This window comes from Scleropages formosus, chromosome 18 (genome assembly GCF_900964775.1).
Source record: "Scleropages formosus chromosome 18, fSclFor1.1, whole genome shotgun sequence".
Lineage (NCBI taxonomy): Eukaryota > Metazoa > Chordata > Actinopteri > Osteoglossiformes > Osteoglossidae > Scleropages > Scleropages formosus.
In genome coordinates, this window is record NC_041823.1 from 1,989,043 (window position 1) to 2,133,221 (window position 144,179).

The 144,179-nt window shown below is 47.1% G+C and overlaps 3 protein-coding genes across 4 annotated transcripts; 1 reads left to right on the forward strand and 2 right to left on the reverse strand.

Moving 5' to 3' along the window:
- Positions 1–16,537: 16,537 nt before the first annotated feature.
- On the reverse strand, positions 16,538–36,546 carry LOC108940666 (myelin basic protein). Of its 2 annotated transcripts, XM_029259806.1 has the most exons (6): positions 36,131–36,263; positions 25,018–25,122; positions 23,876–23,902; positions 22,264–22,293; positions 19,837–19,905; positions 16,538–17,874 (listed from the first exon to the last, which is right to left on the reverse strand). In XM_029259806.1, the coding sequence occupies exons 1-6, from the start codon at positions 36,248–36,250 to the stop codon at positions 17,839–17,841; spliced, it is 387 nt and encodes a 128-aa protein (XP_029115639.1). In that variant the 5' UTR covers positions 36,251–36,263; the 3' UTR covers positions 16,538–17,838. The 2 variants fall into 2 exon arrangements, with proteins under 2 accessions (XP_029115639.1, XP_029115640.1); XM_029259807.1 differs by lacking the exon at positions 22,264–22,293 and having other exon boundaries at positions 36,131–36,546.
- Positions 36,297–74,681, reverse strand: LOC114912548 (myelin basic protein-like). Its single transcript, XM_029259808.1, has 4 exons — positions 74,553–74,681; positions 61,720–61,778; positions 49,937–50,009; positions 36,297–36,563 (listed from the first exon to the last, which is right to left on the reverse strand). Exons 2-4 carry the CDS (start codon positions 61,762–61,764, stop codon positions 36,313–36,315), a joined length of 369 nt encoding a protein of 122 aa, XP_029115641.1. The 5' UTR covers positions 61,765–61,778; positions 74,553–74,681; the 3' UTR covers positions 36,297–36,312.
- Positions 74,682–84,752: 10,071 nt separating this feature from the next.
- LOC108940578 (galanin receptor type 1-like) lies at positions 84,753–92,004 on the forward strand. Its single transcript, XM_029260060.1, has 3 exons — positions 84,753–85,424; positions 85,988–86,053; positions 91,582–92,004. Exons 1-3 carry the CDS (start codon positions 84,753–84,755, stop codon positions 91,897–91,899), a joined length of 1,056 nt encoding a protein of 351 aa, XP_029115893.1. The 3' UTR covers positions 91,900–92,004.
- Positions 92,005–144,179: the final 52,175 nt, after the last annotated feature.

Genomic DNA, 144,179 nt, shown 5'->3' on the forward strand with positions numbered 1-144,179 from the left:
ATGGTAAATACCTTGATTTGCATTTGTTGGATCAATTTAGGGTAAATTCCTCAGCCAAGTGTACGGCAGCAGAAGCCGGAATTTGAAAGCAGGTCCGTCAAGAAGAAGGGTTATGATGGCTTAGATGGTGCTAACCCCCAGGACCAGATAACTGAACTACATATCATATGAAGAATGTCACTTTTTGGGCATCCTCTGATGAGCATGGTGCCGTGGGTATTATCGGGAGCCGCTGAAGCACCCAGGATGAGTGACAGCTTCTCACAAGGTGCCTCTGCTTCATCTGTCAGCATTTCAATGTCATCTTGTCACAGCTGTTTTGACTGGAAGGTCCCTAAAGGAACAATTGGGACGGGAAGAGATGAATAACGTGTCCCAGTGCTCTCGAGGCTCAGAGAGCAGCGAAGGCCTGCGTGAACAAGCAGGAGTCCTGGCTGTTGCAAGTTTAAGTGGAAAAACTGGTTCTTGTGAAGTCAGCTGGGAAAGAGGCCTTCAGGGGCTCAACCCAAGAACTACTGGGGGCTCAGTTGGAGGTCCGGCTCAGCACGGTGTCGGGGGGGGGGGGGTTCCCTCTGAGGTCTTGTGCAATGTTTTTCACCCCATGTCCCATGTCCTGAGCTGAGCTCTGAACGCGCCATTGCCATCGTCCACCGAACCGGTGGCACAATTCCATCTTGTCACGTTGAAGCACAATAAATGAACATTTACACACACAGAACACAAAGAAATTCTTAAGATCTGCTCTCTTCTGAGAGCAATTCATGGTTTTGCTATTTTTGCACTGAAGCAAGAGGCTGTTGACTCTGAAAAGAGAGAAAAACAAGCTACAAAACAGGGTTGCGTTGCGTTAGGAGAGGAACGTTTAGAGGTGAGGTTGGTGCACCAACCGGGAGAAGCGTTACTGCTCTCGCAGCTTTGGCGAGGTCGTCGTGATTGTGGCATCTGCGTCACTGCAGGAAGGGTGGTGGACAGAGGAACTTGCAGGGGATCCGGGCGAGTTGCTCTCTTTTCTCTTTTTTCTAGAGTCCTTTAACCCTCCCGTGTTTCGTAACGGGTTCTTTTGCGCTTCGCCCATCTTTATGTGACCCTGTCAGCTCAACAAGAAGAGAGAACAGGCAAAACACAGAATGTGGCCCGGGACTTAGCGGGGGGGCACGAAAAACCGCGTTTCACAGAACAGAGCTACGCTCTGTCTACACGGAGTCGTCGAGTCACCAGTTGAATGTCTGGGCATCGTAACAATTTCCACTGGTAATGGGAAATATTAGTATGGAAAGTCGATTATTCACAATAAAGGTTGTGATGATTCAGAACATTGACCCATGTGCTGCGACCGTAGGGCAGCTGCAACACACACACACACACACACACACACATTTTCTGAACCACTTGTCCCATACAGGGTCACAGGGAACCAGAGCCTAACCCAGCAACTCAGGGCGTAAGGCTGGAGGGGACACACCCAGGATGGGACGCCAGTCCATGGCAATGCGCCCCAAGCGGGACTCGAACCTCAGACTCACTGGAGAGCAGAACCTGGTCCAACCCACTGCACCACTGCGCCACCATGCCCCCCTAGCTGCAATACAATTAAAAATAATTAAAATACATTAACATTTGTGTTTATTCATTCAGCACACACCTTCTGGCAAAGCGACATAGAGCTGAGCGAAAATAAAGTGCGTTTCAACAGCAGATGGAGAGACATGGAAAAATAATCTTGGAAACTTTTGGCTGTTGGGGTCAATGATGAGCAGCAAGGGATTCGACACTCATGAGACACCCTGAACACCAGCACTGAAACATCTGGAAAAGATCCTCGACTGCGCTGTCGTGTCCTTATGAATATAGCTGCTCGGTCAGTGCTCTTCTCAATAACTCTCTATGGGTGTGGAAGGTGGACAGTGATGAAGAAGCAGGACAGCAGGAAGATGGGTTCCTTTGAATTGTGCTTCTGCAGGAGACGTTCAAGGACACCAAGGACAGGCAGGAAATCAGACGGATGGGTGTTGGATCAAATCAATCAGAAGCACAAATGATGAGAGGGAGGCTGTCAGGTTTGGGACGCATACATCGTAAGAAGGTTGGATCCTCTCCAAAACACAGCAACGATGGGAAAAGTTGGATGAGAAAGAAGTAGAGCATGAGCTGCAACCAGATGGATGGACTCAACTACAGGGACAGTGGGGACACACTGAGAAAACACAAGTGGAGGACAGAACATTCTGGAAACATTCTATATCTCTATATCCACACGCTCTGTACATGTGCTCAACAAGAGCTGACATGATGGCACTTAGAGGCAACAAAATGAAAAGCGGAATGACGAAAGCAGAACCTGCACTGGTCTTAAGCCCGCAGGTAGTAGGACTCGGTGAACAAAACGAGACAAAACAACCGAAAATGGAGACAAAATTTTGACTGCGTTTCATCGTTCATTTCTCTCCGCAGACCGAAATGTACCACCTCCCCGCAAATTGCAATCTCCAAATAAATAAATGTGGCGTTTTTCCTCCTGCAAACAAGCGTGTGTCCTGCTCAGGCCAATGCATGTGAAGTGTTGTAATTTGGCAGAGAAGCTATTAGTGGCATGGTCACTCAATGCACACGTGACCTCTTCAGTCATATTAGCAGCTTCCGATTTACCATTCAGAGTGCGAGCGGCCGCCTTGAGAGCACTCATCTCGGTCTCTCGGCGACTCGTTTTTTTTGGCAGTGCTATTTTGCATATTATTGCTCGTTTTCTAATGGTACCTCTATTGTGTTTCCATGGAGATGTATAAATGCAAAAAAAAAAAAAAGAAATCAGCAACAGCCAAAATTAAATGTATTTTCCACACAGAGAGATATCAGCTGAGCAACAAATTAATTTTTATTTAACGCTGCAAAAATAATGAAAAGATGGCACTGATTTGCCTAATTATATGGTTTATTCTTTTTGGGGAAATGACAGTTCAGAACGTTTTAAAAGGTCATAAAGTGCCACGCCATTATGCTGAGCGTTACATAAAAGATCCCATTCCCAGAAAGATAAAACAATAAAAATGTTCACGTTTCTCTTCATTTTTCAATAATAATAATAAGTAAAAAATAATGAAAAATACGCATAATAAGGTTTTCTCTCACTGCTTCCTCACTGCCATTATTAAAATGTGAGATTTTATGTCATTGAAGTTTCAATCACTTTCATGAACTTTTGAGATCTGGCAAAACAAGCATGAATGAACTTTTGTCTTAACCTGAGACATTTTTACTTTGGACTCTTGACTCTTTTTTCGAATAAAAGAAACGGTGCATAGAGCAGTGAATAGGCCATGTACTCCCGTATCGTGATTCACACCGAACAGCTGGCCTGGGAATTCCTGTTCCGGAATGACAATGTCGCATGAAACATGCTAATGCGGTGGGGACATTTAAAAAGGTCCTACTGGCGACAGCATATCGGTTTATAGCTGAATTTCATACAAACTGTCACAGATTGGACCATTCAAACTTTCTGATTGGATTATTCATAGCCCATGAAGAGTACTGATTTTTCACTTTATGACCCACTGATGAAAGCTCTGTGATGAACCCAAAAAACATATTTTCCGTATGACTGGGCTAATGTCCTCATCCGGCATTTGATGGTCATAAGCTCTCCTACATCTGGTCCCTTTACACACTCTGACGTTGCGCTCGGGCTGGATTGCACATAATGCGGATGTGACCCGATGGTACGGCTCTACGGTGCGACAGAATTGCAGGAGAGAATTATGGAGCTAAATGCGCTGTGCGAAATGGAGCTCGTTGCTCATGATGAAAAAGAGCTGAAGATGCTGATCAGATGCTTCACTTTGTCTGCCTTGTAGATACAGAATCCTGTCTTTTATCCAGAGTTAACTGAGCTAAGATGATATATATAACCACACTAAGTGAGCAGTGATCACTAAGATCACAAAGAATGAATATCCTGGTACATATATCTACATCTTAAATAGTGCCTTTAAAAATAGTTTCTCAAGCACTTTACAATAAAGAGGAAATATATATGGGTTGGGGGTGCCGTGGCGCAGTGGGTTGGACCACAGTCCTGCTCTCCGGTGGGTCTGGGGTTTGAGTTCTGCTTGGGGTGCTTTGTGACGGACTGGCGTGCCATCCTAGGTGTGTCCCCTCCCCCTCTGGCCTTATGCCCTGTGTTACCGGGTAGGCTCTGGTTCCCCGTGACCCTGTATGGGACAAGCGGTTCTGAAAATGTGTGTGTGTATATATGGGTTACAAGTCAAAGGCATTTATAATGAATATCAGCATTTTAAAAAATGACAACAAGAAAACAACAGAAGAAATCCTAAAGATAAGAGAAACTACCAACAAGATAAATTATGAAGATAAAGAGGGAATGTGTTGCTCTTAAACTGGGATTTAAAGGTATCCAGGGTAGGAGATTTTCTCGTACTCTTGGGGAGCCAATTCCACACGCTGGGGTGTAGCAGGAGAAAGCCTAATCTCCTACAGCATGCAGGTGAGCTTGAGGGACCAGGGTCACATGAACTTCTGTCAGAAGGTCACGGACGGGCTTCTGGAACTGTTCCTAAGGCAACTGGATCCCATCTCATCCAGATACACATGAGAAATGAACAAAACCGGTTAAAAGTAGGGTGTTGAGTCTGTATGGAACTCGCTCACTCACACACTCACACTCCAATAAACTACCGGGTGGCAGAGGTCCGGAACTTGTCCCAGAAACTTAAGGTGCTGGGCTAGGGAGGGTACGTTGTGGACCGGACCTCCCTCCATCGAGGTTCAAAGAGCTTCCAGAACAAATCCGCACTGGTATCTCCCATGATCCCATGTACCTCCAATCCACTGCTCCTTGCTGAGGCCCATCTGTTGACATTATTATCTTCATTACTGTTTGTCAGTGTGTATGTAACTTCTCTCCAAGGTGATTTACAGTGTGAGGTTTGTACACTAATCTCCTTACACGGATTCACCCATTTAAATAGAATAATTTTTATTGTGTGTGTTAAGAGTGAGCACCTTAATCAAGAGTACTACAAAGTACAGGGTTTGGTACCCATATCCCGTGACTGTAAGGTGATGGTAATAACCACCACACCCCCTGCTGGCCATCATCAAAACTGCTCCCTCTTTTTACACATAACAAGCAAACATAATGAAAATACTTTTTTACAGTACATTTCTTGTCTTTGGCTAAACTTTCATTCTGAGGGATTTACCAGTTCACACAGCTGGATGTCTTACCGTTCACGTTAAGTACTTTGCTCATGGGAACAATAGCGGGAGATGTGCTGGGACTTGGAACTCGACTTGACAGAACCGAAGAACTTGAGGAAGTTCCTTGGCTGAGCGAACACTAAACTTGTCTTGTTGCTGAAAGAAAATTGGCTCATTTCAGTTGAGGGTGGCACATACACACACACACTCACACACCCCAGAGCAGAGTCAGAGACGAGCTTTGAGGACGTAAGAAGATGACAACTTTTTAAAGATATTAACATAAGAACAGAGAGTACAGCTCTAAAAAGATGTTTTGTCCAAATTCCCCGCTGCGTCGTCTCCTCGCTTCATCCTCAGTGAATCGCTGCTTTAGCTTCTGTAAGGCGTTGAAGTCACCGAGACAGTCTGAGTACCGAAATAACGGACAGCCAGCCATTGCGCTCTGGAAGATCTCAGCAGAAGAGTAGCAAAAGAAAGTTGTTCTTCTTCAAAGGACAATAAAGGCTGGGGGGCATAAACTCTTGATCATCCATCCATCCATCCATCCATCTTCCTCCACTTTTATCCGGGGCCGGGTCGCGGGGGCAGCAGTCCGAGCAGAGTCCTCCAGACTTCCCTCTCCCCGCACACCTCCTCCAGTTCCTCTGGGGGAACCCCAAGGCGTTCCCAGGCCAGCCGGGAGACATAGTCTCTCCAACGTGTCCTGGGTCTGCCCCGAGGCCTCCTCCCAGTGGGACAAGCCCGGAGCACCTCCCCAGGGAGGCGTCCAGGAGGCATCCGGAACAGATGCCCGAGCCACCTCAACTGGCTCCTCTCGATGCGGAGGAGCAGCGGCTCTACTCCGAGCTCCTCCCGGGTGACTGAGCTCCTCACCCTATCCCTAAGGGTGCGCCCAGCCACTCTGCGGAGGAAACTCATTTCTGCCGCTTGTATCTGCGATCTCATTCTTTCAGTCGTGATCTAGAGTTCATGACCATAGGTGAGGGTAGGAACGTAGATCGACCGGTAAATTGAGAGCTTCGCCTTACGACTCAGCTCCCTCTTCACCACAACAGACCGGTACAATGACCGCATTACTGCGGACGCCGCACCGATCCGTCTGTCAACCTGCCGCTCCATTTTTCCCTCACTCGTGAACAAGATCCCGAGATACTTAAACTCCTCCACTTGAGGGAGCAACTCCCCCCTAACCCGGAGGGGGCAATCCACCTTTTCCGACTGAGAACCATGGCCTCGGATTTGGAGGTGCTGATTCTCATCCCCGCCGCTTCGCACTCGGCTGCAAACCTCCCCAGTGCACGCTGCAAGTCTTGACTTGATGAAGCCAACAGGACCACATCGTCCGCAAAAAGCAGAGACGAGATCTCGCGGCCACCAAAACAGACACCCTCCGTTCCCTGACTGCGCCTAGAAATTCTGTCCATAAAAATAATGAACAGAATCGGTGACAAAGGGCAGCCCTGGCGGAGTCCAACATGCACCGGGAACAGGTCTGACTTACTGCTGGCAATGCGAACCAAGCTCCTGCTCCGGTCATACAGGGAACGAACAGCCCGTAGCAACGAGCCCCGAACCCCATAATCCCGAAGTACCCCCCACAGGATGCCTTCTCCAGGTCCACAAAACACATATGGACTGGTTGGGCAAACTCCCACGAACCCTCCAGCACCCTAGTGAGGGTATAGAGCTGGTTCAGTGTTCCACGGCCAGGGCGAAAACCGCATTGCTCCTCCTGAATCCGAGGTTCGACTATCGGTCGGATTCTCCTTTCCAGTACCCTGGCATAGACTTTCCCAGGGAGGCTAAGGAGTGTGATCCCCCTGTAGTTGGAACACAATCTCCGGTCCCCCTTCTTAAAAAGAGGGACCACCACCCCGGTCTGCCAGTCCAGAGGCACCGTTCCCGAACTCCACGCGATGCTGCAGAGGCGTGTCAGCCAAGACAGCCCCACAACATCCAGAGACTTGAGAAACTCGGGACGGATCTCATCCACCCCCGGAGCCTTTCCCCCGAGGAGTTTTTTGACTACCTCAGCAACTTCAGCCAGGGTAATGGACGAGTCCCCTTCCGAGTCCCCAGCCTCAGCTTCCTCTACGGAAGGCGTGTCGGAGGGATTGAGGAGATCCTCAAAGTACTCCTTCCACCACCCGAGAACATCCTCAGCTGAGGTCAGCAGCGCACCACTTCCACTGTAAACAGTGTTCGTGGAACACCGCTTCCCCCCTCTGAGTCGCCGGACGGTTTGCCAAAATCTCTTTGAGGCCGACCGAAAGTCTTCCTCCATGGCCTCACCGAACTCCTCCCAAGCCCGAGTTTTTGCCGCGGCGACTGTCAGAGCCGCGCTCCGTTTGGCCCGTCGGTACCTGTCAGCTACTTCAGGAGTCCCATGAGCCAGCCAGGCCCGATAGAACTCCTTCTTCAGCTTGACGGCATCCCTTACTTCCGGTGTCCACCACCGTGTTCGCGGATTGCCGCCGCGACAGGCGCCGGAGACCTTATGGCCGCAGCTCCGAACCGCCGCCCCGACAATGGAGGCGCGAAACATAGTCCATTCAGACTCGATGTCCCCCACCTCCCTCGGGACCTGGTTGAAGCTCTGTCGGAGGTGGGAGTTGTAGACCTCTCTGACAGGGGCCTCCGCCAAACGTTCCCAACAGACCCTCACTATGCGTTTGGGCCTGCCAGGTCTGTCCAGCTTTTTCCCCCGCCATCGAATCCAACTCACCACCAGGTGGTGATCAGTTGACAGCTCAGCCCCTCTCTTCACCCGAGTGTCCAAGACATATGGCCGAAGGTCAGAAGAAACGACTACAAAGTCGATCATCGACCTCCGACCTAGGGTGTCCTGGTGCCAAGTGCACTGATGTTCACCCTTATGCATGAACATGGTGTTCGTCATGGATAAACCGCGACTAGCGCAGAAATCCAATAACAACTCACCGCTCGGGTTCAGATCAGGGAGGCCGTTCCTCCCAATCACGCCCCTCCAGGTATCACTGTCGCTGCCCACGTGGGCGTTAAAGTCCCCCAGTAGAACGACAGAGTCCCCAGTGGGAGCGCTTTCCAGCACGCCCCTCAGGGACTCTAAAAAGGCCGGGTACTCTACACTGCCGCTAGGCGCATAAGCACAAACGACAGTGAGAGACCGTTCCCTGACCCGAAGGCGTAGGGAGACGACCCTCTCATTCACCGGGGTAGACTCCAACACATGGCAGCTGAACTGGGGGGCTATTAATAAGCCCACACCCGCCCGCCGCCTCTCACCTTGGGCAACGCCAGAATAGTGGAGAGTCCACCCTCGATCGAGAAGAGTGGTTCCAGAACCCAAGCTGTGAGCGGAAGTGAGCCCGACTATATCTAGATGGTATCTCTCAACTTCCCGCACCAGCTCAGGCTCCTTCCCCGCCAGTGAGGTGACATTCCAAGTCCCAAAAACCAGAGCTGGCGCCCGAGGTTTGGGTCGGCCGGGCACTCGGCCCCGACCACCGCCCAAATCACAACGCACCGGCCCCTTACGGTTTCTCCGGCAGGTGGTGAGCCCACCAAAGAGCGGCTCCACGTCGTGGCTTCGGGCTGAGCCCAGCCAGGCCCCGTGGGCATAGACCTGGCCACCAGGCGCTCGCATGCGAGCCCCCCCCCAGGCCTGGCTCCAGGGTGGGGCCCCGGTGACCCCATACCGGGCGGGGTAAACGAAAGCCTTGATTTTTCCTTCATAAGGGATTTTTGAACCGCGCTTTGTCTCGTCTGTCATCCAGGACCTGTCTGCCATGGGAGACCCTACCAGGGGCATATAGCCCCAGACAACATAGCTCCTGGACTCATTCAGGCACTCAAACCCCTCCACCACGGTAAGGTGGCGGTTCACGGAGGAGAAACTCTTGATCAGCAATGGCATATTGTCTGAATTCAGACATTTTCTATCTTTTCAGTCATTGTGTTTTATTAATTGCCTGATGGGTGCAACAGTAGTGTGTGCGTGTGTGTGTGTGTGTGTGTGTGTGTGTGTGTGTGTGTGTGTGTGAGGTTGACCTGAGTGAGAACTGATCCCAACCTCACCACACCTTATCAAAGTCTTCTACATTCCCTGGCCAGCTCAAAAAAGAGCAGGCGTGACACATCTTGACCTGGTGAATCTTGTTCTGCCTCTCCCGTGTCTCCCCAATGTGGAGCAACAAACTCCCTCTGTCCCTCAGAGCTGCTGAATCCCATTCAGCATTCATGAAATGCCTCAAAGGACCTCTCTTTCAGATCCATTTTTCCCCATTCTCACAGCAGCATAAATGTACATCCCATCATCTGGGACAATCATCTTTGTATTTCCTGTAACACTCGGTTCTGTAGGCAGCTACATACAATAGCTGACAAATAAAAACTGCGGTCCTGGATAAATGAGCTCCGATTTCACAGTTGTTCGGTTTCCTCTGTGAGTTTCCATCCCATGCTGATGCAATTTCCCTTATTCTGAGTTGTAAGTTGCTTTGGAGAAAACACAGACACCCCTCGACTTACGCAAATAAACCGTTCTTCAAAAGTTATGTTTTGGCGGGATTCCCCTTCCTCCCCCACCGTTCGGCATAACAACATAATAATTTTTCCATCTCAGTTATTGCACCTTGACGTTTTTCGTTATTAGTGTTGTTTTCATGCTAGCTGTTCCTTTCACTGATCCTTTATACGTGCAGCATCCTTCGCCATCGTATTTATAGTCGATACGCTAAACCTGGTTCCCGTGCTGTAGACCATATTTTTGTCCACCTTCATACTCCTTATTATTTTCAATTTCGCTTCCAAACCGATTAGTGTATGCTTGCGAGACGCTTATCGTTTTCCTCCAAGTACACGTTTACCAGCAGGAACTGTGAATAATGGAATCAATGGGTAAAAAATATTGGAAAAAAGCAGTACGCTAGCGAGAGGAGATGTGTTCATGGCTCAAAACGTGCGGGAACCGGGAAGATGGAGCTTCCTGCCTTGTCCGGTTACGCCGACTTGTACTTAACGTATTTAAAGCGCTGTCCGTAAATGTGTACGTCGGGAATTTTTTACGCAAATCTGGATTTACGTAAGTCAAATTCACATGAGTAAAGGGGTGTCTGTAGTCTGCTAGGTGAGGAAATGTGAACCGATGCCCCACGTTTGTGCTGCTGTTGGTCCTCACTCTTGTCTTGGTCCCCGATCCACTGAAGGTCACCTGATGAGCAGCCTGAAGAGACTCGATGACCATCGGCGCATTCCGGAAACCTCATGTTAAACACATTTGATATTATTTCATTTCATGTCAGAGAGCCGCTGCTTTGTCTTCAGGCAAGGTCCTGTCTTCTGTCCGTTTTTCGGTCCGATGTTCTGCACCAGCACACCAGGGAACAGATGACTCATTGTCTCACTGCGGCAACAACAACAGGAACAAATCCCACTGACTCCTGACTCACCGCACCAGGCGGAATTTGTCCAATCGGCTCCCCGGATCGACGCTCGACACCAAAGTCGTCTGATTGGCTCGTTTTACCAGTTCAGCAGGCAGCTGTTGTGCGATTGGCTCATTGCACCTGCTCACCGGGCAGAAGTCGACTGATTGGCTCACCGGAACGGCACCCGGACAGAACTTTTCTGATTGGCTCATTGCACCTGCAGAAGTAGTCTGATTGGCTAATTGCTTCATTGACCGGCTCATTCAAACAGTTTGCCAAGGTAGAATTTGCCTGATTGGCGGATGTTTGGCGTTCTCTTCCTGAGCTCCTCTTTTTTCACACTCTGATCCACCTTTTTGGGTAAAAAAATCACCACCTCGGTGCCAACTGGAGGTCCATAATTGGAGAACAGCACTTCTTACAGCAGCTGATGACTCACAGATACCTGGGGTTACAGTGACCGGTTATGGATTCCCCCCGGGGCTCCAGGTTGCCGCTGATGAATGACACCACCCAGCTTCGAATCATGCTCCGGCTGGAGAGACCCTGTGCGCTCGCAGGAAAGAGAATTAACCGACCTACAGAGCTGAACATTTCGCACATGGTCTTTAGCCTGAGATCAGACATTTTCCAGCAATACTTTTGGAATTAAAGCACAGGTTTACCGCTGTAGTGCGGCCTGTACTCTGCGTTTCCAACACAGTGCTATTTGGCCTCCTGGGTTCTCTCATCATGGATGTGGTCCTTGAGCGATGACCGTGTTCCTCAGCAAGGACACCGCAATGAGGAAAAACAAGCGTGGTCCCCAGCTAACTCACTTCTCGCATGCTGTGTGTACTGACACTGCGACTAAAGGATGACTGTGAGGTGAAAGAATATAAATCGAAGAGGTACGAAAGGATAATACATGCGCATGGCATATGGAGGCGTCTAACAAAAGAGCAGCATAAGTAGTTATTAAATACTGAGATATGGGTGGGTGGAGAGTCACGAGTGTGTTCAATGGCGCACAAATTAGAGTCTCTATTAAAGCTGAAATATAAATCAATCTTTTAATTTCCAAATAACTGTAAGGCACATTAGAAGAGGTGTGTAGCCGGGTAGAAGGGAACGGTTGTGATTGTAGAAGAGACCCCTGCTGCTGAGCCTCCAAACTATTATCGACTGTTCTTTAGCCATTACTTTTACATTTACATTTATTAATTTAGCAGACGCTTTTGTCCAAAGCGACATACATCTGAGCAAAAGTACCGAGGTTCATCGTTCAAGCAGGTGCATAAAACACAGGATAGACAAATCCTGATACCCTCCTACCAATTTTTTTTTTTTTTGAAATTGGCTAATGGGTGGCACAGTGAGTAGCGCTGTTGTCTCACAGCGCCTGGGTGGTGCAAGGGGACATGGGCTCGATCCCCACTCGGTCTGTGTGGAGTTTGCATGTTCTCCCCGTGTCTGTGTGGGTTTCCTCTGGGTGCTCTGGTTTCTTCCCACAGTCTGAAGACATGCTGTTCAGGTTCCTGCATTTTGTGTGTGTGTGTGTGTGTGTGTGTGTGTGTGTGTGTTCCACTGATGTATGGATGAGTGACCCATTGTAAGTAGTGCATCTAGCAGTGTAAGTCACTACAGTGAATAAGGTGTGTGGGCTGATAGTAGTAGCCTTGAGCAAGGTATTAACCCTAAATTGCTCCAGTAAAATTACCCAGCTGTATAAATGAGTAAATAATTGTAAGTACCTTAATGCTCCAAGTTACTTTAGAGATAAATGTAAGAGTAACACAGCAGGTGTGGGATTCAAATCTATGTCTTTTGACAGCAAGGCAGTGACTCAACCTCTACAGTATGTACTCCCCATGTTTGAATATTAGCGATAAATGATTTACCCACTTACACAGCAGGGTAATTTTTACTGTGTCACAGTAAATGCCTTCACCACGAGTACTACAGTAGGAGCAGGATTCAAACCTATGCTCTTTGATTGCATGTGCTGCCCCCACAGGCTTGTTATTGGTATTACTTAATTTGCTGGGATCACACTTCTGCCACCAATACTACTAGTGTTTCTGACAGCCCATAACATATGTTAAACATCAGCAGGAACACAAAGTAAAAATACGTGCAGTTGATTGTCATTGGTTCAGGTGGATGATTTTATGGACCGGAACCAAGTCTGTTGTCCAGCTCTTGCAGAACCGTCTAAAGCTGTTCTATGGAGGGATCAGTCCCGATGTGGAGCACACCTGTCCTGCATGTGAATTACATCATCCAGAACTGAACACCTGTATGAGAGCCAACAGGCAATCATCACTGAGAGCCAACATCAATGACGGTTTTCACGCTGGCTGGGATTTCGTAGTGACTTGGTGCTCGGAATAAGAAACACGCACAAAAAGTTGCTTTATCTTCGGTTAGATCGTAGAACAATATATTAAGCTGTATTATACCCATTATTGATCAGACTATTACTGAGTGCTGATTGTGCCCTTAGCCACTTCAGTTCAGAAAGCGACTAGGTGAGGGGTAGTAAAGGGAGGATTTTACTATTTTCAGCCCATATTTACAATTTAAAATTATTTTTAAGCAAAACAAAACTCCCAGCAGCAACTGAGAACCAACAAACTCGGAGAAGAAAGAAAAAGTGAAAAAACAAAAACTACCAATTAAACTGCATCAACACTATAACCATCTATCTTTATAAACTATCAACCACATTCTGCATTTTCCATATACGCCAAAACTCATAACACAATTATTCAAAATTCATACGCTACACATAAACAAACATGTTTCTCTCAAATTACTCAAACTCACAGTTTAGTCTGGACTTTGGATCCGTTGGCTGCACCTGGTACTCGTGCTGTCAAGTGGTTCTTTCCAGGTGTGGCTGTCAGTCAGAGATGAGGGGGGTGTGACCACAGATCTATTTTCTAACAAATGTGTATTTGCTCCTGTGACAGCAATTCCTTGTTGTCCACTCTAGAGGACATATATTTTTATAACATATAATGTATATTTTTAAGTGCATGTCCCAAACTGTACGTGCTACAAAGCCGAGTCCTAATGCACCTCATAGCCGACGTGCCACTCTGTTAAATGATACCACGTGTTTCGGGGTGGATCCTATTATTATATTGTTTATTATGTTTAAATTCAACATCAGTATTGCTATTTTTTAAACTAAAGAGGAAGTCAAGAAAATGGATTTTGTTTTATATGGCCAGTTTAAATCTCGGTGTCTTCTGGAATGTTCTGGAATCCAACTCAGTGCAGCTTTCACATGGTATTCCGCACGCGTTGCATTCTGACACTGATCTACACAAAACCACCCACAGCTGAGCTGAGATTTCTCCCTGTGCGGATCATTTACCGTAGAAATTGCCCTAGAGTGACAGGCTGTGGGGGCCGATCAGTGCGTTAAGCAATAATTGAGCATGATTTTTCATTAAACCTGCAATTACCATGTGGGATGACACAGAAAAGCAACACCATCGAGACTCGGGATTTGTAACCTGCAGGAATTGATTTGTAATTTAATATTTGCTCATATAGTTTGTGCTTTTTCTTTGCATGGTGACTGATCCATAACTGATGTAACTGCAAAGGGAGCAATTTATAAAGATGGATGCGGCGAGCAATTTGAGGGACACTGAGCTGACTGGAGCGGTCTGATACTGTCACTCCTGAACCGCCACTCGAGTGTTTCCTCCTCCAAATTCTCTGAAATATTTTATTTCGTGCTTCAGCCAGATGCTGCATTATTATATTAATTGTGATATGAACTGTAATAAGGTCTTTAATGCAAATTTCCTGAAAAAATAGGCAGCGCCACATTTCATACTGAGAAATCAGGTTTTAAATAAAACAAAGGAAACCGATCATGGAACTGAGTACAAACTATGAAAACTGTATTCAGGCTAATTGTATAAAATTATTGGAAAAGCTAAATGAATTACTTAAAGTAAGTACATTATAAACATGGGATGAGAGGCACCTGGCAAAACTGCTCTGAAAACACCGTTTACTGGGGCACTAATGTAATACTCAAAGTCTAATTTCAAAGAGTCATTTACTGTGCTGCTTTATTGTAAAAATGGACTGTCTGCAAAGGAAAGTGTTCAAGCTGGAACTTCCAGAGGGCAAAACACATGTGAGCTCCTCCTTGCTGGCACAATTTTGCTAAAATATGAAAGCCTTGCTTAAGTTATTAAAAAAAGCTTCCGTGTTGCCAGTGAGAACGTGTCGATGTTGTGTGGAGACAGATGTTTCACAGCATGTTGTCAAAGGTTGACTGTTCCCTCCAGTGAGTCTCTGCAAAAATGATGCACAACCGTATGGGGCAGCAGGTGGCGTGGCGGTTACAGCTTTGGGTTCAGCCAATTCTGTGTGCTCAGGGACTTACCCTGGACTGAAACAGTAAAAATTACTCTGCTGCATAAATGTTCATAAAGTTATGCTTAGTTTACAGTACGAATCTAACACTGCAAGCCCCCTTGGGGAAAAGACTAATAATAATAACAATAATAAAGATAGATGTCCAATACCACCCTTCTCACCCTAACACGTGGGACTGAATATGAACATAAAAAAAACAATTAGATGAATGTGCTGAACATGAGAAAACCACATTTGTGAGGTTATGCACGATAACATTGGGAATAATGGTGACTGAAGGCTGCTTTGCGTCAACAGCTCTCATTCGCAGTCATCTCTCAGCATCGCGTCACTCCTCCCTCGGGCCTGGCGGGGGCACAAACTCATTCTCTTTTGAGAGAAACAAATGACTTGGATGAACTTTGATGAGTGAACAGAGCGGCTCCTTTCGTCAGCAGCTCCCAGAACAAAAGTCATCGGAATGTGAAAAGCAAATAACCTACTTCGTTTTTGTGACTAATGACGATGTTTATCGTCATCCCCCTCCAACAACTCACGGTTTTACGCAGTTTCCACAAACTGGATTTCTCTGGACCTTTTCGCTGCGTCAGAGAATCATGGGGAATTTCAGGAGCAGCTGGTAGTGTTCCAATTAGAACCGGTGTTTTCTGACCCAAAGGTTACAGGTTTGAAGCCCATCTCCCACTGTAGTACCCTTGAGCAAGGTACTTACCCTAAATTGTGACGGTAAATTACTGCAGTAAATTAACCAGCTGTATAAACAGGTAAATAATTATGTCTTAACATTGTAAAGTTGCTTTAGAGAAGAATGTCAGATAAATGTATAGAAGTAAATCGCGGTACAGAGTGGGAGACACTGGTATCACAAAGAGATTGCTGTGTAGCAATGAACCTCTTTCTCTGAGGTATTGAACACAGTATCTGCAGTCACTGTGGTAAGAGGTATTCCTGGTGTATTATCCAAAATTAACTTCTTAAAACCCCAGTGAGACATAATCAAACTTGATGCTTGAGCTCAGAGAATGGCCTGAAACACCCCCTGCAGTTTTGGAGACAGTCTTCATACACATGTTATGCATTAGGCTGAACGGCTGCAGAACCTGGCCTGAAGTCGTGCGCACTGTGAATAAACCGGCGTGATTAACACCTCGTTGCCTTTAACACTTTCGTATGAAAAACAATTCCAAGTTGCATCTAATTCCTTTAATTGATTTTATTGATTTAGCTTCAAGTTAAAAGGCAGGTAATTCTTTGTGTGACAGGGACGCAGGTGAACACGTTTCTGTGTTTTTAATGTGCAGCACTGTACAGTCATTCCTAGGGACCATGCATACACACACACACACACACACTCACACACTCAGGAAATCGAGCCCTTTTTAAAGACACCCAGACGACAGCTGTGGTGGAGGAACGGACTCTGGGGGTCCGCGGTACCAGTCCATCTTCCTCAGGACCCTCCTGAGCCCTTGGACCCTTTTCCATGTCTGTCCCTCCCCATGTCCTTTTACACACAAGGGTGACAGGACACGCATGCACTTATTTTATTTTGTGACATTAACACGCCTTTACAGGGGCGCTCGGACACAAGCACAGATGAAGACGGGCCGTCCACAAACGGTGCCGCGTTAGCTTTTCCTTTTCCAATTTTAAGCGTATGAAATAACATATAATGAGACACAAAGAGAGCATATAATAACAAACAAAGGGAGCAAAGCCGCCAACATGGGAAACACAGTAACGCACCACGAACAGTGTAGCTGTGAGCTAAAAAAAGGGGCTGGATTAGCGTATGGCCGCGCCGCCACGATAATTACGTTTAGTGCAATTTGTTTCACTGCGGCCTCTTCATTCCAGACACAAAAACAGGGCACTTCAGACAAGCGCTCGCTCTTTGTTTTAAATACGGCTGGAAAAAGTCCCGCACCACCGCAATTTTAGCACCTTAATCAAATTAGTGAAGTATTCATGTAGGAAAGAAAGGAACCGAAATAAAAACAACTATTATAGGATCGCAATTCAACAGGGTGTTATGAAAGAGTACGCTATTATTTTCATTCGCTAAATTGCGACCTTCGTCGGTAGCTCAGCGTCGTCGTTTTTACATCGCATTTTACAGCGCAGCTAAAGACCTTAGGATGCGACACGAAGGCGTACCCCCCCCCCCCCGCCGGACGAGAAAGAGCGGGAGAGAGAGAAGCGCAACCCTACGCAGTGGGTCACGTTTCACAGAGACACACTAAACAGACACCGAGATTGAGTTTTAGGCCTAAATATTCATCGCCACGAGCAGAGGGCCTTTCCAGGCTAACAGATGAAGCTAACGGGAAGCGCTACTTACAAACAACACTAATGGTGTGTTAAGAGTCAAGGGGGACGAGAACAGAGCAACACGGGAAAGGAAACACACGTGTGTTTGCTGCTCACACCCAAACATGGGGCAGGACATTTGTTATATGTCCACTTTTATCGGGAGTCGCCCCTCCCCCCACCACTGGGACGTTAGCAACTTGACGGAACGCGTGGGGCGGGGTGGGGTCGGGAGCCCTTCGAGGCCGGGTGCGCGAGGAGGCCGTCGTCCGCTACGGGTACCGCCACGTCTCGGTACACACGTTAGACGTGGGGTGCCGGCGTCGGAGACGGTGACGGCGGACCGGGGACGTTAGCATACGTTAGCATGCGTTAGCACGTTAGCAGCAGGGCGATGCGTGAGGCGATCAAACAGGCTTCTGGCTTCTTCTCCTTTTTTTGCAGCGAATCCTTTCCTTTCCCAAATCCCCCGTTTCTCTTGGGCGTCGTGAAGGATCGGGGCGAAGGGGCGTCAGCGTTTGGCTGGAGACCCCGATCTGCTCCCCCCCTGGAAAGGAGCGAAGGGAAAAGCGGCCGTGAGCTTTGCGGCCTAACACGTCTACGTCCTGCTCAACTTTACATGCGGAAACATCGGAAGCTGGAAACAGGCTCGACAACTTTGTCTGCACTTCCAAGTTGTTGCAAACACTTTCTTACAGCTGCAAACGCTGCTTTATTTAACCGGTTTGGGTTCCACTTCGAGGGCCCCGAAAACGTCGGCGAGCTGTGCAGAAACGTTTACTCCGAGCACCTCGAGTACTGTGAACTCCCACGTGAGGAGGTTTTTTTTACACTACAACGTGTACGCATAAGACGCTTCAAAAATTTTTCATGAGGGAAAAATCGGACAAAAAATTTTTCATTTTTGTCGGACGTTTCAAGACACGAACATCTCGACTCGTGAGAACTACAGACAGTTGGACTTCCCATATTCCACCAGACCTGGAGTAACGATAATCTCAATACCGGTGTCAGGTGTAAAGGAAATGTTGTTTTATAGCATTAAATCATGCAGGAGGATGAAATAAAAGGGTACTTAAAGTACTGGCTTTGACCGGCCTGAACAAATAAACAAGGTAAGAAATTGTGCTGAACAGATGCAATATCCATGTTGTGCGATGTTAGAAAAAAACAATATTTGTTTCTATCCTCCACTTTTCCACAGGATACGTGGACTCCAGGGGAACCTGACCGTAGTGGGTTTAAGGTAAACCTCTTCTTTGGACCGGCTGCCTGTGTTCTTCTTCCGAGAGAGGGAAGAGAAGCAGCACAGCTAAAGACAATTACGCGAACGAGGAGGCTCTCTTTGTGCAGGGGAATCAAAATAATCCATACCGTGCAAAACTGATAGTGTGCTGAGAGGAACGGTGCAAACACCGTCCTCTTTAATCCGTTTCTTTTCACTCCTGCCATCAACAAAAAAAATCCCTGTTTGGAAAATCTGTTAAAATTCAAAGACACGAAGGAAACTTTTCCTGAGAGGACTGGAACTTTCTGAAACAAAACAACAACAAAAAACAGCATCCTTCAAATGTGCTGATGGCTGCGCTGAGTCACTTTTCTCTATATTTTACCCTGAACACGACATCATCCAAGGTGCATCCCATTTACTCAGTGTGTGTTCAAGAACTGCCGAAAAAGAGGTCAAAACAAGTGGTCATGACTTCCACATCTGTCTTATAGTTACGTGGAACTGGAAATTTATTTAATTATGCATTTATTCATGTCTTCCGTTCAGAGAACAGGGGCAAAAACAGAAAGTACCGAATGTTTTATTTATAAAGTATCATTACTGCACACTCATACATCAGCTATTTATTTTATGACCCTTTTTTTGAATTCCCTTTTGGGGGCTTAGGGCGTGCTGTCGTAATCCAGAGGGATGTGCATTATTTCAGCCACTTAAGTCCTCACTCAGCTGTATAAAAGTTGGAAAATATGGGTTCAAGAGGTTAACGCTGCCTGCTGAGAGCTGAGTTTTTGGCTCTTTCTGCATTTTCTATCCTCCAGTTGTGACACTGGACAGAGATGCACACCGTACTCTGGGGGAACACGGTGTCGCTTTCGCTTTCCCAATCCCCAATAATCACTGCGGGGTGAAGTTACGGTTAAGGGTGGGGTAAAGAAGAACAGAAAAGAGCCTCTGTCACTGTGTCTTGAATGAGGACACACGTGTGTCGTTACAGTGCAAACTGCACCAAGACTCATGTTTTAAAAGTGCACAGGAGTCCAGAAGAGTTCCCTGATGGTCTGGAGAACTGAACATTCTGGATGCGACACCTGGTACAGCAGGGACAATTCAGCTCTGGGGGACATCAGTAGAGGGCGCTAGAGTTTTTTTAGCATATCAATCTAGCAGAGGCCTTAGGATGAAGTACTGCAGGTAGGCCATGTGCCCTGTGGCTCTTTATGCATTTTAAAGCAGTCTATGTGCACGTTGCAGTAAACGGTTCCACACGAGCATTTTTACCATTTTGAAGATCCTCGACAGAGTTCCCTGACCATCAGCCCGGCCGGCCTGCGTGGACTTCTGCTCCGCCTGCGGTGGAACAAAGTGACCGAATCAGTGACCTCGAAGAGCGGTGTGCGTTCGAGAAGCCTGGCCGCTCGGTGGACAAGGATGCAGAGGTAGAACAGGCACCCCCCACCAAGGGATGATGCTGATTGGCTACACTGCCCTAGTGGGCGGGATCACGTAGAAGACGTCACACGGAGCTCTGAAACAGACCCGCTGACTCGACGGCGGTGTCACAAAGATGACCAGAAGCCGACTCTGTGAACAGAGAGGACGATGGACGGCCCTCGAGTGGACGAGGCCGCTTTGTCAGCGCGTCATTGCAGTGGACATATTTGAGCACAAGAGCCTGTCTGAAGGAGGAAGACGTCACCCAGGGTGTGACTGCAGGGCTGCGTCAAGCAGCTCAAAGGGAACTTCCTGTTTCATTCATGGGAACTTGCTTATTAAAGGAAGGACAAAAGATTTTATTCATGAAACGTAAGACATTTTCCCTACTGAAAAATTAAGATCGTTCTGTGACTGGCTGGAATCACCTATTTAAACTCCCTTGATTTAAAAGAACCAAAGAGTTCGGGATCAGGGAGGATTTAATCATTTTTTGGGTTCTTTTCTTTAAAATTTCTGGTTTTCATGTACCAGGGCAGTCGTTTAACTCCTCCGTCGCCGACGCCTGTGGGTGCATCAAATGGCCATTTTGGATTAGCACTGATTGATATGTGGATGCTCTTGAGTGATGTGAGCCTGTTTCCATGGAAACAGAAAAGGTGATGCTAAGTCTACTGCTAGTCTGCACGCAGAAATAACAACACTGCAATGGATATATTTTCAAACGGAGGGTATGAGCAGGAGGGTGAGCATGAGGTGTAATGAAAAGGTCCTTAGACAAATTAAATAAAAAGCCTGACCTTCTCCATAGCGAACGCATCTGTCCTACTCAGGCGGGATGTGTAAAACACGCTGTGTCTCGGTGTGTGTCTGTCCTGATCTGTCTCTGAGAATGGTAATCCAGCCTAAAGAGTAAAAAGCCCCAAAAGAAGCCCCCTCAAAGCCCCAGTGTCTGAAACCAGGTCCCGAATGGACGGCCAGCGTGAGACACCGCTGGTCACTGGACCACATTGCGGAGGCCAAGGGTGGAAATGTTTAGGATGGAAGGCAAATGCAGGAAGTCACTCTGACAGAGGCCAGTCCTTCAGGATCACCTGGGTCTAGCAGCTCAGAATATGAATAGAACGGGGTGGGGGGTTTCATACTCTCAACGTGACTCCCTCCTTCCTTCTAATACACTTGGTAAGACTTGAGGGGTGGGAGGGTGGGTCTGTCATGTGGCCCTGGTCTCATTCTGCACCAAAGGGTCTAGACTGTGCGCCGGTTGAATAGTGGTTTCTGAGCAGCTGTCTGCATGTGAAACTACTAGTTGTCTATGGTGGAACTAATGTTAGACATATGCAAAATACTGTACATAATGTACATAAAATCATATACTTATAAACATATGCATTTTTATATATGAATATAAATATAAATGCTGGTAGCGTAGTGGTTGGAGCCACCGGTTTTGAGTCCAAACTGATGATACTGAATCTTACTCTTGAACACGGCACTTCCCCTAAATTGCTCCAGTAAAATTACCCAGTTGTACAAATGGGTAAATAACTGTAAGAGGTTAAACGTTGTAAGTCGCTTTGGAGAAAAAGCATCAGCTAAACGAATAAATGGAAAAACGTATTGTGTATATTGTACTGCATATATTAATAATATATATTATTAAAAATACATTGAAAAAATATAATTATATATTACAAAATATTTATATATATATATATATATATATATATATATACACACTCTAGTTCACACGCAGACACATGAACATACATAAGAAATGGCTGGATATAATGACATATGTACACATATACACCTAAAACATCCTTTCACAGATGGAGGTAGACTGACGGAATAGAAATGCTTGGGGAAAGTAGCACGAGGAATACATTACCTTCAGGAACCTCCACAAAAGAGCACAGACACTTTAATTCCACCCAACATTTTTAGCTTCAAGGTAAGGGTTCGAGTATCGACTAGAGGGAATGGAGTCGACGGGGGGGTTACTGCGAAAATAAAGAGGTGGTTAAAGGAAGGACTCGAGGACGTGAGGGGAAGACATGCATGGCGAGGAAAGTGAGAGGGGCGGAGAGGAGGGAGGGAGTCGCTGCACATGGGTTACCAGGACGCTTCCAAAGGACAAAACAAGGAGAACAAAGGGGGGGGGGGGGGACATCTGGGCGAGCTGCAGCCTCCAAAGACCAAAACAGCTGTGAAATTAATAATTGGCAGCAAAGTTCATCTTTCTTTCTTTTCTTTTTTATTACAATCACCTACCCGGCCTAATTTGGAAGCGAGTCCTCGCCACTGGATATGGAAGAGACAGAGACAGGATCAGCAGGGTGCGGGACACAGGAACGAGCAGGACACAAATCAGAGAGCGGACAGAGCGCGCGGGACACGAGCCCTGATCCGTGACCCCTGACCCCCGACCCCTGACCCCTCGCTACACGTTTCATCCCGCTCGGGGCCTGGTGCCGTATGAACGCAGTAGAGCTACAGTCCGTCACACTCCTCCTGCAAAATATGGACTTTGAAAAACAATGTTTGACAGTGTTCGCAGAGGGCCCAACTCAGCAGGATGACAGAGTGCTGGATGCCAGGGGCCTCTGAGCCTCTTGCCAAAGCAGGCAGTTAGTAACACGATGTAGTACCGCTGTATTACCGCTGTTTTACCACCCAGGATGACCTTCTCGCACATTGGACACAAGCAAGCAGAGGAGCTGAGAAGAGCTCTCCCTTTCCACTATGTGCCCACCCTACCGACCCCCCTGTTGCGTTACGCTTTCCCCCATTGATTGTCTGGATGCTGCTGATCTGAGGTGGGAAAAAGGCTCAAATCGCTGGGTGACGGGAATCGAAGTCCTTTCGCTACCATTTGCATGTGAAACAGAGCAGTGATTGTTTCGTCTTTCCTGGGTATAAATTAAACTGTAATTTCATACTGTTCCGAAAATAAATGTTCGCAGAAGAAGCTCCTGCAATTGGTGTGAATTTTAAGAAGGACTTTAAGGCAGTTTCGTCAACTCGTGGGCCGAAACAAATAATAATTAGTTAATTGCGAGACAAATAATATTTAGAGCAATAATGTAGCTGTGACTCGTACGGAAATGGCGAATCATCATTAGATCATATTTACAGGAACGATTTATGAGGATAAAGTAAAACACTGTGTACAACACCAGAAAGTAACTGTACTACTGTACTACCCCCGTCACTGTAATAGTGTCCGGTTGAATACCGAACCGCAGTGTGTGTAAATTCAGTGCAAATTGCAGTGGCAGTGACCCCCAGAGTAAATGGGGGCTAATCTGACATGTGCGGCACATGATTCGTTTTCAGCCCTAAAAAGAAAAACCTGTTTTCCGCGCAATTAAGAGGCCGGGTTCGTGCGGTAGAAATAAATGATGGAAGTGCTGTATGTTTCGGGGGGTGCGGTGGCGCAGTGGGTTGGACCGCAGTCCTGCTCTCCGGTGGGTCTGGGGTTCGAGTCCCACTTGGGGTGCCTTGCGACGGACTGGCGTCCCGTCCTGGGTGTGTCCCCTCCCCCTCCGGCCTTACGCCCTGTGTTACCGGGTAGGCTCCGGTTCCCCGTGACCCCGTAAGGGACAAGCGGTTCTGAAAATGTGTGTGTGTGTGTGTGTATGTTTCGATGTAAATTTCTTGCATTTCCTACTGTCCTAATATGGAATAAACTACTGAGGAAGTGCAAGGAGTCCAAAAGTGAAATTGGCATCACGGGTAAACAGTGTATAAAGCATAAAGTGCAGCGCTGATGGGAGTGGAGGTGAGAGTGTGAGAGCAGCGCAGTGTGTTTCTCCCAGCCGCCCCGACTCCTCGTGGTGCGCATTCGTAGGGAGCGGCCCGAGGGCAGAGAGCGTGAACTTACCCTGGACTTGGGAGGAGGAGGGGACACCTGGACAGACAGAGGACACAACACGAGGAAAATTGTTACTGACTGTATAGTAAAATAATGGTCCAGATAAAAAAAAAAATAAAAAATTAGACAACGCTGGATTTATTTATAATGTTTAACAACATTACAAATCTCTTTATTCAAAATTCACATAACTGCATTTATTCATATTAAAAAATATATATATTTTTATTTTTCCATCCATCCGTCCATTCAATTTCAACGACTGCTTGTCCCAAGCAGCGCTGTGGGATCATTTTTATTCTTAAATGTTCTTTAAATTTTATTTTTATTATTTACCATTATTTATCAGATTCCTTCATCTAAAGTGACTTGCAGAGTGAAGTTTGAAAATTGAGCTGCATACACTGATTTACCCGTTTAAACTCATTTTTCTGTATCAATTCAGGGTAAGTTCTTTGGTCAAAGTCACAACAGAAGGAGGTGGGATACAAACTTTAATGTCCCAAGCAGATGGTTCTAACCACTACGCCACCTGCTGTCTAAATGCAGTATTTTCCATGATTATGTCTTTGATATGTAATTATTTCCATTCACATTTATTAATTTGGCAGAAACTTTTTTCCATTGAGAATGTGTGACTGGAGGTCTGGGCTGCTGGGAGCTGTCAGTGGATACAGTGAAATGGTAAAACATGGTATAAAAAATCGGTTTCAATATAACTAAAAGAATCTTGGAAGAGGATTTTGCCACAAGTGTTTTTGTGTATTTTTTATTTTTTTTCCATGGTGGGATACAGCGGTCTAGGGAGAAAATGGCACAGACTAATAAATGGTCTCTTGATATAATTAGGCATGAAGATGAAATACATCAGTCAAGCAACCAGAAAACAGTTGGCGTTGACCTTTCTGCTCACCATTTTCGACAGCAAGATCAATAATTATTATATTGATTCCCAAACAACTGTGTTTCTCTTGTATTGTCTGTCAAGCGCTTTGTGACAAATTGATGACGACAGGAGAAGAAAGTTGGAGGTAAAGTCCAGCATGGTACATCTGAGATATAGGAAACGGGGTCTAAGTGAAAACCGTGGTAAATGACCTTTGGGAATAAGGGAGTGGCGGGATCCACACCTGCAGATGAGCGGCACTCACCATCGTCCTGAAGAAGTGCACTACGGCGTTCTCGTCCCCACGCCTGTGGGGGGAGGCCTGCAGAGGGCGCTGTGGGGAGGAGGTCAGAGACCCACGGAAGGAACCCTGAGGGCAGAGAGAAACACACGGTGGGGGTGGGGGGGGGGGTGTTGGGTCCATGGTCCATCAGTGTTCCAGAACAGAAGCACCAGCATCATGGGTCACTCAGAAGGTGGACTGAGCGTCTAACACTATTTGCAGAACTTTTGTCTTTTAGTAACTAGTTTTTCTATAAAAAGGCAATTTCATGTATAATGTGCCAAGAATTATTGATTCCCTTCAGATGAAAAGGGGCTCAAAGTTCGTTCCCAGACACAGTTAAAGGGCCGGCGCTTGGTTTCCGGTGCCCCGGGCAACATTCGGTGTGGCACCCCTTAGACTTCTATCTCCAAATGCATAAAGGCACACGCACGCACACACACACACACACACACACACACACTTTCTGAACCGCTTGTCCCATACGGGGTCACGGGGAGCCGGAGCCTACCCGGCAAGACAGGGCCCAAGGCTGGAGGGGGAGGGGACACACCCAGGACGGGACGCCAGTCCGTCGCAAGGCACCCCAAGCGGGACTTGAACCCCAGACCTGCTGGAGAGCAGGACCCGGTCCAACCCACTGCACCACCGCACCCCCCCGGCACACATACAAATATGAGAAAATAATTTTAGATGTAGATACATATGAGATCATGAAGAAGGAAAAATAAGTTTTTAAAAAATGTAATTATTAATCATACCACACATGTGAACAACAATATGCACAGAATACAATTATATACTTGGACTGGAATAGACTGAAAACCAATTTCAAGGCTGAATCTGATTAGGGGAAATAGATATATGCTATTTACTGTTTACTATTAGTAGTATTACCACTACTGTTTAGACCTGCTGTCAAAGAAAATGTTACCTACAGAACTGCAACTTTTCAGAGGGACGCGGCAGCGATGTATCATATGATGTTTATAGTGGATACAAAATACAGGCGACAGATCTTCAGTCTTCAGTTAAACTTTTTCTTTATTATTAAGCAATTTCTTTATAATATGCTTTTCCAAAAAGTGCATTTTTGAATTTCAGTAGCTAAAATCTACACCCTCCAAATTTTGTCCCGACCCACCCCCGGTTCACCTGATTCTGAACAACAGCTTTTTTGTACTTTTATGCACAGCATTGAAACGCAAAGCGACCTGTTAGTACTCTCAAACCTGGCTGCGCGTCAGCAAAGAAAGACAAAACAGGACAGACGGAAGACACGTTCCCACCCGTTTCCACCTACGAGGAACATTTTGCTTCCAAAGGCACGAGTGCTAATTCTACCGATGAGCACCATCGGTATTCCGGGTGATTCTATACTGGCGTAATGAGCACGCACAAATGACAGTGTCGCAATTATATTAATTACTGGTGAGAATGTGCCGCTGCTCTCCTGTCTGCAGTGTGTGAGATGCGGGACTCATCATCAGGACATTTTCCACTCTGCTGTGGAACTGAAGGCCTGTTAATGAGGGGAGCGTTTTCGACGGATCGGGGTCGCCGGCCCGCCCGCCCGCCCGCCTGCCCGCCCGCCTGCCCTCTCTTACCAGGGTAAGGCAGAGAAAAATATTGCTCCAAACATCTCAGTGTGAGCCCAGACCCTTGATGGAAATTCACAGAGGCCAAGGGAGGCTTACAGTGCAGGCCATCGCCATTGCAGTGAATGGTGGCGATGACTCTATGGACCACAGAAACTCCAGTCGTAATTAATTTAATTTATTTAAAGGAGGAGAGCAATATTATTCAGGGGCCCCAAAATTCCTAGCTACACCCCTGCTTACGATCACACATTGTCCTGCTCATTTGTAAAATAATTTCTCAAAATATTTACAGTTTAATTTACAGATGTCGGATTTAGCTACCCTGAAGAAACTCTTTAACCGTGTCCAGGCGTGTCATGGGTTCAAATGAGAAATTGTGACTCAGGTTGATTTCAGGTCTACAAACCTAACATTGGAAGCTGCTCTGAAAAAAAGGCTTCAGATAAATGAGCACATATACGTTCAAGAGCAGTAATAATTGCCTACAGTTGAACTTTTGAACAATTCTGGGATAGCTTCTGTTGAGCTGTTGGACGAGCTCAAAAGAATAATTCACAGGATTCCAGACTGGTACAAACCAGTTCTCAAACCGGCTGTCTGAACCCTTCAGACGTGCAAATTATTGGTGTTATTACATTTCTGATAATTTGATTTCATAGTATAAGGTGGCTTCAATGTTACTTAGGTGTGAGTACTAAAGTACAATGGTTTACCCACTTACACAGCAGAGTAATTTTTACTGCGTCACTTCAGGGTAAGTACCTTGACTTAAGAGTTCTACCGCAGGAGGAGAATTCAAACCTACGGTCTTTGATTGCATGTGCTGACCCCGTCGGAGTGTTAGTGATATCATTTTCATTACTGGGATCACACTTCTGCCACCAATACGACTACTGGTTCCGACAGTACGCAGCGACATATGTTAAATATGAATAGCACAAAGTAAAACTGCGTAAAGTTGATCCTCATCAGTTCGTTTGGATGTTTTTAGGAGGTGCCATACAAGCCCAGGTCCTCTGAGTGTAAATCATCAACTCTGACCACTACACCACCTGCTTCCCCTCTTGCTGGGTGGTCTTCAGAGGTTCAGGCCATGCAAATGGTGAAGGCCTGCAGATCTCATCCTAATTAAGTTCCCCCCATAGAGAAATCGAAATGAGGGATGGGAACAGATCAGTTTTTTTTTCTTTGAGCTCCAAAGCAAAGCTCTACACCCCATAACTAATCACAGCCCTTTGTTTGGCTCTAATGTCCCGAGAGGAATCGTTCGCCTAATAAGGCAACAGCCCAAGACCCCTTTGCGGGAATACATACAAGAACTCCCTCGTTCCTTTTCTTCTGCCTGTGATTAACGTGAATTAAATTAAATTACAGAAGCACGTCTTCCAGCAAGGAGTTCCTAATTTAGTGGAGCACAAGCGCTGAGGTGCCTGCAAATGGATGAGTTCCACAGCCCCTTGGCAGGAGGGCGAGACACACATCTGCATTAATAAAGAAAGGATAATAGTCAAACTATTATGAGTGGTCATTTTTGTTATTATAAGATGTTATTGTGCTCCAGAGCTCTGATTCAATCCGTCCGTAAGGGACCTGATTTTCTTATTTGCTCCCAAACCAGAGCAAGTGCTCTTCAGTGGCCTTCGCTCATTGTTACTGATGAAACCGATCGACTCAACCGGGGCTAAAGCCAACGGTCCGACTTCAGAAGGAGCTCAGTTTGGGCTGCCGAGCGACAGATAGATAGATGAACAGGTTCTTTATCTCACACCCTTGTCTAAGGCAGCTTGCAGCGTGAGGTTTGCACGCAAAGCTACTTACACCGATTTACCCATTTACAGTAGGATGATTTTTTTGCGGTATAAATTCAGGGAAAATACCTTGCTTGAGAATGCTATAGCAACAGTGGGTATTCAAACCCGGGTCCTAAATGTACAGGATTCAAACCGATTTGATTATTAACTGTATTTATATCTAATCTTTCCGCTGTTTTAACAACACCGATGGCCTACTTTCCACTTCCAGCAGTCCCTCGTATCCTGAGCCGCGTTCTGCTCTCCTCGCAGGTCTGTGCTGTGTCGGCGGTCAATAATAGTTAGGAGTAATTGTGGACTGACAGGCAGTGCACTCAGTTCGACTGTGACCGCATTGCGTTCCAGCTTATTCCAGCATCGCCGCTTGATGAAACAGGAGGATCACCAGGGCGCTCTCTCAGTGCTCATGAGTATTCATAAGCTGGACTTTTGTGGCTGGACCGCACAGGGTCAGAACTTCCAGAGTTCAGGCTACAGCGTCCTTCGGGTGACTCCTTCAGTTTGACCAGGACACAGCTTCCCCGGGGGTATGATGACTGGAGGACACACACGCACACATACACATACACACCCACACACACACACACACACACACACACACACACACACTCATCTCTTACATTACTGGATACCACGGTTTTTTCTTTTAAAAATTGTCTCTTTAATTATTCATGCTGTTAAAGAGTGATGATGTGAGTGATCTCTATTACTATTCACCTGAGCTGGAGAGTGGGGGTGTCCGGTCAGCACACGCCCAGCCGTCGTGGGGTTGGTGGCTCTGATTTACATCAGTTTAAAGCAAACACCACACTTTGGAAGAGACTTTCATGGTAAATGAGTGTAAATCAGTCACCTTGCCAGCTAGCAACTACAGCTATACTTCCCACAAGGCTTCACTTCCCCAGTGCTGGGGCGGCACTTAGAGACAAACCGTGGCAGCTAATGTTGTCTCGACAACGACGTGTCGACCTGGTGTTCGCACCCTGAACACACACCTGGAATTCCTGACAATACTGAAATAGTTCAACAAAGTGCAGTGCTCCAGTTTCACACATCTTCTCTCTCTACTGCTCCAACAATTTTCTTTACAGCTCTTAATAGAGGTAGTTCAGGGTCAACCACTAGGGGGCGTAATGGTGAGTTCAAGTTCAAGTTGTTTTTATTGTCATTCCTCTATAGCTTGTATACAGTGGAACGAAATGTCGTTTCTCCAGAGACCATGGTGCAACACAAAACAGAGTACAAGACAGGAAATAAATGCACAGGACAGGACAGGACGTGGAAGCAGACATGGGCTGTGAACTGTAGGCAGGTGAGCGTTGGGAGGCATCAAGGTGTTGAGTAGCCTGACTGCCTGAGGGAAGAAACTGTTGCGAAGCCTGCTGGCGGAGGCACGGATGCTCCTGTACCTTCTGCCAGATGGCAACAGGGTGAAGAGTCCATGAGAAGGGTCGTCCACAATGCTGGCGGCTTTGCGGATGTAGCGGTTTTTGTATGAGGTGTCAATGGTGGGTAGAGCGACTCCGATGACTTCTGTGTCTTTAAAGGGCTTTAGCCACCATCTGACATGGCTTGCGGCCATACAAGCCCCTCAACGCGTGCTCATCAGGTGTGGTAACGTCCTCCTTCATCAGAAATTTAGTCCAACAGAAACACACAAACTGCTCTTTTTGTGATACTTGCTCTGAAATCTGTTTCTGGAAAGGTCTGTGTAGGTTCATTATCGATCATTATTTGTTTCATTTTGATTCATTATTGATCATTATTTGTTCGTTCATGATCATCCGTGCAATGATTACATCATTATTTAAAGATGAAATTCTTAGTTTCTAAGACACTGATGGAAAGAGACACACACACACAGTCTGAACCGCTTGTCCTACATAGGATCATGGGGAGCCAGAGCCTAACCCGGCAACACAGGGCATAAGGCTGGAGGGGGAGGGGACACACCCATGACGGGATACCAGTCCATCACAAGGCACCCCAAGGGGGACTCGAACCCCCGACCCACCAGAAAGCAGGACCCGGTCCAACCCATTGCGCCACCGCACCCCCGCACCCCCGGAAAGAGAGACACTTGGTATTTAATTACTCTTTCATTAATCTCCTTGTTTTACTTGGGAAAGTTTATATTCCAACCCGACAATTGACTGGCGTCCTGTCTAGGGTGTACCCCTTGTGCTCAATGCTTCAGGGATAGGCTCCGGATCACCGTGATCCTGCTCAGGACAAGTGGCTATTGTATGGATGGATGAAATTTCATATTAATGAAGATAAATTTAGAAGCAATTTGTTTTTCATGGTTTGAAGCAGTGAATCTTTTTTCAACACTATCCTGGCTCAAAGTAACTTCAAAGCTTTAAAGACTTTTTAATTGCCTCCATATTGCAAAATTTTTGTCTTATATTGTATTTGAAAAAATATTTAATTTCTCTAGCATTTGCTCTGTTTTATTGTTCATATATTTTTTGCTCTCTATTTATATTAGTAATTTTAAAAACACATTCAGCCACTGCATGCTGTCTGAACAACATGTGCCCGTCAGACATTTCAACCTGTGACAAACAGGTGGTGTCACCGTTCATTCAGCTGTGGCGGACAGAACAGCACATTACAATACAGTCAGTCCCGGAGTTACGAACGTCCGACTTACATACAACCTGTAGTTATGAACCACCCCGTGTAAAACCTATTATATTAAAAATTCGAGTGACATACAATGATTTGCAATAACAGGCGCTACTTTGCAACACACATTAGAACGTTGCACATCTACAGCGGTTCGTCGGCTCGTGAACCTGAGGTAGGACAGACTTCCTTCTTTTCAGTCGGATGCAGGTTGCTGTTAACAGTGTCTCATGTATCACTGTATTTGGCTTATTTTTTTTCTTTTTACCCTCCTAACTGTGGCACTAAAGCGCAAATGAGATGCAAGTGATGGTGATGCATCAAAGAAAAGGAAAACGTTCGTGACTGAAATTAAAGTGGAAATAATAAAGCGATCGGAAAAAGGTGAAACGCCAACAAACATCAGAAAAGCATTAGGCTACAGTTGATCAATGATCGGGACATTTTTAAAAAGTAAAGCAAAAATAATGGAGCATGTTAAACACTATGTCCCGATGTCTCTCTCTCTCTCGCTCTATTATAAATAATGTAGGTAGTTACATTTATTATTGTTATTATTACTGTTATCATTATCATCATTACATTCATTACATAATTACATTGTATTATTATTATTGTATTATCATGTTAAAGATGTTTAGTATATCTAGAAATGTTTCTTTAATGTTTTTTATGCATAGAAAGGTACACGATATACTATATACTAAGACAAATATTTGACTAACTGACGTTAGACAAACCGAACCAAAGTATTCCGACTTACGTACAAATCCGACTTAAAGACAGATCTAGGAACGGAACTCGTTTGTAATCCGGGGACTGCCTGTATCCTCATACTTTCCTCCACAATTCCCATGTGCTCAGTACTTTTACTATGAGCCACAAACTGTGTTTTACACTACACTCCTACAGAGGGAATACACTCTCATTTACCTGACATGCTGGCCAAAGCCACATGCAATTACTTACCCAATTATACAGCAGGGTAACTTTTACTGTGTCAGTTGAGGGTAGATACCTTGATTAAGGGTACTGCACCAAGGGATAGAATTCGAACCTGCAACCTCTAAGTCCAAAGGTTGCATTTGTAACCACGATGCTCTCTGCTGCCCCCATTATTGTACTGAACCTTTTTTCTAAAAAAAAAAAAAAAAATTTCCCTCTTATTATGTTGTAATATTATATGTTCATTATTGTGTTATTTGGAAAGGCTGGGGTCTCAGTGCACTTTCTAGACCTCGGAACCAGCGTGGGCCGGTTACATCGGTTTGGCTGGGTAAGAAATTGAGGGTCACGCTGCGGTGAGCAGATGGGCAAACGCTGACCCAGAAGGTGTCCCTCTCACACCGGGGCTGGATATTGCAGTCACATGAGTAATGAAGGTAGAAAATGAGCTTTTTTAACAAAATTGGCATGTGCCGGACGAGCGCCGTCCTTCCTCTTCTCCAAAGGTTCCAGCAAAAAGGTACAAGCAGGAAGGAGTGGAAAACAGGAACATAAGGACACGTGGGAGACGAGGGACTGCAGGGGTCCGGCATCCCGCACTCCCCCAGGTCGCGCCCGTGGCTCCCGGACCCCTCCTATCGATCCCCCGCTAAGAGACCGCCGGGGCTGCGGATCACGTGTTGAGGGCGCGGGGAGGGCGCTGTTCGTGGGGAGCCGGGGGTCGAGGGCAATTACCAGAGCACAGCGGCGTCTCGCTCCATGTCAGCAGTCCGTTCAGCTGGGGCTCGGGGGGGAGGGCGGCGTTGTTTCGTGGTGACGGACAAGAACAACACGAATTTCCCCAAGAAGTGTCAAAAATACACAATTGTCCCGAATCGTCCTGGTTAACACACCGGAAGTTACTGGAAGTGCTGGGGCATCAAAAACAATCACGATACTGGGTTTTATTCCACTTTTGTGCTTTTTAAAACGTTTTGTGCCATGAAGTTGTCTCCATTAGTGCTCAGAAATAATACAATTAAAGCTGACGGCTGGACACAATGGGACACAATTTGACACAACTGAACACCAACAAACAGAAACGGACATAACCAGAGAGAAAGTGGCGCCATGTGACAAGTGGACACAATTTGACAGCTCTGGCTGATGTATCTGATAGACACTACAGTCTGGGGGCTCAGTTAACAGTAGGCCTATGTATATACTCTCTCTCACACACACACACACACACACACACACACACACACACACACACACACACACGATTATAAAGCAGCAGTAAGGGACACACATGAAAAGATTAATAACGTGGGGCTGAAGCACTGGGGTGTGTCGCGTGTCCCTCGGCGTGTCACAGCTCACATGCTCCGTTACACGTTTAGCACCTGTCAGTCATGGGTTTGCAAAGCGAGGAGCAGATGACGTGTGCAAAAAAGAGAAAGATATGCCGATGTTGTTGTTGTTAGAGCGTTTAATGAAATTATTATCCAAGGTCAGGGTGGGGGGGCACTGGGTACAACACTTTGGATCAACACATCACTTCCATCCCAGAGAATAACAAAGAGAGAGCAAAGGTCCGGGAAATGATCCACACCGTGACCCGACTCTGCAGGTCCTACCGCGTCCGCCTGGGTCCCACAGCAAAGCATGCTGGGAAATGCCCGTGTCACCAGTGCGGATACTTAACGACACTCTATGCGTGACCCCATGGGTAAAACAAGGTATTTGCACAGGCTTATCATGATCACACATCCTAATGGAAATTCATAATGAAAACAGGTCTGTGGCTGAACTATTATCATCATTTTTATCATTATTATAATTATCCTGCTGCTTCGCCAATTTGTACAGCTGCATATTTTTATCTCAGGCGTTACCAGGGATTCTTTGTGATGCAGCGGCGGCGGTGGCGGCTCCGACAGGTCTCCGCAGGGGCCTCGGGGGCCACGTCTGTAAGAGCTGCTTTGATCGACACCCTCAGAATGAATGTATCACCGAAGGAAAGAAGAGTCGCTGATTTATGATCATTCGCAGCAGCGAGTGAGCGCAGTTATTAATTATGACACATTTGCTCACGTGTGGCACGTCTCCCAACGTGTACCCAGGGCCGTCAAGCAGGGGCCGCAGCTCATTAGGTGTGAAACTCCCATTGAGACCCAGTCATGTCTTTGTTATTATCAGTAATCCGAGCGTCACAAAGCTCTTCCACACGGCATAGTTAGTTCTTCTCTAATGTGACTCGAGAAATTAATTGAGCAACATGCAGAAAGAATAAAACAAACAACATTAAAAAAAAAAAAAAAAAAAAAAAACACGATATAAATGGACGACCACTTGGCTTTCGACAAAACTCATAACACTGTGGCAGCATTTTCCCTTTGCAATAAACTGGCAAAAAAACTCATTTTTCCACAAAACAATTCAAAATAAAGAGTTCTCCTGATTTATTTCAACAGCAACTTGTCACGCTTAAAAAGGCAGAAACCGTTTGATCGCTTTTCTGTAGAAAAACCGGAACAAAGAAACACATCTGAATAAGTCCCTTTCATGAGAACATTTCCCCAAATCCCCCTACAGTACAGTAAAAGGGTTTTTTTTTTTATTATAAACACAAGAGAAATACTGCAACAATTTTTTTTTTTACATATCCACAGCTTTGATAAAGAAACTAATATGTTCACAGAATCACAATTTTAATAAATCATCTTGAGAAAAATTAAAAAATGGAAAAAAAAATCAAGCACAATACGGGATTGAAAAAAACCTGACAGCTATGAAAGAAGGAAAAAAAAAATTAAGCTTACGATTTTGTTCAAACTGGAATCGTAATCACGCCATAAAACACATCATGGCAATAAGAACGCATGTTTTTGGCAGTTTTACTTACATGAAGCACAAGCATAAGATTTGACAGCACGGCCAGATAAGACTCAAGCATACAATAGCAGTGCCCCTGGTGGGATTCGAACCAACAACTTCACGCTGAAAAGCCAGATTCCTGCAATGCTTTTCCCACTTTCACTATGTGGTCCAGCCCCTGTCCAGCAGGTGGACGCCTAGGGGACGTGATGTTTCGGGGCTGACAACTGACAAATGCGTCTGTGGTAAATCACAACATTGCACGACGGGAAACAGTTTTGTTTGGTTTTTGGAGTTCTGGACAATCGAAGATGGATCCAAGGTTGGGATTCAAACTGATTCCATACCGGTGGACAAACTCGCCTCAATCTTTCCGCATCTAGAGCGATGGAGCGGCAAAAGGCCACGACATCCATCACGTCACATCCCATTTAATACCCCTAGGAACGTTTGTGTGAACGCCCAGCTGTACGTTTAAAGGTCTTTGTTCATGTCCGGCGGAGCGCTACACACTCGATCCCGAAGGCGTCCAAGTGCAGGACGAGCTGCCGCCCTGTCTCTGGGGGGTACGCCAGGAGGGGCTTTGCTTCGTGACCGGCACACAAGGGAACGAATGTACTCCTCCGAATGCGGTTCTACCAGAACACGACCCTAAAATCATGTCGCCGCGTGTGAACCGGTGCCGTGTTCACACACCAGCCAGTCAGTTTTGACATGGAAAGTGCATCCTGGAACATGTCGACGTCAGTGATAAAACCCTCGGGCTCCCGGAAGCGTGCGAGAGCCGCAGATGCCCCATTTCGGACCCCAAAGAATGCAAGTGGAGGTGAAAAAGCCCCTAAATAATCTTCCATCCCTACCCTAATGAGCACTTATTAAAGTCGCAGCGACCAAGCGATGGCGATGAAGGATAAATATTAATTACATTAATATTTATTAACACATCTTAGTGAAAGTCAAGCGACGTCACCGCAGCCCTCGACCAGCATCCCCCAACCGCACCCAGCCACGACGATCCAGTGTCAACATGAGCGACCCATAAATACAACTTTACAAACTGGAAATGAGCTGTAAGAAATCACCGCAGAAAATTAAAGGAGCACGAGCGTGAATATATGTATGTATGTATGTATAATATGTATATGCGTTTAGATTCCCTGCACTCGAGTAACAGGTAAGTGGCGAAAGAGAAAACCCGAAGCGGAACGGTCGCTCGTCGCGCCGTCGGACTCCCTCCTCGTCCCTCACCTTGCCTTTCCTCCTCCGGTCCCCTCCGAAGAAGCGGCCCAGTTGGTCCAGCAGCCCGGGGTTCTTCTTGCGCTTTCCCAGGCCGAAGGGCGCTTGGCCCGAGGTGCTCGCCGTGGCCATGCTAGATGTCGGTCGGGGATCCGGGTTCGAGGTTCTGTCCCAGCGAGAAGCCGAGGGGGGCTCTAGTCTGCGTCCTGCTCCGCGTGCTCCGCGCCGCCCTGCTCCTGGATGGTGTGCAGCTCGTCCGACTCCGAGGGCCGATCTTTGAAGGTGTTGTCCTGCCGACCCGGGGCATCCCGGGAAAAGAGGCGGACCAGGTGGGGGCGGGGGCCGCCGGGGTCAGCTGCGCTGGCGCCGTGCCGGGTGTCCCCCGCGCGCGAGGAGTCAGTCGCCGCCGTCCCCTTGCAGGAGCTGCCATTGTTCGCGAACGCATCTGCGGGAAAAAAACACACACAACAAGGGCCATCTATGGAGCGGGCGAGCGCACAATGGGAGCCTCTGTGTGAGAGGCGTCGCCTTTCGCACCACACCAGCAGCTCGCGGTAAAACGCACAGCAAGGCATCCGTGCCTCTGCTGCGAACGTCAGACAGCTTCATCTGCTACATTTACATCGACTTGCTCGTTTTTATTGCGCGCCCGGCGATACGAGGCCTGGACTTCCCTACCTCGTCCGGGAACGCTCCGCTGGGAACGCTCCACTTTTAGTTTAGCTCGGTGTGGGAACAGTACGACGAGATGAGGTTTTGGGTTTGTGTGTGTCGGGCGACGGCGCGAAAAGGTCCGTGTCGCGAGCTAGGCGAGGCGTAACGTTGGTGAAGCCTGGCGATCGACTCGAGTCTTCGCTTCTCCCAACACACTGAAGCCACAGCCCGTTGCAGCAGACGCCTCCAGTTCAACAACGGGCGGATCTGCCCACGTGTCACATCGCGCTGCGGCCTTGGAGATAAACTCTCCCTCTGTCACCCTCTGCCACGAAGCGCCTAGAGCTCACCCAGAATGCTGTAGCACAACACGAGCTTGACGTGCAAAGAGTTTCCCATGAGTCTCCCCTCCTTGTCTCTCTCTACTCACTTCCTGAAGCTGCTCACATGAAGTTCTCCCCGACGCTCCGGTTCCAGCCCACAAGACACCCTGATACCTAGAGGTCCCGCTCGCTCCCTACAGCCCAACGAGAGTGCTGTGCTCTCCCATCTCTGGCTGCTTGGTGGTCCTACTCACAAGGGTCCAACATTCAAATTCTGTAGATTGTCAGTTTTGTCCCCGATGTGGTAGAACGAGCTCCCTCTGTCCCTCAGAGCTGCTGAATCCCTCCCGCACTGAGGAAGAGTCTCAAACCACCTCTTTCCGAGCCACTTCTCTCCTGATCTCCTGAAACCTTCTTAAGGTAATCTTGCTTTCTGTCTGCTCGTTTTCCGTTTAATTCCTCTCCGTCTGTCACCTCCACAGATTGCTCCTGGAATATGTGCGCTATGACCGTCATGGTATCAAAGAAACTGTAAATGTCAATGTAAGGGCTGCTTTACAGGTACCACATGATGGCATATAGAGGTCCGTGTCGAGAGCTAAGTGCGCTGCAATGCGGCCGACAGCGCTGGACTGGTGTACCGAGCCCACGGGACAACGCTCGCTCTGTCCTGCGCTCAAGTGTGCAGGGAAAAAAAATAATTAATTAAAAAATCCGGGCATCTGAATGCTAACAGTTTCTTAACAGTGGCTCATTGTTGTTTTTGCACAGTTATTTGTGTGGAACAAAGGCTGCAATGTCACAAAAATATCTCGTCCAAGTATGAGCCCGAGCCCAATGCATGGCGACACTTATCCGATAGAGACGCGGAGCTGGGCGCGCACGGCAGGGCCCCGTTGCATCTCGACGCTCTTAACACACCAAACGCACTGAGCTACCCAGAGCATATGAGTTGCTGGGAAGAGATGATTCCGGAGAAACACCCAAAAACTCAGAAACACGGTACAAATCCTCCCTCGTGCCCAGAGGAGCAAGAAGGAAGTTCCACTGAAGCCGTGGGACCTGCCAGCGAACAACACGGATGCGGGTTCAAATAGGGGTCGGCGACCAAAAGGACCAAATCAAACCGAGGGAAGGTAAGTGATGGGAGAAGAAACAAGAAATCACTGGTTAAATCACACAAATTCACCGTTTAACAAAAGAAGAGCCCTCTAAGAGCCACCAAAAGGTTTCTCTGTGGTGGAAGGACAGTGAGAGGGAAGGTCTTTGGATTTAGGCCCTTTGGAGCCTGTGGGGCGTCGGGGACACGGAGGCATCGGAACCGGTGGGGAAACATCTCGCTCGCTGTGGCTCGGCACGAGTGCCTCTGGCAGCCCTTTCGTGGCCGTTGGCAGCACCTCGTTTCCATGTGGAGCGCGGTGGCAGCGGGTGGCGGCGGGTGTCGCCCCGCCCCCACCTGCCAACACGGCTAATTAACGTTTTAAAGGGGGCAGAAAAATTAAGAATGAACAAACTACACGATACCCCACTTGACGGACACACGGAGAACTGGGCAGCGGACAAACTCTTCACCTGACACACCCAGGTGCTCCTGCTCCTCCCAGCATCCCAGAAAGGTCTCGCAACTCCCTCCCGAGCTCTTGAAATTTTCCTAAGTTAATTCCTCACCGCCTGCCACTTTCTATGCTGCTGGAACACGAACGCAAGAGCAAGGGCTCAGCATCGAACAAACAAGCTGCACTTCCGTTTACTCTCAGCTGCGTGTCGCCCAGAATAAAAGCGACTGCCAACCGCAGCAACAAAAATGTAACCAAACTTTTACCCAAACCCAATCGGACCTACAGGACCAGGATGGCAGCAACTTAGTCACAGAAGCAGTTCGTTCATCCGCCGACTCCCCCGCTGCAACGAGCTCCTCGGTCGAGTTCAGTTCCAGCAGAACGTCGTACCACGATAATAAGGTACTAACCACGGTACTGGGTTTCGTTATTAACAGTTTACCACAAAGTTAGATCATTGACACCTATTTCAGAGAAACACGCAGCGGTCCAAGGCTACGGTCAAACGTTTTAACGTCGAGGTTCAACAGAGACTTCAGGGAACATACTGATGTACTAATGAACGTACTATGTTACGTTAATGTAGCGTTAATGTTTTTGCGATTGCGCCGTTCATGGAGCGGCATACGGGGAACCTCGTGAACGATAACAGTTGTACGAGTTTTCGTTTTCTTTGGCCATTTTCATTGGAAAATATTTCACTTGCGTTTACTTCAGCAAAATATTAAAAAAAAAAAAAAAAAAAAACTGAAGGACGATCAATTAGAGGAAAAAACGGACAACGCGGACGACAAGGAGACGAAGACGGCTGAAGGTCAATAGGTGCGGTCGCGGTCACGTGCCCAGGAAGGCATCCGCCAGCAGAGCGGAGGGGCCTCTTGCGGGAATGTCGAGCGTGGGCCCCGTGTCCGCCCGACCCCCAACCCGCTCCCCAGGGCCACGGGCGCACAAAGGCAGTCTTTGGGATCCGGCGGTGGGACGCAGACGCGGAAGGCATGTCCCGGAACGGCCAGAGGAACGCGGTCCTTGAGCGGACCGCCCACCCCGAGCCGAAACAATGGTCCCGAACGGCATGCGCGGCCCCGCCGAGGCCCCCACAGGCCCCGAGACAGCGGCCCTCTGTTCTGCTCTGAGACCAAGCGGTCATTGCCATTAATTTAGGTTTGACGATGTTTCCAGTAACCATTTAAGTCTCCTTATTAGTTCCGACTGTAACGATGCACGAGATGTTTTTTGGGAACTGTGCGGTGTTTTTTTTTTATATAAATACTTCATTGGAACTGAACGGTGAGAAAAAAAATCTGTTTTATAATGTCGTACTTAGTCGTCTTATTGGTTCTAGGGAGACACGGGGATGTGTGACACTGCCGCTAGAAGAAAACGTGACTGAATCATGAGGCTCTGCACACAGATATCGATGTGAAAATGAATGTATCCTTTGCTTTACGATCACTCGTTTACCGAGTCGTATGTTGCGAACGTTTTTATGGGCGGAATTCGGAATCGTGACGCTTTCTTCCCTTTATTGACGTTACTGGAAAATGCCGTCTGTCTACTTGCGTTTACATTAATAACGGATTTAAAAAAAGAATGAAAAACACTGCACTGGGCTTGAAAGCGGAGAGCACTTCACACGCAGGTAAAAAACACACCCGCACAACATGCATGATATGGGGATGAGGAAGGATGAAGGGCGAGAGGGACGGTCGAGCTCATGCGTCCAGGAAGGCATCTGCTACAAGAAAGGTGCGGAGCAGCTCTCCTCATGGACGAACGCGCGCCGTCTCCCGTGCGGAGCTTCGTCCGTTCGCATGTGCCGAACACGGGATTGTTTACCGCAGCGAACACGTGAGCGTCGCGCTGCTCTCGGCATCGATGAGCCTCGGCACTACTTCGGCATCCATTACGATACTCGGAGGCAGGATAAGCATGTCCCCGCGGTGCTTGATGCAAACGAGAGCGCATTTATCCTATTGATCACCGCAGCGACGAACGAACGAGCGGACGAGCGCTTCTGGACAGTCGCGGTAAACAAACACGCTGCTTGCAAAACAGGTCCTGCTGTGTGCGTATCGCGCAGCGTCACGCACGTTCCGTCACGGGAAGACAACCTGCCCCCGTGAGATGCCAATTAAGAGCTCCCCAGCGATCGATAGTCCCGGGTCGCCATTATCCGTCTCGGGAGCGGTCGCCACGGGAACACATGAAGGAGCGAGGGTACGCTCCGCAGCACTTCAGCGCAGCAACTGAAACTTAGCGGCTGCTCATATTCCGAACGGTCCCGTTACGAATTTTGGTTTTCCGCTTTTAGTTTTAATTGTTTTTCCCGTCGCTCATCAGTTTTCTAACATGTCTGTGTAGAGCACAGCGAGCGCAACCTGTAGTTACACAGCCAGCCAGCAGATGGCAGTAAAGAGAATAACGGTATAGGACCACCTTAATTCAACTCACTTGCACAGTGTCTACACATCCAGTGTGGTGTTCCTGAGCACCGATGATCAGGAACAAGATGAGGAACGCTGCACACGTTTACGGGATGCAAGTCAACAACGGGAATGCGAACAGAAGTTTGCGGAGACAAAGCAATTTTATTTATCGCAACCTCGAATGAATTCATTATCGTGCAGCTTGCATTAGGTTTTAAAAAAGTCTTATAAACTATTTCTTCATATCTTATAGCTCCATTGGAGATTTATGCTGAACCCAACCTGTGAAGAGAATCGAGCGGTAACAGATTCCAACGCACTGTGGGGCGCGGGGAGTACAACTAGTGTGACGACAGCCAACGAGAGTCCAGGTGCCACGAGACAGAAACACTTATATATACGTATATCCGGAGGGGCGGACCTGAGGGGGACAGAGGGTGCAGGAGACAGAAGGTGCCAAGTGGTTTTTAAGGCCTCTCCCAACTTCCTAAGAGATGCAGCGCTGATGAACGGGGACTCTAAGAGGTCGCATTCTTCGCGCGCTGTCGCCCCACGTCCCATCAAGGCCTGTGCGGACACATCACCCGCCGGAATTACGGGCGACTCAAAGCACAAGGAGCCGTCTTCTACGCAACGGGAGCAGAGAGGTACTCTGGGAAATACGAGATAAACGTTTATATTCACTGGCGACATGAGACGGCTTCCCAACTGGTTGAGTTTGGCGATCTGCTGAACCCTAAGCTCTTCATTTTTCGTGGGGAAGGTCTCGCGGTAAAATCGTGGTAACGCCATTAGTGTGTAGAGAGCGGAAATGAGACCGGAGACGGTTGTGACTGGTTGCTTGCTACATGACAGGTTCACTTTTTTGTAATTCTGGGTGTGCTTCATCCATCTGCCATCCTCTGGGTTCTGTTCAGACAAGTGATCATACCCTCCCACAGCAGGGTAACGCAGGGTAACACGGAGTTAATACTAATGTCTTGAGATGTGCGTAAGGTCCAAATCACATGCGCACACACAGCAGTGTGTTCGCCTCCCACTAGCATGGAAAAGGAAGCTTTGTTAGGACCCACGTCTCCGAACGCTGTGAACACATCTTTTGTTCCGCAGCTCGAGGAACTTACTGGGCCGACTGCGAAACAAGGAGAGAAACGGAGGCGAATCCCAAGGATACGCCGCTCATTGCGAGACCTCAAAACCAGGGCTTCCCATCCGCACAACACACACCTTTAAAAGACTAGTTTCAACATTTGTGACAAGATGCCTTCAGGTTACAGGCTTTTCCAAAATAACATTTCAAAAATAATATAAAAACATGTAGATTTAAAAAAAAAAAAAAAACACTTATACAGATACCTTTTTACTTAACCTGGTACATTTACATTTATTCATTTATCAGACACTTTCCTCCAAAGTGACGTATATCTCAGAGAAATACAACGGGTTCATTACGTTAAGAGAAAGAGACATGGCTGTAGACATGCGATTCTTAAGTAAACAGCTTGTCTCTTTCCACTTTATGCACCGATGTTCATCGCTCGAGTAGGTGCATGAAACACAGGATCGATAAATCCTGATCACCTTCCTACACCCACCCACCCATCCATCCATCTTCTTCCGCTATCCGGGCACCTTCCTACAATTTTTAATTTTTTTTTTTTTTAAGGTACACAAAATTTACATACATTGGCTGTGTAAAGGCTATATCTGGTGATGCTCATGAAGTTACGGTGCGTGAACATTGTCACCATACGTGAGCTGGAGAGATCTTGGGCGAAATGGGTCCGGAAAAGGTGGGTTTTCAGACCCTTCTTGAATGCAGACAGAGTTTCAGCAGTTCTGAGTGAGAAGGGGAGGTCGTTCCACCACAGCGGAGCCAGAACCGAGAACCTTGTACATGTATTATATACTACATATACTGTATATATATTATGTAAATAGATAATATAGTTACAAATACAAATACGGAGCTCAGCGTGACCTTTCTACGGTCAGGGTTCGACACACAATTAGTAACGAACGGACGGGAACTAATGAGAAGACCAGGGGTCAGGATCGAGCGCGACTACATAGCAAAAGGGTAAAAGACATAACCAAATGATTGTTTATGAGGTAAACACCGCCTACATCGGCACACAACCACATTAGAAGGTCCTGTAGGAAAATTTGATTTAAAGCTTGATCACATGAAAAGGTTTATAATTAATTTACCTTGAAATAATGGAGGATTCAATTGTATTACCTTAGAAGGATTAATCTGTCTACATGAGGATCAAGCTGTGGTTTTTTCCAGTACATCTTCATTTCGTAATTACACCCTGGTGCCTCCAAAAGGACATGGCAAATGCACATGGGGTCAATGTCTCGATTCCGCAAGACGTTTGTGGGTATCTCAGCCTGGCCCGCTGTTCAGGCCTGGCGTCGCCTCCACTTACAAAGGGTGTCAATTTTCAAACATAATCAGATTTTCCAGTTTGCTGATTTATTTATTTTTAATTGCATTTTCTTCACACGATTTTGTAGAATCTCAGTTTGCAGCGCAGAAAACCGCTACCCGTGTTGATGAGCTCAGCCTATAGGTGGCGGTAAAGAGCACCTAAACAGTTTACTGCACTGGGATTATTGTTTTGTTTTTGCCAACAACAACATAAAAACATAGAAATGGTAACATGGTATTCATATACCTACATAGAAAACACCAGCGATTTGGGCACTAAATTCTACGCACAGTATTTATGGCTCGTTTCTCATGTTCCCAAATGTTTCTGATCAATAGCAGCAGGAAGAACATCGCTCATGTTTATGGGATAAATCTGTCAGCAGTCAGCATTGAGGAGCACATTTATTTTAATAACATTTTTATTTCCAGTTATTGAAAATTACTGTTGATCCTAATATAGCTCAAAGTTTATGAAATAATAAAACTTCAATGTATTCTTTAATATATTTTTGAGGTTTTTACTACTGGTGAATAAATGGACAGCCTCTAATATTAGCTTTTCACTGATCACAGAGTGGTAACTTGTGGTGACTTGGTGGTAAAAGCAACTTCGGAAGTACAATCAAAACAACTACAAACACACTGTTTTTACTGTCAACTATAATCCGAGGCGGGGGGGGGGTGTGGTGGCGCAGCCCTGCCAGGCTAAACTCCAGCCTCGCACCCTGTGCTGCCAGGTTAGGCTCCGGCTCGCCGCAACCCTGCTCAGGACAAGTGGTTTCAGACAATGTGTGTGTGTATATATAATATATAAAATCCGAGGCAGTTTCCCGTTTGCGAGCCGCTGGTTCGGGACACTGCACTTCTAGTGGTGATGGGCAGTACTGCAGGCAACCTGTGTTACCGTGACAGCGTTCTCAAAATAACTCAACTTTCCACCCAAGATCCTGTATCTGAGTGTTACCAACTCTGTTTTTATGACCTTTAACCTCTAACAAGAGTAACACTGACATACCCAGATTGAACTCCTTCATTGCTTCTGATGTACACATTCGTCCATTCTTTCGCTACCAACAGCAGCTTGTCCAATGCAGGGTCTCGGTGGTCTGGAGCCTATCCCAGAAGTACTGGGTGGGAGGCAGGGTAGATCATGGATGGGACGACAATCCATCAAAAGGAAATCAGAGCGCCTGGGGGAAACCCACACAGACAGAAACAACATGCAAACTCCTCACACACCGAGTTTGATTTGAGGCACCAGCGCTACCTGCTGTGCCACCACTGCAGAAAGCATATTAGACTAGTGACAAGTGACAATAAACGTAAGCTAAACTGAAGTGAATTCAGACAAATGATTGCCAAGTCACCCAAATTGTGCCGTAAAACTGGTCTGGTCTGGAATGTCAAAGTTGCTCTGCTGCAGCGCCAAAATTCAGCGGCACAGCGAACGCCGCCCTTCCTTGTCGGCCGTTCGCACGGTAACCTCGAGTCGAGTCCTCGGAGGGGCTCTCGGCAGATTTCTGCCTCTCGGCTGATGCGCATCGAAGAGCAAAGCAGGAGCGGCACTAGGCCTTGGGGGGGGGGGGCAGGAGCCAACAGGAGGTTGCGATGCTCAGGTTTCGTGCTCGGCATCCGGAACGGCAGGTCCAGCGCTCCAGGTAATGGGCTTCTAATGTCTCTGTGAAAGGCGGCCGACTTGGCGGGTGTGTTTGCAGAGGGCGGAGGTGCCCGAGGGGCTTGGAGTTTGGCTAATAGCCTCAAACAGATGGCAACTCAAATAAACTGACACAGGGAGCAGCGTCCTGCGCTTTCCTCTTCTGTTGTGTGTGTGTGTGTGTGTGTGTGTGTGTGTGTGTGTGTGTGTGTGTGTGTGTGTGTGTGTAAACCCTCTGGCAGGGCTGTTTCAGTAGAATGTATGAACTGCAGCACTTTGCCGGCAGCCAACAACCAATCACCTGTCGCTTGGGAGACGCAGTCGAACCTCCGGTTCCACACAAAACCGTGCGGCAAACGCAAACTCGCGTATCCACATTGTTCACACGGACACAAGGACAGGGGCTGAAGATTCCAAACTTAAAAGTGAAAATCAAGTTCAAAGTGTAGTGGAAGCCCTTTCTAGTCGCTGCTGTTTTTTCTTTTTTCATCAGCTATATCTCATAATGAGTTCATTAACTCACAAGCGAAGGACGCGGCGTCTCTCCTGTCACACATATCTGTACCGATGGCCCTTTTCGAAAGGTGATGCTCAGAATGAACTTTTTCAGAGGAACTTCTAATAACAATGTGTTTTTTAACGGCAGCAGAGTGTGCGTCCTTCGGTCAGTGAACAGAACCACAGCCGTGGCCTCGAACGCTCGGGAAAAAGGAACTTAAGTTTAGAAATGGACAAATATTAATACAAAAAAAAAAAATTACAGGAGTAATTCTGTGGGAAGAGGCAAAGAAAAACGGTGAGAATTACAGCTGATAATATAGGTGTGTTTTAGCAAACTTTAAAAAATAAAAAATAAAAAAAAGACAACTCCCCCTCCCCCAATCACACTGACATAACTCAAACAGTGTGTTACGCTGAAATTTGAAGAGAGTCACAAAAAGAGGAATGATGAATGGACACGAATGGATAAGCTGTTATCTTGTAATCAGAAGGTCAAGGGTTCAAATCCCTCCTCCTGCTGCGGTGCCCTTCAGTCCTCCCCTTGAACTGATACAGGGAAAATTACCTGTTGTGTAAATAGATAGATCAGTGAAAGTAGCTTTTTTATTTTTATTTTTTATTTATTTTTATAGCGCGCTCTTCTCACGCAGCAGCACAGAGCGCTTTAACACAGGCATAAAGCAAGAAAAACAGATACAAACAAAGAAGACGGTCGACTAATGGCTACCATAATAAAGTACTTTTATAGAGCCATAAGTATACCTACTGGCCACCGGGGAAAGGAACAAAAACTCCCAACTGAAGGTTGAAGGAGAAGAAAAAAACCTCTGGGGGTCCACGGGCCAGCGGTTGCCCACCGCTCCTGGGCATTCTAGAAAGTAACAATTGTAAGCCAGTGTTTAACAAGTAATTATAATGTTGGTAAATGGCATCTTGGATCCCCAGCTCGGCATGGAACGTCTCGATCGTTATGGCAGATGGGCATCATCTTAGCTTAACACTGTAAGTAGCTTTGGGGACAGGGTAAGTAACCTTATTTTAGAGTAGGAACACGGTGATGAAAAGCAGGCCCAGGGTTCGAGAGACCCTAGCTGGTCTCACGCTGTCGATGATCTTGTCATTGTCGGGTCAGTAATAACTGGATAGACACAGCATTGGGGAAAACAAATCTTTGCCCTCGGGACAAAAGGAGGCCATGAGGCCAAACTCCGACCCCGAGACTGCCGACAGACAGCGGAACACCCCCCTCCACCCGCTACCCCAACACCATCCAGCTCACGCTACAAAGTGGCTCCTGTTCAGCCAGCGGTGAAAATGGGTTTTCTATTGATCCTGCTGCCACGGTAACCAAGACAACGCGTTGTCCGTGTACTTTAATCATCTTCTCCAAGCCTGCCCCCTCCTCCCCCTCCCTCCTTGTTTCCGGGAGGGTGCCGTAGCTCCGCGACCCTCTGTGGTGGGGGTCGGCCACAGACGGCAACTGGCGCCACTGCCATTAGACAGCCGAGCACCGTGGCATCACACACTCTACCGCACACGCCAGAAATTTTACACAGTTTTTAACAGCCATATTATATATATATAAAAACACTGCAGATTTTACCCACTGGACTCAAACACTCTACTCATTATCACCACCGCTCACAGCCTGGAAAGTGTTCTCATTTAAAATACCTCTTTTTTATTGTAACCGCTGTCGATAGGGTAAACCACCCGTGAGTACGACGTCCAAGTGACGAGACCAACACTCTTTGGCTTCCAGTTAATTAAGTAAATTATGAATTTTTAAGACAAAAAATACATTTAAAAAAAGATTAGCCTCAGCTAAGATTCATGAAAACTAATATTTAAAAGTTACAAAGCTGTATAAATGGGTAAATCACTGTAAAGTCATCTTAGACAAAGGCCTCGGCAAAATAAAGATTAAGGACACACTTTACCCATGCATGACTAGACAGTCAAATGCATTGATGAAATCTGGGCAAAATGACACCCAAATTTAAAAAAGTAATTTAAGGTGAATATGTAAAGTGATTTTCAAGCATAAAACTCATAACAGAAAAACATTTTTTGGAAACGCAGAACTGGAAGGAATCATCAAATTCTTCATGCCAGATCAATAAGGTCATTGGTCATTTTTCTCTCTAGCGACATCATACTGACCGATGGTAGCTTGTTAAAAATAACTTTCTGTGATTTGTATGAACACAATTCTAAATACTCAACGCAAATGTCTAATATTGGAAAAAAAAAAAAAAAAAAAAAAAAAAAAAAAAAAAAAAAAACTGTTTTAAGATGCTATTTACATATAGCAAGACTACCATCATGTCAAACGGCATATCTCGTGACACATCTCGCCATTAGTCCAATCATACTGGGATGAACTGTAATTATTGTTACTGCTACTATTAGTTAAAGCTATAAACAAACAAATCAGTAGGCAGAGGACAAACAAAGCCATTAGCGCGACAGTGAATGAATCCAGAACGTGAACGTGCTGACTATTTAGAAGACCATAACATGTTTTCCAAAGCGTTCACCAGATGGAAGTTAATGACCATGCTCATCGTTTGTTTGCGGTATTAGCATTCCACGGTTCACTTACGAACAGTGTCCCCAACGTGGTGGTAGCAGTGTGGCCCTGCGGGAGCAGGCAGAAGCAGGGGATGCTGCCAGACCGAATGGAACAGTGACAAACTGCGCGGTACCCAGACGTGACCTGCAGGATGCGAAGGCCGCCCCTGACTGGCTGCTGCTTCTTCATGTGGCTCCATGGGTCCTGGAGAGGTTTTCTCCTCTGGGTATGAGTAATTCACCTCCACAGCCCTTAAACCCAAAGATGGACCCAAGTACTCATAATCTGTTTATACCGCAAACGTGGGAGTTTCAGCACTGCTATAATGACTGTAATCCTTTTTATTGCTTCGGATCTAAGAATCTAATGGAAAGCATCCTGTGCACCGCAGAGACTCAGCCACACTGATTCCGAGAGGGGTAAAAGGCATTAGAATTGGACACACTGTGTCACAGTACCACGGATCAGAACAGCAAAGCTGGGCTTTACAGCAGTACGCTGATGCCAAGGTTATGCAGTGTTATAGGCTGAGTATCACATATAGACACAGCAGGTTAGAAAATCTCAGTCAGACACACCTGGTCCTACTTGGTTAGATGCATTTGGTGAGATACACCCGGTCAGACACGGTTGGTCAAAGAAATGTGGTCACTCTCGGTCACACACATCAGAGAAAACTGGCGACTCTCAGTCAGACACATCTGTCAGAAACGCTCAGTCTGAAAAAGTTGATTAAACTACGAGAGACACTTGGTCAGAGATGGTGCTGCCAGTATGATGCTCATCTGGACCCATAGATTTGACAGCATAGTTATACTGCTAATGTATTTTTTTCACTTCTATAACTGCAAGCGTCATATGAAATATTTGACTTAGAATAATCAGCGAGAGGCACAGGTGCACGTGGACAGTCGAATGGGGGGTAAAAAAACACACTTAATGCAATCAGTATTATGATTACGTTTTGCAGCCGCTTTCAATGAAACAAATCTAGTTTTGCAGCGCATTAACTGTAGCTCGATATCGAACCCGAGCCGTTAGGGTTAAGCGGAGTCCGAGGAGCAGATCCTGTGGAAATCGATGTCTCTGCTGCCCATTGACCGTCTGCCTCATCACACACTTCATTAGCTGAGATTCTTTCATACAAAAAGATGACGTTTACAATTAAGTTTATAGTTAAGTTAGATTTCAGTCAGTTGACAGTTTTGGCCGAATGAGGGCAATCGTTCAGTGACGTCTTCCAGCGCCAAAGCACGACATCAGGGCCGTCCTGGTCCGACTCCTTAACGGAGATGCTTCGTATGAACAGAGGGCAGAGCCGTTCTGGCAGAACCACCAGTCACCGCCTCTGACAGGAGGGTGAAAGAGGCACTGCGCCCCCTTCTGTATGCTGGAGGTACTGCAGGCAATAATGCCCCTCCACAGGGTGGATCACGACCTGAGAGTTCAACCAAGGGACGTTGTTCTCCAGCGTTGCGAGGGACACATCAACCAGCTCGGTGTAAAAGCTGCACGTTCACACAAGCACAGCCACAGATGCTACTCTTCAACCGGGCTGCCTCCACGATGGGAAGCGCACCTGTGATCTCTGGGTTCACAACGTATTCTTACTATGAGCATGAGTGATGCTATAGAAAGAAGGGGGGAAAATTTAAAAAAACTAAAACTGCGAAAAGAGTTTCCTACCAAACACTTCATTGTCGTCCGCCGGCCCTGATCCTCCTGTCGCCTGGTTTGTTTTGGCTTCGGAAGATGAGCCCTGCAGACAAAAAGGGAAAAAAAAAAAAAAGAGACTCTTTAATAGATGACAAAAAAGCACAAGCTGATGAGAAAGCAGTAAAAGGGAAGACTTTTTGTTTTTTTTTTTAAAACGCAAGGTCCCTCATAGTACGGTACACAGTAGCGCTCTAACTGGCGGCTCACGCCGATCGATTTCTAAAACAAATGTCAAACACATTTCTCCAGTTATTCGCTCAAGCGGCTGCCGCCAGGTAAAAGCCTTGGGGACGGCGGCCCGGTCGCCAGCCAATCGCCTCCGCCCTCCCGACCGCATCGAAGGAAGCTTCTGGAACCGTTCCAGGGGCCTTTGAACGCGGCCTTTGCTCGGAAACCACGGCGACGGGCGCCCATTTCCCGCGAGCGCCGCAGACACACGGCACCCTCACCGTCTATTAATACTGCCTTCGCAGCAAACGCAGGGCGTCTCTTCGCCCGTTTGTATGTCGCGCAAGTGGGTAAACGAGAAGGGCGATTTGCAGGCTTTCCGTAATTTAACGGAGGGACAGTTGCGGGCTCACTTACATGAAAACGAAAAAAAAAAGCCCCGGTCTTGTGTGCTTGGAGTGTTTCGTGTGTTTGGAGCGTTTGCCGTGTGGAGGGAAGCAGCAGGTCTGATAATGAGAGCTGAAGGGATGGAAAGGAAAGAGAAGGATGGGCTGAAGAGGGTCAGTGGACCTTCTTTTTCAAAAAAGTGATTTTTTTTTTTTAAATTAATTGACAGAATGAAACTGGGTCACAGCAACAAAGACACAGGATCATTATGAGAAGAAGAAAGTGCAAATACTTATAATATTTAAATTACAAATGCGTGCAGTAAATAGAGCACAAGGTCAAAAGCTTCTAATATTTAGTTGGAAGAAAAAGTTGTTCCAAAAAAAAAAAAAAAAAAAAAATCTTCCAAGATTCCTTAGAATTATGATACTGGACAAATATTCACTTTCCTAGTGATCTTTTTCAGTGAGAAAAATATTTCAACAGGTAACTTTTGCTGTGGACCATAGAAACAAAATATAGAAATGCTGTATATATCCATGATAAAACAGAATTTGGGTTATAGATTACGAGGAATACCTGGGGGGGGGGTAAATCAAACTTTGTTTTCATATCCTTTCAGCTTTTATCCTTTCACATTTCCAGAAATATACCACTTAATTTATACATATATAAAGGCTATACATATATAAAACCTTTTATTTCCTTCTTTGTTTTTTAAGGGCTGGAACACTTGAGCACATACTATATAAATGAGATATAAACAATTGACTGTCAGCAGAAGACAATTCCAGGCCCTGTTCCCACTTCTCTCTCGGTGCGAGAGCCTCTCGTTCCTCCTCGGCATCCCTCGGTGACGATCACGTCGGACACTCCGAACCCCCCGAAACGCACCGATCCCCGACCGCTTAAGGAAGTCGTTCCTGGACGTTTGAGACACAGGCAGGGTGAGAAAATGTCTCCGTCCTCAGACAACAGTGGGACACGCAGTGAGCCGTCAATTTGCACCTTCCTACTCGGCACCAGCGGAGCACCGGGTATCTTCGTTGCCATGGAGACAGCTGAGCGCCGCGGTCAAGGAGCTTTCGTTAAAAGAGCAACCTGCTGGTCAGAGGTCCGAGGAGGAGACCTGCTCTTGTATTTCAGATGTTTCAAGTCGGCAGTTTCAACGAATGTGTAACTAAGGCGCATCTGAATGCCAACAGTAGACTGGCAGTAAACACACGTGAAATACAGTAAACGGCGACCGCTCGGGGGGTCCTGGACCAGCAAGGGGGTTCCGCTCTGACGACCTGTCGTTAGTCGCAAACCCCCTTACGTTGTGCTATGTAAACCAGAAGGATGTATAAACCAAGAATGTTACGCATGAATGTTAATCCAGTTTCTGGGTTGCATGTGGAAGTAAAGAACACAACAACAACGTTGGCACAACCTGTAACAGCCAGCATGTCCAGATATGAGAAAAGAAAATAAAAACGCTGGTACTGTCAAAGCAAATTTGTCTGGAGGACAACTTTCCCGACACCATCATTTACAGCAAGGCCACACCTGATGGGTGCAGGCCTCATGTTTTCCGCCAGCGTGCGCGGCAGTCGAGCAACAAACGCAGAGAGACTCCGAAAAGCCACGTTGCTCCATTTATGCAGGTAACTCCGGTTGACAAAAGGATTAATTGTCCGACAGAAGGAATCAATTTTTCCCCATTTGTACGAGTTATCTTGCTCGGTGAAATTCCCCTCCGGCGAAAGGTCACTATCGACAGGAACAAGAACAGATATAAAGTAATTTAAAGAGGAAATATGTATTTGACTCTTGTCGTAAATGATCACGTCAACAGATGAACGTCACATTAAGGACTTTTCTGGGCGTTTTAATCAGCTGGCTTCTTATAGAGTATTTTCACTTTTCCCCATATTGCAAATTTGTTCTTCTATTAGTGGGAGTGTAATACCTTTGGACCCCAGGGTCACAAGTTCAAATCCCGCCTCTAGCTATAGTACCCTTGAGCAAGGTACTTACCCTAAATTGCTATAATAATTATTAGTATACTAACATTGTAAGTCACTTTGGAAAAAAGAAAAAGCTAAATTAACATGTATAAATATCATGTATAAATGGACAGGACAGCACAGCAGGTAGTCTGGAGGCGGGTTCAAATCTTCCTGAGTCTTTGTGGAGTTTGCGTCTTTCTGTCGATTTCCGGGTGTGCTCTGGTTTCCTCCCACGGTCCAAAGATGTGTTTTAGATGGACTGGTGGCTCTAAACAGCCCTTAGTGTGTGTGTGTGTGTGTGTGTGTGTGTGTGTGTGTGTGTGTGTGTGTGATTGCCCTGTGATGGACTGGCATCTCTTCCAGGGTGTACCCTGCCTCACACACTATGCTTCCGGGATAGACTCTGGACAACCGCAACCCTGCACTGGACAAGCAGTAACTGATAATGAACCAATTAATACATAATATGATATTGTGAATAAAAATATGGATGCAATATGTTTATAAACACGCCAATATATATCACAAATCGTGTAAAAAATATACACACACACACACATTTTCTGAACCACTTGTCCCATACGGGGTTGCGGGGAACCGGAGCCTACCCGGTGACACAGGGCGTAAGGCCGGAGGGGGAGGGGACACACCCAGGACGGGATGCCAGTCTGTCACAAGGCACCCCAAGTGGGACTCGAACCCCAGACCCACCGGAGAGCAGGACTGTGGTCCAACCCACTGCGCCACCGCGCCCCCCGATGTAAAAAATATAATGTAATCTTTTTACACGTATCATGTATAACCGTGGAGGTCAAAATAAACGGATGTTACATACGTACAAATGCTGACACGTATTATACACGATACATTATAAATCTGTGATACAGATATCATGTATTGACTTGTATTTTTTATATTAAAAGCTGTCACCATGGACACCTGATGCTGTCCTTAGATGAACTTCCAAAGGGAGTTTCAGCCAAGGCCAGAAATAGAGGAGGGTCAGATAGACACACTCGTTTCAAATCCCCGCAACATCACGGCTGGAGCCTTTTCAGGTACGACCAAGCGACAGGTCCACTCCGGCGAGAACCGTGTTTGTATTTCTGTAGGACATTGTGCGAAACACGCCGGTACAATAACCCTTTCCACAGGCAATCAAAACTAAAAATAAAAACAAAATCACGACCTCTACACCCCCACAGCACACGGCTGACCTCTCGGGGTTGCCAAGAGCCACTCCGAGAGCGGCGGGCAAACAGCAACCTTCCAAGAGCCCTGCTTTCCAGCAGGCGCCTCGATCCGCCCGTTTACCGGTCACCACGGCAACGGCTGCAGCTCTCACCACAAAAGTGGTTAAGGCACGCATCGGGCCATTACTGAGGGCAGAGGTAAACAATCAGCGCGGATGCAGGGAACAGCGATGATAATCACAAACAGCGACATAATTACCACAAATACACACCTGCTGCGCTGGACACTGCACACACTCCCTTTGAGAACAAATTGGTTTATTACGGTACCGCTTTTATTTATCTAATGGGGTGTAAGAACAAATCAACAGCTTACGCTGGAGTACAGTGTAGCGCACAAATGGTTAAGAGAGCCCTGTGCATACCCGGGGGGGGGGTGGTGTTCCATCATGAGAAATAATGGAGAGAGCATGTCCCCAAGGCCTTCTCCTGAGACATCACACACACACACACACACACACACACACAAGGGGTGCGAGAACCCGACTGCGCCAGACGCCGGGCGCTAATGGCGCCACTATGTTCTCTAGTGTAATTTTGAACCTTTGTTAAATTGACTTAAGGCTGGGGGTTAATTACCTGCCATCATTAAGGTCCATTACTGGCTCTTTAAGGCTTCTTTCGGACGGACTGAAGGCGGTGCGATCCTGGCTGGGAAATCGAGGCCCCCGCAGATGCGGCCGCTAATCACAGACTAAAGATCCGTAGAGGCAGTTTGTGGGTGAGACTCGCACACAAGCAAACAATTTTCTCCGTATCTTTCACCGTGACCCTGCTGAGGGCTGCAAGGACCGCGGTGCCAACGAGGTACATTTACTCATTTATCTGACACTTCCCTCCAAAGCGACTTACAGAACTGTGCAAAAGTTTTAGGCACTTAGATGATTCACAGAAATATTTGTTTTAGACAGGTATTTAATGTCTTCTACATTAGTGTCAATGGAAAGAGCATATTTTAGTTTCCCAAGCATTGCTTTTGCAAAAACTTATAGTATTACAGTAAGGGTTTTTTATGTTGTTAAAGAAAGAAAGTACACACACACTGTCTGAAACCACTAACCCGAGCGGGGTCGCGGGGAGCCGGAGCCTAACCCGGCAACACAGGGCGTAAGGCTGGAGGGGGAGGGGACACACCCAGGACGGGACACCAGTCCATCACAAGATACCCCAAGCAGGACTCAACCCCCAGACTCACCGGAGGGCTGGACCCGGCCAAGCCCGCCGCAATGCCGCTCAGGACAAGCGGTTGTTAACGATGGATGGTTACTAAGCTTTGTAGGAAGTTAATTAATTAAGAGCATTATTTTTTGAAGAATTCTCACAATGGTCAGACTTGACCATTAATGGATCCGGCTCCTCTGGGGCTCAGCCCACAGTCAGAGCACACCTACAGGCCTGAGCCGTGAACCGGGGGGGTTGGCGTATCCCGGCTGCTCCATTAGCTCACGGTGCCGGAATGTTCATCATCAGTCACAAGGCGGACTCATTTACCAAGGGGCCAGTGACACCCCAGCCTGCCCGGAACAATAATTAGCCAGTTAGTCAACCCTCAAATGCTTAACATCCACATTAAAATGCAAATCATAATGCTGTCCTTTAATGAAAATAGCTCAATGCTGGCAGCTGCTGTGCTGTAACAAGTAGAAACAGAAACACTTAAAACAGAATAGCTACAGAGTGCTGCATAAAACAGGCCTGGCGACACGAAGCTGCGGTTAAGATACCGTCGGTGTGGATTTAAAGAGCAGCTTATTCCCTGAGCCTCAGTAGGACAGTTGACTCTACACGGTGGAAATACGGTCAATTTTCCACCAAGTGAGGGAAACAGAACTCAGAATACAACCCAGAAACATTGCCACAACCACATTAATATATTCACAAAATTATGCAAATTAAACTCTTTGAATTGGCCAATGACAAACCAGATTGGTGGTTCACATCCAATCAATGCCCACTAAGCCTCACAAACAGAGATGAGATGATTGTCCAGCGGTGGACTCAGGACGGCGCTACGGCGTGTTACACCAATTTTCATGATTCTGTACTCTGTTTTTAATAGGAAGGGTTGGTTATGTGTTATGTGTTTATTGGAGGTATGTGACTGATCTCTGTCCCAAGTTCTCTAAACGGAGGGATGACGGTGATGCGGTTCTGAAAAGGTGCCAGAGTGGTTATGGGTTGTATCTGAATGGTATTGAATTTGGCGTTTCATAAATTTGGAAAAAAATCCAGTTTTTCCATCTGGGAATTTCCTAAAGGAGGTAAGAAAGTGGAGGCGCTAGAAAGGAGATTGCTTCTTCTTACTTTCTTCAGCACTTTCCAAAAAGCGGGAAGCTTAATTATAATAAATTATTATGTACTTATTCGTCTATGTATTTATTTCTTTTTCTCTCGCGTCGTCGAGTGGGAGCCTTTACCCCGTTTTTCCGCAACATGTCGATACATCGCTGTAGGATAGAGCTGCTACAGAGAAACCTGACAATAAAGGTCAATCGTAAATAAATTCACAGAGTTCACAGCCACGAGGGAATGAGTACGAAACCAGAGATCTGAGGACCCGGCCGCGCCTCCAAAACCGTTTGGAGGAAAGGCAGGCTGCTGCAGAGGATGTTACCATGTTTTATACCCAATCTTATACAGGACCTCAATTCAGACAAGCAGTTTGAGGCATCTGTATTCCCATCATCACAAATATTCTCTTTCCAGTTTCATTAGGAGGGACTTGGGTTTGAATCCCTAAGGTACTTGTTTGATAGTTAAATTACAGCAAAAATGACCAGGGGTACAAATGGGTAAATCAGTGTAAGTAGCTTAGTGTACAAACCTCACAGTGCAAGTCCAAGTCATGTTGTAGAAGAGAGTCAGTTAAACATCAATAAAACAATTGATAATAATTATAGCAATAATGAGCGGTCTGTCCACAAAACTATTTTTTAAAAAAAACTAAAATGCATATTTTAACTGTAATGAATAAAATATCTGATCAGCAGCTAAATAATAGAATGTAATTTTACACTTTTAACATCTACGAGAGGAGGCTGCGCTGGAAGCGTGTGGCTGCGGTGTGTGAGGAGCTCACGGGCTTGAGTGTAACACACCCCTGGTGGCTTCCGGTTCGAACCCACCACTGGGTAGAAGCCCTGCACCCCTTAGGGATGAAGCACCAGGTTATAAAAAATACGTTTTAAATCCAAAGTAAGAGACACTCGACTCGGCCACTGAACCCGGCGCACGACCTCGACCCAAACACCTCCCGTAAGGCTCTGGCTACGGCTCTTAGCCCAGTCCCAGATCTCTGTCTCCTTACACTCAGAAACCGTGCCACTACACACTTGGGTCCGGTCCCACTTCTTCATCGGTCTTCGGCACCGTCATGCCTGGTGCGCAGGGGACGTCTGGGAGCGCGAGCAGCGAACTCCCGGTCAGACGAGATGCTTTCAAAGCAGGGAAACGGCTCCCGTCGGTGGCGCTGCTCATCGCATCCCCATCACGCTCCAAGGGACTGAACCTATATGTACTTGCGCCATCCAGGACAATGTCGGTGCCCAGCAACTCGTGCTCCTGCCAGGGGTACATGGGGTGTGTGGGGTGTGTGCATGGTACCAAATTTTGCTACTTGGAAAAAAAAAAAAAAGTAATCCAAGAAAAAATGAAAGCCCTGCACAATAATATAGAAATTTTCATAGAAAACTCGATTATATACAGTATTATGTTAATACTGTATGACATATAGACCCCTCCCCCCAGCTTTGTGGCGAACAATTTCTGTGCAACGACCTGTCGCTATACACTGTAAAAAAACGGTTCCATTTGCTCCCTTAACTACAGTCTTGAAAAGAAGTTGTTCTCAGACTGTTTTCCGTTGTTACAGTATGTTTACATGCACGCTGTAATTAATACTTACATAAAAAGTAACTATTACATTATTTTCATTAATTTGATAATTAATTATTTTTTGTTCACTGTGACCCTTCTCAAGACAGTCGGTTAAAGACATTGGTTGGATGGGTAATTTATTTAAAAAATAATTATATATAAAAAAAAATTTCCATATTTACATGTATTTATTTAGCAGATGCTTTTCTCCCAAGCGAGTTCCAATGAACTCTATGTAGTGTCACCATATGTTATGGTACACATTCATATATAGTGAATGTCACCATATATATCAATGTGTACCTTTATGTAATTTAGCAGAATTACAGCAGGGGTGGAAATCAAACCCAGGTCCTAGGAGTGCAAGGCAGCAGCTCCAACTACTGCGCCACCTGCTGCCCGTACATTAAATTACAGCGACCCGTTTCGCATGTTCTACTTCCATTTTACCGCTCTGTCTGTCAGTCAGTACCAGAGAGGGGTAAACGGACGGACCCTCGGTGTAACACACGTTAATAAGGTAAAAAGGCTGAGAGGCCCGTTCACACAGCGAATCCTCGGGCCCCGAGCAGCGGGATTAGTCCCGATCGGGGGACGGAGACGTGAGCTCAACTCCTTGGCCACAGATGCCCAATTAAAGGACTGCGGTGCGAGAACGGGCCGTGATCACGTCCCCTATTAGCTCTTCATCAAGTTGAGAACTGACGAGACCCGAGTCACTGAGCCGCTGGATTTGTGGGGATGCAATGACCTGGGTGAAGCACCTCACCTGAATAGCTTCAGTAGAATAACCAGCTGCAGCAGGTGACGGCCGCCCTTCACATGTTCCATGTGAACATGCCCGTCCAATTAAACGCAGCACTTAGCAACCACACTTAGCAACAGCGACAAACAATTACGCTTCCTCTACCCTGTCCAAGGGGTTATTTTTTTTTTTTTTTTTTTTTTTTTTTTAACTGTCGCTGTATTTTACTGCAACATTTTGTCCTCATCATCCTCATTTAAAAAAGAAAACCTTATTTGAGGGATTTAAAACTGTAACCCTTCAATGAGATGAATTCTGGGAGATTTATGAGTGCATTCTGACACCTGGAAAAGCAGATTCAGTAAAAACCCACACGGCCCAGGAGGAACCTTTCAGATGGACTCGCACCCTCGTTTCCCACTAGGACACTTTAGCGCTCGTTTCTCCAGGACCGACTCAAACGTCTCACCCTAAGCCAGAGCAGGAGGCGAGCGCCGATAACTCGTTATTAATTGTTTATTCGTTAATCTGACACTTTTCTCTAAAGTGACTTGGGATACAATGTGAGAATTGTATCCTAAATTCCAAGTTGCTTTTTCATACAGCAGGGAGATTTTTACCATATCAGTTCAGGGTAAACACCTTGAGCGAGGGTACTGCAGCAGGAGCGGGATTCGAACCCAAATCCTTTGACTGCAAAGCAGCAGCTCTAATCGCTGCGGCCCCTGCTCCGCAAAAGGGTTCGACAACGGCGGCGAGCGACAGCGTGTCTGTACGAACGGGACGTGCTCCTCTCGGCACCGATCGGGACCCAGTATTCTCCCGGTCCAATTTCCTGAGAAAAATCCGGATCGTTCCGAGAGGCAGTCGGGTGTTTCATCTCCACAAAGCCTTTAATACCATCAAATGCCATTTTGCTTTATGTATAAAATGCAGCCAAAGCCTTTGAAAAGTATATTAGAGATTCCGCCATCGTACTTTCGACTCGCCTATTATTGCCGGTGGTTTTCATCCGCAGACCGCTGGTGTCCTTGTTCTTACACGGCTTCCGGCACTTTCCAGCAGAGCCTGGCGCCATTCGCCTTCCCTCTGTACTTTCTACACAACAGCTCTTGAATAAAATTACTGGATGGAGCTTTACTCTGTTATCATGCACTGCACTCTCTGTGTACAGAAGTTCTACGTTACACACATTTACCGAAGCGCCTGCGGGGCGTGACGTTCCCCGACTACGAGTTTCCCTCTTTCGCCAAAAGCCGCGGAGCGAGCAGCTCAGGACAGGCGGTAATTGAAACCGGACGGATGGAAAGGACAAAGAATTACAGGCAGTCCCCGAATTACAAACGAGTTCCGTGTCCTCAGTCTGTCTTTAAGTCAGATTTGTACGTAAATTGCAACAGTTCGGTACGGTGGGCATCGAACGTCAGTTTGTCAAATGTTTCTCTTAATATATAGTAGATCGTTTACCGTTTATGCATAAAAAACAGTAAAGAAACACATTTCCAAATACACTAAAACATCTTTAATATAACAATACAGTAATAATAATGATGATACATTTGTTATTATTCTTATCAGTATCACTGCATTGTAAGTACAGCATTTATAATAGAGAGACACATAGAAAGCGATAATAATAAATGTTACTACTGCGATGATGGCATCACAAGTTGCCTTGGATGAAGGGAATTAGACTGATAAATAAACTGACTGAAAAATGAACAGATAGACAAGCAGACAGATAAATGGACAAACAAGTAGACATAAAGATGGACAGACAGATGGAAAAATAGACACACACACACACACACACACACACACACACACACACACACACACACACACACACACACACTGGCTGAAACCGCTTGTCCCAAGTGGGGTCGCGGCAAGCTGGAGCCTAACCCGGCAACACAGGGTGTAGGCCTGGATGGGGGACGACGACACACACCCAGGACAGGACACCAGTCCATCACAAGGCACCCCAAGTAGGACTCAAACCCCAGACCCACTGGAGACCAGGACCCGGTCAAACCTGCTGCACCACCATGCCACTGCCCAAATAGAGACAGGAAAATGTAATACAAGGAATGAGAGTCAACTTTCTTCCAACAAACATGACTCTCTGAAGCAATAACATGAAGAGAGCTTCTAAACATGGTAAAAACACACCATTTTTGCACCGTTTCCCTGCAACGAGGCTGAAAACAGTTTTGAAGATCATCTTAACGTTTTAGAGTCAGGGCTTTATAGGATGCAGAAGCGCCCGTCGGCACTGCACCCTTCGGCGCTCTGTCACACCCCGAGGCACAGAGGCGTCGGGGAGCCCAAGTGGCACAACAGTGATTTCATTTGACGGAAGGAGCTCCATCGGCCATCGCCGGGACACCTCTCCCCTCCGTCGCAAGTCGCCGAGCAGCTTGGGCCGAGAGCCCTGTTGCTAGGATACGTGGCTCGAACCGGAGCCCAGGGAAGATGCAGAAATAACTCTCTGCTGGGAAAACAGCTGCTGTCGGGGTGATGGGGTCACGACCCGAAACGAGGCTCCGCCCTCAGTGACCGCGTTCGGGTCGGTGTTCCTGTCTTACCTGAAAAACGCAGCGCCGGTAAAGTACGCGCCGCCCACAAGTGGAAACGCAACACCTCGTTCAATCGTTACTGCAGTTTGCCAGAATCCCGCTGCGCTTTAATCACCAGATGTGCACTTTCCTACCCAACCAAGAGATGGCGGTAAAGAGCAGCAGAACACAAGAGGAACGTCGCACCGCTTTACTTCAATTCAAGCCCACAATGTTTGCGGCTCCTGTGTGAAGCTCCCAAGAGCTTATGATCAATAAATAAAAAATCTTACCAGGTATTACTTTGTATCTCATACCCAAAGCCAAGGTTTGCAGAGAGCATCTGAATTAAGCTTTTATTGATTGTGGCTTCAGATTTGAGTTATGAACAAACCAAGTTAGGAACAGATGTCTGTGCCATATGTGTCTTTAAGCCGAGGAGCCTTGGTATAACCCTAAGCCCCTAAACACGGATCACACCACTGACGCTAGTTTACATGCTACACACATGCAAATATCACCTGGTCAAATACACAACAGTAAGTGAAAAAGTATCTGCAATAATTTCCTGCCCATAAATGCGTTCATGTAAATTTCACACAGCCACAACAAATAGACACAAAACTGCAGTTTCCTGCAGCTTTTTTGCTCTCACGCATCTTCTGGCTTTTGCACCTTCTCATCTAGAGCTCAGTTGTGAAGAGGGAGGCCCCTGCAAAGGCCCAGCACAAACCACACACACACACACAGTGATGCACCTCCCCATCATCCCTACCTTCTCCTCCACGAGAGGCTCACGCTTGCCGAGATGCTGTCCCATGATGTTCGCGGACACTGAAACAGAGAGAGGATCACAGCGTCAGGACCAGAAGGAGCCATCGGAGCGCTTTCCCGCTTCCTCTGCTACAAGCATCGTGCTCTTTTTCGGCGTGTTTGTGCTTAATTTATTCACAGCGTGATGCCGGACCGAGGTTAAGTGCCTCCACGAGGGGTTTCGCAGCACGAGCTTCAGCTCGCAACCTTCTGACACATAGAACTTCACACTAATGTGCCAAAAAGAGAAAAGAAAAAAGGAGAAAAAGTCTGCAGCCTTTCAAAAGCTGGACTTTTACACAAACACAATTTTTTTTTTTTTTTGGACAAGCTTGCTGGAAACATCCATCGCCACTGTTAACGCCTCCAAACCACCAGATTGTTGAATGTGCAGAAGAGACAAATGACAAAGGTCACAACTTTACTGAGTGAAATGAGACACCGTTTAGACCATTTATTGGAGTGTGGGGGGAGACTGCCAACCAGCTTCAGAGCGATCGCGTTCTCATTTAGTCGCCGTTTTCAAAGGCCACATCGAACAGGGCCAGGGTTCAAACAAAGTCAGTCGACACTTTTCTTTCACTTTCAGTGTCTCTTCATAGAAGCCTTTACATTTATTACTTCATTTATGTGACACTTTTCTCCAAAGTGACTTACAGTCTAAATGTACTTACAGTTATTCACACAGCTTGGTAACGTTACTGGAACTATTCAGGGTAAGCATCTTGCTCAAGGGAACTCTACAGCTGGAGTGGGATTCAAACCCACAACCTTTGGGTCCAAAGGAAGCAGCTCTAAGTGCTACGTGACCAGTTCAGCTCAAAACGGGCCCAAAATTCATCTTTAGGTAATTTGCATCAGAAAAGAAGAGCAGCGCAGTTCCACTGGCGTTAAAGTCGAGTAAAAACACGTCCATGAGCACCGTGTGGGTCAGAGGTGTACGAAGGAGGTGGGCAAGATCCCAACCCCCCTGACACCAGGCCTATGGCTCTTGGGCACAGTGATGACAGCAAGTGGAATCAGGCTTCCCTGTGTGACGTGACCGGGTGGCTCCTCCCACGGCCCTATCCATGCGTTCATGTTGAAAGAGACAGGAAGTGGGTTCTGACCTCATTCCCTACCGCACACATCACACCTGACATTTGACCCCACCCCTTCGGAACAGATCTCCTCCTTAAAGCTGGAAGTGTTCATTTATGATTTTTCACTTCCGGTTTCTCACACACACACACACACACACATTAAAATAATCTGTATGTATGACTGCATTAGTGTGAAATATGAAAGTGCCAGATTATTGCCCAAAACATTCACTTGGTTTAAGATATAAATAATATTTAATATATATGGGTATTATATACAGTGCTGTGTGTGTATTGTATTCTACTGCATATGAAAATGTCTCTGTCAATTTTACGTATAAAACTGCAATGCTGTCGTACGTAAGAGCAAACTGAATTTCTTGGCGCAGCATTAATATCACATATGATCCTTTGTGGACGCTGTAAGGCGGACTGTATGCATACTGTATGAAGGTCATAAGACTTTCAAAAGCAGTGGACACGCCATAGCGTCACAATGTAACATACAGCGTGCAGATATAGCATCTCGTAAAATATTATCATTTACAGGTGGTCATGGACCCAGAGTGACGACGGCCGTCCCATTAGCCTCCTGATATTATCTTCCCAGTGTCCCAGCGCACGACGAGAGCAGCTCTGAGTCGAGGACCACCTGTAACTTGAGATGGAGCAAAAAAATGGGTTTTGGATACATTTCCAGGGAGCTGTGGAAACCCCTCCCCCAAATATGTGATATCATTTATGAGCACACAGTGTCCTCTATAAGGGGCATCAGGACGCTGAATCGCAGCATATGCAGTTTTTGAGAGACACATTTAAAAAAATATGTCCTCCACAGTGGACAAAACGAATGGCTGGATCTCAGGAGGACAGACATAACAGCACGTGGAATTTGACCAGAGTAACTCCGCTGCTACCATGGTGCGGATCCCTGTGCTCCACTCCCAGAGGACCCCAATCCACGTGGCTTTCTCCATCATCCATACGTGGTTTACAACCTGTCGGCGCCTCGCGTGGCCCGGGGTGCTACCGGGCGGACCGTTGCCTCTGTGGGGCTGAAGACAAGGAAGGAGCTGAAAGGGAGCTGCTCGACGGTAACAAAACGAGCGCGACGAGAACAAAGAGCGACGGATGAGCGACGTTTCGCCGGCCCTTCTGCAACAGCGCGTACTGCTCAGCAGGTAACATTGTGGTTGAAGTGCCTGCCTTTGGATCCAAAGGTTGCCGGTTCAAATCCCACCTACTGCTGTAATGCCTTCGATGGAGATACTTATCTTAAATTGCTCCAATAAAAGTTACCCTGCTGTACAAAAGGGTAAATCTGAACTACGTAGGGTCATCAGCCCACACCATCTGTATCCAACTGTACACTGCTAGATACACTAGTTACACAGCAGTGAAACACACCTTCTCTCTGTCACTCACGCATGCTATGGGTGATTTTAGAGTCCACCAATCCACCTGACCAGCATGCCTTTGGACAGTGGGAGGAAACCCAAACAAGGGGAGAACATTCAAACTCTACACAGACTGAGCTGGGATCGAACCCATGCCCCCTCGCCCCATCCAGGCTGATATATTTATTTTTAAAGCACACACCTCAAGGGTACAACAGCAGTAACCAATCCTGGAACCTGAGCCCCCCTCCCCAGCTCCCGAGGACATCTGTTCACCCCTATCATTAAACTGCTGCTCAAAGGTATTTTGCTGAAGGCTGAATGTTCCATTCAGCATTTCTCGTGACTCTAGAAATCCAACATATCTCTCTCTCTCTCTCTCTCTCTCTCTCTCTCTCTCTCTCTCTCTCTCTCTCTCTCTCTCTCTCTCTCTCTCTCTCTCTCTCTCTCTCTCTCTCACACACACACTATCAACTGTGGCAAAACCGCCAGTCCAAAGGAAATGGCATGCTGGTCATGCTGCGTTCTGATCATAAGGACCAGGGTTCGAGAGAGGGGCTTCCTCTGCACTCACTGACAGCTCAGAGCTCACAACCCACTTTGTACCGCAGAGACAGAGAAAGAAGCAGCGGTGAGACGTGGCCTCGCGTTCAGCTCTCGGGAAGCAGCGGAGGATGAACCTCTGCCTTGACCATCGGGATGAATCATCGCACCGTGGGCCCAGGGGCAGCTGAGCACCTTGCCAGCAGCACCCACACACTTCCTCTCGCCTCTCCTCGTGTTATTCTGTGATGTGAAAGGTGCAGGAGACCAGCCAAGGCACGTTTACACCCACATCCTGCTGCAGCTCGCAGACCCAGGTTGACAAACCATCGCTACTGTACCTTCAAGGCGACACAAAGTCATATTGTCCACCCGTGTCCGACTTAAACCGCTCCAAGGACCACATTTTTATATTATTATGCTGATCTGTTTCAATATAGGTGTGGTGGCGCAGCGGGTTTGGCCGGGTCCTGTTCTCTGGTAGGTCTGGGGTTTGAGTCCTACTTGGGGTGCCTTGTGATGGACTGGCGTCCCGTTCTGGGTGTGTGCCCTCCCTCTCCAGCCTTGCGCCCTGTGTTACCGGGTTAGGCTCCGGTTCAGGCTCCGGTTCACTGAGAGGTGTGTATACATTGCTGTAGGACTTCAGAGCCCCTTTACGTCACAACTGTCACCTTGACATCAAATGACCTGGGTTCAAATCCCACCTGCAGCTCTAGTAGCCTTGATCGAGGAGGCATTTACCCTGAATTGACAGAGTAAAAATTACCCTTCTGTATAACTGGGTAAATCAGCGTAAGCAGCTTAACACAAAAGCGTGATATTGTAAGTAATTTTGTTGAAAGACATTAAGTAACAATAATAATTTAATATTTGTGGAATTACTGATAGTTTGCGGTGTGATCAAATTTTCCCCTCGGCGTGTGTCACTTTCAGCCTTAGAGATACAAGTGGAAGACAGAACATTCTGGAAGTGCTCCAAATATGTGTTGGCCATCAAGTCGACCAGCCATTCGCAAGTTACATTACGAATACCATTCTTCACATATTTTCCTTCATCACGTGAAAGTAATCTAATCGGTTTCAGTTTACTGAGGAAATCTACTGTACACGTTCAAAGAAAATCGGAAAATTGTCACTTTTTACGCTTTATATGTAGTTCTGTCGCATTCTTATCTCACGCTGGTATCGGGGTCGAAACGCAAGAGTAAAAACAAGAAAAAGTTACTTATTACTGTAGTGAAGCTCCGAGAAGTGCATTTTACGGCCGTCACCTGAGACCAGCACCTGAGGAATGTTGGAGACGCTGTGGGAGTGTCCACAGTGCGCCGTTTGTCTTCAGCCTTTACCACGTCCACAGCTGCGGTGACTGTATGATAACGCAGTCCTGAGCTCTCATTGGCTACCAAGTAACCAAGAATGCAAATGAGGTGTGGAGACAGAACCGTGCAACCGTGACCTTGCTGTCCTGGCATGGGGCACCTCGATGTTTCCAGGATTTAAGTGAATCGAAGGAGCAGGAAGTTTAAATGCAGGAGAGTTAAATGGGCCATGGATGAGTGGGATGGGGTGGGGCTCCACTGCAGGACAAGTGTTGCACAATGGCAAATGTTTAAGACAGCAGTGTTGCGTAAAAGCAGAATGGAGAGGAAAAGAAAAAAACATTTGAAGTCAGGCAAGTTAAGACTGTTGAGGGCTGGGCCCTGCACGGGGTTGTGCCGAGGTTCATCTCCTTCTCATAACGCTCCCCCCACCCCCACCCCCGCCCGTACTGCACGTTCGCGGACCGGTCCTCCATCGCCCTCTTCCTGGGCAGATTTCGAGCAGAGCCACTTAGACAGGAACACATTACAGCGCAGGGCAGCGACAACGAAATGCGACACACACACACACACACACACACACACACACACACACACACACACACACACACACACACCTGTGGAAAGTGAACCTCGCCGTGCAAGTGCAGCAGAGCAGCGCTGATCCGACCGCTTCCTTCCGCTTCTTGCGCAGCGTTTCCTGTTTTTATTTTGCACTTAATGCTACGCCACCACTGCCCCTTGACAGAACATGGAGAGTCTGGGTGCAGGGGCGTGCAGGACCACGGCAGCAGGACGTTCATGGCCCCCGGTACCCCGGCCGCCTCTCTCCCTTCGCGCCACTCAGACGACCAAGTGCAGCGGCAGATGAACAGCGAGCGCCAAGGCGCGTCCCGCCGAGACGCACACGGAAATACTGCCATCCTCCACACACGTCACTGGGAAGAGGGATATTAACCATTTCTGTCACAGCATCAGTGTGTGTTGGTTCTGTCAAACAACTTATATCCTGAGGGTTGTGTGTTCAGCTCCCATGGGGGCTCCTCTGTTTTTTTTTTTTAAATTCCTTTCTTAAACCAATATTGGACAGTAGTAAAACTGTACTAAAATCAAATCTTCCATAACCCCCCCAACACCTTCAGAAAGTATGACTCTGAAAACTGCTGTAACGGGTTCCAAATAACGTCCCCCCACTGACGCCACTCGACACAACACTAACACACGTTTCACAACAACTTTAAAACATCAAAAAATACCTAATACACCTTTAAAAGGTATTTCGATGACACCAGGTACAAACAACAAAAACAAAACGTTACAAAGTTACAAAAATTGTACATTAAAAAGCACCTTCGTACTCAACCAAAGAAACAGTTAAACCAGAGGAAATTCAGCCAGACTTCAATGATAATTACAATAATAATATAAACATTTTTAAATATAATGGCACCCTGACGTTGTACTCTTTTGTATCCTCGATAACTTCTCTATGAATATTTAGCTGTACAGTATAAAACAGGAGCTGGTGTGCAGGTCCAGGCTTGGACTTTAACCCTAGGGAGGAAACTGCTCTTAGACCATGGAGAATCAGCTTATTCTAGAATGGCCACCCCCGCGGTAACCCTGGTTATGTTTTCCATCTAGAACTACTTCAGTGCGCACACATTCTCCCACAATGCCGAGCGTCAGATGTAAAAACACATTTCTTCTGCCAGGGGCAGCGTTGCGTCTCTGCAGCCGAGGCCCTCGGGCCCCGGGTTCGGGAAAAGCAGCTCATGAGAGCTGCTTCGCGGGAGGAATGCAAGGGAACAATCTCGGGAACGCCTTTTCACACGGAGCCGTGAGGGATTCTAGGGAAACATTTATAGCCGTTTCAAAGGACATGTTGCAGAACGACGGTGCAGAACCAGTGGGGCTGCTGGGAAAATTTATTTTCTTCTTTCTTTTTTTGGTTTAATTGTCATGCTTTTTCCAGTGAATTTTGTTCAACAAAGGGCCAGCAGGTGGCACAGCAGTTAGAGCTGTTACCTTGCAGTCGAAGGGCCCAGGTTTCAATCCAACCTCCTGCTGCAGTACCCTTGATCAAGGCACTCACTCCGAATTGATACAGTAAAAATTACCCTGCGTTACGAACGGGTAAATCAGCGCGAGTACCTTGGTGTGAAAACCTCACGCTGTAATTCACCTCGTACAACGAGATCAGCTAAATAATGGTAAAAAATAATCAATATACTTTGAAGTTATTCAGTCATGGTATTAAGTAGCTGTAGTCAGTGTCTCTGCAGTGAAACAAAGCAGGACTTCACCAATGGCTCAGCAGTCTAATCAATAATCAATTACTTCAGCAAATTAATGCAAGTACTAAATTAAGATGCTGCAGTGGACTTATGGGAAGTGGCACTTTACTGTGTTTTTTTTTTTTTTAAATTTCTGTTCTTTGCCCACCCTGCGATGGACTGGCTCCTCCCCCTTCGGCCTTGTGCCCAGCGTCTCCGGGATAGGCTCCGGCTTGCCGCGACCCCACTCGGGACAAGAGGTTATTGGCATTGGCTGGTTGGTTGGGTGGTTGGTTCTTTACCCAGTTGTGCTGAGGCGGGTGCTGTGCACGTGTCAAACCCACATTAATAAATGGAAAGCCGCCCCCCCCCGGTGCCATACGTGTCCACAGCCACGTCAGTCATATGAAACACCACAACACAGGAAAGGCACCGGGTTTTATGCCAACCAAGAGGTGCGATTTCAAAATGACACTTTTTTAAAGAGGCACCATGCGAACGTGAGCAGAACCGATCGATAGGAGGGACCGCGAGACCCGGCACCGATCGCGCAATCGCTCAAAGCCAGGCCTCCCGATCGATATCCTTGATCCCTTCAATTTGCGAAACGTATCCTGGGTGCACAAGAAAAAGGAAGAGAGACAAGGACTTGTCCTGCAGCGCTCCGCCTGACACTCAGAACAGTTGAATCTGTAACAACAGAGCACAATCTGGAAAGAAAAGACCCGCAGAAACTCCGCACGACGCACACCCACCATCCCTTTCTTCTGTGTGCACCAGTGGCGTGTAAACCAACAGGTGTCGAAATCACGGAGAAACCGCTTGGTCATAAGGTCACTGCATGAACCTGTGTCCTCAACATACATGGAAACAACTAAAAAACCAATATACAGTACATATATACGTGTGCACACGTGTGTGCGTACGAGCAACGCACAATTTTCCTTTTCTATATATATTTTCTTTCGCCCTGTTTAAACAATTTTTTGGAAGGTGCCCCTACAGAATGCGTTGCCCACAACCTACTCATCTCCAGCTACCTGCATATTACAAAAACTCTCATATTATCACTGTAATCTTACACTCATGTAACAGACCAGTGAAGTACTTTACTGCACTGCTTCATGCGATGTTGAGACACTTGTGTCACGCTGACCGCTTCCGACCCCCAGGCCCCTTTCGGTGCGTGGACTTCTGGGATCGAAAACACTCTGCACTGGTTTTCAGCTCGGGCAGCAGGTGGCTTTGTGGTTAGGACACAGGTTCAAATCCCACCTCCTGGTGCAGTACCCCTGATCAGGCAACTTGGGTATCAGTGCACATTTAGGGCATTAAAAGTAAGTTGCTTTGGAGAAAAGTGTGAGATAATGATAAATAAATGTAAAAGCAGCTATACACACCGTGTGCTGCGTCCTTTCCCATGAGGCCATGGGAGGCTAACGGTCCCATTTAGCACAGCGCTGGTCCCACGGGGGTCACTGAATTCCCATCTTTGTGATGCACTTAGTTCAACGTTCCTTGCTCACCAAGATGAGAGAAACGTTCATGTCCTTCAGTGTTAAAGAGGAGGTAAAACAAAACGACCGAGGGACACCTGTCGCCCCCCACGATGAGTGCCACGACCCGGGTTCGAGGAGCTGCGGCGCAGCACAGCAGTTTCCACAGGCAGGAAGGCGAGCGCATGTTGCTGGGAGTGCACAGTACAAGCAGCCCAGAGGAGAAGGACACTGATCTGTGACCTAAATTCTGCCTCTGCCAGAGCTCTGCTGTAGTGCCCTTGAGCGAGGTATTTTACCTGCTCTGCTCCGGTATGACGCTCAGCTATAAAAAGCTGAACTGGACGGTTCTTTACAGGAAATGGAAAAGGGAGAAGAGGCCCGAGGGAGTGAGAGGCACTCCCAAGGTGACAGATACCCTGGGTCGACTGCTTACTGTGCTCGAATCTACCGCATTTCTTTATGGGTCCACATGAGGATTCGGACGGGAACTTACTGGGCTTCTTAAAGGGCCGACTCCTGCTTTATGCGGCTCTTCTTAGGAACAAAAGCCTGTTGGGTCGAAACCCCCCACCCCGACCCTCACCCGTTAGTCGCTCCAGGTCGTGTCCAGGTGTTACACCTCTGGAACTTACAGGAGGTTTGCAGGTGCAAACAAACAAGGGCCCTGCTGTTGTACCTTTGAGGATTTATTTTCTTCTGTTTAAAAGAACTGCAGCTGTAAAAATGGTCAAAGCATCAAAGTTGCAAGGAAGAAAAACGACTAAAACATCTGCTGAAGGACTCATGTGAACAGTCCGAGGAAGAGGATATAAGGAAAATGGCTTTTCCCACAGCAATCCGCATTTCACACACACACAAATGTTTAGAGCTCAGGAACACACACAAGCCAAAAGACTTAGTCCTGCAGGTTCTCATAATTTGCAATGTAAATTCCTGGGAAAGGAACAAATAAAGGTAAACTGGCTCCTCATTTCTGAAAGGGCTGATTTGGGGAATTTCTGTGATACAAATATTCACCTGGTGCAGGAGGTGAATATTCAATATTCAGACTGGAGACATTCATTCGTTCTTTTTTTTTTAAACTGATTTTTTTTTCCACTTGTCTATTTCCTAAAATGTGCCCATAATTGTGCAAATAAGACCTGCACTAACTCTCCGAACCCTGCACTAAACATCTGCATTATTAACCTTTTTTTGATTATGACTCAGTGGTGAAAGTGACTTTGGAGGTACAAACAAAATGAGTTGCAAACACACTTTGAGTCCCAGTAGTCTGTGCGCGCTGAGCGGCCCTTGGACTTTGTCTTTGGCACTTTGTCTTAGTTTAAGTGGCACCATGGAGCCTGCAGCCTTTAAGGGCAACTCAAATTACTGCTCACCACCTTTGGCACCACCAGCGCCCCAGAAATGATTACCCAGCAGGCTTTGCAGCAGTTGCACAGGTGAGTTGCTGGCTCAGCGCTCCCGAGGTGACCGTGTCGAGGGTAGTGCTGAGCAGCTCGCCTCGCCTGCTGTCATGGTATCCCCTCGACACCTTGCGGTGCGGTGTCGCGGAACCTCCCGGACGAGCCGAGCAGACCAGAAGCCTGCAACGTGGCCAGTTCACCGTCAACCACTTCCTCCTAGAACCACCGTGACGAAACAAACAGCCAGGGTGCAAGCAACCTTGGCTAAATAAACGTGCCTTTCCGGAAGGACTTCGCAGCCTTGACCGCTAACGTTCCTCAAGGAGGACAACCGCTTGACCTCGTTTCTCCTAAAGGAGTGGTCGTCCCACAGATGTAGTGGCCGTTGCATAACGTGCCGTTTGGAAGCGAGCTGACAAGATTCTGTGGTCCAAAGCTGGTGTAAAGAAGAGGAGGTCATCGGAACCATCTGGCGTATTACTATGCGAACGGACCAGCCTTTCTTCTCAGATATCCACGGCTCGCACAGCGTGGGAGCAGCGCCGGCCAATGGGCACAGAGGAATCCTCAAGCCTGAACGGTGTCCACCGACGCACGGCTCACATGATTGCAGGTTCCTGCTTCCAACGGAGCGTCATCTGGGGGTGCTAAATATAAAGGCTAGACGAGCATGCGTGCCTGCGTGCGCGTGTGTGAGATGCTCACAAGGTTTTCCAAGACCATAAGGAGAAGTAGGAACCTGAACTGGAGACAATATGATGACGTGCAGGAAGGACCGGAACTGAAGACCACATTCCACTCCTGCCAACCTTGCAGCTCTCGTGTCCCCTCCGTGCCCAGACTTGCCGGATCATTCTTTGGGAAGTTCCGAGGACGGGAAAGGGCGCACAACACACAGAGAAACCATCTCTTTCTCCCTTCATCAAACATCAGACGTGAAAAACACTCAAATATCAAAACACCGGAACAGAACTCGGCCTCCTGCACCGGGTCACCCGGTACCCAACATCGGTTCGGAAAATCCGAACGTGTCGCAGTGTTTTGGCACAGATGAGAGGGGTTTATGACCTCAATTCATAATAATCATAATACTAACAACAACAATAACAACAACCCAATTTCTGACCCAGTTTTGCACTGATTTTTTTCTCTCTGGTTTTGATTCCTCATCAAACTTTTGACCATTTTCAAATTTTCAACTATTGTCTTTTTTCATCATCGACACGACCTGTTCTATTATTTGGACTGTTGCTACTGGTGTATTCATAACCTCGCCATATTACCTCTCGTTTCTTCTGGTCAACATTTTATCGCTGGTTTCAGCTGCTAGTCCAGGAACAATGATGTCATAACATGTCACATGGTGTGTACCATGCGCACGTCACCATGTAACATATCTAAAAACACACTCTAATGAAGTCAAGTTGCCAGAACACATCTGTGTTGTACAAATTAAAGTATTAATGTCACTGTGCTCAAGTGTATTGGCTCATATTTTACTATATTATTATTATCATCATCATCATCTTAAATCAGGGTCATTGTAGTCTGGAGCCTATACTGGAAGCAGAGGACACAAGCCTAGGCAGGGTAAATCATTACAGGATAATAATAATAAAATAATAAACTAATATCTATACAGTATAAACACATGTATGTTTATATTATATACAACTGTGTTCTCCACCAACTTAACACTTTCATGGTCTGCGGAATCTCTCCGTCTACCAGTCACAAGCCTGCAAGTTCCTCCCCTCGTCTTTTTGGGACGCGACATGACAGGGAATTTATGATTTATTAGCTCACACCCTGGTCTCTACAGAGCTCAGTCCTACTTTGCTTGGTTTCTTTTCTCCCAAATTACATTTCAAAGTCGACGCTGCAGTACGAAGGGAAGCGGCGCACACTTTCACACATTGCGCCATTGCCACTTTGTTATTCATACTTTATCTCACCAGTTTGGGTGTGTGTGTGTGTGTGAGTGAGAACAGTTGTCACCTGCTCCGTTTTTTTTTTTTTTTTTACAGGGAAAACTTCAGAGATAATTCCTCTGTCGGAGTCATATGAACTTGGGGGGGAAAAGAAAAATCGCAGTGATGAGCTGTCACTGAAGCCACTGGTGGGACTGGAACACACAACCTTCTGAACATAGCTTCGGTTCCTTAACCACCACGGCACCTGCTGGTCAGCTGAGCGATCACACTTGCGAAACCTCAGGTGTGAACTGCTGACAGGACTCGGTCCTGCAAGTAACCCAAGTGCACTGGGTCTCGGGTCAAACAGCAGGTCCCTCCACGGCCGCTCAACCTGACGTATCCTTCGTGCGTCGGAACACACCAGGCAGTAGCATCCGGGTCGTCACCATGGCGACCCCAAAGGGACGCCCTGCTGAATGGCAGCTGGAAGAAGGGCAGCGACGAGACCCCTCCCACCTCCACACAGTGGTGTGTGTGTGTGTGTGTGTGTGTGTGTGTGTGTGCGCGCGCGCATCACCAAAATACACACTTTAAACAGCAGGTCCTTCCGCAACCTTCTGGTTTTGGAGTTTTCGTCAACACAACAGGCAGCTCACACTTCCACACCCACACACATCGGGTAAAAACGGCACACACTAAAGTGCCAGAGCAGAATGACTGCGTGTGTAATGTCCTGTACACATCACACACCCCTGTGAGTGAGAGGAGTGTAAACAGAGTGTAACAAATCAGTGCTGCCACACACACACACACACACAGTACACGCAGAGAGGCCTTAAACGTGTCACTGAGCTCAACACACACACACTGCCTACAAAACACACTCAACAGGCCAGTATCTTCTTCTTGCCACTCGATACACACACTGCCCACACATGCGGTGTAGTGCGTGTTACATAAACCCCAGCGCAGCGCGCGCCGCACGTGTTTACATCACAGAAGTCGATACGCGACCGTGGGGCGGCGCGCGCGCCTCGTCCGCGTTTGTTACAAAGTATCGAAGTGTCGGAGCGCGCGCGGCCGCGATGCGACGCGAGGCTGACCGAATTGGCGCGCGCCCCCCGCGCGCACCACTAACCCGACCGACGCGCTCAAGCAAGGTGCGATAAACGGACCTCGGTGGACCCGGAACAGGCGGCGCGCGCTCCTCCACCTGTTTTGTTACGGGAACACACCCGCACCCCATTTACCACGTTTACTGCCATTAATAACAGTACCGAACCTGAACTGAAATTAGCCGAAACCGAGACCGGACCGATTCTGCACTCGCCCCCCCCCGGTGGTGCGACGTGCTCACCGCGCCGTGGACGTGGACGAACCTCGTGCGCTCGCTCGCAGGATCACCGGTTTCCTCCCTCAGTCATCGCTCTGCGAGCGCGCGCCGCCGCTTCCTGGTTTTTTAGGTGCGGTGATCATGATGTGTGTGTGTGTGTGTGTGTGTGTGTGCGTGTGTGCGCGCGCGGGGAGGAGCCGCGCGCAGATCTCAAGCGGGGCGGAGCGCGAGCCTCTCACTGCGTGACCGCACGCGCTTCTCTGCCACATCCTCGAAAACGATCGTGAATGAACGAACGAACGAACGAACTAATGAATGAACACACTCGTCTCATTCACACTCTTGTTTTTTATGCAGCTTGAATCCTACACTCTTTATTTGTCCACTGAACAGGTTAAGAGATGCATGTACTCATTTACAGAGCAGGGTCATTTGTACTGCCTCAGTACCTTGCTCAAAAGTACAGCAGCAGGAGACGGGATTCGAACCAAGGTCCTCCGTGTGCTGGTGGTAGCAGCTCTGACCACTGCGCCACCTGTCGCCCTATGACAGTGTTACATTGTTTCATGTGTGCATTAAGCGTATTGATGTGATCGTAAAGCACAATTTATATTTATTCCAGAAGATAAGTTATACAGAGAATTATAATGAGTGTTTAGGAGCCTTTTCCCCCCCATTAGGTATAACTGTATATTTGGCAAATATTATACTTATTGTCAGGCGGCCGCAGGTTCGATGAAGAGCTCATGCAGGAACTTGAGATGGTCCTCAAAGCATTTCCATATTTCCTGTGTTCTCCCACATAACATTCACATCATAACATTCCTGGGCTTGGCAATGAGGTACCGTCCGAACTGATTCCGACCAGCAGGGCGGCGCTGTTTGGACCACCCACTGCACTGACTGCGTGTTATAGATGCTCTGCCAAACCCGGGTCCACCTGTACGAACACAAGGGGGGGCAGGTGGGCTCTGCAGACCAGCGGGGGTGGACAGGCCCCGCCCACAGCCCAATCCGAACCGCCAGCCTACTTTTCTCATCCAGTTTCTCCGCCCTCACGCACCCCGTGTGAGTGCGGGAACGGGGCGAGTCCGGGACCCGGTGGAAAACGGCCTCAGGTGCGACCGAGGCGCAGGTGTCGCTTTCCATTTTTATCTTCGCTCTCTTAATCCAAACACCTTCACAAAGCAATTTATTTGCACATAGTTACACACACTTTGTAACACGGATGTACTTCCATACCTGCATGTTTGTTCAGCATGAAAAGGAGTGGAAAATGTGTGCCTGGTGCTTCTCGTACCGCTGCTGTCCTATCGTGTTCTCGCACCCTATCGGGCAGGTGCCGTGTGGAGCAAACAGTCCTGCCGTGTTTTTTCTCCAGTGTTACAGCCTCTCGTACCCGCTACCGGTGTCAGAGGGCGAGTGCGGGTGAGCCGGGCCCTCGCAGCGCTGTCCTGCTCGCGCCCTCCTCCTACTGCTCCCCACCAGGAGCCGCCCCGCCGCTGCCCGGGGCCCATCGTTCCCATGTTTCAGAGAAGCAATAAAATAAATAAAGGTTCAATTAATATTAAAATGATAGTTTTCAAGCACTGAAAAGTCCAGTTTTTCGTATAAAACACCAAGCGGTTGGGGCTGAATTGAATGTCCATCAACTCCGGTGCGACCCGGTCATCAGCAGACAGGGCGTGATGCTGATGCTGATTGACATAAATAGGGGACAAATGTAATAGTAACATAATCGTTGAACAGCAATTTTAAAAACATGCCCAAAATTCTATTATTGGTCTCCTCTGGAAGCAGTCGGCCGCCGTGGAAATGTGCGTGGCCCCAGTGTATGATGACAGTCCAATTAGGTTTGCAGGTATCATTACCCAGAGTGCACCTCATCATAGATTCAAATTACTTGGGGTAATTTAGACGAAAAGTAAATAATGAACGAACACTAACTGGGTTTTCTGTGGCAGCAAAATCAAACAATGTCACAAGATACAGTTTGAGGTCAGTGCACTGGACAAATTATGACCAGATGGACTTTTACTGTGTTACCCAGGATGGGCCTTTGGAAAAAAAAAAAAAAAAAAAAAAGATTTCAGGGCCAAATTATGGCTGGATAATATTCATCGGAGAGCCGCACTTGCTGTAATACACTCCGCCGCCAACAGGGGGCAGCGCTGCCGGTATTGGCAGCACAGCACCGTGGACTTCCTCCTGAATGTTCAAGAGACCGAGAAAACACCAGTGGGCGTGGCCACTGTGTGGTCCAGTTGGGGCAGCAGGTGGCGTAGTGATTAGAGCCATCGTTTTGCAATCGAAAGTCCCGGGTTCGAATGTCGTCCCTGCGCCAGGTACGTTGGTACACTTTGTAGGCTGCAGACGGTGCGGCGGGAAGCAGTCGGGAAACAATAATAAAACACACACACTTTGCTTGTACAGTAAAGACTTGAACAAATATACGAAAAGCAGTTAAAAATATCCAGTTGTGAGCAACAATAGAGACATAATGATATTTAAATAATGGATATAGAACTAAATTTACCAGCACGTAACATGGAACTCTTTCTGATAACTACGACTGTAAGCGACGCCCCACATTAAAATTAATAAGAAAGACAATTAAAATAATTGGGCACATCTCTCATGCTGGTGAATAGGAATATGAATATGAATATGAATTGCAGGAGGATTACAGAGATTTCCCAGCACCCATTTTACATGATTGGATGTTAGTTTCCCTGCTTGGGCTACGTCAGGTATGAGGCAGTTTGATAAATAACCACAGTTAATCTGCTGTCCTCAGCCGGACCTCGGCGCCGTTTTCCCAGAATGCTCCGCTCAGTGGCTCCCGGTGCTTCTGTGACATAATGAGGTTGCCGACGGCGACACAAATGTGTGCTGAGGCTGTCGACCACGCATTGGTCACGAATGGTCATCTCTGACTGTGTGTGTGTGTGTGCGAGAGAACATGCCATTTCAGGTCAGGGGGGCTGGATTTTCAGGCTTCGTCCAAACAAATCAAAAGTTTTCAAAAAACTGCATGAAACAGCCGGATTTCCTCCCACATCAGCACCGCATCACAATCTGCAGCCTCTTCAAAAATAAATGCGACGTCTCAAAATAATTTTCATGCGACCCTTTGAGCAGGATACTTACCCTGAACACAAACCCCCATGTAACCCCCCCCATGGGCTCCATGTGGGATTCAAACCCAGTCCCTGAAACTGGGAGGAAGCAACTGCAGCTCCTTGACGAAGGTCTCGAGGTACGACCAGCAGCAACCAGTCGGATGGACTGGGTGACGGTGGACACACCCTTCGAAGAAGGACAGAACTTTCTGGAAGCCCTCTGCACACCCACATGTATTCACTTACTCTGACACTTTTCTCCAAAGCACTTCGCAGGTCATTTGCCCATTTATACAACAGGATAACTTTAACCATGTCAGTGCAGGGTAAGTATGTTGATCAAATGTCCTGCACCGGGGGGGATTTGAACCTGCAAGTCAAAAGGCAGCAGCTCAAGAAAAGGCAGCAGCTCAAGCCACTGCGCCACCTGCTGCCTATATGGTGCAGGTCACACGGTCACTGGGAACAGACACCGAAGAACAGCATCAGAAAAAGACATGAAATGAACACGTCAATATGGAGACTAATAAAGATGGTGTTGGGGTCGCGACACGGCGCCGCAGGATTGGCTCCTTAGGGGATGCGGTGGAATGAACAAATAAATGAAAACCTGGACAAATGGAAGGGAAACATTGGCACCTTTACCACAGCTCCTTCAAAAGTGCCAACGCTTACTATAGCATTTTACCTGCCCTTCGGTTGCGTTTCTAAAGGCTCTGCTGGAGAGCGTGAGGCAAAACGAAGCCTATTCTAGGCAGCACTCGAACCCCTCTCGTTTAGCCCTTAACCTGGTTCTTCCCGCACGGTAAACAAGCAGGTAATTGCGGTATTGATAAGTGCTGGATGGAAATACTGATTATCCGCTTCCGAGAAGAGCAGATGACTCTAAAGGAGCAGCGTTTTGGAGAAAACAGCCAAACAGAGTTGCTCCCAGGGTCATGTCTTGGTGGCACCGAGCAGGAAAGTGTGTGAATGTGACCAGGAGAGTATATGAGAGTGAGTGAGTGAGTGAGTGAGTGTGTGTCTGTGTGTTTATATATATAAATACTATATATATACATGGGAAGGGACAGCTGGTGGTGTAGTGGCTAGAGGTGCTGCCTTTGGACCCAAAGGCTAGAGATTTCATCACCACCTCTAACCGTACTCTTAAGCAAGGTACTTACCCTACATTGCTCCAGTATAATTACTATACTGTATAAATAATTGTAACGTTAACATTTCTTAGCAGACACTTTTCTCCAAAGCAACTTCCAATGAACTCTACGTAGTGTTATCAGCCCACACACCTTATTTACCACAGTGATTTACACTGCTAGATACACCACTTACAATGGCTCACTCATCTGCACATCAGTGGAACACACACACTATGAGTGAATCTGAACAGAATGTCTTTGGACTGTGGGAGGAAACCAGAGCACCAAGAGGAAACCCACACAGATAAGGGGAATACATGCAAACTCCACACAGACAGCAGGGATTGAACCCATGTCCTCTCGCACCACCCAGGCACTGTAATACAGCAGCACTACTCACTGTGCCACCCATTTACAATCTGTATTGTTTTGGAGAAAAGCGTTTGCTAAATGAATAAATGTAAATATCTATACACACATAAAGAAGTAGAACATTTCTGTTCTGTTTCCGTCATGTTTATCACACTATATTTTTGTTCAAAACAAGGAGACTGGTGAAAAACAAGTGAACGGACATTCGGGCCCCGCGGAGCATAAGCTCTGATGTCTGCACATTCCAAATTAAACGTCAGTATGATATGATGATAATTATAATAATTTGATATGATAGGATTTGCAATAAGTTGAGTGAGTTATGGTCTGAAGTCATAAGATGTTCAGTTGAAGAAAACACTTCATTCCTGAAGGATGGAGACAAGTGTGCGTTAAGAAAGCAGCAATAATTATGATAAATTCCATCATTCATGTGCAATGATGAGTGGAGCAGAGTGGCTTCCTTCCTTCCTTCTTTCCTCCTTTCCTTCCTTCTTTCCTTCCTTTTTTCATTTTCATTGCCATTATAGACAAACTCGCTTTGACTGAATCAGCGCTTTGCACTCCATTCATAAGACAAATACCCCTTTTCCTCCAATTTTCATTTCTTTGAAACCTTGTTAAAATAATGTAGTATATAATAAAGAACAATAATATTATATAATATATAACAGTCTTGTGCTATAATCTTATTTTTGATGACTGTTGGATAATTTTTTAAGGAAAACCTGGTATTTTACAGTTTTTGAAAGTATTGCTGGAGATTCACACTCTACAAAACAAAGAATGTGTCCCTCAACAACTGACATCATTCCATAAAAGCAAATATTGCTTATACAATATACATAACTCCTGTAATCATCACATCAGTACAGAATATCGCCACCTCGTGGAAGGAGGAGGTACTGCATGCATTTGTGAGGTACCTTGAAATCTACTGTGGTAACTGTTTAGCTCCATCCATCCATCCGCAATTTTAGACACCCCCCTTTCCAATGGAGGGTCACAGTGGTCGGAAGCCTGTCGCAGGTACCTCGAAACCTTAATGACTAAAACAAACCCTGTAAATAAATCACTGCTGAAATAAACATAAAACAGAAACACCAAACTGACCCCTGCAGCGGGGTGTTTACTTCAATTATTAAGATAAATAAAAAAACATCACCGTGCATCGTGTGTTTCAGTTGAAGCTCTTACAGATGTACAGTTTTTAACTGTTAAATCCCAATGGGAATATTACAGGGGACCATTTAATTTCAAGCTCGTAGCAATCTTGTACAGTTTACATTAAAGAAGGAGAACTTATACAGACCCCAAGGCTAATGTGCCTGAATCTGGGTGCAGAACAAGGAATAAAATTGAAGTCTTTCAGGGAGGAATGTAGATTAAACATGACTGTTTTATTCATGGCTCTCATTTGTTTCCAGAACATACAGAAACACCAACAGCCGTCGCAGGAGCGTGGAGCCCCTGTGCATTATGGTTACAATTGATGTTCGGAAAGGATTTCAGTCAACAGAGAATAAAAAGTGTCTTTTTAGCGGAATTATTTCTTGGGGTCTTTTTACATTTTAAAATCAGTTCTTTGACCTACAACCTTATGAGCACCCATTTCCATGATTTCCTTTTACCGAGTGCCAACATTCATCAATATTCAGTGCAGGCAGATGGAAGATGGAGATGTTGATATTGTCTGTCCTTGGCATGAAGCCGCTGTAATCTGGAGAAAAGTAAAAAAATAAATTAAAAAAAATTTCAGATATATGATAAAACATGACTCAGTAGCATAAAACAGATCAATAAAAGGAAAGGAAAAAATCACCAAACAGTGCGTGGAGGTCAAAACAGTAAACGACCCTTCATTTTCTCATTTTCCATTACCCTGTGCGACATTCTTCTGTTGCATTATACACATTTCCCCTCTGTTCTTAGTTATTTTTTACATAACTGTAGCAAAGCAATTAATCTAAGTGAGAGCATCCGCACGGCGCACTCAGAGATGAAGCCAGCTGGTAATTCGATCGGAACTTTGTGGGCATCGGACGGTTGCCGAGGGCCACTCGAACCCCCACCCGCACTCCGAACTTGCCTTATTTTCGACAAGTCAAATTCATAAACACCAAAGTGCTCCCGATATCCCCAGGGCTGAGAGCCCTTATCGTCGGCCAACGGTTGTTTTGTCCTCGGAACCGTCACCTTTGAGGTCGGCGATTAAGAGAGGAAGACGCTTCGGCCCCGTTGCCGCTACCCGAGAATTAAGTCGAATGGCGCACTTTATTTAATCTTCGAAAGGCTTAATTACATCCATCATACTGCATCAGACCTTGTTGTGGAGGCAGGGCTGCTCTTTCATTTAAACACCACGTCCTTCAGCTTGATGTTGAGAACAGCATAGCAAACGGCACTGGTGCACATTCATCTTTCGAACCGTTTTTCAGGTCCCCGAGTTGACGGGAACTGAAGAAGAAATACCGATTTGGAAAGGAACACGTGACATCAGTAAAAAATTGAAATATGTCATAAAGAAGGTTTGTTTGAGCCCCAATGAATCATACAGCCGGGGGGCGCGGGGGCGCGGTGGGTTGGACCGGGTCCTGCTCTCTGGTGGGTCTGTGGTTCGAGTCCCGCTTGGGGTGCCTTGCGATGGACTGGCGTCCCGTCCTGGGTGTGTCCCCTCCCCCTCCGGCCTTACGCCCTGAGTTGCCGGGTAGGCTCCGGCTCCCCGCGACCCCGTATGGGACAAGCGGTTCAGAAAATGTGTGTGTGTGTGTGTGTGTGTGTGAATCATACAGCAGCTCTGCTGTTTGTGTGTTTCTACTGATGATGGGGAGGGGTTTACAGGTGTGTTCAGTCCCTCAGAGCAGCAATGCTCACACCTGCTCATGAGGAACATGACTCAGAGTCAGAAGCAGGAGGAACAGTCTCGACAGACACATCAGCATGTGTTTCTGAAGGTGACAGTTTCTTTACATTTATTTATCAGATGCTTTTCTCAAATCAGCTTCCAATGAACTCTATGTAGTGTTATCAGCCCACAGACCTTATTCACCGCGGTGACTTACACTGCTAGATACACTACTTACACTGGGTCACTCATCCATACATCAGTGAAACACACTCTCTCTGTCACTCACACACCATGGGTGAACCTGAACAGCATGTCTTTAGCCATCTTTTTTTCATCCCAGTCATTAGCAGATATTTTTTGCGGTGCACAGTTCCAAATTGCTTTCAAATTACTCAAATTGGGTCTGTGACTGTAAGAAGGTATAAAAAATTTCTGATAAATGACAGTCAGCCATGTCAGGTTTTATTTTATGTTTTGCATAATTTCAAGTAATAAAGTTGGAGATATTAATGCATTTCACTCTCTGGGGAAAACTGAAGTTGGGGCTAAAGCAAAATGCTTACAGTCTGAAAAGGGAAGGAAAAGAATACAATGGCGAATGGATGACCATAGACTGCAAAAGGGGAGGGATAGGCTATGGTAGAAAAGGGGTGACAATAGACTGCAATAGGGGAGGGATAGGCTACTATAGAGAAGGGGTGACCCTAGACTGCAATAAGGGAGGGATAGGCTACGGTAAAAAAGGGGTGACAATAGACTGCAATAGGGGAGGGATCGGCTATGGTAGAAAAGGGGTGACAATAGACTGCAATAAGGGAGGGATAGGCTACGGTAGAAAAGGGGTGACAATAGACTGCAATAGGGGAGGGATAGGCTACGGTAGAAAAGGGGTGACAATAGACTGCAATAAGGGAGGGATAGGCTACGGTAGAAAAGGGGTGACAATAGACTGCAATAGGGGAGGGATCGGCTACGGTAGAAAAGGGGTGACAATAGACTGCAATAAGGGAGGGATAGGCAACGGTAGAAAAGGGGTGACAATAGACTGCAATAGGGGAGGGATCGGCTATGGTAGAAAAGGGGTGACAATAGACTGCAATAAGGGAGGGATAGGCTACGGTAGAAAAGGGGTGACAATAGACTGCAATAGGGGAGGGATAGGCTACGGTAGAAAAGGGGTGACAATAGACTGCAATAAGGGAGGGATAGGCAACGGTAGAAAAGGGGTGACAATAGACTGCAATAGGGGAGGGATCGGCTACGGTAGAAAAGGGGTGACAATAGACTGCAATAAGGGAGGGATAGGCAACGGTAGAAAAGGGGTGACAATAGACTGCAATAGGGGAGGGATCGGCTATGGTAGAAAAGGGGTGACAATAGACTGCAATAGGGGAGGGATAGGCTACGGTAGAAAAGGGGTGACAATAGACTGCAATAGGGGAGGGATAGGCTACGGTAGAAAAGGGGTGACAATAGACTGCAATAGGGGAGGGATAGGCAACGGTAGAAAAGGGGTGACAATAGACTGCAATAGGGGAGGGATCGGCTACGGTAGAAAAGGGGTGACAATAGACTGCAATAAGGGATGGATAGGCTACGGTAGAAAAGGGGTGACAATAGACTGCAATAGGGGAGGGATAGGCTACAGTAGAAAAGGGGTCACAGTGGGCTCCCATAGGGGAGGGATAAGCTACGATAGAGAAGGGGTGACCCTAGACTGCAATAAGGAAAACGGAATAAAGTTTCTGAAATGGGGACTTTTGGGGACTGGTAGCATAGCGCTTGGACCCAAAAGTCACAGATTCAAGTTTCACCTCCAGCTTGAGTACCCTTGAGCAAGATACTTACCCTGAATCGCTCCAGTTTTACCTGTATAAACGGTAAAATCATTGTAAGTCTCTTTGGAGAAAGCATCAGCTAAATGAATAAATGTAAGTTTTTAAAAGGAAAGCTTTCCTGCCCAGCTGGTTTCCACAACCTAAAACTATGGGAAAATGAAGATAAGTGTCTTTAAGCTCCCATATCCAAAAATAAACTGCGCTTTAAAAGCCTTGAATGAGTTTTGTATTAAACGGAAATCTCTCGCATGAGCTGATTCCATCAAAGCAGGAGCCTTCTGTCCCTGCGGCGGACCGCCCCTGGTCCGGGGTTCGAGAGTGCGGCTGGCGGTGACGTGATCACGGTGACGGGCTGAGCCCACCCTCCCTATAAAAACGGAGGCTCGGAGCGGAGAGAGGAGAGTGGAGCGGAATAGCGGAGGGACAGCGGAGGGACAACGGAGGGACAGCGGGTGCGCGCACACAGGGGAGCGCGGCACCGGCTCGCCAGATCTGAGATGTTCGCAAATACGCAGATATAATGTGAACGGAGGAGAGACTCTGGAGAAAAACACCGCTCTTTGACTTAGTCTGAAAGGAAAGAAGGAAACAAGTGAAAAGGAAGGAGACACGTGAAGAGGGGCTGAAGGAACGAGGGTTTATTATTTCAAGGATTCTATTTGTATTTCACTTTCCTCAGCTTCAGATGGATGCGCTTCTCCAAGGCTCCCAGAAGCGACGCCACAGCGGCTGACTTTCGCCCGCACAGCAGCGCAGGTTGCCGATCGCTGACCGAGGCGGTGGCACGCATGGATACACGGGTCACCGGTCGCGTCGCACGCGCCCACCCCACGCGGTCGCCCTCGCGCTCGCGCCGCTGACGCGCCCGCGGACCGTCCGGGTGACGAAGGAGCGCCGGAGCTCCCATGGAGCCCGCGGGCTCCGCCAACGGCTCGGCCGGGTTGCCGTGGGTCGCGAAGCCCTCTGAGCCCGGGGGCGCGCCCGCCGCGCAGCTCTTCGGCATCGGGACCGACAACTTCGTGACCCTCGTGGTCTTCGGGGTCATCTTCACGCTGGGGGTGCTGGGCAACTCGCTGGTGATCACGGTGCTGGCGCGCAGCAAGCCGGGCAAGCCGCGCAGCACCACCAACATCTTCATCCTGAACCTGAGCATCGCCGACCTCTCCTACCTGCTCCTCTGTGTCCCCTTCCAGTCCACCATCTACATGCTGGACACCTGGGTGCTCGGGTCCTTCGTCTGCAAGTTCGTGCACTACTTCTTCACCGTCTCCATGCTCGTGAGCATCTTCACGCTCTCGGCCATGTCCGTGGACCGCTACGTGGCCATCGTGCACGCGCGCAAGGCGTCCTCGGTGCGCGTGGCGCGCCACGCGCTCCTCGGCGTGCTCGCCATCTGGGTGCTGTCGCTGGCGGCGGCCGTGCCCGTCGCGCGCCACCAGATCATCTTCGAGCGCGACAACGACACCTTCTGCTGGGAGTTGTGGCCGGTGCAGAGCCACCGGAAGGCGTATATGATCGGCACCTTCCTCTTCGGCTACGTGCTGCCGCTGCTGCTCATCTCCTTCTGCTACGCCAAGGTGAGTGGCGCCTCTCTGACGAGCGCCCGACAGGTGGCGCGGTGGTTAGCGCCGTGCCTGGTGCGGGACGCGTCGCTTGTGCCATTGCGTAATTGTGCCGCGTAAAAGGCTAATTCGTCGTGAAGTTGCAGCTCAGGTGCAACGAGTCAGCAAAATGTAAGTCAGTAAATGTCACTATAATAACTGACAGAGGACACAATGAATGATTGAACGCGTCCGTCGGATCCTTCCGAGGCGCGATCACTCCGTGCGTAATTTGTGCGCCGCTGCGCGCAAGACGCGGGCAAAGTTCCCCTCGACGCCACTTGTTGTTGTCGAGCGCACAGGGCATCGGGGCTGATGCAAAATGATAGAAACATGCTTTACCTGGCGGCTCCTTCGACGTAAAAATAAGGAGAATAGAATCTGGACGCCAGGCTGAAAACCAAATGATAGCGCAGACTCGAGACTGTCCAGTTTTGTATGAAATTCCGTGAACTCGGGTGCAGTGAAATGAGGTAATTATAAGATGCAGAAATTAATTGTGACACCTTGCTTCTGTGTGTGTGTGTGTGTGTTTGCAGGTTTTAAATCACTTGCACAAAAAGTTGAGGAACATGTCCAAAAAATCAGAGGCGTCAAAAAAGAAGGTACGTGTGGTCATTACCGTATGTGTCCAGTGTGTCTGAGCTTCACAGTGATATTTCCCCGCTAGACAACATGCGTGTCTTATTGTCCCTGGCAGCAGAACTGCTCTATTCAATTTGCCATTAATTTGAAAGGTATCCTCAGCTAAGCTAGGACAGGTTGACACAGTGCTCTCTTTTATGGACAGTATGTTTCACACACCATGTTAGGGTATGTCCACATATAGATGTGTCCCCTTGTGTCTAAAACAGCTCAGAGTGCAACACGGGAACAGAGAGATCTGTGCCTCTTCTCTGTATAATTTCTATCCTGTTTTTATTTAAAAAAACGGTGTTTAATAGAAATGTAACCAACGTGGATCTGTTGGTGTTCCGTATTAATAACAGTCTGGCTTATTCTTGTCTCTTTGCTAGAACAATCGGCACAGTGGAGCAGCGGGTAGCGCCGGTGACTCACTTGGGCTGTTTGGTCGGAAATGGGTTTGCATGTTCTCCCCATGTTCATGTGTTCTCTCCCGCAGTCCAAAAAGATGTGCTCCAGGTGGACTGGGCAATCTGAACAGCCCATGGTGTCTGTGTGTGTGTTCTCTGTCTGCAAAGGTGTCAGCTAAATACTAGCTTATAATCACTGTAAGGCACTTTGGAGAGAAGCAGCTACTAAATGAATTAATGGAAATGAGTGAATTATGACAACAACTATAAATGCTACAGGTAGTGAGTTTTTCTGAGTGATAGAACATGGAAGAGAAAAATCTGCGCACAGGTGTAACCCGGGGCAAACGAGGTCATCCAAGGTCATGCGAGCTGGGTCCTGAAGTCCTGTGCTGCTGGCAATGAGTGTGTGATTCTGGTAGAATACAGGAATACAGGAGAGGGAAACTGCTACCTGTAAAAGGGGTGCAAGAGACACATGGGGAGGCTGGAGTTAGTAATGGATCTGCTGTGGAAATAATTATACCGCATCTTTTACTATAATTAGCACAAAAACATAAACAAACAATGATACCAGTGCTAATTCATAGGTCAGGAGTCATGGCAACTGAACAGTGTGTGAATTCTTCTGATTACCTCAATCATGCAGGATGGAGAATGTTTCTTCTGCGAGATTTTGAATCAAAATCAGGGTCAAACATGACATGACGTTGCATGGAAGACATTAATCTGCAGCTTTAAATGTTAATTTATTTTATTGAAAGAAGACAATATATTAGAGCTTCATAAAAAGGATTTTCCTACTTTTCATTACAAGGAATTTACATTTATTCATTTGTTTGTTGCTTGTTCCAGAGCAAAGTACAGTGTTAATGTACTTACAGTTATTTACGCATTTACTGTAGACAGCCGGCTAATTTTACTGCAGCAATTTAGGGAAAGTACCTTGCTCAAGGGTACTACAGCTGGAGGTGGGATGTGAACCTGCAACCTTGTTCCAGTAAAATTACCCAGCTGTGTAGATGGGTAAATAATTGTACGTAGCAGGATATTGTTAGTTGCTTTAGAGAAAAGCGTCACATAATAAATAACTGTGAATGCACTGATTGTTCAGTTTTTTTATTAAAAGGCGTGTTGTTACAGGGAGGTTTAATGAGCTGCCTCGTACTTTCCACACACATCATATTACAGTAATGTTGTAGATGAACTCGGGGAAACGGATCGCTGTGATGGAGCTCAGCGGTCTCGCCGGGCCTGTTTCGCCATGTTTCGATTACAGTGTCAACAAGGACCAATAAAGGACATTTCCTCTGTCAATAGAATCACATTAATTAAATTAGTGAGCGAACGGCGCTGCTCTCTTTCGCGCCGTTCCATCGGCGGCCGGGGCCTCGTCCTCCGCGGCGAGCGTGCGCAGAGTGCGTCAAAACGCTGTCGATGGCGGCCGACTCGGCGGCAGCGGGAAATAACGCAGGTGTGTCGGGAATCCGAAATGTCACACTTTTTATTGAAGATGAAAAAGGAAAAATATGAATCTAAAGAGGCAAGTCAGTTCTGGGGTGTTGAATGTTTTACGGTTTACGGTTTCCCAACCGACCCTGGAAGTGCGACCTTTTGAAATATGTTTTCATTTATATTTTCCTACACATTTTACTCGCTCCTGTTACTATGTTAACTGTGCTTTAGCCTTAGAGCTGCCTGGCTGCTTGTGCAGATTCTGAAAACATGACATTCTCTCCTGGGGTCCAAGGGGTGGGTCACACTCGGCAGCCCGAGACCCCGGGCTTGGAAAAGAAACTCTGAAAAAGACATTTTGCGGCAAAATATCACAGGAGAGCTTTCCAGATGCAGGAAACGAAGGGACGTAGTAAAATGAATGGGAAAAGAAATAAATAGAACAATTTTTTCTGGGAAAAATAATTACAAACCTTTGATATCTAACAAGTTCTGTTAGACTGGAAAACAAAAAAGGTATGTTTATAAAACAGTTGTGCTGCTCAATAATTATGTGTCCATGTAATAATAATAATAATAATAATAATGAAGTGCATGAAAATCAAACAATTCACACACACACACACATTTTCAGAACCGCTTGTCCCTTACGGGGTCACGGGGAACCGGAGCCTACCCGGCAACACAGGGCGTAAGGCCAGAGGGGGAAAGGGACACACCCAGGACGGGACACCAGTCCACCGCAAGGCACCCCAAGCGGGACTTGAACCCCAGACCCACTGGAGAACAGGACTGCGGTCCAACCCACTGCACCACCGCACCCCCTCAAACAATTCATATGATAATAAATTTATTTAGGTGTTTTATAGATATTCCTTCTTAATAGCAATATGGAAAACATATATGGCTGTGTGTATATGTGTATATAAATAAATAAATAAATATTTATAGATAGATAGATAGATAAGAGTGTTAGCTCAAGCTATGTATTTATTTAATATAAATTGCTTTCTTTTTTTTGGCTGTTGTAATACGAGGAAGAATGTCATAATGCTGTAACATTACAAAATTTAGAATCGAGAACTGAGAGGGAAACCAGCGCACTACTCAGTGCTCTGTGTCATGGCAGTGTGCTGTCTGTGTAGGGGACTGAATTAGAGTCCAAGTGTGTCCGCAGAGCAGGACGTGTAGGAGCTCCGAGGCGTGTGGACGTGACCCTGTCCCCGGGACACGCTGCGCCTCGCCGTTGCTATGGGCCCTCCGGCGGCACTCGGATTCTAATCCCCCAGGCAGAGCTTTCGGAGCACTAATCCATGCAAGAGCTTGCAAAGATTTCCCAAAGATGAGCTGCGCGCGCACACAGACACACACACACACACACAGACTGGAAAAATAAAGCAGTGAACCTCACCCTCTTTGCGCAACACGCGGTGAGAGTGGGGTTATTTCTGCGTGTCTCATTGCGTGTGGACAGTGCCTGAAGGACAGACGTCTCACATATTTATTGAGACGTACATTTATATCCCCTGACCTGGGGTGTCACACGGGTGTTCGGTGGACTAAGGCCCCCAGGGATGCAGCGGAGGTGCTGCTGTTTGCACACTTAGTCACGCCACTTTGCTGCCTGTTTCCTTCCTCGTTTCCAGATAAGAACTGACCGCGGTAAAGTGCAGTATTAATTTTTCCCGGCCCCGCCCGCCGCCCTGCTATCTGGGGACACTTCGGGGCGATTAGTTTCCAGAAACGCACGCGGTACGGTACACTACTGTGGTACATGTGGTAAAGCAGAAGCGCACAGAGATCCGGAATCACGAGGAACGCAGTCCTCATCTGCACCGTGTCAGTGTCTCGCACCCCGTGGGCCGACGCGGCTCAGGGAGGCCGCCAGCGTGTTAGCGTAGCCGCGGCGGCGGTCACGCGCACCATGTGAAAGTACCCATATGGCAGCTTGTTTATGTGGCTGCGGAACACGACGGCCTCATTCGTCTTCCTCTGGCACCGAGCGGTGCTGAAAACAGCCCTGGAAGGAGGGCCAGGCTGGAACGGGACCCCTCCGCGATGCCCGCCTCTCACCGGTGACCCCCATCGCCGAGAAATGCCAAACACAGCTGAAAATCGAGGTGGCGAACATCGGGGGGAGCAGTGCGACTCATGGAGGAATGGGACGAGTTGAGCTTCAGCGGTCAAACTGGAAGCTGTGACATGGGCGAGGGGGCAGCAGGTGACGTCGTGGTTAGGGTGGTTTTAGCAGTTGTCCGCAAATGCGAAGGTTGTAGGTTCAAATCCCATTTGTTGATGCTTTGAGCAGGGGACTTACCCTAGTGTTTATTTGGTTAAATAATGGCACGAACATTAACATTTGGACTAAAAGCATCAACTAAATGAAGAAGCGTGAAAGAGGAGTGAACCCACTGTATCCAACATAATGTCAGCTTCAGCGGGGTCTGACCCCGGTGGGACAGTGACAGGTTCGAAGTGACGCAGTGCTCCTGCTCGACATGGTGTTGGATTTCTGTTGGCAGTTTGCATCTAAATTTTCTCCTAATTTATAATATTTTATTATTGGAAATGGTCCTTATCAAAATAAGTTTAGGAAGGATAGGCTCCGCCCCCTGTGACCCTGCATTGGAAAAGTAGTGGGTAAAACTGAGTGAAAGCAGAAAGACAGTGCTGAAAAGTTCGTATTCAGTTCAATTCAGGCATCTGCACACCCTTTACTGCCCCTTGTCAGCCCAGCAGGTAAACACATTTTGGTTTCATGCCTCTATATTCAACATTCATGCCTTTATCAGATTCTTGGGTCCAAAGTGGGGTACAACTGAGAGTAAACGAAAGTACATCAGCAACTGACAAAGATCTTTAGACACAGACACAGGATTATGGACACACAGCTTTAGTTTGACACCAGCATGTTGCTGGTTCACACCCCTCCAGTAGCTCCTGTGCAAGTGGTGGGATATACAAAGGTGACACATAATGGGGTTTTATGCTATTTTAAGGTGCAAGTGGGGCTTTGGGAGAGAAGTGGGGGAGTTGGAACTATTTCGGAGAGGAAGTGCGCTGCAATGTGCCGGCTAAACCCCCCCCCCCCCCCCCAGTGAGGTGAAGAAGTCCAGCTGCTCGCACCCTGTGACACCGTGGGGCTGACGTGACTGGAGCAGGTTTATTTTTCCAGAGGGATCAGAGCAGAGGGGTGTTTCACCGTGTTTATAACCCACATGTAACCCACACCTATAGCCTAAGTGCCTCCTTGTAAAGCCCAGGTTGGCAGGTATGCAATAATAAATTACATTTACAGATATTTATTTAGCAGATGCTTTTGTCCAAAGCAAATCCCAATGAACACTATGTAGTGTTATCAGACCACACACTTTATTCACCATGGTAACTTACACTGCTAGATACACTACTTACAGTGGGTCACTCATCCATACATGAGTGGAGCACACACTATAGGGGAACCTGAACAGCATGTCTTTGGACTGTGGGAGGAAACCAGAGCACCCAGAGGAAACCCATGCAGACACGGGGGAGAACATGCAAACCCACAGCTGGGTGTTTGGCTCCCCCCCACCCCCCGTGGGGGCTCCAGGGTGACCCCACCAGTGCTGCTAATGCCTCCTCCTTCTGTGTCGTGCCCTCAGACTGCGCAGACCGTGCTGGTGGTGGTCGTGGTCTTCTGCATCTCCTGGCTGCCGCATCACGTGGTGCACCTGTGGGTGGAGTTCGGCACGTTCCCGCTCAACCAGGCGTCCTTCGTGTTCCGCGTCACCGCCCACTGCATGGCCTACAGCAACTCCTCGGTGAACCCCATCATCTACGCCTTCCTGTCGGAGAACTTCAGGAAGGCCTACAAGCAGGTGTTCCGGTGCCAGGTGGCCAGCGAGTCGCCGCTCAACGACATCAAGGAGATACGGAGCAAGATGGACACGGCGCCCTCGACCAACTGCACCAACGTGTGAGCGGGCCTTCCGATCGGCAAAACGGCGCCGAGTCTCGGGAGACCCAGAGGGCAGAGCAGCGCGAGGAGCTGAGATGGAGAAACGTGTTCATGTGTGAGGAATGAAGGGAACGTGCTGGAACCCTGGCTTTGCTTTCGCTTGCCTTACTACGGTGAACCGGTGGCTTTACGCCTGTCGAACCCGAGTCCTGAGCCAGGACTTACCGTTGAAGGCAATGTGGTGCAGCATGCCTTTTTCAGATCTCATAAATATTATGATTATACATGGTTCAAAAGCATTGCTTGAATAAAAGGCCTTAAATGTGTTTTTTTTTTTTCTTTTTTCTTGATCCTTAAACAGTTATTTATGAGGATCTAAAACAGTGTATTACCATGTGATGGACATGCAGAAGTACCTGGGACCTGCAGCCAGCTTACTGTAACAATAAAAACTGTGAGCACCGCAAGTGAGCGCGTTCGTAGAGTACAGGTAGTGCGTGAGTTATGACAGAACTCCCTTCGACTTTGTCGTTAGTCGAAAACCCCCTTATGCCATAATATACGAACCATAAGGATAATTATGCTTTATTTACATTACATTTACATTTATTTATTTAGCAGGCACTTTTCTCCAAAGCGACTTCCAATGAACTCTACGTAGTGCTATCAGCCCACATACCTTATTCACCGCGGTGACTTACACTGCTAGATACACTACTTACACTGGGTCACTCGTCCACACGTCAGTTTATGACATAAACAATGGACATGCATGAATAAGACGTTGCATAATAGGCTTTTGTTATATTTGTCATTAATTTCGCATACTATTCCTGTAAAGAAATACCAGTATAGAATAATAATACAAACACAGCACACACAGTTTTATTTTTTATGCTGCAGTGTAATTTTCACTTTCCTTTCTAAATCTTTTTCTTCTGCTTTTTCTTTTGAGCACCACCAGAACTGTCACTTTTCACTTTCTACACTGCTGTAAATAAAAAGTAACTCGAATGAAAAGTGTGTATTAGATGCCCAAACACCAACTGAGACCAAACAATAAGAGTTGTGTGCTGGGATGGGATGGGGTGGGGTGGGGTGGGGTGGGGTGGGGTGGGGGGTCCAGCCACTGTCACTGCGCAGCGAATACCTGATAATTCTGAATGGCCGGCCGTTGTGTATCGCTTTAAGTCCTACATGTCTTAAGTCGAGGACGACCTGTGTATGGAAAGTCTGGCAAAATGCTCTCGTTATCTATTCCTTATTCAACAGGTGAACATGCGACATATTTCCGAGCGGACAGCAAATGGTAACGTTGTAAAAACTTTGAGCTCTACGTGGAATAAGTGCGTTTTCTCGGTGCAGCCTATTTGAAAATGTGTGTGACGTTGTGGAAAACAAATAATAAAGAGAACCTGTGGAACAGTGCCGTATCGTCAATGATCATTGTCAGTGTGTTCCTGAGCACGACGCTTTTTACACTTACATCTGCACACTGTCTCTCTAAGGAAAAACTCTAATAATGGATTCTAGTCAGCTCTACAGTTTAATCACTCAAATTAGGGACTTCACGAAATGACCAGGAGGTGCTCGTGGAAGGATTTCTGTAGACATATTATTTCTGAAAGATAATACTTTAAAGCACAGCGGATCCTTATACTGCAAACGGTTGAGTTACTAATTTTGAAAGATACAACGGTTTTTTTATTTTTAGTTGCATTTTTTGTTTGACATCACCACCTGCCATCCAGGAAGAGCACCGTGCTCCTTCAGCTCTGGCCGTTTGGTGGTCCCGCTCACAAGGGTCTGAATTCAGAAGTCTCTAGGTTCCCACTTTAGGCTCCACTTTGGTGGAATGAGCTCCCTGCGTCCCTCAGAACTGCTGAATCCCTCCCACATTCAAGAAGGGTCTCAAACCCATCTCTTTCACAAGACTGAGGTTCCTTAACTAAACCTGGTAGGAATTTGTGGACACTGTGTTTTTACTGTCAGCTTCACATATGTTCATCCATCCTCACTAACCCCTTGTCCAGTGCAGGGTCACAATGGTCTGGAGCCTATCCCATAAGCCCAAGATGTGAGGCAGGATAGATCCTGGATCTTGAACCCTTGTCTAGTGTTAGTGATTCAAGGATAGGCTCCAGACCACCACGACCTATGTATTGTAGGAAAGAGAGAGAGTGTGAAAGAGGGGCCAAAGTGACGTTAGAGTTACAAACAGAACGTGTTACATACAGACTTTCGGTGCTGATAGTGTTTGTAAGGTAAAGGGGTATGAAAGAAATACCGTCACCTTCTGTCTCCAAAAGCATGTGTTTAAAAGTAGAGCCCTGAGACCCCCCACAAGTGGGCAGTGTTTGTGGAGGAGCAAATCGTTCAGATCAGCCAATGGTTCATAGGAATGTTTGCTGGCAGAGGAGAGACACTTACCCAGTGTAAGTAGTGTATCTAGCAACGTAAATCACCTTGGTGAATAAGGTGTGTGGGCTGATAACACTAGATAGAGCTCACTGGAAGTTGCTTTGGAGAAAAGTGTCTGATAAATAAATAGTTGTAAAATAACCCCGTTTCCTGTCTTTGGGCAAGATGCTGGGTGAGAGTTGCAGGGCTAAATATGGACGTGTTCCTAATGAGCAGCCATGTGAGAGATCTAAGAGCCGACCGACATGCTTCGCTCGCTCCTCCCATGAATCCCGAGACAGGTCAATACTGGACACAGCTCGTACGGCCCCCGCTGATACCGGTCGCTATAAATGGACTCCGGAGAGGTGAGTGAACCGGGGCTCTTATTATGTCCTCCATTAGAGCAGGACGGATCCCGGCGCCCCGGTTCCGGGTGCCAACAAATGAGCAGCAGCTACAAAGGCACTCAGAGCCGAAACGCGTCTCCTAATTCACGCTCATTCACACACGGCTTTCGTTTCGCTTCTTACGGCCCACGTCCTGAGTCGGGAGACAGCAGGCGGTTAAAGGGATCCGCACTCGTGTATAAATCGCCCTCGATTGTCATCAGGCCAGATGGGCGTTCGGCGAAGAATCGGTTCATTCGCGCTGCCCTTTCAACGAGGCGCCCCCAGTGAAGGGGCTGTTTGCCGAGGGGCCGCGAGCCGTTGTCTCTCGCCTACGTCTCGTATTCCAAGTGTTTATTTTGAAATCGCAGTAGCGGCGTATAACATCGAAGAAGAGGTTCACATTTACATTTACATGCAGCAGACACTTTTCTCCAAAGTGACGAACATCTCATAGAAAATGCAATGTGTTCATTGCATTAGCAGAAAGACACACTTGGATGCAGATGTGTGATTCTTAAGTGCAGTTAGTTTGTTACTTTCGACCCTTTAATAAGGTTAAGGCTCTTAAAAACTGGTTGTTCTTACATTTATTTACACTTTTCTCCAAAGCAACTTATAGTTTCAAGCTATTGACCTGTTTCTGGAGCTAGGTAATTTTACTGCAGTGTCTTAGGGTAAGTATTTTGCTTAAGGACACTAGAGCTGGAGGTGGGGTTGGAACCTGTGACCGTGGGGTTCGAAGGCTGCAGTGCCAAATGCCACGCTACTTGCTGTTTCACAAGGTATTTGTAACTAACGTTCCTCCCGTCTACACGGTCAAAATGATGTAACTGCAATGTACACCAAATCCTCAACATACAAACGCTATGGGGGCTGGGAGTTCAGACCCCAAAGTCACGTTAATCCCTAAATCTAAATCAGTTGAAGGTTAATTATGCTAATAAGACATCTCTTGAAATAAATGTCGCTCATAATCAACACTCGTCATGTAATGTTGTTGACCTGCAATGATCTTAGGAAGAACCAGCACCAATAAACACTGTGGCAGGGAGTTGAATTGCGGTGGCTCCTCACTCTTATTCCATTTGCTCTTTACTGCCATCTATAGACTTGGAGGTTAAAAACAGGCCACATCTGCTGGAATAACAATAAATTAGTAAGAAAAATCGATAAAAAAAATAAACCAGGGAAATGTTTACATTTGAAAATTTGCAACTTGACCATTGAAAACAGGACCACCAGTTTTGCAGAACTGTTCATAAGTTTAGAAATAACTGAAATAAGTGGATCCATCCAGTTATTATAGAATTATGCTGGAAAAATATTGGGAAATTTGTAGCCTGTCAAATTTGTTGAATTTTAATAGCTGTCATAAGAAAGAAAAACCTGCAGGGAAGAAAGATTTAAAAGATTTTAAAGGCCCATTTGTGTCGGTGCAGGTCTCTCCAAGTGGAAACTTCCTACTCATTATTCTGGAAGAATCTGTGAAGTTTAATTGGGCTCATCCGTCGGGAGCCGCTCCTCCTATAAGGTGGCTGCTGTTAACCAGCCCCTGAAAAGAGAGCTGCGGTAAAGAAGACTGGAATTCGCCCATCGCCGAGCTGCACAGTCCATCGTTTGTTTACCCCCGCAGCTGCGATACTGCAGATTCGGTCCATCACTGCAGAACGTCTTCAAGCTCATAAATGCCTTCATCTTACTCCGCTGGGGAGATTAAATATATGCACACTGGAGGTGATGGTATCCCATAATGCTCCTTGTGTCCCTCTGCTTTTGCTGTCTTTTGCAAACTATGCAAATGAGCAGGCGTGCAGATGCACTCACACACACACACCCACACACCTGTGTGTTTTGTTGTCCAGGTCCTGCTCAGCACTGTGTCCTCACCCAGCCCATGTGGTGCCAGTCTCATGTCCCGCTGCCTTCGAGGCCCCCTTGGTTCCACTTTTCTGTACTACGGAGCCATCCATGGATGGAGTGATTGATCAGCGTCTTTTTTAAAATTGCATCATTTGGCAGCTTTCGAAGGCTCATTACTGAAATGACATCAGTGGGGAGGAAAATAATGGGGCGTAAGAGTGCAGATGTTACGCCCCTGACCGCGTGCCTCATGACCGCACCTGTGGCAGGGTATAAAGAGGCTGCTCGGAAGCACCTGACCGCGGAACCTCAACTAGAGAAGCCGCAGCTCACTGTCATCGCTCCGAGATCTTTTTCCCGTTTGCCTTCCCGATCCCTTCTCTCTCCCTTCTCTGTGCTCCTGCATTTGGTTCACCCGGCTATTCGACCCTCTGCTCTGTAATCACAGCTCTTTTGTGCTCCCCTGAACGACACCTAAAGATCAATGGACCCTTGCCTGTCCCTGACCACACTCTTTGTCTGCCCCTTATTGGAATAAAAGCACCAGAACTTGAGTCCGTCGGCTTGATTTCCTGCGTTCGGCCATGACGGAGGATCGGTGCAGCAATGGAGGTGCTAAAAGCTCTTCTGAACGTAGACCCAACGTAGACCGAATGTAGACCCGACGTAGAGCACCCTAAACGACTCCTTGAGTCTAACATGTTTAGAAGAGTGCACCTTATAACACCAGTTTATATTGACCAGTGGCTCCTGTTATTCATCGTTTATTCTTTTGCTGATGACTTGGGTCCAAAGCGACGTGAAGTGTTTGACGCCAGCAGTTCTGGGTAGGTACCTTTCTCAGAGGGGAGTGCAGCTCAAACTCAAGTCCTTAATCTGTGCTCTATCTAACATCACAACAGCACCTTGCTGTAGTCTTGCCAGCAGGAAAATCTGGAACAAATAGTGCATCTGGGTTGTTCTCCGCTGTTGGCTTCATGACAGAGGTGCATGGGGTCAATCAGTATGGGAGGAGAGCTCTGGTCACTCCAACAGCAGGCAAAAATCACAGAGGTGTAGGAAAAATAAAGCGTTAGTTCAACGAAGGGTTCATGTTGTGCTCTGGAGGCTCTCTGAGGCCACGTGTCCCATGCGGAGCCCCTCAAGTCCACGTCATTCAAGGGTCACGTCAGCAGAAGCGCCCGTGCACATGGAGAAAAGGAGAAAACGGAGCAGGAGGACGACGCGCTCATCGGCCGTTCGCCGCGAGCTCGTCATTCCAATAGCAGCGTGTGCCATTAATAGAACTGAATAAAACTGAAATGACCCTCATCCCTAATCCAGCCCCTCGAGTTTAGATTAAAATGCTTCGGTTGAGCAAACACCTTCCATCCATACCGCCACCTGTTTGGTGGATCTGACATCATAAAACATTTTACAAGTGAGGCTGTTTCCAGGAGACCATGAGAAATGGCTTCGTGGTCTCTAATGTAACAAACGCGCACACACACGCACGTACGCACACACTCATGCCTGTGTTTCTGGGGAATCTCATTGCTCTGATTCCCACCCATGGAGAGACTCCAGCCCCCTCCCTGGCAGCCTCCTCCCCCGCGTCCGTCTCCACCGTTTCCCCCCGCGTGGTTATCACACACTAGTCCACAAGTGTTCCATTAGGCATTTTCTCATTTTTTCCCCATCTTTTTGTTCTTGTTTCTTTCCATTTTGCCCTGTTAATATAAAAGATGTAGTGCTCTTTGATGGATCCAGTTCTCTACTTTTGGCTCATTTGGCGTCTCCTGTTGAATCCAAGCCGGCCGATAAGCGCTCCTTCGCCGTGCAGCTCTTACCTGCGTTTTCACCATGCGGTGAAAGGCCAGGAGATGAAACATCGGCGTTAAGATTAGCCGAGTCACTAGGGTACGCGATGCGGCCGCTGGGATCTCTGTCTTCACGTCTCTCTCGGCTTCATCGGCTCCCGTGTGACACGGCGTTGCAGATGCTTGTAGAAATCGGCTGCGTCGGGCCTTCCAAGGAAATGTGTGCTGGGAACCTTCCCTTGACATCAAACAAACCTCTGCAATAATGATAATAATAGTAATAATAATAATAATAACTTATTTAATGAAAAATAAATGTTTCCAGGCCATCCAAACACCTCCAAAGTTCAGAAGATCATACTGATTGGAACTGGACCTCATTCCTATGCAAAGTGCCTGAATGAATTTCTTGGGTTTCTTGTTGAGATTTGAATGAATCAATAACCAGGAGAAAAACCAGACAAATGTGAAAAATCAGTGTTATATAAACCTGTCATTTAAACCATTATTTAATAGTGGCTATAACACTAGTGGTGTTCGGTGAAGGACAGCCGGTTCGCTAGTGATTACAGTGGCTACCTTTAGACCTAAAGGTTGCAGGTTCCAGTCCCCCCTTCAGCTGTAGTGCCCTTGAGCAAAGTACCTACCCTGAATCGTTAAAATTACCTCCCATATTAAACAACTGCAACCACTGTATCAGGTAAATGGGAAAAGCTAAAATCCAAGTTCAGCTCTGGTCGAAGTGATGAACGAAGTCGAGGAGGAGAACGTGGAGAAGCTGTTTTGACGACGCAGGCGATGCGAGGAGAACATTAACCCTCCAGCGCTGCCGCGTTGTCAAATGCGCCATGTTGGTGACGTGGCGACTCCCCCCTTTCGGAGCTTTCCAGAGGTCACGGTGCCCCCCCGAGAGCAGGTGACGGTGCGGCTCCCCGGAGCAGAAGCAATTACCCCGACAATTGCAGGATTCCCAGAAAGGGATTAAAGCCTGATGGCAGCGCTCTGTATCCTCCGACAGGCCTCGACCAAACTCCCCATCGGTTTCTTAACAGAGAAAAAATGAAGGGAAAAAAATTCACTTTTGCTTCCACATGTCCTATTTCATTTTAATGGAAGAATCAGGACAAATAATTCCCAGATCCTCCTAGTTCCCCTGAGACACGGAGCGGCACGGACCGAAAGGTCTCGCGGTAAAAAAAAAAATCCCATGTTTTGCAGCGTGACTCAGCGGAGACTCTTAGGGACGCTATAAAATCTCCACGGGCTTAAAGCAGCAGCTGATTATGGGCCTAATTTCTGTTCTTCTCATCATTACTGGGCTGCTAATAATGCACAAAACACTTTCCCCCTGAAAGCCATGGCCACATTATCAACTGCTACGCCCAGGACAGAAATGAATGCTAATTTATTCTCCTGCCAGAATTGAAAGACAGGATCCCTGCGGAGAAAATTAAATGTGTTTCATGGCCTTTGAACGCTCTGCCGCATTAAAAAGCTGTTTAACAGTTGCGGGCTATTTCTGAATGCGATGTCCGGGACGAGGGTTCACAAAAGGCCCCGACAACAAAGGCCCGCTGAAGACCACCCAAAACTTGCACATTCCAGGTATTAGACCTTTTTACCGTGCGGGGAGAGGGATAATCCCTCTTACTTTGTAGACTGGAGTGGGGTGGATTCAGACAATCTGTGTGTATACACCCCCACCCCCCCCACCCCCCCCCGGGGCAGGGGAAAGGCCTGCAGTCCAGCGCTCGACTCGTCTGACCAAGGGCTTAACCTTAACCGCTTCACAGTGACTTCACCTGCATCATCCTCCGCCCCCCGGTGCCCAGTACCGGAGGTCAATACTGACACTGCACCGAGAGCTGGCTGTTTTAGCGACTAAAATAAAACCAAAAACTTAATTTGAAACGCGTTTTCCTTACAGTTAATCATCTTACAGTGTCTTTAAACTCATCTCTTCCAGACTCACTTCACCACATGATCTCTGAAGTTCATGTAAGGTGTAAATGTTCATGATGATGCTTGGATTAGTCCTTTACAGAGCTACTCCTGCAATGTAACATAAATGTTAATATGCATCTCAAAAAAAAAAAAAAAAAAAAAAAAAACAACTAGGAAGGTGTCAGTGATATTCTGGTAAAGTTTTATGCAGCTACTTGTGTGAGGAACGCTGGTTCATGTGGTGAAGGAAACAAAGTACTTAAGAGTCACACATCTGCAGCTGTGTCTCTTTCTACTAATGTAATGAACACATTTTATTTTCTATGAGATGTACATCACTTTGGAAAAAAGCATCTGCTAAATGAATAAACGTAAATTCATTTATCAGATGCTTTTGTCCAAAACAACTTTCAATGAGCTCTATTTACTGTTATGAGCCCACACACCTTATTCACCGCGATGACTTACACTGCTAGATACACTACTTACACTGGGTCACTCATCCATACATTATACAAATTTTCCGGAAATTGTTGCCCAGCGAGGAAGTGAAGACGAGTGACTTGAGTGGGAGACAAGGAGCTGTTCCAGGCTCAGTAGTGCTTGGAGCGGTTGTCTTGAAGTTGAAGATCCCTTTTTCTGCTGTCGTACCCTTGGCCACGGAACTTACCCTGATTTCATGCAGTAAAAATTACCCAGGTCAATAAGTGCGTAAAGCAGTGTAAGAAGCTTGATATGCAAAGCTAAAAGTGTTAAAAAAAATGAAGGATGAACAATATACATATGATCCCGAATCCTCCTACTGCTCTAGAGCTCGAACCTGAAGAAAGGGCTTTCGCCCGCTGCACTGTTTCTGCACTTTTGTTTTATTCGCTGGTAAAATTATTTAGAGAGAACAAGCTTAAAAAAAGTAAAAAACCTTAAACTTCGTATAACTCACTCTAGTGCTTCGCTACGCAAATCCACCACCTGTTTGTCCATCGATTAAATCTGGTTTATTTGCTGAATACAAATATGCCTTTCGACGGGACACGTGATTTGTGCCATTTTCAAGAATGTTGCAGAGTTCTGCGAGGATCTGATCATCACATCAATGTTTCATATTCGTATGAGTTTAACGGCCACATCTCTCAACTTCTTACGTTCTTTGCCGAACATCCATCTGATCTGATTCTCAAATTTCATCCCTTCAATGTCTCAACGAAAAGCACTAAACCTCTCATGTCCCTCTGCTGATACACAGTGACCCTAACCCTAGCGCTCAGGGGACCGGCAGGGTGGCGGCCAAAGAACCGTCATCATCATCATCGCCAGCATCCCACAGCATCGTGTCACAGCAGGACGGCCTGGCGCTCGGTGGTCCTGCTGGTCCTTGGTGCTCCTGTCCCGCCATTCACCTTGTTTCGGCCTCCAACACACCTTCCTGTGCAACTTGATCTTAGAGAGGTGGACAAAGTGTGACGAGTGTGTGACAGCGGAGTCCCGCAGGTGCTTTTATTTCCAATTCTGTGAACTTTTCATTCCTGACCTCTAGACAGAGAAAACACATTAAATGGGGTTCTGACATTTTGACTGTGAACATGAGATATTCTGTGGATTAAAGCATCTTCAGGTACGGAAAGTACTAGAAGGATGAGGAGGGACTGGAGCTGAGAGCTGTAATTCTACCATTAGCAGGAGAAAGAATGAAATCAGGGTGAAAAAGTCCGTTTGGAATCTAGTGCAGCATCAGCAGATTTAATGAATGTAGCAGTTTGTCTCACTTCTCTGAGCTGCTATCCAGTCGGTCCAGTGGACCCAGTTGGTCCAGCGGGTCCAGTGGGTCCAGTCAGTTCAACAAATCCAGTCGGTCCAGTGGTTCCACTCGATCCAGCGGGTCCAGTTGGTTCAGCGGGTCCAGTCGGTCCAGCGGATCCAGTCGGTCCAGCGGGTCCAGTCAGTTCAACAAGTCCAGTTGGTCCAGTGGATCCTGTTGGTTCAGCGGGTCCAGTCAGTTCAACAGGTCCAGTGGATCCAGTTGGTCCAGCGGGTCCAGTTGGTCCAGTGGATCTAGTCAGTTCAGCGGGTCCAGTCAGTTCAACAGGTCCAGTCGGTCCGGTGGATCCAGTTAATCCAGCGGATCCAGTCTGTACAGCAGGTCCAGACAGTTCAGTCGGCTGCGAACACTGTCAGGCAGCGCTGGTGGGTGTACATGACCATTCTTAGTTCCTCAAACCTGGACTCTCATTTGATCAGCGTGACCTCTTTTTAGGATTATCGTGGCACTAGACCCCCTGATAAATAATACTGTACAACCTTCTTTTACCTCGCATTTCATTTTTTCTGTTTTGTGCATTTGCAGACACCGCTCCTGCCCCTGTTGAGTTGTTAAGTAATAAACGAGGGTTAATGTATTTAATGAATCACTAATAATGCTCTCCTTTTCGGTAATGTAAGTAATTAACAGTCCGGATACCAGGGTAAGTGCGCGACTGTAGAAGAGCTTCTCACTGCCTTCGCAGTTATCATGGACACAGCATGTATGAATGCCCGCTTTTTACGTTCAGGAATCGATGGAAAGTGCAAAGAGTCGAAGGCAACCGGCAGCTTTTTAACTTTTCGGTGAATCTGCTCTGTCTGGGTATCATTTTCTTTTAGTTCTTGGTCAGAACCCATGTAGTGCAAAAATCTTAATGAGGGTGCCGAAACAAGTGGCGAAGGAAGACATATCAGTTACATCCATATACTCTGTATTTCAGCTATGAAATCTACCAGTATAGCAGCACTTTGTGACCACATGTGGTGTGTGATTGCTGTTTTTCTCCACACCACCTTAAAATGTTGTACTGTATCAGTTTGGAATAAGTGCCTTGGTCAAGGGTACTGCAGCAGGAGGTGGGATTCAAACCTGGTGCTTCCAGTACAAGGAAGCAACTGACTTCTAACCACTATGCCACCTAGTGCCGCTTTCAGCAGCTTCCCTTCTGCCTTTGAGAGAGAACATGGGATTTAACCTCAACGGGGTATCGCAATAATACAGACCTCAGACCAATAAATATTAATTTTATTTGCTTCATTATTAAGGTATTTCTTTGATTTTACAATGAACATTGTTTTAAATTCATCATACAAACCGCCATTATTATAAAGATTAATGATTAATGCAAACCAGGTTCCCTGACGACGGGTTTCAGCCGATCATGTGCAGCAGGGAAAGAGGCAGTTCTGTACTCATTTCTGAGTCAAATACATCATATCACTGCACTGTCAGCCATCTGAAGAAATGTATAGCAGGAGCTCCTACCTGGAAAGTAAAAGACTGATATTGGGCTACATGATGGGATTGGTTGCAGTCATAGCAGCTAAAGGTGGCGCACCCAATTATTAAGTGTTAAATTAAATATGTATTTTTTTAAATGGTAATTGTGTGAATATTTTTTCATGGCGGTGTAAAAAAATATATATTTTTAGTTCGAGAGGACACATTTCGGATCTTTGTGGCTTTTGGAGCCACAAACAGCAGGACACGTTGCGTTAGGCGTTTTATGTACCGGATCCATAACCGTTTTCTTCAGGCCCCGCATTTCAAGAGCGGTGTGTGTGAGCCAACGGCCCCCATTAGGAAAGAGGGCTTCCTATTGTCGGGTAATGATTTTTCATGCAGATTTTGTTCGGCTTGTTTTCCCTTCTCTGCTCCGCCCTGGACAATACGCTCAGTGATAAAGCCGACCTTTAAAAGCCTGTTATACAAAACATTGACTTGACTGAACTCTCATTCCGCGGTTCCGATTTTTGCACCTTTGGGGATGTGATCCAACAGCTTCTTCTGGGCTCCTGTACAGTTTGCTTTATTATAGGGGGAGGAAGCTAAATTAATGAGTCCCTGCTATGGGTCTCAACCTTATTCGGCAGAAACATGTGGCTGAACCATGAGCCCTCGTACCCCTTCTCAAATGGGACATGAACCGTATTCTGCACGAGGCAAACGTAACATTGCATGAATGTGATCTGCAGGACAGCGGGCCTGAACTCGGTACCCTGTGGGTTCTCCTCCTGGGATTTGAACCTTGGGACTTTTAATTAAACCGTGGCACCCCGGTGGCTCCTCGGGGTCCCGCTGTGCTCGCTGCGAGCTGCCTTAGCGGGAAACGCGAAGGATTCGAGGTGGAAAGGGGAAGAATGGTACCTGCGGGGAACGCGACCCACTGCGTGGAGGAGCGGAGCGCAACGCCCCAGGTCTCACTGTGAGGTCGATGCAATCAGCAGTGAAATTAGAGAGCCGTGCGCATCAAGCGGTGTCTTTTGAGGCAGGTCCTCGCCCAAACGCCTTGCGACGCCCTCATTGACATTTCGTCCTCGTGCGGCAGCGGGTCGTGACACCGGGCCGTGGCGGAATTGTCCTTCATTTGTCAGGTGTGTCGCCGTGATTGCGGGACCCATCGCAGTGCCGCCTCCGACACCTCGTTTCTCCCAAATTGTTTTTCTTCGGAGCGACAATTAGAGCTGAGCTCCGTTCCCCAAACGGCAGCGCTCAAATACAGAGCTTTCACTCAGTCTCCTGCAGTCGCAGTCCGATGAGGGACATTTTTACATTTATTCATTTATCTGACACTTTCCGCCAAAGCAACGTACAGGGTTAAACTACGAAAAACTATTTAGTCCATTTATACAGCAGGGTCAGTTTACTGGAGCAATTTAGGGTAAGTACCTTGCTCAAGGGCAGGACAGCTGGAGGTGGGATTCGAATCTGCAGCCTTTGAGTTCAGAGGCAGTAGCTGTACAATATGCTGCACTTTCCCCAAACAATTATTTTAAATGGAAAACTGTCACTGGCATGACTCTCACCTTCCGCCCCTCTCCCTGTAGGCCACTGGACGTTCAGTGCGATCTTGCTGCGTTCGCTGTGCTTTACCTCGAATGACAAAACCGGGTACCAAACCCCTTCGGTGGAGACTTCAGGAAAGCCCACCCAACTGTAACTTATTTCATCAGTCATCTAGACCCGGCGGAAGTGGGGTGTTCCTCTGTTTCTGACCATTTGGTGTCCCCCCTGAGGGTCCAAACAAAAAGTTCATGCGTTCTAGATTTTACCCCGATGTGGCTTCCTTTTGTGCCTCAGAGCTGCTGAATCCCTCCCACATTCACGAGGGCTCTCAAACCCATCTCCTTCAGAGCCGCCTCTCTTCTGATCTTGTGACAGCTCTGTAAATAAGTCCAACACCATCTGCTACGATTATCTATGTATTTGCTGTTTGAATGTCACTTGTACAGGAGCTACCGGAGGGATGTGAACCAACACCATGGTGGTGTCACACATACAAGCTGGGTCCATAATCCTGTGTCTGTGTCTGAAGCTCTTCATCTGCTCTCAATGCACTTCTGTTTACTTCGAGTTGTACCTCACTCTGGAGAAACGTGTTTCATGTCGCCGTGCCCCTTTTCCACACTTTCACCGCTCCCTGTTCTCCCAGGATGTGTGTTGTTCTAGACCTAGGAAACAGACTTCTTTCCGGAAGAGGTGGCCCTGGTGCCATGGCAACTGCAATTACAGCCCAACCATGTGACGCAGGCCTTGCACAAGATGCGGTAGAACTTGGCCTTTACCGTGGTGCACCGGATAAGGAACTGGAGCGGGGAGCAAAGAAGGGAGAGGCCACTTGTGGGGTGTGTAGTAACACACACTGTGTCCTCAGAGCGTCACACTCAGCTATAAATATGAATATGTTACAGCCCTCTGTGTTTACAAGCGTGCACCTTATCATGTTATGTGTGTGTGTGTGTGTGTGTGTGTGTGTGTGTGTGTGTGTGTTAGTTTCCCTACAGGGATTAATAAAGTAGTATCCATCCCCGTAGATACTTTACCCTACCTTACCCTACCCTGTCTAACCCTGCCCCACTCTTCCCTACTTCACCCTATCCCACCTACCGTACCTTATCCTTCCCTACCCTAAGCCTAACCCTGTCCCATCCCATCCCATCCCTCCCTAACCCTATAGTTTCTTTTCCAGTCCTATCCTATTTTAAGTAGTGTCCCTGTCAGCCTCTGATGTTCTCATTATAATCCATATCCACACATGAATGAACATTGATTCCGCTTCCAGCTTCCTCCTGTAAATGAAACACAGCTGAAATGTTCACTGCAAACATAGCGTACAGCCCACAGTAATATGTGTAATAAAGTGCAGCCACACACACACACACACACACACACACACACACACACACATCGTCTGAAACCGCTTGTCCCACGCGGGGTTGCCGGGAGCCGGAGCCTAACCCAGCAACACAGGGCGCAAGGCTGGAGGGAGAGGGGACACACCCAGGATGGGATGCCAGTCCATCACAAGGCACCCAAGCGGGACTCGAATCCCAGACCCACCAGAGAGCAGGACCCAGCCAAACCCGCTGCGCCACCGCACCCCCTATTAATGTGCAACCAGCTACGCTTATTAATATTTAATCTTGCCTCTGTGCCTGCATGCCTTCGATAAACTCATAGACGTTCCTGTGCTGTTTGTACTCTTTGTATAGCATTTATTTATTGCATCTTCTGCACAGTTCTTTATTATATGTTCACCCTCCGACTTTGATGTCACTCTGCATCCTCGAATGTGTCTCAATGAGCTCCCATCATGTCGGGTTCCTTACTTGTTCAATACCTGGCCATTAAAGGGTGATCTTATCTTAAAAGACATTGCGATATGGTAAATGTAGCATGATGTGTACAGTGAGGCGAGCGAAGGAAAAAAGGTATGTGATGTCGTAGCTGCGCTCCCGCTCCTGTAATAGGCGAGTCGGCCCTCGCAACAGGCCGCGGTCGCTGTGGCAACCAGGCAACGTGCACATGCTAGCACAAGTAGTGCTGGAAAATAACGCTGGAAATTACTTCTTTCAATACATTTCCTCTCGGGACCCACTAAAACAACAGTGCCATAATAGCAATAATTTTATTGCTCGGTTGGATCTACAGCATGAGAATGACTTTCTTAATGGTATGGATGAAGTTTCCAGCCGTATGGATATGAAACGATTTTACTTTTTCGCAGCTCTTGTGAAAATTGAAGAGTTAATAGCACACCGGGTCATTGTGGAAACACAATAGGTCCGTATTACCAGAAGCTTTTTCTTTTCAAGGCGGCGTGCATGATCCGGAGGGCGTCAGACAGGGGTCAGCGGAATGGCCCCCCCGCTCCCACGGCGATTCGGCCTGAAATGAACAGGGACGAGTGCGAGCTGTTTATGTGCCGGAACAGGAGCGGTGGGTGGAGCCCTACGTGGGGAGGGCTGCGGATCAGGGCCCTCCGCGCACCCCCGCCGGACACGGGTCTGTTGGAGCAGACATCTAGGGAGGCGAAGCCCCCCGTACCGATTTCTTGTCGCTCCTAGCGGGGTAGAATGCGGCTCGGCACGTCGCTTCATTTTTGGGCCGATGAGACTCGCCGCGGAATCCGAAGCCGTACATTAGTCACCGAGGCCCCAGGAAGCTCCCTCACGGGAAGCGGGACATTGTCGAAGACCGATGTCGAGGCGGACGATGAACAGACCCGCCGACTGCTGGACCCGTTCTGCTTCTCGGTGTCCTGTTTCCCGGAGGGTGTTCGTTCGTTCATCCATTCATTCATTTTCAATAATCACTCATCCAACGCAGGGTCGCGGAGGTCCAGAGTCTATCCTGGATGCAGGGTGAAGATAAATCCCGTACAGGACATGGAAACCACTGTTGCTGTGGGACACAGAGACTGCTCTTTTACCGAAGGAACAGCCCCCCCCCACAAATACACCCAGGCGATGAGCTGGGCTGAACAAAATTGGGTCCGAAACTTTAAAAAGAAATTTTAGTCTTTGATTAAAGTTGTAAAAAAAGGAAATCTAATAAAAATTAAAAACCTTGTTTAATTAGAAATAGTTTTATTGACGAAGGTCCACCACCTTCTATACTGTGTAAATACGATATGAGGCAATGCCCCCCCCCGTGTCGCTGCAGCGATGCCGTTTTCTAGGCCGCTTTTTCTATGACACAAAGCGAAACAGAGACTGAGTATAAAATGATGTGTGACCGCAGTCACGGCTGCGCAGTCACTGAGTACGAACGCTGTGCTTCTCTCGGTCTCGGTGTGAAGCGTGACCACTGTCTGAGGACCACGGTCGCCATGGAGATCTGCTTCGACCGAACACGGTGGGGCTGCAAGTCCAGGCATTTCCATTCACGTGCGGGTTAGCATCTGTCAGACTCAGAAGGGGGGGGGTTTCCAGTAGTCTTTACACAGCAGTGTAAAAAAGGTGGTGCACTTGAAGGTACATGCGGTATTTTGCCATGTGTCCTGTGTATCTGACAGGACTGCTGCATAAATACCGTTGACAGGCAGAGTGATGAAGGAAGCAGGTTGGAAACTGAACACGGTGAGGAGACGACAGACAAAAACTAAATGTCCTGTAAAAATGGTAGTTTTCTATGAATGCAGGGGACAGACGGGGACGTGAACTTAAAGCACAACAATATTCTCAAAATCACAGCATTAAGTTATTCACACACACATTTTCTGAACTGTTCGTCCCATACGGGGTCGCGGGGAACCTACCTGGCAACACAGGGCGTAGGGCCGGAGGGGGAGGGGACACACCCAGGATGGGACGCCAGTCTGCCGCAAGGCACCCCAAGTGGGACTCGAACCCCAGACAGCAGGACCCGGTCCAACCCACTGCGCCACCGCACCCCCCACCCTTAAGTTATTCAATAGTTCTGAATCATTTCATGTAAACTTTCATATAAAATTTCATATAAGAACGAGAAATGGAGAATAACTGAATTACAATAATAATACACTGAATGCCAGTAGTTCTCTGTTCTCTGACTTGTCTGTATTTTCCTTTTTTCCGCTTTTCACTTTAGTTTAAATGTTAAAAAAATAATCAGCAATATCCTGGGGTTATGTCTGGGATCGAGAAACTTTACCTGATCCAGACTATGTAGGATGAACCATTTTAAACACATAAACAATGAAACTGGTGAAATGACAGCATGCAGAATTTGTCCCCAGGCTGCGGGGGCCAGTAGGGGGCGCAGTGGCTAGAGCTGCTGTCCTGCAAGTCAAGGTCCCACGTTGGAATTCAGGCTCTCGCTGCAGTTCCCTCCTTGGTCAAGGCACTTCCCCCCAACCGACACTCTTAATAAGAGAATAATTCATGCTGCCCATTTGGGACTACGGATGTTTCACACACACACACACTCTCTCTCTCTCTAATGCATTTAAGGAGTGAGTAACTTTTGTTCCGGGAGTCTCAATGAACTTGATTACCTTAATTTACTGAGTGGTGTTAAGCATTAGAATAACCAGAGAACACAGTAAAAATTACCCTGTTGTATAGATGGGTAGATCAGTGTTTAATGTACAAACACCACACTGAGTCACCATGGAGAAAAGCGTTGAATAAATGAAGAAATAATTACAGCCGGTAAAATGTTTTTGAACAAGTTGTTGGAAGACTTTCCATGCAGAACGTTTTATAAAAAATGGCCCAATTTTTTAAAAATTTCTCATTTCTCTAAATCTGGGCCCAAAACATCAGCAATCTGGACCTTTACATGACTCATGAAAAGTTGTGAAGAGCCGCGAAGTTGAGGCACCTCATTAGCAGCCTGTGTTTGTCTCCCAGAGGAACTGCGCCTCCTTTTTACTTCACTTCAGCGAAGTTTCTTCATGTGAGATTCCCAGCATATTGTATGTGTGTCTGTGTATTACAAATGGTAAAAATGTGAATTAATAGTTATTGCTTATGGTGTGTGGGGGTGCGGTGGCGCAGTGGGTTGGACCGCAGTCCTGCTCTCCGGTGGGTCTGGGGTTCAAGTCCCGCTTGGGGTGCCTTGCGGCGGACTGGCGTCCCGTCCTGGGTGTGTCCCCTTCCCCCTCCGGCCTTACGCCCTGTGTTGCCGGGTAGGCTCCGGTTCCCCGTGACCCCGTAAGGGACAAGCGGTTCTGAAAATGTGTGTGTGTGTGTGTGTGTGTGTGTGTGTGTGTGTGTGTGCTTATGGTGTACAAGTTGGTCGAAGGATCTGCACCCCACCTCCTAGAGGACATGGTCACTCATCCACACCCCAGCAAGAGCGCCGAGCTCCTCCACCTCTGTCCGCATGGTGTCCCAAAGTTAACAGGCAGTAGCATCTCTGAAAAGAGCTTCCTGTGTCCCTCAGAACTGCTGAATCCCTCCCATGCTCAAGAAAGGTCACAAACCACCTCTTTGAGAGCCACTTCTCTCCTATCTCCTGACAGCTCCATAAATGAGTCCAACACCATCTGCTATGATTATCTATGTATTTGCTGAAAAGGTTTTAGAAAGTTAGAAACAAGAATTATTTTCTAATTTTGTTTGCATTAGGATATTTTAAAAAAAAGGACCGGTAGGTGGCGTAGTGCTCAAAGTCGTGATCTCGTACACCTGCAACACTGTGAGCTGCTTTGAAAAAAGAAGTAAGATAAATAAGTGATATTAAGAGCGATCCCTTGATGGTGCCAGTGACAGAAGGTGAACTGCTGGTTCTCATCCTGGTTCAGTCCCTCGATTCTGGTGGGTTCTTCCTTGTGGCAGGAAGTAGCTGCCTCCCCTCAGCTGCACAGCATTAACTGTGGATCTGGGCTCCTCAGCGCTCGTGGTGCTGAGTCCCGTCGAGTCTTTCTCAGACGAGAATCACGGTCGCGCTCCTGGCACCGTTTAGGTCTCCTAGACATCAACGCCTGGCTCTGGGTGCGAAAAGAGAGCTGAGAAAAGTGTCAATGTAAGTGAAAGGAGCAAGGAGCAGCCCAGGTACGAGGGAGCTCAGCTGGAAATGACAGGTATGAAATCAGGAAATATACATTTCAAAAAAAGCTTTATTGTAATCAATCAGTCAATCAAATTTTTCCACTCTATCTATCTACCTATCTATCATTAATTTAACATTATTAAATTACTTACATGAAAGAAGCGTGTTGAGGAAGACACTGTACAACCAGTATATGATGACATACATATCTGATATGAAAGACATATTATATTTAGGGTAAACAACCTGCATGTAACTACATGGATTCAAGGAGCAATCAATGTTTTTTAAAGTTTGCACCAACATTGTATTTGCTATAATTAATAACTGTGAGTATATTTCTATAAAGCTGTAAAATTATTAATTTTATTCACTGGGGCAATGTGGTCATCAAGGTAATGAAGTCACGAGATGAAAAGCACAGCAATGAATGAGCCGAGGAGACAATGTCGCGTTAGGGCTCCACCTAGTGGTCAATTGCACTGTACTGGGGCTCCATCTAGTGGACTTTATGTGAAATATCATCAGTATAATTTCCGAGCTGCTCTGACAACTTGACTGTGGGTGGTTTTGATGCGCATCAGTTTGCTTTCTAACATCGAGACTGTATGTTTTCCAAAAGCACGCTTGACTTACATGGTTGACCTAGTTATGGTCATTTACATAGCCAGGTAAATTTTACTGGAGCAATTCAGGGTACGTACTTTCCAGCTGGAGGTGGGATTTAAACCTGCATCCTTTGGGTCCAAAGGCAGCAGCTCACGTGATTCTAGAGTCCATTCAATGCAGACATGCATGTTGTGTTTTCCCCCGATTCATATTTCAGCACCAAACACAGTTTTCTGTTCTCCATTCAGCTGTATTAAAGACTCTGCTGGTGTCTCAGCACTATGCATTGGGGTGGCAGGGTGGTACACCAAGTAGTGTTGCTGTCTCACAGCACCTGGGTGGTGCAAGAGGATGTGGGTTTGATCCCTGCTCAGTCTGTGTGCAGTTTGCATGTTCTCCCTATGTCTGTGTGGGTTTCCTCTGGCTGCTCTGGTTTCCTCCCACCCTCCAAAGACTCATAGTGTGTGAGTGACAGAGAGAGAATGTGTGTGCGTGTTCCACTGATGTATGGATGAGTGACCCAGTGTAAGTAGTATATCTAGCAGTGTAAGTTACCTTGGTGAATAAGGTGTGTGGGCTGGTAACATTACATAGTATCCATTGTAAGTCGCTTTGGAGAAAAGCATCTGCTAAATAAATGTAAACGCCTCATATGCTTACTGACAGATGTTGTGTTTTTGAGGCTCATCCTTCTTCTTGCAGTTCTCACACTGTGCGCTAGATGGCAGAAGGAGTCGCGCCACCCTGTTCGGCCTTTTCCGCTCAGGGGAGAACCAGACTAAAAGTTGGGAAGTGCGAATAAATAAGTGAAAGAACCTTTCTCTGCCACTCCTGTGGCTTCCTCTTCCAATGAATATGTTTATTTTTCAATTGGATTTATTCACTTTAAGGGCAGCAGGGGGGCGCAAAGCTTGGAGTCGCCACCATTGGACTGGAAGGAGCTGCTTTGAATTCAGCTGTAGAGCTTATGATCAAAGTACTTACCCTGCACCACACACACACACACACACACACACATTTTCAGAGCCGCTTGTCCCATACAGGGTCACGGGGAACCGGAGCCTACCCGGCAACACAGGGCGCAAGGCCGGAGGGGGAGGGGACACACCCAGGACGGGACGCCAGTCCGTCGCAAGGCACCCCAAGCGGGACTCGAACCCCAGACCTACCGGACAGCAGTCCAACCCACTGCGCCACTGCACCCCCTTACCCTGCACCAGTACTGTTAAAATTACCACACAGTATAAATGGGTCAATCAGTGTTTGCAACTCAGTGTACACACATCATATTGAAAGTTTTGCTAATTCTTTAAATTAATCTTTACTATAATTATTTTAGGGGGTGTGATGGCGCAGTGGGTTGGACCGCAGTCCTGCTCTCCGGTGGGTCTGGGGTTCGAGTCCCGCTGGGGGTGCCTTGCGATGGACTGGCGTCCTGTCCTGGGTGTGTCCCCTTCCCCCTCCGGCCTTACGCCCTGTGTTGCCGGGTAGGCTCCGGTTCCCTGTGACCCCGTAAGGGACAAGCGGTTCTGAAAATGTGTGTGTGTGTGTGTGTGTGTGTGTGTGTGTGTGTGTGTGTGTGTGTATATATAATTATTTTAAGCGGGTGTGGTGATGCAGTGGGTTGGACCGGGTCCTGCTCTCCAGTGGGTCTGGGGTTTGAGTCCCGCTTGGGGTGCCTTGTGACGGACTGGCGTCCCATCCTCGGTGTGTCCTCTTGCCCTGTGTTACTGGGCTAGGCTCTGGCTCCCTGCGACCTTGTATGGTAAAAGCGGTTTTAGACAGTGTGTGTGTGTGAGACTATATGGCAAAAATTGGCTCCAAAAGACTGGCCACATGTTTAAAGCACCTTGGAGAAAAAAAGGCTCTGGTTTCAAACTTTGAAACAAAATTAAAGACTTTTAGAATGTGTATAATTTCAACATAATTTCAATATTTAAATACCTTGAAAAGTTTCTGATTCTTAATTCTACAAGTTTCAAGGAAAACCCAATTAAAGTCAAGATGAAATGTAATTAGTTAAAAAGGGTTTTTTAAATTTTTTTTTAATCAATGCCTAGAAAACAGACCTAAGAAATAAATAATCTGGAAAAGATCCAAATCTAATAAAACCTGAATAGAAAATAATTCCCAAGGCACAGTTTGTGAAATGCTATTATGATAAAAGATTACAAGTTTTTTTCCCCTCTGACTTATTACACTTCCAGGAAATGTGGTCATTTTGTTTGTAAGAGAGCAAATCGTGCAGAAATTTATTCTCTCAGAAATTCTGAATAATGCATGAAGTTGATGGAAAAAATAAAGGATGCAGAGTAAAGGGACATTTAAAGGCTCAGCAAATTGAACTGGGGTGATAAACATGAAGTCATCAGCAGCTGTCCGTGGTGGGGTTTGGGGGTTGGGGGGGGGCATGCCATTGTGTTCAGCCAGGCGGATCCCCCCCCCAACCCTGAAGGACAGCCAGACCTGATGATGTCATCAAAATTAGCCTTGGTGGTCTGTGCTGTGAGGATAGGCGATAAGGGAGGTGGGGGGGGGTTGTGGGCTGGACTGCAGGGGGTCGGAATGAAGCAAAGAATTACTCAAATAAGTTAAAAAGATTAAATGTTCATTTCCTCGCAGACTTCATACTTTATTCACCCTTGAACAAACAAACAAACAAACAGCACATTGATGGACAAAGTGTGGTGCTTGGAATTGTGATGCTGTTCTGTTTTACAGGTCAGTTTCCACAAACAAATTCTGTTTTCCATAATAATTCAAACTCATATGATACCAGAAAGTGGGAGACTAAGTATTCCCAGCAGGAGGAACCCAGTGGACCAAAGGGACACATTGGTTTACCAACACACATTGTCTGAAACCGCTTGGGAACTGGAGCCTAACCCGGCAACACAGGGCGCAGGGCTGGGGGGAACACACCCAGGACGGGACGCCAGTCCGTCACAAGGCACTCCAAGCGGGACTTGAGCCCCAGACCCGCTGGAGAGCAGGCACAGTCCAAAGCACTGCACCCCCCCTATATTGGTTTATGATTTATTTATTCATTCTTCTAGCAATTTGCTCAGTTACAGGTTTCACACTAAGTGACTTACACTGATTTACCCATATACTGTATGTAGCAGAGTATCAGGGTATTTTTTACTGTATCAGTTCAGGTATTGAGTACTTTACTCAAGGTGGCATTTGAACCCAGGTCTTTCAAGTCCAAAAGCAGGTACTCCAACCGCTCCACCTTCGGGGCAAAAGGGGGCATGAGGACAAGGCGCCGTCTCCCTGCACCTCGACGAGCTTCATATTTGCAGCGCTCCGCCGCTCCATTAGCCAATGAGTGCGAGCGCTTGGCTGCCGGCCACTGGGAAGATCTGGTGTTGCGGTTATGATGACCGCAAACCACAGTGTCATCGGACGCCGGGGTCTCTAAAGGTCAAGGGCACCGTTCGAAGGAAGAGGTACGAGCAGTGAGGGGGTAGGGGGGTGCAATGCAGCAAAAAGCTGTAATGTCAGTGTGGAAGGGAGCCGCTCCAGAAAGGTCTGCAAAGGGCAGTGAAGCAAAGTGGATGTACTGGTGGATGACGAGAAGGTTCCGCTATCCCAGAATGCTTTGTGGCGGACCAGTACAGCTCACTGTTGTACTGCTGTTACGCTGTCTGATCTGTCCGAACAATTGTGGGTATTAATACGCTTATTAATTAATACACTTCATATCAGAAAGAGCCAAGCTATGAATTTTTGGGAAATAAACTATGGATGGCAGTAACGAGAACCAGAACAGAGTGTGTGGCCGCCTTGATCCAACTCACTTCCACAGTGTTTACAGCTCATCTCCGCTGCTCCTGGGTGGGATGAATCTGTCAGCAGTCCACAATCGGTCTGAACAGAATTTTTTATTATCATGAATGATGCTTAAAAAGCCTTACAGATGATTTGTATTTTATTTACAGCTACATCACATTTTGTCCTGGCAGTGAGTAAACAAAGGGGCGTCTGTATTATTAAGGATCTGTGACATTGGAGTTACAGTGTCCAGAGTCTGTGTGTATTTAATAAGCCCCTCCCTTATTCCATCTTCAGATACATGTTAGTGATGATACTGGAACGAACGCTGGATGCTTTGCGTACACTGTCACACACATTTTTTATTTGTTTGCTCTGTTATGCACACGTAGCTCCATCAATTTTTTGTCCTCTCCTATACATTAAGAAAAGGGGGGGTCCGACTGCAGACAAACACCACGTCTTCAGGCTGGCAGGGAGCCAAAACAGAGGCCCACACGGACAGCGTCGGCAGAAGTGCTGGAAACCCGAGCGGCATTTGCACGGCCCCTATCAGCAAATGACTTGTTGAAATTTTAATTCCCCTCAAAGCTTCGTGTGGATTGAGGGCACAACAAAATATGGGGGGGGCATGGGTGTCAGCCATTTTTTGTTTATTTATTTATTTTTGGGTCTGATTTCAGTAGGTTAAGTTACAGTGATGCTGGAGGACAGGACACCAGTGGCAGCTGGAAGGGCATTTGGACCCGGGGGGCTTTTTGGGAACCCGGGGCTCCTTCTCCCTTGCTTTCAGTTCAGAGAACAGTGTGTGTTTGTTTCTGCTGATGTTTGTCTCTCCTACATTGATTATTTATCAGACGCTTTTGCCCAAAGCAACTTCCAATGAACTCTATGTAGTGTTACTATCAGCCCACACACCTTATTCACCGCAGTGACTTACGCTGCTAGATACATTACTTACACTGGGTCACTCATCCATACATCAGTGGAATACACTCTCTCTGTGTCACTCACACACTAATCTACTTGAACAGCATGTCTTTGGAGTGTGGGAGGAAACCAGAGCACCCAAAGGAAAGCCACACAGACACAGGGAGAAGATGCAAAGTCCACAGAGACTGAATGGGAGTCAAACCCACATCCTCTCGCACCACCCAGGTGCTCTGAGACAACAGTGTAACTCACTGTGCCACCCGTAAACCCACGAAATACAAATATAAATCATGAAATACGGAGCGATAACTGTGCACACTGGAGGCGTGGTGGGGTTAACTTGGGCTTCAAACATCCACTGACGGACAAGTAAAGTTGTTAAGAAGTGTCAGAACATCCACCTCCTTTTTTCCCAGCACACAAGCACTCTGGTAACTTCTCAAGCTGGTTTGCCACATTGCAGTGCATCATGGGAATCTAACACACCTGTGTCTGACACGTCACCGGAGCAACTTACACTTATTTACCCGTTTATACAGATGGGTAATTTTACAGGAGCAACTTTGGGTAAGTACCTTAACTACTGCAGGTACCACAGCTGGGATCCGAACCTGTGACCTTGGTCTCCGAAGAAACAGGCGTAACCAGTACACACCTGCCCAGCCCTCCATGTTTGCGCTCATAGACATTGTTTTGAAATGGAACCCGCGTCCAGTACAACCCAGCGGTATTTATTTGGAGAGAAATACATATGAAACATGTGAAGAGGAAACACGGTGAAAAACAAGGGTGGAGAAAGTGTGGCGAAACACGGCGGCTGCGGCTCTACTGCCGCTGAAGAGCAGAGGCGCCTTGACGGTCGCTCTCGAGAAAAGTGTCACATCAGAGAATCACAATCAGAATCAAAGTACGGAAAATCAGTGTGCGGTATATTTTCATATCACTCAGCAGAAGCTGTTATCGAAAACACCTGGCGGGTTTACAGTTCACCACTTCAATCAAGCTCTGCTGAGATTTTTCACAATATTCAGCATGGTAAGCATGGTACCCCGGCCAAAGCCCTTGGGCCCCTTCCAAATCCGCCACAGAATGTGGATTAAAATATCAATTATGAATTACATAAATGACACAAATTACACATCATCAATCACAGAAACAGAGAATGATCAATTCAGACATGCAGAGAGTGACGAAACGCAGAGCTCATTACGCCGCTATTATGATGGTACATATTCAATAAAACTGTGACTCATCTTGTAATAATTATATTAAAATGATAATTTGTTAAAAAGCCCTTGTGAGAAATGAATTTTGGAGCGAGACTTAATGGCCTCGGTGCTCCATCTCGTTTGTATTAATTGAGAAGAACATTTATAAAGCACCGCGCACATTTATTACACCTCTCCATATCTCAGCAAAAAAGCCAATGTGTGCCAATTAAAAATGCATAAGGAGTAATGGTCTTTATGAATAAATTAGTAGCCGTGGACTGAGCCTGATCCGCTACGGCGAGGCTCCACTGTCCTCCTCCGAATAGTTTCACACGCAATGTCCGTCTGCATGGCCCAGAAAACAGGGTGAAAAATAGCTTCTGGTTCTTGTGTACCAGGGTGCAAAATCCTCCGAGCATCTATGAGTGAATCCCCAGCAGGCAGTGAAAATTAAAATCCCTTAAACATGAAAACTGATTGTAATGTGTAACTGTTACTGATGATGATATTGTTCTGCAAACCATCTTCTGCGTCTTTAGTCATCTAGTTGTCGCTCAGCTTTTATTCCCTTAACAGCAAATATAAAGGACAAAAGAGACATTGTTTTAAATAAAATTAATCTAAATTAATTAATAAAAAATTAAAATGCACTAAAAAATTAATTATTTTGCTTTAATTTAACTTAGTTCAAAAGTTTATTTTGCTTTGGTTAAAAGTAGCTATATAGATATATATAAACACATATGTAAATTTGTGTCCAAAATGATCACATCATATTCAGAGAATGAACAACATAAGACTGATGCTTTGAGGAGGAAGCGCTTGGAGCGGCTGCAGTTCCCCGAGTGTCCTCTAGGTGGCAGCTTTGTATAAATTAAGAGTCCAGCCTGGTGAAGTGTCACAGCTGTTCCACTGAAATCTGCTGTAAAAATACATTCATTCCCCCAAAACATTGTGGTGAGACTTGATTGCGAGGCTAAGAACTTAACGTCAGTATGGAATATTTAATATTTTTACACAATTTAGCAGGTTTTATGCTTTATTTGGGAATGGTTTTGCTTATGGACACAGGGCAGAGGATGACGGCCCTTAACTTCGGTTTCCGGGAGCAGCGTTTTCCTGGTTCGCGTGCCTTTGTGATACAGCGGAATGTCCAAAATCACCACATGGTGCAGAACTTTGGAGATACACCTACACAAATAAAAAAATGTAATAAGTAATAAATATAATGCGGGGGGGCGTGCCCGTTCTGTAGCAGATCTGGGGTTCGAGCCCAGAACTTGTCCCCTTTCCCCTTGGCCTCGCACCCAGTGCCGCCGGGTGGGCTCCAGCTCACCAGGACCCCACTTGGGAGAAGCAGTTGTAGCAACTGCAAAAAAAAGTTTATATAATTCAAAAATATTAGCTGCTATTTCACTTTCCTTTCCTACCGAATATACACACACACACATTGGGGGAAGCTGGTACTCCCAAGCAGGGTCATGGCAAGCCAGAGCCTAACCCGACAATGCAGGGCGTAGGGCCGGAGAGGGAGGGGACACACCCAGGATAGGACGGCAGTCTGTCGCAGGGCACCTCAAGCGGGACTCAAACCCCAGACCCACCGGATAGCAGGATTCGGCCAAACCCGCTGCGCCACCACGTCCTCCTCCTACTGAACATACACACACACACACACATTTTCAGAACCGCTTGTCCCATACGGGGTCGCGGGGAACCGGAGCCTACTCTGCAACACAGGGCGTGAGGCCGGAGGGGGAGGGGATACACCCAGGACGGGATGCCAGTCTGCCGCAAGCGGGGCTCGAACCCCAGACCCACCAGAGAGCAGGACTGTGGTCCAACCCACTGCACCACTGCACCCCCCACTGAACATAAATATGACTAAATTAATTTCACGGTAATATGCCCTTAAACAAAAAGGAGTTCATAAGTGGCTCTCAGGCTACCTGACAGCTCACGGTAGCTGGGATCACCGTCTCCTTCGACGTCTCCGCTGAAGCTCTTTGAGGTGTGGAGGACCACTGAGGAAGTCCACAGGTCACACTGATGTACTGTCATTGGACTACAGTATTAAGAGTCACAACTTTGAATTTTTCTTTTACATGTAATACTTCTCTGGGGGCCTAGGGTTTGAGTCCCGCTTGGGGTGCCTTGCGGTGGACTGGCGTCCCATCCTGGGTGTATCCCCTCCCCCTTCAGCCTTGCACCCTGTGTTGCCGGGTAGGCTCCGGTTCCCCGTGACCCCGTATGGGACAAGCGGTTCTGAAAATGTGTGTGTGTGTGTGTGTGTGTGTGTGTGTGTGTGTGTACTTCTCTAAAATATCGTGAGTCCATCACTGTTCATAACCACTTGTGGAATAACCATCCATGTGTCCATTTCCATTATCAATAACTGCCTGTCCGGTGCAGAGTCATGGTGATCCAGACCCTATCCTGGAAGCACAGGCAGGGTACAGGCAGGGTACAGGCAGGACGCTAATCCAGTCTACCGCAGGGCAGCTTTTGTAATAATTTTGAAATTTTTTGAAAAGACAGTATTTTGGAGTATTGATTCTTTCTTTACACACTTGTTCTTTATTGTAAAGATTTCAAAGAAGAAGCACTCGCTCAGCGAGTCAGACAGGAGGTGGCGGGAGATAAGGACAGGCCACAGTTTTACTTCACTGTGGACCTGGTGTTGGGGTTGGGGTTACCAGCTCCCAGACTCCACATAGAAATACATATACAAGTGTATATATCATTTCCAAAAATAATATGATCATTGCAAACAGCCACTTACTGGTTGTTACTTCCTAAACACTTTAGAATTAAAAAATATCTACAGTCAGATGATGAACAGACTTCATTTTCCAGGTGAAAACAGATTGAGGAAGTGAAAATGGAATTATTGCGCTTTGCTGTTGCCGGTAATAGCAGCAGCAGGTTATGATACATACAGAGTATATGTATGTATAATGATACGGGTAACAGGGGCCTTGGACAGAACGCGTCCCACGTCGCGCGTCGGTACCACTGAACCGGGGGGGGTGGGGGGGGTGGGGAGGAGGTGTGTAGATTAGCTGATAAATACCGCAATATGACACATTGCCTTTTGGCCACACGAGCCAGGAGCGGTTCCTGTGGCCCCCGCTATCGATCGCCCCCCGCCGTTGGCTAATGGCAATTCCGCAGGTAAATAACGGCTACGCCTCGTATTCGTTTTCGCCCCGAGTTATGACCTCGGCCCCTTTCCGCTTTCCCGTCCCTCGGCCGGACGCTTATAACTCATCGGCCGCCGTATCGACGCTCTTCGGCCGGGCCGGGAACTAAGCCGCAAAACGCTCTTTAATTGACAGCGCGGCCGGGATTACCCACGAGTCGTTGGCTTCCCGCTGATTTCCTGTGCCGGCCACTGTCCGGGAGAGGAGACGGCGAGCGGAAATCGTTTCGCTTTAATCATGGCGCGCTCCGAGGAGTTTCGGACCGTTCCGCTTTCACCGCGCTATTTCTCACGCACGGCCCGGCGGAACCGGACGGGCGGGACCGCCCGGGTCCGTCGGCTCGCCTCCCGGAAAGGGCCTCGCCGTCGCGGCGCCCGTCCCGATTTTCGCGATGCATTTGTCAAGCGACGTAAACGCGAGGAAAACATGTCACGAAGGTGGCATTTCCTTCGCGATCGACAACGTTTCTATTTATCTCTCCGTCTGCGCATCTATTTACAGCGTGGAGAAAAGACGGGGCGAGAACGCGCTCTTGTTTTGGAGGGAAACCACTGCGAAGTTATGAAAGGAAATGAGCTACACTTCCACTTTGCTCCTATATACGTCCCCCTCCGTATATATATCTCTCTATATAACATTTCTCAGCATTTTTTCTTACAAGTCGGCCGTCTTATTTCTTCCCTCGGCCAGAACCATTACCCTGTTGTGCAGGACGGAAGAAATTACAGGCCCTCGCCTCCCAATTCATTTGTAAAATGGCCTCGGCAATCAATACCGCGGGGAAGTATTTTTTATATACGTTACATAGTTATTAACTCATAAGCTACAGTATTTTTCATTTCATTTCAGCAACAGCTGAGGTCCACAGCTGCCCCCGGGGGACTCCTGAAAGGACCATTATGAGAATCATAAATAATACGTGCTAATGAGATATGAATTGATTATGTGGGGAAAGGCAGACATTTTCATCCATCATTCTAAATGATGTTTAACAATGGATTACCAGCCAATAATTCCTCTGATATGAGATTAAATAAAATAGCAGGCGGTTTCAGCAGCCCCCCGCTCAAGGGGCTGGTAATAAATCTGTCCAATTACTGTATTACCGATCCGTTTTTCTCCGCTAAAGATATTATTATTTCATTTAGACTTGTTCATGCATCATAGATTATTTTATTTCGCCCGGTCGATAAGAGGAAGTGCAGTATTTTATTCTGTGGCCGACGGAGGAGCGCGCGTCGAGGGGGCGCGGCCGTAACGCTCGGAGCGAAAGGCCCCGGATCGGTGGACGGGCCCCGAAACGCGGTAACGCGACGGCTCCCGAACGGCGCCGCGTCGCCTCCTTTGCCCTAATTTACTTTAGGTGTTTGACAGGCAAACCCCGCGCGGGGGCCACTTCCTTTGGATCCTGATCGATCGAAACCAAATTATTGGCTCCCGTAAGACGATTTGGTGCATCACCTCGATCGCGGTGCACGCGGACAATTGGATAACGGCGGCGCCCTCTGCGGCCCGCGCTCCGCCGCAAATCCGATTTGAGGCACGCCACGGGAGGGGCCTTCTGGCTCGTTGCTGCGCGTTAAGGGCGCCGAACCCCTTCTCGGGGGCGAGAAGGAGGGGCAAAGTGCAGCTCCTTTGTAGTACTGGGGAGGAAGCGGAAGAGCCAGTGGTGCATCGAGTGTTACAGGACTCTTGTAGCCTCCGTCAAGGTATTATCCTGAACTGAGTAAAGGCAGCGCATGGAGTGATGTTAGAGCTACTGCCTTCGTACTGGGATTATCTGGGTTTGAGTCCCACCTCCTGCTCTAGTTCCCTTGGTCGAGGGACTTACTCTAAAGTAAAGCAGTAAAAAATGTCCTGCTCTATACACGGGTAAAGTACCACAGTGCCGTGAGTCATTTTGGAGAAGAGTGTCACCTAAATAAGTGTGAAAAAAATAACTTGATCTCATTTGCAGAAGTACACAGTTCAAGTATTGAAGGAAATGTGAACACCTCTATGATACATTAATATCGATTTATGAATGTGATATGTGGGGGCATGGTGGCACGACGGGTTGGACCAGGTCTTGCTCTCCAGCGGGTCTGGGATTCGAGTCCCGCTTGGGGTGCCTTGCGATGGACTGGCGTCCCGTCCTGGGTGTGTCCCCTCCGGCCTTATGCCCTGCGTTGCCAGGTTTGGCTCCGGTTCCCCGTGACCTCATATGGGGCAAGCGGTTCAGAAAATGTTTGTGTGAATCTGACACTTTGCCCCCAAGAAACTTATTGCTGCACAACATTATCCTACTTACAGCAATTTTCCAATGTATAGAGCAGGGGTCATTTTTGCTGTATCAATTCAGGGCAAGTACCTTGATCGAGGACACTGCGGCAGGAGGCGGAGTTTGAACCTGCGGCCCTTCACTGCTCCTTAGCAGCTCTAATCACTGCGCCACCTGCTGTCAAACGGGCAGCATCTTCCAGGCAAATCGGCCTTAAGGTCTCTTTCCTCATCCGGGCCTCGACACCCCCAGGCGGGTGGAGGACGCGTCCCCCCCGCTTCCCGCTCGCATGAATCAAAAAAGCCACCGAAGGCTCATGTCAATCACGACTCGGGGATCCGAGCTGACGGTCCGCCACAAAAGCAGCGCGCCGCGGTGGGGCTGCCGGGAAAGGGCGCCGGGGCAGATTAACAACCGGGGGGGACGCGGCGCTCGTGTCACGCGTGTTGTAGAGCAGCTGTGCTCGGCGCCGCGATCAAGGGCTGGCACTTCCAATGTGCACCTCTCCGCACCGACGTGCCGGAAGCCACACTGGACAGGGACGTGCAGACAGGGCTGCATTTCAATGGGTTCGAGTTCCTGCCCCGCGAACCCACTGCTGGCTGCCCTCAGAGAAGCGTCCTGCACCTTAGATGAAACCGAAGAAATTTAAAGAAACTGAAGAAATGTTGGAAGAAAAGTAGAAACTGGCGCCACCTAGTTAGTGATGTGGAAACGCATGTTAATACTGGAGTAAAAACGATCAACGTCCACGTATTTAGCAGTGTAAATATGGCCCAAAGTGAAAGAACGATTACAGTCTGTAGGGTAAAAATGTGGTGATTGGTTTTTTTGGTGCTTTCAATATGTCACGCGGTCATGAGTAAAGTGGTTTTGTTGCGATCGGTCGTTTAATTTAGTCTTACAAATAGTTTAAATCTGAATATTCTAGTAAAGACGGACTGTTTTTGAATGAAGCCAAAGACACAAGCGCCACGTATGAGGAGGATTAAGTTACTTCACGATGGTCTGACACCTATTTCCTTGTTGTGAAATTTTTGCATGACTCATTGAGTCTTAAAAAGTTCAAACTGATTCTTCTTGGAAAAAGGGGGTGCAGTGGTGCAGTGGCGCAGTGGGTTGGACCGGGTCCTGCTCTCCGGTGGGTCTGGGGTTCGAGTCCCACTTGGGGTGCCTTGCGACAGACTAGCGTCCTGTCCTGGGTGTGTCCCCTCCCCCTCCAGCCTTGCCGGGTTAGGCTCTGGTTCCCCATGACCCCATATGGGACAAGCGGTTCAGAAAATGTGTGAGAGAGAGAGAGAGATAGAGAGAGATATTCTTCTTGGAATGAATGGTTATGGACCTTGGTCGTTCTTTCCTCTGCACCTTGGATCGGACACAATATTGCTGTGGACATTTAACAGAAAACACAAGGTGTCTGAGGTGTGCGTACGGTCTGATGTTTCTGCGCTTCCGACCAGAGTCTGTTCAAGCCGTGGTGAAAACAGGGTAATTTCATCTGTTTCATTGTATCGGCATAGCAAAAATGTGTCATAGAGCAGCTCTACGTGTTATGTATTTCCCACAGACGAGGCACAAACATTTCCCAGTTTATTTACGCATTTTCAATCAGCCGACGCGTGGCCCTACGAGCGCCAGTAAGAATGAGACCGCCTTCATTCAGTTCACTTCCACAGTGTTTATACTCCGCTCTGAGCACATAGTGATCATGTTTCTTCAAGGGATCAACTGACCATCAACAGTCAGCACTGAATGGGTGTCTGTGGAGATGATGGGTTTATATTTTCAACCTTTTGAAATCAGTTTTAATTTTAATGTGGCCGAGCGCTTATGAGACGTTAAAATAAGTCCCAAGCTGTTTATTAATTATAGAGACGTCTGAGATTTTTTCGGAACCAAATGAATTAATAAACCAACGGACGTCTCTAAAGCTTTTCTTCAGTCCTCCCTACCGGTGACACTGACTCTGGAGCTACAAAGAGCCCGGGTTACGGAGAAGCTTCCGGAAGCGGCTGCGCGTTCGGGTTCGGGAACGAGAGGACGTCCTCAGCGAAAAGGCAGCGCGACAGAATTGATGCAAGAGCGCAATGAACCTTCATCACCGTGTTCCGATCACCGTCTTTGCGAGAGTGGAGTCCACGCTCAGGTCCCCCTGTCCTCCAGGGACAGAAGGAACTGTTGGCGCCGAGGACTCGCGGAGCGCGCCGTCCCGTGTGAGTGGCACGCTCTTTTTTGCTCGGATAGAACAATTAAATGGGCTGTGGACGGTCCGCTGATCCCAGGCTGAATCCAATCCCAGGTGACCCCTGTCTGCTAGTCCCCCCCGTCCCCGCGCCGGGCTCGCTTTATTGGGCTCGTGGTCCTGTGTGGAGGGACTGATGGAACTGTGATCATCAGAGACGGGGTCGCGCAACCAAGTTTGACAAGACAATCAAAGGGGACGACACACCATTGTGCGGGACTGGATTAGGCGCTGCTTTAATGGCACCAGTAGGCCTGTTCTTTCACCGCTTCCTGTGACATCTTGGGCGTCCGTCTCGGCGGCATGAGGACCACATAAACATCCAGGGAGAAGAAAAAGGGGGGAGGGGGCAAAAAAAATTATATACATATATAATAGAAGAGAATAGAGTATCACATATATACATATATAGAACTATAATAAAATAATAATAATAATGATGTATTATTGTAAAGAAATAATTGTTTATGATAAGGTTCTAATCCTTTTTTAAGTCATTTTTGATATAATGTAACAATAGTGTATTCATATGTAATATGAAATTGTCTATCTTTGGATTGGATCTTACTTTTATCCAATATATTCATGAAAAATAGCAAATAATTATAAGAAAGAAGAGAAACAAAAGAATATAAGGAAACTATTAACAAAAGGGATTTACTTGTTTATACAGCTGGGTAATTTTTACTGTGTAGTTTAGGGTAAGTACATTGACCAATGACACACACACACACGTGGGAGCTGTGACTGGGGAAAATTTTCACTGTTATGCCACCTGCTGTTATGCCCAAATAAACCCATTTTATTAACAAGGGGTAAAGTAACGAACAGCCATTCAAAAATAAAATTATATTAGCAGTGTTACGCTGCTCAGCATCTATGGCTAATTTTCTTATTTATTTTTATTTTTTTAAGTTGAATATGTGCTGTTTCATAGCGGCTATTAATCATTCATCATTGGGCAGCTGCTACCGTAGTGGTTACAGCTGCTGCCTTTAGACCCAACGGCGACAGGTTTGAATCCCACCTCGACTGTAGTACTTTGGAACAAGGTACTTACCCTCACTTGCTCCACTAAAATTACTCTGCTGTACAAATGGGTAAAGGATGGTAAGTCGCTTTAGAGAAATGTGTATCAGTTAAATGAATAAATGTCAGTGATCAGGATTAAAGGTTAGGGTTAGGGTTAGATTTACTCCTCCTCACTGCAGAAGACTGGAAACAATCAATTGTTTTAATGAACAAACTGAATATGAAACGTGGCGCCTGATTACACACGTGACAGCGAGGGTCCTCTCTCTCTCTCTCTCTCTCTCTCTCTCTCTCTCTTTTCGCTCTCTCTCTTTCTCTCTCGCTTCTCTCTCTCTGTTTTCTCTCTCTCTCTCCTCTCTCTTTCTCTCTCCTCTCCCTCTCTATACTCTCTTTATCGCTTCTCTCTCTGTTTTCTCTCTTCTTCTCTCTCTCTATTCTCTCTCTTTTCCCCTCTTTCTCTCTCTATTCTCTCTCTTCTCTCATCCTCTCCCTTCTATACTCTCTTTCTCCTCGTACTTCTCTCTCGCTCTGTTTTCTCTCCTTCTCTCTCTCTCCTATTCTTCTCTCTTTTACCCTCTTTCTCCTCTCTATTCTCCTCCTCTTTGCTCTCTCTCTCTCTCTCTATTCTCTCTCGCTTTTCTCTTGTCCCTATCTCTCTTCTCTGTTTCTCTCCTTCTCTTCTCTCTCTCTTCCTCCGTCTTTCCTCTTTCTTTCTTTCCCTCTTCTCTCTCACTTCCTCTCTTCTCTCTGTTTTCTCTCTTTCTCTCTCTCTCTCTTCTCTCTCTCTCTATTCTCTCTCTTCTCTCTCTCTTCTCTCTTTCTCTCTCACTTCTCTCTCTCTCTGTTTTCTCTCTTCTCTCTCTCTTTCTCTCTATCTCCCTCTCGCTCTTCCTCGTTGTGCAGATGAGCATCGGACGCCGTTGAAAAGCGCCAATTAAAGCACAATACCGCGGCGGGTGGACGCAGAGCCCATACCCTTCCAGTGCGACCCCCTCCACCGCTCCCCCTCCCCCGCACCTCCCTCCAGCGGTGGGATTTTGCCGCGCCGGATGGTAAGAGGTGGCTGTCAAAGTGCCTGATTAATGACCTGGGTGAAACATGTCCAGTCACATTAGAGGCCCATGTATCTGGCCGGGTCCAGCCGGGTCCAGCGGGCCGCGCTTTGTTCTTGCAGGAAATAGTGTCAGCAGCCACTGGCATTTGCCCATAAAAAGATAAAGATTTACTGTCATCAGAGGGCAGATTAAAGCGCACAGCGCTGACATTGATTTTTACCAAAAATTCACATTTTGGGAAAACTCATTCCGGGGCGGGCCGAGATATGATCAGCTTATTTGGAAAGGGATAATATGGAATCTTCTCCAGAATGAACTTTGAAAGAAGTAAATTGTAAATATTGATTTCTGAAATGAACTGTCAATCTCGCTCGGCGAGATTATTCCTATCATCTCGTTTTGCGGCCGATGAATTCAAAAGTGCTGACGAAGTGGGGGCCGCGCCGGATCCCCGCCGCGGGGGCGGAGGGGCGGCGGGGGCGCAGTAATGGTTGTTCAGTTTCATCAGATAGCGGCGCAGATCTCATCAGCGGCAAAAATGAAATGAACTGTGACTCGGAATCGGGATCGCCGGCTCTTATCCCGGCAAAAATCGTCCGGCGGGCGCCGCGGCCCTTTCTATTATTTCAGGGTCACTTCATTATCGGTGCGGCCGCCGGGGCCGAATTGCCGCGAACAAAGCGGCCTTTCCTGTTTCACCCCGGGGTCGAGCGCCAGGCCGGCCTGATAGGCTCTCCGCGTGTCGGGGGGTTATCCTATTACCACTTAAGAGGTGCGCTGAAAGGTAGCAAATCTCGACCACTTGTTATCCCGACCTCGCTTTTTACTGCGTACGGGATGTACATTATTTCCACGAGGGGGCGAATATAATTCATCTTTCCTGTAATTGCTCCAATAGATTCCCACGTCGACCCGGAATCTCTCACCGCGGCGCCGGCATGGTACCGCACACGACGCAAGCGTGTGTGTGTGTGTGTGTGTGTGTGTGTGTGTGTGCGTGCGTGTTGGGGGTCCATGAGCACTCTGCAATGAGGAGCAGTCCAGAGTAGTAAAAACAGAGTACAGTAATGTCCTGTTGATAGCTTTCATGAGAAACTCTAAATTATCTGTTTCTCCGGAGGGAAAAATCCTTTTCTGTCTGCACTGCCTTCGAAGTCGCAAATGAAGTACAAAGTGTAAACGAGGTAACGGCCCTGCGAAGGAGGAGTGTGTTTGTAATCTGGGAGCGACTCCATTCTCTTCTTCCCTCCATGTGCCGCCTATCGATCGACGGCAGTGCACCGGTTCGATACGGACAGGGCCGCGCCTCTTTGATAGATACACCTGTGAAAAATGACGTTAGCCGGAGTGGGGAAATTTGTTCCTTCGAGATAAGGGGTGGAGAGGGAGGGGGGGCAAGAGGAGAAACCCACAGATAATCCAATTAAACGGCAATGTCCGTGTGCCACGTTACTCATATACCGGTTTCTGTTTGAAAATACACTGCTCACACAGTGTACTTGTTCAAGCCAACCAGAAGGACACAGGTTCAAATCCCCCTCCTGCTTTAGTACCTTCGATCAAGGCTCTCACCCAGAAGTGAAACAGTAAAGATTACTCTGCTGTATGAAAGGGTAAATGAGTATTCTGACACTTTAAATCGCTTCTGGAGAAAAACGATAGATTAATGAATAAATGTAAATACATTTACCTGCAGTGATTTAGCACATTTGTACAGTAAGCCACTTATACTGAATAGAGAGTATTTTTTATATTCATTATATGTTTCCCTGAGGTTTTAACAGAAGAAAGCTGTTAATCAGTGCCAGGATGTTTGTCCCATTCAGCCTTTATGGATTGTGTCTTAGTGTTTAAAGAGTTTTGGAGATACAAACAAATTGAGTTGTGAACGGAACTCCAGTATTATATCATATGGTTTTAGCCCCAGTGAACTGCAGGCTTGAAGGGGAAATAACGTGCACAGACCTTCTTTATGTTTGATGACACCTATTCGCATCGGAGCACAAACGGTGCTATAGGTGTCCGATTTGAGTGAGTTGCCCTGCTGTGTCTGCAGTTGGTCTCTGCAGATTTCTAAGGACGTGTGTACAGTGATATAGCCCCCGGGGGTTGACAACGGGGGGGTCGTAGATGAACACGCCGCCGTCGAGGTGAAGTCCGCTGGCCCGCCGGCCTATCAAAGGTGGAGGAGAAAGGACACATGGTCCGAGCACCCCCCACCCCCACCCCTCGTCGCGGGGCGAAACGTGCCGTCTCCGCTCGATGTTATCTCTGGAAAGCGATCTCCTCCTAGGGGAGGCCGGCGCTGAGATCTCCCACAAACACCTCCTGGCACGAGGGGCCCAGGGCTTCGGTTACAGCGAACCGCCGCCGACCGCGACTCGGGGGCCACCGTGCGCTCGAGTGTCGAGGAGGAGGAGCGATGGCTCGCGGAAGCACCCGGAAGGATCGTTCCGACGTGTCGTACAGCCTGCTGTCGGCACATCTATCGGCACACGTACACACGAAGAGCAGGGTAAAACTGAGCCGTGGGCCGCCAAAGAGTCTCGGTTATGATGCTCATAGTCTCAAGTCTCATTTATTTCAGAAACAGAGTGTAAAACATCTGCCAGAGAAACAAACAAACAACAACAACAACGTCTGCTGCTATTTGAAATAGCTTTAAGACTTTGCTTTTTAAATAATAACAATGTAAATTTTCTTGTTTGGCCGAATTACAAAATTAGTGAGAATACTTTTTGCAACGTTTGTTGATTATAATGAAGCCCGAATTTTCAGTTAAGTTTTAAATGCAAAAACAAACACGTTATTGAAATTAATAGTAATATTTACAATTGAATTGTTTAACATTATCCTCTAGAGGAGGTATGCGGTAGGTGTTGACCTTCATGGACTGGATCCAGCGACAGGGACATTTTCTTTTCAGTTATTAATAAGCCTATTTAAATTTAATATACCTGTACATCAAGGTACTAACCCTGAACTGATACAGTAAAAATTACTACGCTATATAAATGGATAAATCAGTGTACGTAGCCTAGTTTACAAACATAAAAGTGTAAGACATTGGAGAAAAGGCATTATGATGCAGAAATGAAGATAAATGATTAAATTTATGAGTTGTCACCTATTTTTAATTTAAAAAAATAAAAACGAAACAATTTTTCCTTTTTTGTGAGTTGAACCCTAAAACAGACACCTCTCTCTCTCTCTATCCGTAGATGAGCTCATTCTGCACAGATGCATGTGGTCATTTTACTGACCGCCTCTGTGACCTCGACGCTCACAAGCCCAAGGAGGACAATGCAGGTTCCGTCCCCTGGTGAGGGGGATTGTGGGTAGGCGTGCTGTCCACCTCCGGAAAGAGAATCTCCTAACAAAGGGTGAGCGCTTGACCTTGTCGGCCCCCGAGGTGTCAGTTTCTGCGAAGGCGCTAAACCTCTTCTTCCTTCCTCTCGGGAGAAAGATCAGGACCAGAGCCAGAAGGACCTCCTCAAGGGAGATTTAAAAAAAAAAAAGCGGTTAAGGTACACAAGGCCCTGCACTTTGTTAATTTTATATTTAGCCTATTTTGCCTCTGTCTTGTTTGAGCCCTAAAAATTTTAAACTCTCCTGAGATTCTATGAATAAAAGGGACAGAGAGAGAGAGAAAAAGATCTACTTGACATGTTTGACATGAAAGGTTCAAATAAAGGTGAATGAGGCTGTTTGAGGTTAGAGCTCTCCCCGTGCAGTCAGAAGGTCCTTAGTTCAAATCCCCCACCTGCTGTAACATAGGACATCTCTCGCTGTTACGCCTCCTTTGAAACACAATTAATTCACTCGAAATCCAGGTGCAAATCTTTCTTCTAGCTGTAACACCTGCGATCAAGGCATTTACCATAAATTGATACAGTAAAAATGACCCAGCTGAAAAATGGGTAAATCAGTGTATGCAGCTTAAACACTGGAAGTCACCTTGTGGAGAAGTTAAATTAACCCAAAATGTAAATGTTACTTTTGAGTCAATAAGCTGTGTCTTGGAGTCCACACTAGTTTCATTTCTGTGGATCTTTCACACACATGAAATATTGTAAAAAGGCGGTAAAAGCCTCTAAGTGGAGGCGTGTCTAATAGCGTTGCTTCGAAGCTCGGGGGTCTGTGGACTGGGGTTTAGGTTGGTTGACTCCCGCAGTAAATAATACGTCCGCGGGGCAGTTATGTGATACCCCCGCTGGGGGCCGTTCCCACTTCCCCTAATTAAGCAACGCCGAAACTCTCCTCCGCTTACCCATGTTCCCCCAGCGCTGGGGGTGTGGGGGGGCAAGGATGAGGACGAGCGGGACAGGGCTGCACATCATGTATCAACATGAATGATATTGAATAAATAAATCGAGACGTGGGGGGGGGTACCAAGCCCATTGCCTCTCCACCCCCCCCACCCCAAACAGCTTTCGTTTTTTCAAGAAGTGTAAAAAAGTTCAATTAAAGAAAGAAGTATTCAGGCTTAAAGGTGTGAGAACTCCAGTTTCGTCTGAGAGCACAGGATAATTTAAAGAGCTGAAATGTAGCAGAAGAGGGGATTTGATGCATTTTAAATGAAATGAGGAGAGGGCGCCTTAATCGTGTTGTGTCTTCAAACTCTATTTATGTAATGTCTTTTGACATAGTTGAGGCAGCGACACGGGGACCCCCTCTCTCACATGTACACACGCAGTTTTATCTTATATTAAACACGCCGGCTGCTCCTCCTACGAACTTTTCAGTTACACATTTTCTAAACGTTTTCCAACATATACATTAGTTTTTAGTTGCATTTTCATCACTTATACGTTTTCTCAGATTATGGACTTGTGCGAACTCAGCGTGCTTACCCTCCCAGCAGATAGATGGCGGTAAAGAGCATCCAAACAGGAATGTGTGATCCAGATGAAGATCGTTGTGTGCGTTGATGGGAAAAATTGATCAGCACTGAACATGATTTTTTTTTCTATTTTTAGCTATGTCAAATCAACTTAATGTAGCTGAAAATCAATAAAAATATTAAAATAAAACATGTTTAAAAGTATTTATTGTTTGTTACAGCTATGTCACACACTTTCACAAAATCACAAACACATACACATCACGGGATGTTTGTATTTTTAAGCTTCCATCGATTGTGATTTGGAGAAAACGGGTTAAAATTCCTCTGAAGTTACAAGCAAAATGAGTTACGAACAGATTTGTGTTTGTCGGCTGAAGAGCCGGTGAACACACACTGTAGTATACCGTACACACCAGACCCACGTTGTCGCTGTTCAGGGACACCGAGTTCACTGTTGACCGCATGCACAGAGTTCTTCCGGAAAGTTCTGTCCTCCACTTGTGTCCTCCGTGTTGAAATGGGTGTATCCACTGTGGCTGTGACTGAGTCCATCCATCAGGCTGCCTGCTGCTCGTCCTCTTCTTCCTTTTCCTGCGACTTGTCCAATCATCTGCACCATCTTTCTGCAAGAATCCGACTTTCTCACGACGTGTCCAAAGTGCGATAGCCTCGGTCTCATCGCCCGATGAGTCGCGCAGCTCGATTTAGATCACATGACAGCGTGAGAGAAGCCATCGAGATATTCCCAGAACATGGAAAAGCAGCTCCACGGGCTGCGGCGACATCACCGGTACAGATGACTGTATCGTCGCTATTCACAACTCGCTCTTCGAAAGTGACACATTTCCTATTGTCACCAGTTTAATATTCAGAGCAACACTTGTTTATCTCATTTCTGCTCTCCCCAAAATCACCACCCCCCACACCCACACGCACGAACACACACGGCCCCTCCGCCGAGACCGCCGCGCGACGCGAAGCCAGCGCCACGGCCGCGGATCGCCATGCAGATGGCCCCTGTCGCTAATGGGAAGGCGAGGGGATCGATAAGGCGCAGGCGATGAGAGGGCCCTTGTTCGCAGGGGCCAGTAATCCTGATGAATAATGTTGCTGTCATAACAGCGCGGATAATCTAGCGCTGACACTTAGTGCTGTGATAGATCGCCTGCCAGGCGAAAGCCGTCACGCCGCCACGCCAAACGGCCCATGACAACTTGTGAAATATTCATCTTGCGCCGGAGCGTGACTCCGCCGGGGCCCGCGTTCCGATCGCACATTTTAATGAAAACAAAACAAAAAGGGGCCCCTCCTTCCCGTTGTTTGACGCATCGCTTGTTCGAGTTCCTTTTTTTGCGCCTTCCGTGTAAAACACGGCGAGCAGAATTAGCGTGTGTGTTCTGAATACGTTTGGGGCCCCGCGCTCGCGCCGTCGACTTTGTCGCCGCTTTGGTTTTTGGATGAACGGCAAACGTAAACGGAACCGGCGAACGATCGAGCCCATTTCGGGTTGCGCCACGGAGTCTTTACAGAACGGCCGAGCGCACCGGCGAAGCGCGCGGCGGCTCCTTTCGATGACAGGCCGCGAGGAGCACATTGAATCAATTACATAATTTTACGGTTCCTAACAAGCATGTCAGGGGAAACATATGCAGCCTGTAAATTTTAAGGGGGTTCTAATGACTTTGGAGAATAAACAGTCTTTGACCAAAGTTGGACCGCAGGCGCAGAGGCCTCTTAAGGTGGGCGTGGGGAGCAGCGCACTCACGCTCCGGAAATCTCCCCACACGATCCATTCGTGTAACCGAGACCGTCCGCGTACAGTTGGCTTGGGCGAACGAGCTTTGACAGGGCCGTTTGCGCGACGCTATGGGGCCTCCGAACGAAAGCGTTAAAATTGATTCGAGTCCCGACTCCCTTATCTAACCGCGGTTTTAATATGATTTATTACTTCAAAGCAATAAAATCTCTCGTTGACAGAGAAGAAGTGCTCACTCGCTCGTCATCCCCCTGGGCGCAGAGTGTGGGTCGGCCGATCGGTAGCGCCCCCCGCCGGACACCCGGAGAAGAGCGACAGCGCGAAGGAAGGTTGGGGGGTCTTTCATCCGGGTGCTCACAGGTTACGTCTTCAGAAAGGACCCCGCTGTTCCAACTTGGCCAAAATGAATAACCTGTCAAAAAACGACTGGGTGTAAACGCGGTTCTGAAGGTTTCCTTTCGGCCCCTCGCTGTAACCGCGCCGACCGAGCGCGCAGACCTGGCCCGCCTTAAACTATTGTGTATGCTGTACAACTGTTTGTGCTGTTTTACATAAGCTGTACCATCATATGACTTTGTATTCTGAATTTAAATCGGGGAGATGTTTCGTCCCCCCCTCCCCCCACAAACTGGACATTCTACACTTTTCTATAAATCTTAAAAAATGCACTACGGCAAAGTAATTCACAGTTAAAACAACAACTTCAGCACAGAAATAAAGACTGTATTGTGTGGTTCTGAGCTATACTTACGCAAATACAAACCATACTGGAAAATGTATTAATTCCATTTCCGTAAATATAAACCATGCCTGGGTAAATAAAAGCAAACAAACAACAAACATACCCGAATAAATATCAAGCATACTTCAGTAATGGTAAGCCATGCTTGAGCATATACTTTACATAAAATAAACCTGAGGAAATAGAAAATGTACACAAGTGAAAATAAACCAGATTTCAGTCAATACTCACAATAATAAGATAAGATAAGATAGGATAAGATACTTTGTTTCCATTGTATGCAATACAATGAAAATTTGTGTGACAACCCTTAGAGGAACTGCAGCAGAAAGAACTTTTGAAATTAATTAATTAAATAAATGAATAAATAAATAAAAACTATGCTTGACTAAACATAAACTATATGTGAGTAAAGATAAAGTGTATATCAGTAAACGTGAACTTTTTTACTGCAGATACAAACAAAGTGTAGAAGGTAAAGCTGCTGTACATCAGGCATGTGTTACAGAAAGAAAGAAATGGAAGAAAAGTCTGCGCCGGAAACATAGTACGGGATGCACAGCGCAAGAGGGCTTCCATTGTGGCCGCGCGTTTGGACTCAGCGCCGCTAAAGCAGCCGCATTATTCACATGTAAATCCGCGCTCAATCGCCGAGGCCCAGATAAGCAAGACGTATGCGCTGTCGGCGGGGAAAACCAAACCGTGCGTAATGTGTTGCATCGCCGGAAGACGGAGGGCCAGATTAGGGTGAAGAATTGGCCAGGAGAAGCCCTGAGCTCATCAGTGGGTATTTATCACCATATTCGCACGTCTTGGGGGAAACAAACTGTGAAAAACGCCCAAGTTTCCTTCAAACCTTTATTTAATTATAATGGATTCTAAAGAGATACTGTAATAGGAGGCCGCTATCTAAGGAGCCTCATTATCTGAGGCCTCGTCTATGGCTCTGTGTGCCATACGGTACTGTAGAATACGGATAGAGTAGCGACCCACGGTCACGCAGATTGTAGACGGGCGCATATGGCTGTAATAACAGGCCCATATATTGGTAAATGAAAAATTACATCAATGATGTACGATTATCATTTAGAGGGGAGCTCTCAGCCGACGACTGCGGGTGGATCATAATCGCTTTCCATCTGGAAACATGACTGAGTGTCGAGGACAGAGCAGCAGAGCACTCTCTAGGACTCAAACCAGCAACCTTTGGAGTCAGGCGGTTTATTGGACGCAATGATAGCTGCTTCGCCTTGAATTTGTAAGGCAAATTCACGGTAAACTCCGACCGCTGCTCGTGAATGTAGATCGGAAGCCTAAAACTCAAGGCATCGGCCCCAAACAAAAGGATTCGACACTGCTTCGCTCGTCCCGGTATTGGTTCATAACTTAAGTGTTCTGGTTTGCTCCTGAATTTTCTTATAAATGATTCATCTGACTCCTCCGTCGAAGGTGATTGGCCAGTGTTTGGAGCAGGGTGAATCATTTATTAGTGTGATCTATTACTCCGTCAGCTCTGGGTAAGAACCTCGATAAGGGCACTAGAGCAGGATTGGGATTTGAACCCGCGATCTTCAACGGCATGGCTAAAGGTTAGCATCAAGAAAGCTAGCGCTCTGCTGAAAGCGATGCGCTGGATTTCACAATAGCAGTTTTTACCTCCAGCCGTGCCTGCAGCTGCCAGCGCGTTTTTTACCGGGCAGCCGAAGGGTGCGAGGCGGGCGAGCGGCCGAAAGCGCGGAGAAAAAAAGCCAAAAGCTAATTTCTGTCGGCAAGCGGCTCGCGAGCGAGAGCACGATGATGGGGTCCCTCCGAGTTCCCACACCGGGTCAGCTGGGGAATACAGATCCCCATTTCAGATACTGTCCCGCAATCTCTTATCCTCTACAGCTGTCCGCAAGTAAACAACAAAACAAAAATACATCAATAAATAAAAAAAAAAAAAAATCCTCAAGTCAAACAGTCCACTTCCCCTTTTATATGTTTTCTTCTCCCTCCATTTTTCGGCCTTTTCGCTGCGATAGCCATCAAAGTCATAACTGCTAGCTATCCCTTAACTGGAACTTTTCCATTTACAAATTGATTTGTTTCCGCCAGTATATCTCTGCGATGAGAGAATATGCGCACGTGTGTGTGTGTGTGTGTGTGTGTGTTTGCATGTAGGCCTACGTGCGTGCGTGTAAGAAAGGGGCTCATTTTCTCCGTTGAACATGCCGTCATCTTTTTGAGGGTGAATCCACTTTTATTAACTGCAGGTAGTGGAGGCTAGAAAGGGGAAATATCGCGGCGAGGTGTTAATTTGCTATGTTTGTAGTTTTCAGCCCCCTCCCCCGCACCCGCCCCCGCCCTGCTATTTAGGCCAACGTGCGACGCAAACATGCTCCGTTGAGTGCGGCATCTGCTCCGTGTCACAAGGTAGCGCGGTGCCTTTTTCAACGTGGCCTAATGGCCTCCGACGTCGCGCTCTTATAAATATTGGGCGGCGGTAATAAGGAGCACTAATTCCCGCGACGCGACTAAGAACTCCCGGCCGCGCGCAGACATGCTAATCTAATTATGAAGGCGGCGGAGCCCGACGACGGTGGCGGCGGCGGCGGCGGCGGCGGCGCTCTCGCGCTTAGCATTCAGCCGGTCGGGTTTCCGGCAGATGTGCCGCGAAATTAATTTCCTCTGGTGTAACCAGAGACCCTCCGTTACGCAATTTCCATTTCACAGATGATAACCTATTATCACTTTATTCAAGGAAATGTGTTAATAGCCACGAGGAAGGCTGAATTATTCATATTCGGCTCATTCCCATTCCGCCGGCGCGCCCCGCTCTTTTCATGCATTCGGAGAGGGCTAATGTAAACATGACCGTATCCTTGTAAATTGGCTTGTAGAGGAGGCTGTTAGCATATTGCCTGGGGACCGATCCCGGCCGAGGATAACGGCCGATATCTGCGAAGTGCGCAGGGCGCGCGGCGGGCGGCTTCCAGGTGGTAGCGTGCGCTAATGGGAGCCGGGTCAAACGCGTCAGCTGTTGGCACGGCTTTTCCGGAGCTCGGGAGCCGTGCGGACTGGGACGGCCCGCCCGGAGGGTCTCCGCGGCGGGGGGGCGGGGAGGGAGGATTCCTCCACCTGGCAGGGCCTGGGCCGCTTCTGCAAATAAATACACAACGGGGACAGCGGAGCGCCACTTAAAGAGTCCTTGGAATTTGTCCAGCGGGTGGCGTAGCGGTTAGGACTGCCGCCTTGCGATTGGAAAGTGCCGGGCATCGATCCCCCGCTGCTGCTGTAGTACAGTTCAGCTGCTTAACCTGAACTGGTGGAGTACAATTACTTCACTGTAAGTAGCTTAATGTGCAAACTTAACACTCTAAGATGCCTTTAACAAAAGTGTCGGGTAAATTTTCATCAGTTCCATTACATTTATTTACTTATCAGATGCTTTTCGCCAAAGCAACTTCCAATGAACTCTATGTAGTGTTACTATCAGCCCACACACCTTATTCACCGTGGTGACTTACACTGCTAGATACACTATTTACACTGGGTCACTCATCCGTACGTCAGTGGAACACACACTCTCTGTGTCACTCACACACCAATCTACCCGAACAGCACGTCTTTGGAGTGTGGGAGGAAGCCAGAGCACCCAGAGGAAACCCACACAAACATGGGGAGAACATGGAAACTCCACACAGACTGAGTGGGGATCAAACCCATGTCCTCTCGTACCACTGAGACGCTGTGAGACAGCAATGCTACTCGCTGTGCCACTGCTCCACCCATGGCACTAATATTAGCCTCTCTTATTTTTTAACCATTAATTAACAGCCTCTGTTATTTTTATACACTTTTAAGTTAAATTGTATTATTTAAATGGCTCAGTTGTTTGGCAGTGTTTTTTAAGGAGTTCCATGTTCAAATACTGTGTTTTCACCCCAGTGTGTCAAAATAAGTGCTGCACCAGTTAAGCGAGGGAAACAGGTGAGTATGAAAACCACACGTCCCACCACGGAGAACCCCAACACACCCTGATCTGTCCTCACTTAGTTTCTTTATTATGTTTGTCTGAAATCCTGCTTCGAAGAGAGTTACTGTCATCCGTCTGCACCGAGACCGAGCCAACTGCGGTGATGTAGCCACGTGCCCTGGTGCCCTGAGCCCCACACCCAACCCCTGCCCATCTGTTACATTTTAATTCCCAGGAGGGGAGGGACACACACCTTGTCAGGGGGTTCAGGGTGTCTGGTGTGGGACATGCCCCTTTGAGACATGTTAAGCACATGGATAGCAGTAGGACAGCCTCCCTTGTCCCGCGAGAAAGTAGAGGACGCTTAGTTTATCGGGATGCTCATGAGAGTCGTACAATGGACAGATATGAGGGTATCACCGTCACTTTAATAGTAGATATGAGAACGCAAACGAGGAATAAGTTCTGATAATGATTTTTTTTTAAATAATTGAATTATTATACAGAAACAGCAGGGGAACTTTGGAATTAAAATACAAGAAAAATAAAAAATGAAAATACTATCCCATAGTACTTGATTCTTTGACCCTGGCCTGGACAAATTATGAGTGAAAACGGATAATAAACTGAAAACAGGAAGGAACTTTTCTACAAAACAATGATGTCTTAAGTACTAGGAAGATAATAAGGAGAAAACAAATTGCTGGACGTCGCTTCTATCGGATTTGTTTGGGCTTGAGTGGATGTACAGGTATAGGGAGAGGGTCTAATGGCATTATAACTAGGGAGAGACGGCCACAGTTTCATGTTTTCCCAATGTTTTGTTTTTCAAAACTTAAACTATACGTTGAGATCTTAAAAAAAAAAAAAAAATTAATTAAACACACATATGTACAATATGCTTATGAGAATGGGAAGTTATTGTCTACCACAATAAGATATTTTGCTTGGAAGATGTTATTTCTATGGGGGGGGGGGGGGGGGGGAGTGTTGGAAAGAGTCGGTGAAGCAGCACACAGAGTTGGCATCATCCAGCTCCCCCCACTCCCCTTAAAAAGTGTTTTCTGTCCATCAGCAGTCCGTGTCAGCAGAGGTCAAAGAGCCACCCTTCACCCCCTGCCCCCCACCCCACCCTCACCCTCATCTGCCCGCAGTGGGATCCCACCTCCTGCGAGCACCCGCCATAAATTTTGCATAAATGCAGAGCGACACATGAATTAAGATGTAATTATCTGCCATTTGCTGAGCAAAGACAGGACATATTTGCCGTGTCAAGTTTCGGACCCCCGGGATAGTGGGGGGGGGTGGCGACTCTGGCTTCTATTTCGCACATGACACGGGGGTGTCTCACTGCACCAGTATCAGAACGCACAAGTAAACATTGCCATAGGAACCTGGTAAACCTGAAAAGAGCAGGATTTTTCAAGACGATTCAGTGCAATTTTTTTCCCGATCACCTGCTCGGAGACGAGAGGCGAAAGACACTTTCGTTCGTTTAGTGCGGGGAGAATTTCCGAAAGACCTGAAACACGCCCTGCGTACACAGGGCCTCATCACAGTTACGAATCCAAGCATCGTAGATGGCGCTCATAACCAAAGCGCAGCTTCTGAAGGAATTCCATCATACCTCTTACTGGAAAACCATGATCTTGTTTTACCAAATGTCCACGAAATTAATTTTTAATTAATAGGACGTGTCCACTGCATTTTCTTTCTGTCATAACCGTTTTAGAGATTGGCACGAGTACTGTACCGATCGATTTATTCACATTGTTAATGTCCCTGTCGCTGGCTCTTTGAGCAGTGCACCCGGGTTCAAGGGACAGGCGAGGGACGTCTTTAATGGACGTTCTCTTTTCCGATTGCTCCAATAATGCGGCATTAAGATTACATTTCACTACAGGCCTCTTTATTGCGGAGATTAAGCAAGAGCAAATGCTTTTTAGCATTTCTCTGAAAGCTTTCAATGAGCCAGAGTTTTGCTTTTATGAGCAAAAAAATCTGATTATATTTGACATAAATTTGAATCAAGCTCTATTTAACGTCCATTGCTATGGGAGCGGTGTATTACCCGAGTAACCAAGTGAGCCGAGGCGCGTCCTTGCGTCCGATAATATGCACTCATAAAGTGAATAAAGTGATGCATTCCAGGCAATGATGTAGCTGGTCCTCATCAGGCCAAATTAATTTATTCTGAATTATATACTGTTATCATTGTGACAAACAAGACATGTTTCCATACTTTATTCATCTTTAGTTATACTGTAGTTACGCTGTTGTTTGATATGTATTTGAAATTAATATATTTTTCAGTAGCCTCCGCATTGCTTTTCCGAAAAAGACAATATTTAACCCCGAACAGCATTGAATTAATTACATCTAACATCTGTGCAATGTATTTTTAGCAATGGTTTCACTTCAGTGATTCTCTATTAACATTTTTATCCTGCAAAATTACAACTATATGTATTTTCATTTATTCGGTAAAATTTCAAACAAAAATATTATAAGGCTTAAACAAACACAGTGTATTGTTATAAAAACCACTAATGGTCAGTACATTAGTACTCAGCTTTTTTTTTTTAAATCCTTTATTTTTTAAAGGATTGTTGAGGCCTGGCGCTTTTCGTTAATGTTGAAGCTGTGAAACTCACACACACACACACACACACACACACGATGGATTATGACTTATGACACCGAGGGAGAAGTGCAGCAAGAGGAGGATGATGATACCGTGGTGCCCAGTGCAGCCCAGACACTAGATGGCACTCCAGCTCCCACAATGCCAGCAGAGGGGCGCTCGCACACTGCTCAAACACCGCTCACACGCACAGCACAGGGTTCCCGGCTGATCAATGTGCCCTTCAGTGGAAGGACTTCATCCTGCTTTAAGTTCAAATAAAAGGGATCATTTAAAGTGCTGCAGTCTAACCGAGTTTCATGTAAATGGACGCCTGGTTCCCCCGGTGCCCCGGCCACACCGGGGTGTTTCCGGCGGTATGGCTATGGCCGTCTGCCTCTTACACCCTCCAACCGGTAAAATGATGGTGAACCACCAGCCTCAGTGAGTCTATGCCAACCCACAATTTATTACTATATTTTACTCCTGTTTTACCTAATTTACAGACATGAGCATGGTCACTGGGTCTACTCGGTGTGCTGCTCTTCCTCCGGCGTTTCTGCTGTGTGTTCCGTTGCCTTCGTTCTAATCGCCTTTGTCTTATGCTTTTGAAAAAAAATTCTGAGCAGGATTCATAAAATAAGGTGAAGAAAAAATGCATGGAAGAGAAAAAAGAGGCAAAAAAGTCTGATTTTATTTACCTCAATTTCTGTGTTGCTGTAAAGTCCTCAGGCCTCTAAATGGAGTGAACTGTGAACATGTTTCCGTGCATCTAGAAGAAGAGCTCATGACTAAAATAGCATCATGCAGTCTTTGAAGATGGGGAATTAAAATGTAAGTGACTTCTGGAAGACTGTGTGTCCGAATGTGCCTGTCCGTGTATGTGTGTGTGTGTGTGTGTGTGTGTGTGTGTGTGTTTCAGTGTGCAGGTGTAACAGCTGCTTATACGTATGTGTTCATATGTGTTAGTGTGTATCATGTTTGTTGTTTCACATTTACACCAGGTGTAGAAACACAAAATGTTTGAGCGGTGATGGAGATATAATGCGAGCTCAGCCTCACACACACACACACACACACACACACACACACACACACACACACACAGCTCTTGCGGTGTACTTTTCAGCAACAGATAAAAACTAAAAATTAAACATATACATGTATATAAACACACACACACATACAGTATATATGAAAACGGTGACACTGACATCCAACAGAATTGACCTGTTATGCATTTTAACTTTCAAAATCTGAGAAAACTGTGCTAAATGTCCCTGAAAAGAAACAATTTTGTTGTGCAAAGAAATGTTCATTGTCCCAGTGAGCGTTCTGAGTCTACAGTGTGTGTCCCAAGTGCACGTGTCAGCGAGGTGTCAATACCCCCCGCCGGGGAACAGTGACATTGATCAGAAAGGACGTTGGCGGTGCTTCGCCCAAACGCTCACCATATGCCTCGGGCCGTCGGGGCCCGATGGGCTGTTGGCGCTCGCTGTTCGAGGGCCACTTTGGGCCGACATCATTACTGCGTTTTTACGGTACGTCTCGAGGCGACCGGCGGCCGGCACTAAAGTCACCGGGACACTTTAGTGAGAGCTCAGCGGCGCCCCCTGTAGTAGAAAAGGATGAGCAGGAGATGCGGAAGTGTCCTCACCCACCTCTGGCAGCCTCGTGATGTCAACAGGTTTGCCTTTGGGGTTCATTTAGCAGCAGCCGTACTTCTTTGGTCCTCAGGTTGAGCCTCTATTAAGTTTCACTTGCAATGGTTCCACAGTTTTATTCTTTCCATCATTGTTTTTGGGGCTCTTGTTGCCACGTTCGGAAGAGACGCCTCCACCGAGATGTTTCTCTGACTGCAGGGTCCCTCATCCTTGCGAGGACCACACTGACAGCAGGAGTGGACGTGGAGCGCAACCTGAGACATTCATGACGACTGAGTGCAGCTCCAGCGATGGATGGCACCGTTTCGTTTGGGGCCCTTAAGGGACGTCCCAACAAGGGGTGGGGGAGGGTTAAACCCCCTGAATTGATTCCCACGGCACCTTATTGCATGCATCAATTTTTCCAGCTGCAAATATGGCTGAAGGACCGGTCCAGGTGGGTAAATAAAAAAATGTAATTAAACTAAATTAAATTAAAAATAAATAAATTAATGAATGAAAAAAAATTAAAATTAAACCACCAAACAAAAGGCTTCCAGTCCACTTGTTCATAACATGATTTCAGTTCATTTAATACGCTTACTTTTGGAAATGCCTTTTTTAAGAGGGGGAAAAAAAAAACTAATTTTGCCGAGCTCTGCGACCCCGTTCATTATGGAGCGCTAAAAACATGCCGATACCATCGTGTCTTATTAAACGTCCCATTTGCTTAACAAGCAAGCTTTGTTTATCACAACAATGTTCACAGGTTGTTTGCACTTTTAAATTAGAATTAAGGAGGGAAAAAAAAAGTTAAGCCATTATGCGTAAGGGCCTGAAATGAAGAAATTGACGTGAAATAATTAGCTACGTTTTGAGCGCTAGATTGTTTTCTCAGCAGATGTTCGAACCTGCAGCCCCGTCGGGAGGAGTACGGGTCCTTCATCGCTCTGCTGTCCAGTCCGTAACTGCTCCGCTACCCCCCGTCTCGTCCCCCACCCCCCACCGAGACGGCGTCCTGCGGTGACGCTCCTCTCATTCCCCCTGTTGCGTCTCATCGTACGTGCACCTACAGCTACAAATCATACAGTGGAGATGGATTCCGTGAAAACGGGACCACCTGCAGGGTGGGCTCTTGCTCAGCGGGGGCTTCGGGTCCCAGCAGCCGCCAACCGAAGCACCCAACGCTGTCCCGAGGACACACACCGGCAGTGCGTCTCTCACAGATACAACGATCGCGATT

Excerpts from the sequence above, each read along its gene's own strand:
- LOC108940666 (XM_029259806.1), bottom strand. The coding sequence starts at position 36,250 with ATGGCCACGGCGAGCACCTCGGGCCAAGCGCCCTTCGGCCTGGGAAAG. Across the intron at positions 23,903-25,017 it reads TGCACTTCTTCAGGACGATG|GTGTCCCCTCCTCCTCCCAA; the intron begins GTGAGTGCCGCT and ends CTGTCTGTCCAG. Across the intron at positions 22,294-23,875 it reads CTCCTCCTCCCAAGTCCAGG|TGGCGAGGACTCGCTTCCAA; the intron begins GTAAGTTCACGC and ends TTCCATATCCAG.
- LOC114912548 (XM_029259808.1), bottom strand. The coding sequence starts at position 61,764 with ATGGGACAGCATCTCGGCAAGCGTGAGCCTCTCGTGGAGGAGAAG. Across the intron at positions 50,010-61,719 it reads AGCCTCTCGTGGAGGAGAAG|GGCTCATCTTCCGAAGCCAA; the intron begins GTAGGGATGATG and ends TTTTGTCTGCAG. Across the intron at positions 36,564-49,936 it reads GGACGACAATGAAGTGTTTG|ATGCGTTCGCGAACAATGGC; the intron begins GTAGGAAACTCT and ends TTTTTCCCGCAG.
- LOC108940578 (XM_029260060.1), top strand. The coding sequence starts at position 84,753 with ATGGAGCCCGCGGGCTCCGCCAACGGCTCGGCCGGGTTGCCGTGGGTC. Across the intron at positions 85,425-85,987 it reads TCTCCTTCTGCTACGCCAAG|GTTTTAAATCACTTGCACAA; the intron begins GTGAGTGGCGCC and ends GTGTGTTTGCAG. Across the intron at positions 86,054-91,581 it reads CAGAGGCGTCAAAAAAGAAG|ACTGCGCAGACCGTGCTGGT; the intron begins GTACGTGTGGTC and ends TCGTGCCCTCAG.